The 139,896-nt window shown below is 46.9% G+C and overlaps 6 protein-coding genes and 1 non-coding gene across 15 annotated transcripts in view; 5 read left to right on the forward strand and 2 right to left on the reverse strand.

Annotated features, from left to right (window-relative positions):
- Positions 1–4,833: 4,833 nt before the first annotated feature.
- On the forward strand, positions 4,834–6,352 carry Snapin (SNAP associated protein). The gene is made up of 4 exons (XM_076861961.1): positions 4,834–5,013; positions 5,159–5,205; positions 5,399–5,517; positions 5,762–6,352. Exons 1-4 carry the CDS (start codon positions 4,871–4,873, stop codon positions 5,861–5,863), a joined length of 411 nt encoding a protein of 136 aa, XP_076718076.1. The 5' UTR covers positions 4,834–4,870; the 3' UTR covers positions 5,864–6,352.
- A 136-nt stretch (positions 6,353–6,488) lies between these two features.
- On the reverse strand, positions 6,489–23,339 carry Ilf2 (interleukin enhancer binding factor 2). 2 transcript variants are annotated; one of them, XM_076861960.2, is made up of 14 exons: positions 23,335–23,339; positions 13,763–13,824; positions 13,535–13,577; positions 12,497–12,601; positions 11,963–12,040; positions 11,391–11,493; positions 9,778–9,843; positions 9,372–9,488; positions 8,829–8,907; positions 8,227–8,314; positions 7,764–7,825; positions 7,572–7,686; positions 7,286–7,376; positions 6,489–7,037 (listed from the first exon to the last, which is right to left on the reverse strand). In XM_076861960.2, exons 1-14 carry the CDS (start codon positions 23,335–23,337, stop codon positions 6,877–6,879), a joined length of 1,173 nt encoding a protein of 390 aa, XP_076718075.1. In that variant the 5' UTR covers positions 23,338–23,339; the 3' UTR covers positions 6,489–6,876. The 2 variants fall into 2 exon arrangements, with proteins under 2 accessions (XP_076718075.1, XP_076718074.1); XM_076861959.2 differs by lacking the exon at positions 23,335–23,339 and adding an exon at positions 14,206–14,321 and having other exon boundaries at positions 13,763–13,822.
- Trnam-cau (transfer RNA methionine (anticodon CAU)) lies at positions 14,549–14,620 on the forward strand. Its single transcript has one exon. It is a non-coding gene; the product is annotated as a tRNA-Met (tRNA).
- On the forward strand, positions 21,372–38,403 carry Npr1 (natriuretic peptide receptor 1). 3 transcript variants are annotated; one of them, XM_076861957.1, is made up of 22 exons: positions 21,372–22,964; positions 23,617–23,816; positions 24,194–24,307; positions 24,725–24,809; positions 25,157–25,248; positions 25,989–26,124; positions 26,319–26,403; positions 27,807–27,927; positions 28,317–28,391; positions 28,608–28,685; positions 29,094–29,198; positions 29,633–29,707; positions 29,827–29,983; positions 30,394–30,549; positions 30,768–30,936; positions 32,530–32,676; positions 32,765–32,888; positions 33,040–33,108; positions 33,341–33,515; positions 33,748–33,846; positions 37,281–37,372; positions 37,535–38,403. In XM_076861957.1, the coding sequence occupies exons 1-22, from the start codon at positions 22,250–22,252 to the stop codon at positions 37,595–37,597; spliced, it is 3,132 nt and encodes a 1,043-aa protein (XP_076718072.1). In that variant the 5' UTR covers positions 21,372–22,249; the 3' UTR covers positions 37,598–38,403. The 3 variants fall into 3 exon arrangements, with proteins under 3 accessions (XP_076718072.1, XP_076718070.1, XP_076718071.1); XM_076861955.1 differs by having other exon boundaries at positions 21,373–22,964; positions 24,674–24,809; XM_076861956.2 differs by having other exon boundaries at positions 21,374–22,964; positions 24,674–24,809; positions 29,636–29,707.
- Positions 38,404–53,622: 15,219 nt separating this feature from the next.
- On the forward strand, positions 53,623–95,037 carry Ints3 (integrator complex subunit 3). Its single transcript, XM_076861972.1, has 30 exons — positions 53,623–54,362; positions 63,524–63,607; positions 64,824–64,907; positions 72,013–72,126; positions 72,439–72,523; positions 74,172–74,238; positions 76,758–76,902; positions 77,803–77,932; positions 79,495–79,592; positions 80,812–81,003; positions 81,887–81,974; positions 82,461–82,540; positions 82,955–83,046; positions 83,421–83,527; positions 84,214–84,333; positions 84,683–84,812; positions 85,290–85,344; positions 85,602–85,705; positions 86,206–86,250; positions 86,411–86,530; positions 88,370–88,523; positions 89,545–89,613; positions 90,733–90,808; positions 91,245–91,358; positions 91,711–91,759; positions 92,745–92,912; positions 93,231–93,331; positions 93,528–93,600; positions 93,915–94,071; positions 94,188–95,037. Exons 1-30 carry the CDS (start codon positions 54,219–54,221, stop codon positions 94,263–94,265), a joined length of 3,123 nt encoding a protein of 1,040 aa, XP_076718087.1. The 5' UTR covers positions 53,623–54,218; the 3' UTR covers positions 94,266–95,037.
- Positions 95,038–96,414: 1,377 nt separating this feature from the next.
- On the forward strand, positions 96,415–102,984 carry Slc27a3 (solute carrier family 27 member 3). 4 transcript variants are annotated; one of them, XM_076861966.1, is made up of 10 exons: positions 96,415–97,192; positions 97,536–97,745; positions 98,069–98,227; positions 98,711–98,835; positions 99,039–99,233; positions 99,323–99,413; positions 99,539–99,737; positions 99,953–100,050; positions 100,161–100,291; positions 100,593–102,984. In XM_076861966.1, the coding sequence occupies exons 1-10, from the start codon at positions 96,553–96,555 to the stop codon at positions 100,767–100,769; spliced, it is 2,025 nt and encodes a 674-aa protein (XP_076718081.1). In that variant the 5' UTR covers positions 96,415–96,552; the 3' UTR covers positions 100,770–102,984. The 4 variants fall into 4 exon arrangements, with proteins under 4 accessions (XP_076718081.1, XP_076718080.1, XP_076718082.1 ...); XM_076861968.1 differs by having other exon boundaries at positions 96,890–97,192; positions 97,505–97,745; XM_076861965.1 differs by having other exon boundaries at positions 100,161–100,617.
- An 18,382-nt stretch (positions 102,985–121,366) lies between these two features.
- The window catches only part of Gatad2b (GATA zinc finger domain containing 2B), a 96,805-nt gene continuing 78,275 nt past the window's right edge, over positions 121,367–139,896 (reverse strand). For 2 of the 3 annotated variants that reach the window (XM_076861973.1, XM_076861974.1), the window contains exons 2-11: positions 139,350–139,685; positions 132,861–132,990; positions 131,727–131,858; positions 131,323–131,451; positions 130,807–130,977; positions 129,812–130,127; positions 127,262–127,464; positions 125,835–125,945; positions 125,549–125,666; positions 121,367–124,728 (exon numbers count right to left, since the gene is read on the reverse strand). In XM_076861973.1, coding sequence (XP_076718088.1) covers positions 124,595–124,728; positions 125,549–125,666; positions 125,835–125,945; positions 127,262–127,464; positions 129,812–130,127; positions 130,807–130,977; positions 131,323–131,451; positions 131,727–131,858; positions 132,861–132,990; positions 139,350–139,684 — 1,779 coding nt within the window. In that variant the 5' untranslated portion in view covers position 139,685 and the 3' untranslated portion in view covers positions 121,367–124,594. The remainder of the gene's footprint in view (positions 124,729–125,548; positions 125,667–125,834; positions 125,946–127,261; positions 127,465–129,811; positions 130,128–130,806; positions 130,978–131,322; positions 131,452–131,726; positions 131,859–132,860; positions 132,991–139,349; positions 139,686–139,896) is intronic. The other variant, XM_076861975.1, reaches the window with a different exon arrangement.

Consider the following 139,896-nt stretch of genomic DNA (forward strand, 5'->3'; position numbering starts at 1 on the left):
TTAAAAACCTATTAGATTGAGAGTTAACCTTTGTAAATTTGCCTTGGAATAAAGCAGAGCGTAATCAGAAAAACATATTAACCTAGGTGTATTGGATCAAAATTATGAGTTTAACAAATATAGAATTTTAAAAGTTTTTTAACCTTTTTCCTGAGGTGGTCCTGTTCATGAAAGCTGAAAAGAGTTGAGGGAACACAGACAAACAAAGGGGCTTATTTCTCCCTGGAGGAACTTCCCAAAGACACAGCTTCATTGGTCTCCTTGGGAGAGTCCCCCAGGTTGGGGTCCCATTCTGAACTGGTTTTTCTGGTTTTTTGGATAGCGGCCACCAACTTTTAGCCTGACATTGAAAAATCTTTGGACCATTTTTTAATAGTTGGGAGTTATTCGTGCTTGTAAATACTGAGAGACAAAAGCCAAATTTTCTAGACAAAATCATGCTTTCTGTTATACAATTTAGGAATAATAATTTTATAAAACACTTTAGTTTTAATCTGTCCTCTATAGGAACTGACATGATTTACCCAGTTGGCCACCTGGCCCAGTTCCTAAATGAAGGCAATCTCTAGAATGCCTTTTTCTTTTTACCTTTAGCTTTTACTTTTGACAATTCTTTTAGTCCTGTTGGCAGCACTTTACAATTTAATGCAAGCTGTAGTGAGCACGGTTAAGACCCTTTTAACCATTTTTTTTTTCCATTAGAAACAAACTGAGGTAGAAATTAACACAGAACACAAAGGGAACAAACAAAAACAAACCAACAGACAGAGTCCTGAAAATTGTTAAGAAAACAAGTTAAAGGGGTCCAGGTAGAGAGCTCTGTAGCGCTTCCTTCCTCTGACGTTGGTGGGGCGAAGGAGTCCTGGTGAAAGAAGAGCGGTTATGAGAACAAGAAAAGGGCCCGTGCACAACACTTGGACAGACAAACTGCCAGCAAACAGACACTGGGCAAATGACAAACAGCAAGGCAGACGTTGGAGAAATGACAAACAGCAGAACAGACACAGGACAAGGAACAATCGCTGAGGTCACACAGGGAGACCTCTAATGGGGCAGAGACTATGTCTCGTCCTGCCCCCAGACAGATACAGACAGATGAGGTCACACAGGGAGATCTCCAGGGAGACAGTGACAACGTCTCGTCCTGTCCCTGGAAAGGTGTAAGCCACTGTGTCCAATCTGACCTTTTCTCCAGAACAGTGAACTCACCAGAACTGATAGCCGGCAGGAGGCTTTTCAGCGTGTCCTAGGACAGATTGGAGTCCTTGGAGTGAGGCTGAGGAACATCTCTCAGAGCTCCCCTCTACTCCGGGGCTGAGATCCAAAGGCCCGTCTTTGGAGGCAAATTTGGCCTGAGGGTAGGGAAGAAATGGATCCCGGTCGAGCTCCCAGATGTTACAGTTAAAGCTTTGTCCCAGGGTTTCATAAACTGACTTCCAGACCACTCAAGTATGATCGAATCCAGCCTTTATTGAAGCACACTGGTGGCGGCTGACCAGAACATAAAGCTCTTCCCCTGATCAGCCCCGAACAATTGCAAGGGCGCTCCTTATAAGCCTGAAAACCGTAAAAGGGTGTTTCGGGGTCTAGCCAATGCAAGCCAGCCAGGTTACAGAAGCCGGAGAGTGCAGTCAAGCGGCGGGAAGCCTAACCAATCACAGTTAGCCCAGTCACCCCAGTTACAGAAACAGAGCCCCGTTACCCTAGTTACAGAAACAATGTCCCATTAGGTAGTTCCAGTTCTTAAAGGTTTCTGTAGCAAAAGGAAAAGAACATCTTGCCCCAGTCAAGACTCTTCTACTTGGCATGGTTGTTTTACAGGATGGAGTCATAAAACAAAATGGAGTCACCTTTGCTTCTACTATCACGCAAGCACCAGCAGGGAGAAGAGGGCTTTTGTGCCGCATCCCTTGGGCCATGACGCCTGGGCTTTGATAAGTGCTTGGAGAATGAACAACTGAACTAGCTCGGGCCTCCAGCCTACTGTGGAACCTCAGGTCGTCTGTGAGAGCCTTGCCCCGTCTCCCACACAAACGTCCAAGGAACCAACAAGGGATGGATTATAAAATCTTTTTTGGCATTAATTTGCCCTGAGCATAGTATTATGTCTTGTGTCATCTGGCTGGTATTTTAGAGTCCAAATGGACCAGGAGGGGAGAAAGTAGAGGCCAGAGGATCAGGCGGAACTATCGCAGCAGGTTCATGAGAGACAATGGTTAACCCACAGAGATAAGGAGTGAAAAAGGAGAGCATAAGAACAAGGCACAGCCGTTTCCCCAGAGACCCAGTTTTGGAAGTAGGATTACTCGATAAAATAGTTCACTAAAAAGTTACTTACTGTTTATCAGCAACTGAAATTTATTGGTTCCCCAGGTATTTTGTTTGATCTATTTTCTAAATCTGGCAACCCTACTTTGAAGTCTACCTTCACAAGCATCCAAGGAACCAACAAGAGATGGTTTCTAAAACTCCTTTCAGCCGCAGCAAGGTATCATGTCGTTGACGGACACTTTAGAGTGCAAACAAGCTCAAGGAGGGAGAGACCAGAGGCCAGAAGGCCAGACAGCAGCTGTTGCAACAGGACGGAGAGCAGAGAGCTCACTCCAGGTGATAAGAAGCGGTTCCCTCAGAGACCCAGCTTTGGAAGTAGGATCACCTGATAAAATACTTACACTAGAATGTCATTTCTTGTTTATCTGGAATTCTAACTGACTTCGTGTTGCAGGTATTCTGTTTGATCTATTTTCTGGAGATTCCTTATCCAGACACTGGTCCAAGCTCCGGGGCCAGGCCAGCTCCTGCTCTCTCTTTCCAGTCCAGGCCTCAGGGACTTGGACTTTTTCCCTTTCCTCCTCAACACTGTCACGGCTCTGTCCTCTGGGATGGATTCCTCTTCCCAAGGGCTGGCTGGGAAGCAGGGTGCAGTTTTCCTAGCTATTCCCTTCCTGGCTGATGACTTTCAAAATAAGTCCCCAGCCTCTCAGGAGAGTCTGACCTTTAATCACCAGAAGAGAAGGGAGCAGGGAACCACAGTCAACAATGACAAGTGCACAAGACTGAAAAAGATGGGGTCTCAACCTGGGTCTCAGCTGGGGCTCCTTCGCATCACCAGCCTCCCACAGCGATTCCAGGGCCTTGTCCCCCTGTATGTCTGAGATGAACACGAGCACTCTGTGCCCCCAGAGCTCTAGGGATCCCCTTTTTCTGTCCCTCAGGAGTGTCTCTCCACACTCAGTCTCTGCCGTAGCCTAGGCAACTGTGAGCACCTAGAATGCATTAGGCCTTAATGGGCAGAGATGTAGAGTCTCTGCAAAGCCATGAAAAACCAAAATAAACTTTGGGCTTTTTTTTTTTTTAATATTTATTTTTTAGTTGTAGTTGGACATACATAATACCTTTATTTTATTTATTTATTTTTATGTGGTGCTGAGGATTGAACCCAGGGCCTCACATGTGCTAGGGAAGTGCTCTACCACTGAGCCACAACCCCAGCCCCTGGGCTTTTCTTTCTTTTTTTTTTTTTTTTTTTTTTTAACTTTCCACGGTGGGCATCAAACCCCAGGGATTGAATATGTGCTAGGCAAGGGCTCTACCACTGAGCCAGTCCTAGGGGACCTTTTTTTTTTTTTTTTTGGCACCAGGGATTGAATCCAGGGGCATTTTACCAGTGAGCCACTTTCTTTTCATTTTTTGAGACAGGGTCTCACTAAGTTGCTGAGGGTCTCACTAAGTTGCCAAGGCTGGCCTCAAACCTGGGATTACAGCGCCAGGATTACATGCATGCTGCACTTTGCCTGCTTTCCTTCTAAGGGACCTTTTCTGAGGGGGGGGGGAATGAAAATATGGAAACACATGTAATTTAAAAAAATGTGATCGTAGTTAAATATGCATAAAAATGTACCTTTAAATGTACAGGTGTACGACCTGAAGTTCATTCCCATGGTGTGCAACCATCCCCACCATCCATCTCTGCGACTTTTCAACTTCCTAGACTGGAACTCTGTACCCATTGACAATAACTCCCCATTCTCCTCTCCCTCCAGACCCTGCAGACACTGTGTGCAGGGGATAACCGGGAGCCACCCACGGGTCAGGCAAGGCTCTGTCCCTAGCTACACCCAGCCTCTGTCGTACCCTTTATCTCTACGAAGTGGACCCGGCTGGGCACCCTACTAAGGGAATCAGGCACTCCCTGTCCTTTTCTGCCTGGCTCATTCCGCTTAGCATGACCTTCTCAAGGCTCACCCATGTCTTAGCATGTATCAGAATTTCAGTAATCAATCCCTTCTTTTTTAAGGACATAAAGTTTCGCACATGTTTAGTGACATTAAAAATGCACTCTTCAGGGCCGGGGCTGTGGCTCGTGGTAGAGCTCTTCCCTGGCGAGCGCGAGGCCTGGGTTCCATCCCCACAGGCACCACATAAAAATAGACGAAGAAGAAAAAGGTATTGGGTGCATCTCAACTAAAAATATTGTTAAAATATGTGTATATAAATACTCTTTGGAAATATAAAACAATACCCTGAATATCATCTGGTTTCCTCCTGAAAGAGGGCTCTGAGCACTGGGGAGAACAGCAGTTATTTTCTCCATTCCATGGGAGGAAAACCAAGAGCGCACCATCCAGAACCGCAGCTCCTCGGGCTGAGCTCCTGGAACCCAGAGCTCTGCCAACCCCGCCCTCCAGTCCCGCCCAGAACCTCCGCTCCCGGGGCCCCCGCGGTGCGCAGCTGCCGCGCGCCGGGAACTCCATTTCCCAGCAACCCCCCTGGCCGCCGCGGCTCCGCGGCGCCCCCTCGCGGCGCACGGGGGCGAACCCCAGTTCCCGGCGGCCCTAGCGGCAGGTTCCCGGCACCGGCCGAGTTCGGGATGGCGGGTGCAGGTTCTGCTGCAGTGTCCGGGGCTGGGACCCCGGTGGCAGGGCCCACAGGCCGCGACCTCTTTGCCGAGGGCCTCCTCGAGTTCCTGCGACCGGCCGTGCAGCAGCTGGACTCCCACGTCCACGCCGTCAGGTGCCCGGGGGGCCGGCGGGGCGGGCGGGGCGGGGCGGCCTGCCCGGGGAGGCTCCGGGGCCGTGGAGGCGGGGCTGGCTGGTCCCGGTGCAGGGGAAACGTGGGCGGCGGGCGCGCTGACCGTGCGGCCTTGCGGCCTTTGCAGGGAGAGCCAGGTGGAGCTCCGCGAGCAGATCGACAACCTCGCCGCGGGTGAGTGGGCGGCCCGCGGACCCAGACAGCACCTTCGGTTCCCCGTCCCCGGCCGGGTCTCTGCCCCTTGCCCCCAGGACGTCGGGGTCCCTGGGATCGGGAGTGAAAGGAAATGAGGGGAAGGACGGGACGATTCCGCCTTCCCAAGAGCAGGAGGTGAGCTGCCAGACGTCCTTTGCTCTTCCGTCCCCAGAACTGTGCCGCATCAACGAGGACCAGAAGGTGGCCTTGGATCTCGACCCCTACGTTAAGAAGCTGCTCAACGCCCGGCGACGGGTTGTTCTGGTCAACAACATCCTACAGAATGCCCAGGTAAACGAAGTCCCTGCTTCAAGTCCTCAACACAATGAGTCACGACTTTTTAAAAATTGGGGGGAAGGAAGTGGTCAACTAGCGTCAGTAATAGACTCAGTGCTCAATATCCACTTGCAGCCATTGACATCCTACGTGAACTTTGACGCAGGACCGTCCTCGGGTGTTTCCAGCACCTGGCTGGCTGAACCCCAAAGCCTTTCACAGGGGCAGTCACTAGGTTCCACCTCTTCCTGTCTCCTAGGAGCGGCTGAGGCGGCTAAACCACAGCGTTGCCAAGGAAACAGCCCGCAGAAGGGCAATGCTGGACTCGGGAGTTTATCCCCCTGGTTCCCCAAGCAAGTAACAAGATGGCAGGGGACTGAGCAGCACAAACAGTTGTTACCCCGCTGCCTTGTTTCAACACACGAGAAGATTCAGGGAACAATTTCTGCAGACTTTGGGACACCTAGATGGCAGCCCTGGTTTATTTAAAGCACTTACTACATGGGAACCCAAGAAACCTGCGTGCAGTAGACTCGTTCCCAGAGGACTTTCCTTACAGCTCTTGCTCCCTTCCAAGAAGAAATGAGGTTTTTTTCCTTAACTACATACTTAATGCCCATCTTTTTCAGGCCTCACCAACCAGACTGGAGCTTCGTTTGTTACATGTCTGGTTATAGTGGACCCAGGCAACATGTCCTCTACCTGTGACTTCTCTTTTTCCTTTTGTTTACAGAGGATTTACAAAGACAAGATGAATGATCTCTGTCCACCCTTTTTTGTTGACTGCACTGGCTTAAATACAACAGCAATACTGCTAGAACCATTTAATTCAATAAATGCTTAAACAGTATTCTCATTTACTGATATATGAAAAGGTTCCAGAGGTATATACTTCAGTTTCAAGTTGCGATCTTGGTGTTTATGACTCAGTATCACTTCCAATGAAAAAAAAAAGAGTAAAAAAAAAAGAGGCCACCACCTACTAAGGAAAAACAAAACCAAGAGTCCTACTAGGAAGTACTTTAATCGTTTTTCTTAGAAAAAAAAAAAAAAAAAAGATGTCCAAACACCTAACGGTTCACATTTCAACAACAGAGTAATGGTTGAGTGGGGTGTTTAGGAGTTGGGATTTGGGAGTATAAGGAAGAAATGTTGGTATCCTGCTTCATTATAGATGGATGGCATAGATTTATAAACAGGAGATTTGGGGCTGCTAGGCCAGTATCAAAACCAATGGAATGACAAATCTTTCTATAGAGTTTCTTTCCTGATGTCTCCTCTATTCCACAGAAATGCACCATACAAAGCCCAGTAGCAGACAGCTTAGGATCTGGTCTTCCCCTTGAGTAGGAACGGGACTGAAGGGAAGGAAGATCACTCTTGAGTTTCCATGCTTTCCTCTTCCTCTCCTTGAGGTGGTTCTTCTGTATTCTCCTCCTCTTCCTCTCCTTCCTTCTTCTCAGGTGGCTTCTCATAAGCCTTTTCTGAAGGTGTCACTATCACTCCATCCCAGGTAGATATTTCAGAAGCAAGATCTAGAATAAAAAAAACAAGTGCTTTCAAACAAATACCCCAGCAAACAAGCAGAAAAGAGCAGAAACATGAAGTCATCTGAGTAAGAAGGATGCACTGACTAAACCCCTGCAATTTCAGCAAGACTGTCTCAAAAGAAAGGGCTGGGGACGTAACTCCTTGGAGTGCCCCAGGGTTATGTCACAGCACCACACAAAGCCTGCTGAGCACCAGAAGAAACCCCTGACCCACACACACAGTGAGTACTCACAGCTGGCGTCACCCTCCTGGCCAAGGATCTTCCTAAAGCCACCATGTGAGAGGATTCGAACCAGAGTCTGAGCTGTGTAGCAGACCATATCCTGAGGAAGAGCAAAGTGAGGGTAAATTAGCCAAGAAAATCAGTACTTTCTCTGACTGACACCCTTGTAAAAACAAATGCATATAACTTTTAATCTTAGGACCACAGTCTTTGAAAACCCCCAGATACCCTGATCCCTAAAGATCATGTTCCCTAGGTCCTCTCAGAATAGACCACTTCATAACTGTCCCAATACCTGCTGTTCCAGGGTCATGACCGTATGTACTCTGAAGTTGCCGCTTTCACAGGGGTCAGTGATACCCACTGATCCTGGAAGAAACAGTCCTGCAGCCAGAATCTGCAAGCAACGCCTGAAACATAAGAAAGTATTAACACACCCCCACTACCACCTTATAACCAACCCCAAACTGAAAAGAATATGCAGTACCTGTATGCCACATTTAGGGCCAAAGGCTGTCTGGTGGGGTTATTCATCACAGCATAGTGCCCCTAGAAAAGAGTAAGTCTGGTAGGTGTGCCACCAAGTGGCAATTCTATCTTTAAAGCAAACTAAAATTTGAATAAATCCTCACAAGGAAAATAAGTAATTAAGGTCTAGCCAAAACACATCCAGAAGAAATTCTGAAATTGGTCCTTATTTGTTCATTTCTTTCCAGTATCACAATAATGAAATAATAGTAATAAAAACAAAAGGGGCACTGTAACTTAGTAACTATTCATTTAATCAAATACTCCCAGAACCCAATGAAATAATAAACTTTGAATCTACTGGATCGTCTGTCCACTGAATTTCTTTTTTAAGCTTTACTGAATTTCAGATTCTGGTAGGTTTCACAGTAAGTACTACCAATACGAATGTGTAGGAATTCCTATTGTCCTTTTTTACTTACAAGTAGGTCAAGGATCCAGGGTGTGAGGGGCTCAAAGCCAGGAAAACGAATCCTTAAGTCCTTCAGCAGTCTGATGAGAACTTTAACTCTGAATGTAAAAGAGATCCAAGGATTAAAAGTAGTAACATCACTGCTGGGCAAAGTGGTGCATGCCTGTAATCCCATTAACTCTGGAGGCTGAGACAGGAGGATCTAGCCCACCCCACAAAAAAAGTAATAAGATCACATTTCCACACCTGAGGTAGAGTTGAAGCTGACTATACCATTTATAAAACTGCATGTGCTCTTCTTTCAATCTTTTTTTTTTTTTTTTTAAAGAGAGAGAATTTTAATATTTTTTTTTTTTTTAGTTTTCGGCGGACACAACATCATTTTTTGTATGCGGTGTTGAGGATTGAACCTGGGCCGCACGCATGCTAGGCGAGCGCGCTACCGCTTGAGCCACATCCCCAGCCCATCTTCTTTCAATCTTAATTTGCTTATTTAAAGTAAAAATGAAAACCCAACAGATCATGGCCAAAACAGTTCTATCAGAGGAAGAATGGGGAAATCCTGCTATTCAGTTAGAAAGGTTATCTGAAAATGACCAGAGACCGACTCACGTGGACTGAGAAGCATTTTCCTCGAACCAGCGGGCATGTCGGATGGCTGCTAAAGCACTCTGCAACACCTTGATATCCACTAGATAAAGCATGACAGACCAATGTGAAACAATCCTGTTATTAAGCAAGCAATCCAGTCCTGCCACCACCACAGTTCAAACACTTAGAAGGAGAGGCAAGCTAATTTTAACAATTTTGTTAAACCATCCCATGTTCCTCAGATCAGCAAGTCACTTGTTCCAAAATTATTACACCTATTCCAAACTAAATCTAGAAGCATGCAGGATCTGTGCTTTTCTCCAAAAATCTATCCTCCTTTCTTCACAAATATTTCCACCATCCTTTTTAATTATTCCAAATTTTCTTCCTGGCTATCCTATCTTTGAAAATTTCACTAGGAAGCTTGTAAAGTTATTTCCAAAGTACAGGGTAAACTTAAGTCCTTTAATTTCCAGAAAGCTTCCTATGAAACAAAAAAACTCAGCAAAGATACCATGTATTTTATTTCCCCCACACTTTTCAGCAATGGAAAAAAGGACTAACAGTGGAGTTCCGGGTCCAGTTTTCGGAGATTGGGTGGCACTGTTGTAATGAGAATCTTCACTGTAGCATCAGAAGAACTGATTTCAAAACCAGTTTCATTGGTCAGCATGGTCAAAACTAAAAGAACAAAATAATCAAAAGTTGTAATTCACATTTTCATTAGATGATCAAAGTTAAATCATTCCTGTGGGAAACAGGTGGGCATTTAAAAACCAGAGTTCAGACTAAGGATTCAAAATACAGAGCTTTAGAAAGGAGATAAAATGGAATTTCAAACCCCTTCCAAAAACTCCTACAACATAAAACTGCATTTACTCAATCTAGTCTGACCTGATTTTGTTGAAAGTATAATTATAGGACCTGGCTCCTATTGCTACTCAATACATATTCAGCAATAAATTCAAACCTTCAGATGGATCCTGTGCTCTTAAACTTTCCACGACTTTGTTCCCCAGGGCAGCAACAGCTTCCACTAGATTGAGGGGGAAAAAAATACTATTATAAATCATCTATTTATGTAGACTTCCTATATATCTCTGAGATACTTAGTACCGTCATTTCTGCCCCACATTCGAGTGTGGAACAAGTGTAACAGAACACTTTTACAAAGGAAAGCTAAGTCCTAGACACAGAAACTGGAAGGTTCAGGAATAGGACACTTCCTATACTCACATCTTTTTTCCATACTAAAATCGTTAGATTTTTTAATAATTTTTTTTTGCTTTTATAGTGGTAGATGGACAGCATGCCATGCATTTATCTATTTATTTGTTTATTTTTCTATGCAGTGCTAAGGATCAAACCCAGTGCCTTACAAGTGCTAGGCAGGTACTCTGTCACTGGGCTAAAGCCTCAATATCAGAGTTTTTCAGGTCAGTGGCACTTATAACATCTGGATCGGTTAGTCCTGTGCACTGTAGGATGTTCAGCACCATTCCCAGCCTTTAACCCCTTTTGATGTCAGGAGTACCCCCTAGCTGTGACAACCAAAAACATCTCTAGGCAATGCTAATAATTCCCTTAGGAGCAAAATATCCAGGAGAGAAACACAGTCCCAGAGTACTGGGCATACATTCTTTCAGATACACATTACAGAGTCTGTCCTTTTTATGGTTTGGATATGAGGTATCTCCCAAAAAGCTCATGTGTTAGGCAATGCAAGAATGGTGAGAGGTGGAACAATTCGATTATGAGAGCTGAAGCTTTGTCAGTAGACTAACTCATTTGATGGATTATAATCTAAATGGACTACTGAGTGATAACTAGGTATGTGTGGTATGGCTAGAGGAAGTAGGTCACTGAGGATCTGCTTTGGACTTTATCTTGTCCCTCACTGCTGTCTCTGCTTCCCAGCAGCCATGGGCTAATAGCTTTTTTCCTCCCATACCCTTCCATCATATTTGGCCTCACCTCAGGCCCAGAACAATGGAATAGGCCAACCATAGACTCAAATCTCTGAAACTGAAAGCCTCACACTTTTCCTCCACTAAGTTGTTCTTATCAAGTATTTTCATCACAGTGACAATAAGCTGACCTAACAGTACCTTATAACCCAGTAAACTTAAAAAATTAAATTTCCTATTTATGTTCCAAATACACACACACACCTCTCTCTCTCTCTCTTACACACACACAGATCTGGTCTTTAAAAATCCCTAGGCCCTGGGCTGGGGATGTGGCTCAAGAGGTAGCGCGCTCGCCTGGCATGCGTGCGGCCCAGGTTCGATCCTCAGTACCACATACAAAGATGTTGTGTTCTCCAAAAACTAAAAAAAAATAAATATTAAAAATTCTCTCTTCTCTCTCTCTCTCTCTCTTTAAAAAAAAAAAAAAAAAAAAAAAAAAAAAAAAAAAAAAATCCCTAGGCCCCAAATCAAACTATTACATTGTTTTCCACAGTCAGAAAGATGAACTGGGGGCTGAGGGATGTAGCCCAGCAGTAGAGCACTTGCCTGCCAACCTCAGGGGCCTGGGTTTGACACCTAGCACCAGAAAAGAAAGAAAAAGAAGTATACTCACATGTTGGCAGAATCTTTAGTATTACCACCAGGTCAGCTACGTTGTGTCCTGTAGTCATTGTTCCCTTTTTATATGATCCTACCTGTCGGACTTCTTCAATTTGCTATTGGAAAAAGGATTTCAGGGGGAAAAAATTAGAAGAAAAAAGGTGCCAAGTTCCTCTCAGATCTCTCTCTTAGAGACAGGGTCTCACTGAGTTGCTTAGCGCCTTGCAGTTGCCGAGGGTGGCTTTGAACTTGAGATTCTCCTGTCTCAGCCTCCCAAGCTGCTGGGATTATAGGCAGGTGACCCACTGCTCTCAGAACTCTTATTTCCCACATTTGGATGCAGCAGTGGTAAATTCATACCTCAAAAGCATGAAAGCATGGCTATACAACGTGGCTACAGATAATAATGATAGCTGATAATAATGATAAAAATCTTGCCTCCAACAACAGTATTATAGGGAAATTTCAGAAGTCTATACTTTTCCATTTTAAGTTAAATGTGGAACAAGTAAAGAGACAGAAGCCAATGAAAATTCCTCTTAACAAGACGGCCCTATCTTAGAACTAAGCCATCAAAAAACTCACCACTTCAAATGTCCCTGGAGCCACAATCAAATTGTCGATCACATTGTTTATTTTTGTCACCAGAGAAAGGATTGAGGCCTAAAAAAAATCACAAAACAAAAATACCCTAAAATCAAAAAACACAAGTAACTTCTCAAGAGTTACTTGAGGTTAGGGGAACATTTTCCCCTAATCTCTTCTATACAAACTCATGCAATAGGGGTCTGAAAACACTTCACCCCTTCTGGTCTTGAATATATTCATCAGAAAAGAACAACTATTTAATCCACAATAGATTCCCCAATGAAAATATGATGCCACATAACCACTCATATATTCACCTAGCACTTTAACTCTAACTCTCTATATAGAGGACAAGTAAACTTTCTGTGGAGTTTAGGTTCTTGCTGGTAATCAAACCCAGAGCCTCATACATGCTAGGTTAAGTGCTCTACCACTGAGCTACACCCTCAGCCCACGTAACACTCTTCTTAACTATAATAGTCACTTTTCTGTTTTTAGTGAAATCTCAGAAAGAAAGCCAAAAGAACAAACCTGTTCAGCAGAATTGGGAGCAAGGTCCTGATTCCTCTTCAGCAAGGCTTCACTGAAGGAAGTTTCATCAGGTGCTGGCTTGACTCGGGGGAAGGCCATTTCACACTAAGAGGAAAAACAAACAACATACCTTTTACCAAAAATAAGATACAACAGACATTTTTTCCTGTTATGATAGGAAAAAAATTAAAAACAGATAATTCTACTTGTTTTCAATCAAGATGTTCAAACAAGAAGAGCCATAACTTAAGCTCTCACTACCTTTGTATTAAAAAAAAAAAAAAAAAAAAAAAAAGGGGCTGGGGATGTGGCTCAAGTGGTAGCCCGCTTGCCTGGCATGCGTGCGGCTGGGGTTTGATTCTCAGCACCACATACAAACAAAGATGTTGTGTCCGCCGATAACTAAAAAATAAATATCAAAAAATTCTCTCTCTCTCTGTCCCCAGATTCCAACTATGTAGGCAAGAAATTATCTTCCTTACCCTGCTTACACTTTTTTTTTTTTTTTGATAGTACCGGGGATTGAAACCACTGGCACTCTACCATTGAACTGCATCCCCAGAACTCTATTTTAAAACAGGGTGTCACTAAGTTGCCAAGGCTGGCCTCAAATTTTGAATCCTACTACCTCAGGCTCCTTAGTAGCTGGGTTTATAGGCATGCACCACTGCAAGTGGCTTTGCTTACATTGTTTTGGTACGTGAAATGACACACAGTTGACTCAAAACTCCAACTCTACAGAGGGGCAGAGTGGACAAAAAAGGCTGGATTTCATCAGTGCCTGCTGTATATTGAAGTATCACACCGAACCATTTATATGTACTATCAATCTGTATTAACTGTAATAAAATCAGGGGCTCAGAGTCGAGTGTTCGCTTGGTAGGCTTGAGGCCTTAAGGTTAATCTCCAAGTGCCAAAAGTAAATAAACACATAAGTAAAATTCTTTAAAATCCCAAATCATTCACAAATCCCTACTCCAACCACCTACATCTGTAAGTGACAATGACCAGGAAACTGATATCAACTCCAGAACTCACCAAATAGAAGTCGAATGGGATATGTGGCACGAAGGGCCTGAACCTAAAACAAAAACAGTCCAAACAGAAATCAGGCAGAGGGGCACCCTCACGGGCAGGTTCTGAGAAGGGCTCTGCCTCCAGCAGGGGGGCAGGCGGGGGTGCGAGCCTCAGCAGGCGGGGCCCCCTCCAACCCCCACCCCGACGACAGGCACCGGCAAGTGCGGGGATGTCCAGGCGGGCACTCACCCTCCTCCTGGTCCCCCTCTGGAACCAAAGCGCCCACCGCGACCACGGCCTCGGTCACCCCTGAAAACAGAGTCATTTCAGCTCACGCAGAGACCTCCACCACGGCGGACGCCAGCTCCCCGCGAGAAGGGACCGTGGGGCTGCGGCGGCCGCTCACCTGGGCTTCGCGCGTGCATTACAGGGCACGTCCCGGCCGCCTCAGTCCAGACGGCGGGCGCTACTCCGGGCCCCGGGGACCCTCCCTCTCCTCAGCCCTCCAGGCCGGACTCTCGCACCCGCCTCCCCACTCCAGCCCGGTCGGGCCCGCCTCCCAGCCTCGGACCACCCTACTCTCCCGGGCCTGGGGGCGCAGGCCTGGGACAACCGCCCCGGGTCCTCCGACTCCCCGCGACCCACCTTCCTAAATTCTCAGGGAAACACCTTGAGCACCTAGATCCCCTTACCTCATGGCTCCCTTAATCCTGGACAATGGAGGCCCCTCCAACCGCCCCTTTTTTCCGAGGCGCGGGTAACCGGAGAGGCGTCTTGCCGGCGCGTCCCAATAAAACTCGGCGCGATTGGCTCCCTCGTTACTCCGCCCTTCATGCTCATTGGCTTACTTTGGCAAATCAGGCTTATGGAACAAATAAAAAACGCCTACTGTATCAGGAATGAGCCAATAAAAATAGGTTTAACAGTAGGGACAGTTTTCGACTGGACACTAGATGGCGCTAGGAAAAAATTTTCCAGGACGGCCAACACGTAGAGAACTTTGTATAGGCATTATGAGAAGGTCCTTTCGCAGGTAGCAGAGTGGCGCAGCGGAAGCGTGCTGGGCCCATAACCCAGAGGTCGATGGATCGAAACCATCCTCTGCTATCGGAGTGCAATGTTTTGTTTTCCTTTTCTACTACTTTCTAGAGCAGGTAATTTACATTTCTTCTGTAGAGCTAAATTATTCTAGTTTTTTTCTTTCTTCCTCAAAATTAAATTTTCAGGAGCTGTTTTTGCCACCGACAAACAACGTGGAGGGAAATAGAAGGAGCCTTTAGACAGCAATGAACAGCTGGTGTAGAGACCTAAGGCAGGAGCCTGGGAGGCAAATCGAGACGCCCGTGCACAGTAGTGGCCAGCAGAGAAGCCCAGCCTCACCCCGCTGTGGAAAATGCAGGGATAATTGAATTCCATTTACCTCCATTACTCCTCCCGAATGAGATTCTAGAGTTGCTGTGATTCCTTATCCTTTACTACGACGGAGTGCATGGATCCGAAGGGTAAATGACTCCAGCCAGGTAATCACGCCCGATGAGAAATAAAGAACACGCCCATCAACTCGGTCCTGTGCCCTGCACTGCGGGAAACAGCTGTTCTGATTTCCATTATTATGGATCAGCTTTGTCTGTTTTTGATGTTCACATAAATAGACTCACACCAAATGTACTTTCTCTCCTTCTTCTAGGTCTGGCTCCTTTGGCTCATCTGACTTTGGGATTCTTCCATTTTTCTACATTATCAGCAGTCTGCTCTCATCCCCCCGCCCCCACGTTGGGACTTGAACCCTGGGCCCAGCAGATGTCAGGCAAGCAGTCGGCCCCCGAGCCACGTCCCCAGGCCAGCTATCCTGTATTTATGAGTAGTGTGTTTTGAAGAGTAACATACCTACCAGTTTTCTATCCATTAGCGTCTTGATGAATTCAGGGCCTCTAACTCACTGAGGCACACATACACCGGTCTGTGTTGTTAACATTCTTGTACATGTTTCTTGTGATGGGATGCATTCATTTTCCTCGTGTACGTGTAGGTGTATATGTATACAGAATTCAATTATATACATATGTACACTTGAATTCCACAAAACAGCAACCCGTTTATTAATTTAGTGGTCATTTAGACTAATCGTTTTCATGCTCTTTATTTATTCCTTCCTGCATCTCCAGCCTACCATCTGGAATAATAGTCCCCTTGAAAATTTAGTTTCCCACTTCTAGTGACTAACTTCCATTGTTTTAATTTGTCTAAATATGACTTTATTTCTTTTCTTTTTTTTGTAGGTTTGATTTTTTTTTTTCCTTGTGATTCTGGGAATTGAACCCAGGGGTGTTCTACCACTGAACTACATCACCAGCCCCTTTTTATTTTGAGACAGGGTCTGGCAATTGCCGGGGATTGACCTGGAATTTGTGATCCTCCTGCCTCAGCCTCTCAAATTGCTGAGATTACAGATGTGCACCACCACACCCAGTTCTTGCCCATTTTTTATGGTTTTTGTTTTTTTGTTGTTCGCTTTGTACCAGGAATTGAACCCAGAGTACTTTACCACTGAGCCACATCCCCAGGCCATTTTATTTGTTATTTTTAAGACAGGGCCTCATTCTGATGCTGGTCTATGAACTTGCAATCGTCCTGCCTCAGCCTCCCAAATCATTGGGATTATAAACAAATGCCATTGCACCTAGCCTCTTATGTTTTTATCTTTTTATCCACATTTTTTTTTTTTTTTGTACACAGGATTGAACCCAGAGGCACTATACCACTGAATCACATCCCTAGCCCCTTTTTATTTTATTTTTTTATTTTGAGACAGGGTCTCACACTAAGTTGCTTAGGGCCTTGCTAATTTGCTGAAGCCGCCCTTAAATTTGCAATCCTCCTGCCTCAGGCTCCTGAGTCACTCTGATTATAGGCCTGCACCACCACACAGTTCTTAACTTTTGTTTTAAAATATTTGGGGTCTAGGATCACAAATTCAAAGCCAGCCTCAGCAAAAAAAGAGGTGCTAAGCAACTCAGTGAGACCCTGTCTCTAAATAAGATACAAAATAGGGCTGGGGATGTGGCTCAGTGGTAGAACATTCTTGAAGCTCAGGATTCTTCAATCTGTAGCAGCACACACACACACAAATATTTTTTAAAACATTTTTTAGTTGTCTGCTACTGGAGTTACTCCATTATTGAGAGTTTGATTACTAATCTGTATTTCTAGTTCAGTCATTACTTCTGAGCTCCATTCCCACTAATTCAGAAGCCTAGTGAACGCCTCCACTAGGGTATCTATAGACACCTCAAACTCAAACTCAAATTATCAGTCTCCCCCATGAAAAAACTCCTTCAGTTTCTCAACCAATGTGGTCAATGTCACCTCAACCCTTCACTTCGCAAAGTCCATGTGATACCGCAAAACATTTCCCCACCTCCTATCCACCTCTACAACGTCTGACCTCTCCCCTCCCCACCACAGGATAAAGACTTGCCTATCACACAAAGGCTTTCGTGTGATGTGTCTCCTCTGCCCTCTTTCCTGCCTCTCCTCCTCAGTCATTCCTCACGCACACCCTTTACATCTCAGATCAGAGTTGAAAACAAGCTGCCACTGCAGCCAGGCAGGTAATGCTCTTGAGTAAAGCACATTGGGTAGGAACCTGTTATGGTTTGGATATGAGGTGTCCCCAAAAAGCTCAAGTGTGAGACAATGCAAGAAGGTTCAGAGAAGAAATGAGTGGGTTATGAGAGACTTAACCCAATCAGTGAATTAATCCCCTGATAGGGGTTAACTGACTGATAACTGAGGCTGGTAGGGTTTGGCTGGAGGAGGTGGGACCTTGGGGGCATGGCTATGGGATATATAGTTTGTTGTTTTTGTCTGTTTTTCTTTTTTGGGTAACCAGGGATTGAACTCAGGGCACTCAACCACTGAGCCACATCCCCAGCCCTATTTTGTATTTTATTTAGAGACAGGGTCTCACTGAGTTGTTCAGCATCTTGCTGTTGTTGAGGCTGGCTTTGAACTGGCGATCCTCCTGCCTCAGCATCCCCAGTTGCTGGGATTACAGGTGAGGGCCACCAGGCCCGGCTTATATTTTGTATCTGGAGAGTGGATTGTGTCTGTCCGTCTACCCCCTCCCCGTCCCCCTCCCCTCCCCCTCCTCCTCCTCCTCCTCCTCCGTAGATGACATAATATCTTTATATATTTTTAATGTGGTGCTGAGGATGGAACCCAGTGCTTCACATGTGCCAGGCAGGTGCTCTACCTCTGAGCCCCAGCCCCAGCCCCTCTCTCTGCTTCTTGATCATCATATGAGCTGCTTCCCTCTGCCACACTCTTTCGCTATGATGTTCTTCCTCACCTGGAACCCCAAGGAATGGAGCTGATTTTCTATGGACTAAGACCTCTGAAACTGTGCCCCCCAAATACAATGTTCCCACCTAAGGTTGTTCTGGTCAGATCTTTTAGTCACAGCAGTGGAAAAAGCCGAGTAAAACAGAATCATAATGAACTAGTCATTTCAAGGAGGTCACAGATTCTTGTTCCATCTGATTGTCCATGGAGGGGCCTATTTACCAGCTCTTCTAATGTTTCAATAAAAGTCAGAAATCCCAATATTCATGCACCATCTGTTGATTTTTAAATATGGGCGATTTAATGAAATATATAGAAAGAACATAGTTGGATGTTGTGGCCCAACCCTGTAATCTCAACTACTTGGAAGCCTGAGGATGGCAAGTTGAGGCTAGCCTCCCACAACTTAGTAAGACTGTCTGAAAATAAAATAAAAAGGGCTGGGGATGTAGCTCAGTGTTAAAGCACTGTGCAAGACTTTGGGTTCATGCAAGCCAAGCAAAGCATATTTACCTCTGGGCCACTAACTATAGACAACAAGAAAATTCATATGTCTCCTAAAACTGCATGTATAGGAAATATACTTCAATAGTATGTTCTCTCATTAATGAATTCAGCAAAGAAGCAGGATATGAAATTAACATCCATAACTCAATTTGTTTCTATATATCAAAGGTGAAGCAACTGAAAGAGAAATTAGGAAAACTATTCCATTCACAATAGCCTCAAAAAAAAAAAAAAAAAAAAAACTTGGTTATTGATTAAAAAAAAAAAAAAAGGTGAAAGACCTCTCAAAAATAAAAACTAAAGAAAGAAATTGAAGAAGACCTTAGAAGCTGGAAAGATCTCCCATATTCTTAGATAGGAGAATTAATATAGTCAAAATGGCCATACTACCAAAACCACTATACAGTTTTAATGCAATTCCTATGAAAATTCCAAAGACATTCTTTGTAAAAATAGGAAAAGTAATTATGAAATTCGTTTGGAAAAATAAGAAGCCCAGAATAGCTAAAGCAATCCTTATCAAGAAAAGTGAAGGGGGGTGGTGGTGGAGTTGTGACTCAGCGGTAGAGCACTCACCTAGAGGCACTGGGTTCGATCCTCAGCACCACATAAAAATAAATAAATAAAATAAAGGTATTGTGTCCAACTACAACTAAAAAAAAAATATTTTAAAAAAGAAGTGAAGCAAGAGGCACCACAATACCAGACCTTAAATTATATTACAGAGCTATAGTAACAAAAAGAAACCAAAGGAACATAATAGAAGACACAGAGACAAGCCCATATTAAATAGTTACCTCATACTAGACAAAGATGCCATTAACATGCACTGGAGAAAAGACAGCCTCTTCAACGAGTGGTGCTGGGAAAACTGGAAATCCATATGTAGCAGAATGAAACTGAACCCTTATCTCTCACCCTGCACAAAACTCAATTCAAATTGGATCAAGGACTAGGCATTAGACCAGAGACCATGCGTCTAACAGAAGAGAATGCACACCCAACATGTCAGCTTATGAACCAACTTCCACCAAGACTCCTAAAGCACAAGAAGTAAAATCAAGAATCAATAAATGGGATGGTATCAAACTAAAAAGCTTCTTCCCAACAAAGGAAACTGTCAAGAATGTGAATGGGAGTAAATCTTTGCCACCTGCACCTCAGATAGAGCATTAATCTTCAGGATGTATACAGAACTTTAAAAACAAAACAAACGAACAAACAAAAAAATAAGGGACTGGGGTTGTGGCATGTTCAAGGCCCTGGATTCAATCCTCAGCACCACATGAAAATAAGTAAATAAAATAAATGTATTGTATCCAACTACAACTAAAAAATAAACATTTAGGAGCTGGGATTGTGGCTGAGTGGCAGAGCGCCTTCCTCTTGCATGAAAGGCACTGGGTTTGATCCTCAGCACCACATAAAAATAAATAAATAAATAAAGGTATTGTGCCCATCTACAACTAAAAAAAAAATGAAAAAAATAAAGAATAAATATTTTAAAAATCAAATAAGGCAATCAAAAAATGTGCAAAGGAACTGAACAGACACTCCACAGAAGAAATATGATTGGTCAACAAATATATGAAAAAATATTCAGCATCTCTAGCAATTGGAGAAATGCAAATTAAAACTACACTAAGATTCCATCTCACTCCAGTCAGAATGGCAATTAACAAGAATCCAAGTAACAATAAGTGTTGGTGAGGATGTGGGGGAAAAGGTACACCCAACATTGCTAGTGGAACTGCAAACTGGTGCAACCACTCTGAAAAGCAGAATGAGATTGCTCAGAAAACTTGGAATGTAACCACCATTTGACACAGTTATTCCACTCCTCAGGACTTAAAATCAGTATACTATAGTGGTGCAGCCACATCAATGTTTATAGCAGCTCAATTTACAATAGCTAAACTATGGAATCGACCTCGGGGCCCTGAAACAGATGAATGGATAAAGAGAATGTGGTATACACACATAATAGAACATTACTCAGCCAGAGAAAAGAATGAAATTATGGCATTTGGTGGTAAATGGAAGGATCTGGAGACTGTCGAGCTAAGTGAAATAAGCCAATCCCCACAAACCACAGACCAAGTGATCTCTCTGATATGCGGATGCTAATACACAAAAAGGGTAGAGGAGGGAAGAATAGAAGTTCATTGTATTAGATAAAAGGGAATGAAGATAAGGGAAAAGAGATAGGAATAGGAAAGGCAGTAAAATGAATCTGACACAACTGGTGTAACTTCACACCATGTATAACCACAAGAATTGGATCCTAATTAGAATAACTTATTTTACATGTATGTATACTAGGTTAAGATACACTCTACTGTTATGTATGTCTAAAAAGAACAAATAATAATAATAAAAAAAAACACTGTGTTCTACACAAAATACCTTTCTCATTCTTCTACCCTTGTTGAATTATTTCTCTTTGGAGATTTTCCTGGCCCCAATCCAGACAGAATTAATAGCCCTTATCTAGGCCCTTTAGCAATTCACTCATGCCTCGGTTGCAGTGGTTAATGTATATTGTATTATTTGCTTAACAGGAGATTGGTTATCTTAGGTCCTGCTTATTAGGTTCCAGGTTCTGAAGAGGCTGGCGGAGCAATACTGTCAATGACTCCTGAAGAACATTAGAGGGCAGACTGATTCCACAGCCGTCTGGGCCAGGGGGCCCAGCGGTCAAGTGCCCCCAAACCCTCTTCTTCAATTTACTCCCCCAGAGGTCATTTCCAACATCATTTCCCGCTGCCACCGCGGACCCCTTTTAGCAATCCTCCCAACCTAGACCTACATTGTATAAGTGGCCCTGAGGTTGACGCTCCTCGCCCCTCCCCCGGCCCAGTCCCCAGTCCACCACCTGCTCTTCCCACCTTCCCACTACCGCTTGGGAACTGAGGAGTTAACGCCTCCCTCCCGCCGGGTCCGTCTCCGTGGCTAATCTGCGGGTTCTGGACGGCTGTGCGGAGGGACAGGAAGGGAAATCAGGTGGACTGGGTAAAACGGACTCGGGCTCAGTCTTCAGCGCCTTTTTTTTTCAGAAACCCGTCGCTCTCCGGCCCCATTCCCAAATACCCACGTCCCAACACACCTTCCCCGCCGAGATCCCGAGGCGACCCTAGTTTCCCCCTTCCCCGGAGGGAAGCAGGTAGGAGGGCGGGACTAGGCGGGAGCCGGCGGCCCCTGGCTCCCTCCACACCGTCTCTCCCGAGCTCCGCCCTGTCCCGGCGAGGGCGCCGGTCGGCGGGTGCTGCCCTGGAGGAGGAAGACGTCCGGCTGCAGAGCAGCGGAAAGAGGGTCTTTGCGGCAAGGGCGCCAGCCCGGGGCGGGGGCGAGCCGCAGACCTGGGCTGGGAGGAAGGAGCTAGAGATCTAGGATTGGCTCTTCGGGCTCTAATGTCACCAAGTCTGGGAGGGGAGACGGCCGGGGGGGAGGGTTCAGAGCTTGGCTCGGGTCCTGGCCGGTTCCCCCTGGACAGCCGGAGACTGGGGCCGGCCAGACGCCCCTCTGGCACGCTCCCGGGGCAGGCGCTCTCGCACGCCTCGAACGCACACTCCCCGTCCCTCCCTCGCGCGCTCACCCGTCTCCCCAGCGCCTGCTCACGCTTTCCCTCTCCCTCCCTAACACACCTCGCTCACTCCCACTCGGGCGGTCTCTTTCGCTCCCACCTGCTCCAAGTCTCCCTCTGCGCACCGCCGGTGGCGCGCCCAGCCCCTGGCGCTCTCGCCTGGTCACTATCGCAGCTTCACCGGGCAGCGCCCCGACTCGCTCGGCTCCTTCTCGCAGGGGCGCGCCTGATGCCGGGTACCCGCCGCTGAGCCAAGGAGACCATGGTGGGAGCGCTTGCCCGCCGCGGTACCCACTGAGGCCATGCCGGCGAGCCAGAGCCCGGCCGACGCCGGCCAGCGCTTGCTTCTGTTCCTGGTACCGCTGCTGCTGCTGCTCCAGGGCAGCCACGCGGGCAACCTGACCGTGGCCGTGGTGTTGCCGCTGGCCAACACCTCGTACCCGTGGTCGTGGGCGCGCGTGGGGCCCGCGGTGGAGCTGGCTCTGACCCGGGTGAAAGCGCAGCCCGACTTGCTGCCAGGCTGGACAGTCCGCACCGTGCTAGGCAGCAGCGAGAATGCGCTGGGAGCCTGCTCCGACACGGCTGCGCCCCTGGCCGCAGTGGACCTCAAGTGGGAGCACAACCCCGCCGTGTTCCTGGGCCCCGGCTGCGTGTACGCGGCCGCTCCGGTGGGGCGCTTCACCGCGCACTGGCGGGTGCCCCTGCTGACCGCTGGCGCCCCGGCGCTAGGCTTCGGGGCTAAAGACGAGTACGCGTTGACCACCCGCGCAGGACCCAGCCACGCCAAGCTGGGCGACTTCGTGGCGGCGCTGCATCGACGGCTGGGCTGGGAGCGCCGGGCGCTGGTGCTCTACGCCTACCGGCCGGGCGACGACCAGCCGTGCTTCTTCGTGGTGGAGGGGCTGTACATGCGGGTCCGCGACCGCCTCAACATCACAGTGGACCACCTGGAGTTCGCCGAGGGCGACCACGACCACTACACCAAGCTGCTGCGGACCGTTCGGCGCAAAGGCCGAGGTGAGAGAGGCCCCCACCCCCATTTCTCCACCTCGTCCTGGCGCCTTTGACCTTTGACAGCGTGCCGGGCGCTGGCCTTCCTCTCCCTTCCGCTCTGGGCCAGTCTTTTCTCTTCTCGAGGCTCTTCATTCCTGTCTTAGCCTCCCCCACTCCCCAACTTCTGGGTTTCTACTTCCCTCTCTTTCCCTGCCCCCCCCCCGCTCCCCATTTACGTTCCTACTCTATCGCCTCCCCCTATTTCCCTGACTGCCCAGGGTTTACCCCAGGGAAAAAGTGCCTGCTCCCTTCTACCTAGTATGTCCTGTCCCTTTTTTTCCTCCCGTTTTCCTCTCTTTCTTACTGCCCTCTCCCCTCCTCCATCCTTTCCTCCCATGGCTCCCACACATCCTCTCACCCATCCCCTCTACAGCTGGCCCTTCTCTGCCTCCTCCCCTCCTGCCCCACCTGCCCCCCCCCTGGGTTCTCCTTTCCCGCTCTGCCTAGCTCTGCTCCTTTCTTCTCCACCCTCCACACCTCCTCCTCCCACCCTTTTTCAACTTTCTCCTGTCACTGCCTAAACTGAGCCAGTGCCATTTAACCGCCACCAGGTCCCCTGTCCTCCCCAGCTTCCCTACCCTTTCCTTTCCCTGGCTGACTCCTCCTTTCCTTCCAGTCATCTACATCTGCAGCTCCCCGGATGCCTTCAGAACGCTCATGCTCCTGGCCCTGGACGCAGGCCTCAGTGGGGAAGACTATGTTTTCTTCCACCTGGATGTCTTCGGGCAAAGCCTACCAGGGGCACAGGGCCCTGCTCCCCGCAGGCCCTGGGAGAGAGGAGACGGGCGGGATGTCAGTGCCCGCCTGGCCTTTCAGGTGAGTGCCAGGGTTTGCCCATGCTGAGGGACTGAGCTGTTGACACTTGATTTCTGGATACTGTGCCCCTAAGTATCTGAAAGGAGACAAAAAAAAGATGTTCTTGGTGCTCATGAGGGACTTCAGAGCCAGAAGGCTAAAAAGATAAGACAATGGGGCTGGAAGAGGAAGTACATTGAGGTTCCACACGCTGGACGAAGACTCCAGTCCCTTGCTCAAGAGCAGGGACCACTTCATGCAGGAAACAGGGTATACTTTGACCTTGACCTTAGCAGAGAGGCTGGCCTGCGAAGAAGTTGGCTCCCTGACAACTGGTGCCACAGGGTACTGGGAGAATAAGAATCCGCTCCTAGCTCGCTCTCTGACCCCTTCCTCAGGCTGCCAAAATCATTACATATAAAGAACCGGATAATCCTGAGTACTTGGAATTCCTGAAGCGGCTCAAAGTCTTGGCCCGTGAGCAGTTCAACTTCACCATGGAAGATGGCCTGGTAGGAGGGGGTCCTGGAACCTTCTAGTGCGGACCTCCAGACTTTGCTTCATGGCTCTCCTCAAGACTCCAACCTGTTCTTTCACACATCCCAGTATTCCGGGGTCTCCCCTTCCCTCCCTTCCCATTGACTCCTTATCTCTCTGGATGATAGAGGTGACAGTGACAAGTTCAACCCCTAAACCTCAGGTCCTCATCAGTAAAATGGGTTGACCAACCCTGTCCTGTCTGCCCAGTCCCACACTGTGGGTGTATTTTATGTATTCTGTCTGGGCTCCCAGTACCTCCTGTCCTCTCCCCACGGCACCCTGTGCTGTACCCTTCATCCTCCCCTTTTCCCCCAGCTGACTTCTCTCTGTCCCTGCAGGAGAACCTCATCCCTGCATCCTTCCATGATGGGCTTCTGCTCTATGTCCAGGCAGTGACCGAGACGCTAGCACACGGGGGGACTGTCGCCAATGGGGAGACCATCACTCAGAGGATGTGGAACCGAAGCTTCCCAGGTCAGGGCCTGGGAGTGACTGGAAAGGGCTTTTTAGGGGAGGAGGGTGAGTACCATGTGCCCCAGCCTGTAGCCCTGCAACTCAGGTAGCCATTTGCCCATTACCATCTTTCCCTTTATTTTATAAGAACCTTCACAGCTTCTTTCAGGCTCTCCTTCCCTCATCCCCCAGATCCATCCAATCCTCCCACGTGTCCCATCTCAGTCCTTCCTGCTGCCAACACAGCTGTCCTGTTGGCTCTTCTTCTGTGCCTGTGTGTGTTTTAGATCAGGAGATGGAGACATGGAAGTGGGACCTCCCTGCAGGGGAGTTTTCTCACAACACAGCTATGTTGCCCCTGCCCACAGGTGTGACAGGATACCTGAAAATTGATAGTAATGGAGACCGTGAGACTGACTTCTCCCTCTGGGATATGGACCCTGAGACGGGTGCCTTCAGGGTACGTGTGCACACTCAGAAGACCGTGTGTCTACTCAGGATGGCATCTCACCCTCCTGCCCTCCCCCGCAGCCCTGCCAGGGCATCTGTTTATTATGTGATCACCCTACCCTGCCTGGACATCTATGAAAGCCCTGGACAAAACAGGCCCAGTTCCATTCTGGGGGAGCAACCAGAATGATAGGGACTCGCATGGGGAACCCCACGTCTAAGGAGGGAGCACAGCCCTTTCCTTGGGGAGTTCTTAAGGAAAGCAAGACTCCTCCCAGCAGTCAGGTGGACTCTGAGCCAACAGGAATGCATACGCACAGCTTGCACAGCCCGGTAAACACAGTAGAGACTGGCAGGGATTGAGGCCAGAGGCACCAAGGATCAAATCCAGGAAGGCTTCCTGGAAGAGAACTGTACTGATGAGACTTGGGAATGTGGATTGAGATGGATGCTACCTTTTCCTGTTTCTGTGCTTTAATCGAAGCTATAAAGTCCTTGAGTGTAGGCGTGGGGTTCTATATGCAGCTTTCTTTATAAAGCCCTTGAGTCATTTTCAAATGTTTGCCCCTTAATTCCATGGGAACAAGTATGAGGTCTCCCTGTAGGCAGTCACAGCAGGGGCTTGGTGACTACTCCTCGACAGCCCAGATACAGGCCCTGGAAGTATTGATGAGGCAGGTGGGAAGCAGGACTGTGTCACTGGACTGGAGGCCACGTGCCAGGCCCTTGACCATTCCTGCTCTCCCTTAGGTTGTACTGAACTACAATGGGACTTCCCAAGAGCTGGTGGCCGTGTCAGGGTGCGAACTATACTGGCCCCTGGGGTACCCTCCTCCTGACATCCCTAAATGTGGCTTTGACAACGAGGACCCATCCTGCAACCAAGGTGACTGGCCCTTGCTCTGCGGGCTGCTCTTCTGGAGACACTGCCTCCTCCCAAGGGGAATTACGTGGGTGCTCCTCTCCCACCTTTTCTGGATTCAGAGCCTCCTCCTGCCTTTAGCTTCCCTTCATCCATCGCTGTTGACCATGATGAAGGGAAGGCCCTTCCTCCTGCCACCACTTGACTCTCTCCTGCAGACCACTTGTCCACCCTGGAGCTCCTGGCTTTGGTAGGCAGCCTCGCCCTGCTTAGCATCCTGATCGTCTCCTTCTTTGTATATAGGTGAGCCCTGGCCCGGGATGCGGTGACATGGGGAGAGTTGGAGAACCAACGGCAGGGGAGGTGTAGGGACGAGGGGGGAGGGGAAGGGTGAAGGGACGGGGCGGGGAAGGCAAGAGAGAGGGAGAAGAGAAACTAAACGAAAAGCTTTAAAATGCCACAGTGCAGTGGCGCATAACTATAATCCCGGGGACTCTGGAACTGAGGCAGGAGGATCACAAGTTTGAGGTCCACCTCAACAATTTAGGGAGATCCTGTGCCAAAATTTAGGGGGAAAAAAAAGCTGGGCTCAGTGGCACACGCCTGTAATCCCAGCAACTTGGGAGGCTGAGGAAGGAGGATGGCAAGTTCAAAGCCAGCCTCAGCAGCTTAGCAAGGCCCTGTCTCAAAATTAAAAAATAAAAAGGGATGGGGATGTGGCTTAGTGGTTAAGTGCCCCTGGGTTCAATTTCTGGAATAATAATAATAGTTAATTTTTTAAAAAGATTAGGAATGTAGTTCAGTGGTAGAGCACCTACCTAGCTTGTGTGAGAACCCATGTTTAATCCTCAGTATCACAGTAAATAAATAAATAGCCTTAGGACACAGAGAACAGAGAATGGGGTGAGAGGAAAGAGGCGACAGGGATAGAAGTGGCCAGAGAAGGTCAAGGAGATGCAAGAAGGAGCAGATAGATTCAGAGGTGACATCATAGCAGGGCGGCTCCTGGCATGGAACTGGTTTTCCTTGCTCTGGGGACTGGGCACTGTTCATGAGCCCTGCTGTGACCAGTGGTGGACCTCGTGTGGATAAGAGAGATGAATGAGTCCCACTCCTGCCTTCCAGTGAGGCTGAAATGGAAATCCAGGATGCAAGAGAGAAGGGAGGGAGGACAATCAATGCTGATTGAGCGTAGACCAGGTGTCAGGCACTACCACACACAATGTTTCTTTTTATTCTTGTAACAGTTAAGAATGAAGCCAGGTGTGGGGGTGCATGCCTGTAATCCCAGCAACTCAGAAGGCTCAGACAGGAGGACTGCAAATTTGAGGCCAACCTGGGGCCATGTATCGAGACCCTGTCTCAAGATAAAAAATGAAAAGGGATCGGGATGTGGCTCAGTGGTAGAGCATCCCTGGGTTTAATACCGTGTGTGTGTGTGTGTGTGTGTGTGTGTGTGTGTGTGTGTCAATGAAATAGATATAGTGGCCGCCAATTTCCACCAAAGGACATTGACTGTGACCACCCCAGTGTCCCCAGTTGAGGTAGAATTTCACCAGGCTCTGACCCTCAGCCTGGGAGATAGAATTCCCTCATTCACCTCTTAATACTTGAAGTGGTCTCGGGGCTCTGAGGAGGGACTGCTGACCACTCCCGACCAGGTCGGGGGATCATGCATGAGCTCAGGCGGAGGTTTCACGCCCCAGGAAGATGCAGCTGGAGAAGGAGCTGGCCTCGGAGCTGTGGCGGGTGCGCTGGGAGGACCTGCAGCCCAGCAGCCTAGAGAGGCACCTCCGTCGGGCGGGCAGCCGGCTGACCTTGAGCGGGGTGAGAATGCTGGTGTCTGAGGGGCTGGGGGGCGACACGGGGTGTTGGAGGGGGGGACCTGGGTTCCAAGAGCAGTAGGGTAGAAACAGGGCTCCACGCCCACCTCTGCCTTCCTTTGCTTCATGACCTTGAGCAAGGCCATTCCCTCTCTGAACTGGGCTCAGTGGTGATTGCATCTCTAGAGCCCCCCTCCCCGGGGCTCTTGGAAAGATCAAAGGAGGCAGTATATGTGACAACACAAACATAAACCCAGCCAGCCAGGGGAGGCTTCGTGATGTGGAACATCAAGGAGGGTGACCCGAAGCTCAGGAAGGGTAGGAAAGACCACAGCACAAGCACCCAGGGCCATCGGGGCCTCTAGGCTGACCCCCTGTTCTTCACCCCTCCAGAGAGGCTCCAATTACGGCTCCCTGCTGACCACCGAGGGCCAGTTCCAGGTGTTTGCCAAGACAGCGTACTACAAGGTGGGCCTGGGGAGACCTCTGGTCCTGGGTACGGCGGAAGTGTGCTCTGTGGCAGAGGGTGCCGGGTGGGCTGTCAAGGGGCAGTTGGAGATCCTCAGGGGAGTGGGGTGCCATTGGGAGCAGCTGGGGGGTCTTGGAGGGAGGCGTGAGCCGTGGGGAGCAGGTGGAGGTGCCAGGTCATGCTCCACACAGTGACAGTCTCCATTCCTTTCTCAGGGCAACCTGGTGGCTGTGAAACATGTCAATCGTAAACGCATTGAGCTGACAAGAAACGTCCTGTTTGAACTGAAGCATGTAATGTGGGGGCGTGAGGCGGTGGCCTGGGGAAGAGTCCCCTGCGGGGAGATGGCCAACTGAGCTGTCTGTGGAGGTGTTGCTTTTCAGAGTGTCCTAGGAAAGCTAGGGTCTGTGGACCCAGGATGGGCTCTTGCACCCTGGGGATGGGATTAGGGGTGATGAGATGAGAGGTGAGATCTCTGGAGATACCCTGGAGGAAGACCCTTAAGGGACCTTATGTGGGACCTGGGGAATGAAGACAAGGAGGCAGAGGGTGTAGGAAGCAGATTGTGGGGGAGAAGGGCCCAGTGGACATGTTTGCAAACCATGAATAGGGAGTTAAGGGGGAGGGTCCCTGAGGCCAGAGAGCAATCTGGTGAGGAGTGAGTTCTCTGTGATGCTCCTGATGCTGCTTCTCACCTGCAGATGCGGGATGTACAGAATGAACACCTGACCAGGTTTGTGGGTGCCTGCACTGACCCCCCCAACATCTGTATCCTCACAGAGTACTGTCCCCGAGGGAGCCTACAGGTGAGGGGACAAGGGAGTGTTAGCGAACCTGGGGTCCAAGCTGGGCATGGCAGGGCATGCCTGTAATCCCAGCTACTTTGTGAGGCTGAGACAGGAGGGTTGCAAGCTCAAGGGCAGCCTCAGCAACTTAGCAAGACCCTGTCTCAAAATGAAAATGGCTGGGGATGTGGCTTAGTAATAGAAACACCCTTGGGTTCAATCCCTGGTACCAATGGGGGAAAAAAAATCCAGAAATCTGGGTTCTAGCCCTGGCTCTGTCCCTGACTGGCCACACCAGCCTAGCAAGCCTCCCTCTTTTTGGCCTTTACTGGCCCCAGCTGTAAAATGGGAATGGGGGAAATGCAGCTAGAGTAAATCCAGTGTGGTCAGTAGACCCTTGCATCCTCCCCCCACCCCCATGGAGGTCTGTGGGGTACAGGTCTGACTCTCCCCAGCAGGACATTCTGGAGAATGAGAGCATCACCCTGGACTGGATGTTCCGGTACTCACTCACCAATGACATCGTCAAGGTAAGCCCGGAGGGGCCACTGGGTGTTGGGGGTTGGGATGAGGAATGAGTATGCTTCTCCCCTGGCCCTGGTTGTAGGTCCCCTCATGCCCAAGACCTCTGCCTCCCCAAATTTCCCAGGGAATGCTGTTTCTACACAATGGGGCCATTTGCTCCCATGGGAACCTCAAGTCATCCAACTGTGTGGTAGATGGGCGCTTTGTGCTTAAGATCACCGACTATGGGCTGGAGAGCTTCAGGGACCCGGAGCCAGAGCAAGGACACATCCTTTATGCCAGTGAGCCCAACTCTTGACCCTCAACCCCGCTACCTGACAAGCACCACCAGGGTAGCTTAGTAGGGAGACTGTGGCCTGGGATCTTCCTGGCTCGGGCATGCCTCTACTGAATCCAAACTCAGTTCTCATTAGCAAAAAGGGGAAGACAGAGCTCTTCCCGTTCTAAACACAGTGTGCTGTCCAGACCAGTCCCAGCCACAAGCTGGTTCACAGCTTTCCCCCTCCCCTCCCCCACCGGAAGCTCTCTTTCCCAGCATCATCGCATATTCTTCTTTATTTCTATTATTGCTTTTTTTGGCCATGAAAGATTATATTCATTGCTAGTTTTTCTTTTCCCACTAGAATATAAAGTCCCTCATCCCTTAGCTTTGGGGTCCTTCACCACATGACTCCTAATGTCTGACCCACAGAAAAGTTATGGACAGCTCCTGAGCTTCTGCGAATGGCTTCGCCCCCTTCCCGGGGCTCCCAGGCTGGTGACGTGTACAGCTTTGGGATCATCCTCCAGGAGATTGCCCTGAGGAGTGGGGTCTTCCACGTGGAAGGTTTAGACCTCAGTCCCAAAGGTGAAAGAGCCACAACGTCCCCTACCTCTAACCCCAGCCCCAGGGAGAGGGACCCTTGGAAGCATCCCTAACCCTTCCTTCTGAGATGGGGCCCGGCCACCACCCTTTGTTCCATTGATGCCAGCCCAACTGGTCCTAGGCTTCCCTAACCAACTCCAGCTGGCTGCCCCAGCCTCTCACTGGGCCCCTGGCTAACCCCTGTCCCCCACCCAATACAGAGATCATTGAGCGTGTGACTCGGGGAGAGCAGCCCCCCTTCCGGCCCTCCCTGGCTCTGCAGAGCCACCTGGAGGAACTGGGGCAGCTGATGCAGCGGTGCTGGGCCGAGGACCCACAGGAGCGGCCACCCTTTCAGCAGATCCGCCTGATACTTCGCAAGTTTAACAGGTCACTGGTGTTAGTCATGGCTGCCTTCCCTTCCTACTCCAGACACTACAAACCCCACACTTCAGTCTGTCTGCGCCACAGAGAGAGCCACTTCAGCCACGCACGGCTCACCCCAGTCCACCGCAGCCTCTCAACCCTCTGTACAACTCTGCTGTCCCCTCAGCCCCCTACCATTCAGACCTCTTTCTTCCACCTACAGCAACACCCCAAGCCCTGCCCACTCTCCCACACTGGGCACAGTGGTGTGCAGAATAAATGGGCCATACAGCTTTGGCCTCTCCTTCGCTCCCCATATCCTCAGCCCTTCACATGAGCTCCTTCCCAGCCCGCTGGTCTCCCTTTCCCAGTGGAGCTCAGAGATCCCCAGACACACCTACCTGTCTGCTGCCTGTATGCATGTCACTTCATCCTTAGCTCATCATTGTCCCTCTCCACCTTTTTTTTTTGGCACTGGGGATTGAACCCAGGGACACTCTACTACTGAACTACAACCCCAGCCCTTTTTATTTTCCTTATTTATTTTTAAATATTTTTAAATTGTAGATGGACATAATACCTTTAATTAATTAATTAATTGTTTTTATGTGGTGCTGAGAATCAAACCCAGTGCCTCACACATGCCAGACGAGTGCGCTACCACTGAGCCACAACCCCAACCCCTTTTTAAATTTTTTTTAATTTTAATTTTTATTCTTTAGATGTTGATAGACTTTATTTTTTTATTTATATGTGGTGCTGAGAAACGAACCCAGGGCCTCACACATGCTAGGCAAGTGTGCTATCTGTGCTCTTGCTGAGCCACAATCCCAGCCCCAAGCCCTTTTCATTTTAAGACTTGGTCTCACTAAATTGCCCAAGCTGTCTGGGTCCACAGCACACACCTATAATCCCAGTGACTGAAGAGGTTGAGGCAGAGGATCCTTAAATTCAAGACCAGCCTGGGAGACCATGTCTTTTTTCTTTTGTTCTTTTCTTTCTTTCTTTTCTTTTCTTCTTTTTTTTGGTACCAGGATTGAATCCCAGGGGTGCTTAACCATTGAGCCACATCCCCAGTCCCTTATTTTATTTAGAGTTGCTTAGGGCCTTGCTAAGTGCCGGAGGCTGGCTTTGAACTCAGTCCTCCTCCCTCCACTGGGATTACAGGTATGTGCCATGCACCCTGCTTTGAGACCATGTCTTAGTAAAAAGGTCTGGGGATGTAGCTCAGTGGTAGAGCACCCCTGGGTTCAATCCCCAGTACCACCACCATAATAATAATAATAATAATAAGGCTGGCCTTGAACTAGTTAAACTCCCAAGTTGCTGGGGTCACAGGTGTGTGCCACCGTGCCCCCACCCCACCTCCTTCCAACTCACTCATGTTCAATGAAGGTAAACAAGCTGTCAAAATGTCTAAAGCTTCCTACTTGACCCTGGGTTCTCTGAGATGAATTGAACTTTCCTCCCATCCTTCTCACCTGCTCACCCCTATCCTGCAGCTGGAGGTGGGCTGACAGTAAGCCGAGGGAGGGGAGGGGGTGGGCCTGGGGGAGGGCTCTCCAGGGCAGACCCGCGCAGCTCCAGCTCGGCTCTCCCGGCTGCCCGGCCCCTCAGGGAGAACAGCAGCAACATCCTAGACAACCTGCTGTCCCGCATGGAGCAGTATGCCAACAACCTGGAGGAGCTGGTGGAGGAGCGCACGCAGGCCTACCTGGAGGAGAAGCGCAAGGCAGAGGCCCTGCTCTACCAGATTCTGCCTCAGTGAGTGCCCATCTCTTCAGACCCGCCCCCGACGCTCAGCCCCTGCCCCCCCCTCACGCTCTGGTCTACACCTGCCCTGACCCCTCAGCTCAGTGGCTGAGCAGCTGAAACGCGGGGAGACAGTGCAGGCGGAGGCGTTTGACAGCGTGACCATCTACTTCAGTGACATCGTGGGCTTCACCGCCCTGTCAGCAGAGAGCACACCCATGCAGGTAAGCCAGGGGCAGTCACAGGCGGCAGACCAGGTGGGTCAGCTTGGTGTCACTTCTCCGTCCCCAAGGTCTGCCTTCTGGTTCCCTCCCCCCACCCCACCCCAGGGAGCACCCTTCCTTCCAGTCCCACGTGGCTTCTTGTGCCTTCCAGGTGGTGACCCTGCTCAATGACCTGTACACTTGCTTTGATGCAGTTATAGACAACTTTGATGTGTACAAGGTAGGGTTGGGAAGGGACAGACAGACGTGGACAGGGTCAAAAAACGGTGAGGTTCAGGCGTATGAAAGAGAAGTCCAGGGCACAGGAGCAGTGACTCGGGGGGACCCACCCACGGGCAGAGGGGCGGGGTGAGCGCAGGGCCGGGAGCTGGTGCGCGCGGGTGTGGCCGGCAGGTGGCCCCCGGGAAGGGAGTTCCAGCCCTCCTGCCCGGCCTTGTCTCGCGCCCCCACAGGTGGAGACAATCGGCGACGCCTACATGGTGGTGTCGGGACTCCCAGTGCGGAACGGGCGGCTCCACGCGCGCGAGGTAGCCCGCATGGCCCTGGCGCTGCTGGACGCGGTGCGCTCCTTCCGCATCCGCCACCGGCCCCAGGAGCAGCTGCGTTTGCGCATCGGCATCCACACAGGTGCGGAGGCCAGGAGGGGTCCCCTGGAGGTGGAGCTCCGCGAGGAGAACGCCCCTGGGCCCAGCATCTCGGCCCCATCTCGTCTCCCCCTCCCTGTCCCCACTCCCTCTCTCCCTCTCCTCCCCTCATAGCCCACCTCCAGCCTCTCCTGGGGCGCCTACCAGTCTCCCTTAACTCCCTTCCCCACCCCCGTTACTGTGATGGACTCTGTTCCCTCCCTTGTCCCTCCTAGGACCTGTGTGTGCTGGCGTTGTAGGGCTGAAGATGCCCCGTTACTGTCTTTTTGGGGACACTGTCAACACTGCCTCAAGAATGGAGTCCAATGGGGAAGGTATAGTGGCCCTCCTAGAGGGGAGGAGGAGGGCTGGGTAGCCAAAGGAATGGCCGCACTGTGGCAGCTTAACTTAGGCAGTCCCTGTTCTGGCTTCTAGTCCTTTCTTCTCCCAAATGCCCTTCTCATAATGCAGATGACTCTCCTCTTAGGATGGGGTTACTTTGTAAGTTGAAAATATCCTAGGTTGAAAATACAGTAACACACCTAACCTCTGGGAATATCATGGCTTATGTAGCCCACCGTGAACATTCTCAAAACACTTACATTAGCCCAAAGCCAGCAAGACTCCCTAACACAAAGCCTGTGCTGTAATAAAGTATTGAATATCTCATGTTCACACACAGGCGAGTGTTTGTAGACATGATGGGATGTGAAAACAAAATGCAATATCCAAAAGATGCTAGCAGCACAATGTACACTGGAGCACAGGCTGTTCACCTTTGGAGTCATGAGGCAGACCCTGAGCTGCGGCCCAGTGCTGCTGCCACCCACAAGGGCAGGAGGACATGTACTGCACATAGCCCAGGAAAAGATCAGAATTCAAACAATGGAATGTATGTGGCTTTCACATGATCACAAGTCAAAAGATTGGACTATAATAAAAGTCAAGGACCAGCTGAGCATAGTGGTGCACCCTGTGCAAGGCTGAGGCAGGGGACTTGCAAATTCAAAGCCAGCCCAAGCCACTTAGCAAAACCCTGTCTCAAAATAAAAAATAAAAAGTTCTGGGGATGTAGCTCAATGGTAAAGCACTTCTGGGTTCAATCCCCAGTACCAAAAAAAGTATTTCTGGGTCAGTGTTCAATAGTGCCGAGCAGGGAGCAGGATCACACTTTAAGGCCCTCTGCTCCATCTTTGATGTGGTGAAGATGATTGCAAAGACAGACAACTAGGGCGTGACTCTCAGTTCCAGAGCTAGCTGTATCAATGTGCTATCCCTCTCTGAGTCCTGGTTTTCCTGATCTGTAAAATGAAGATAAAGTATCTACCTCATGTGGGGCGCAGTGGCACACACCTGTTATCCCAGTGGCTCAGGAGGCTGAGGCAGAAGGATTGTGAGTTCAAAGCCAGCCTCAGCAAAAATGAGGTGCTAAGCAACTCAACGAGACCCTGTCTCTAAATGAAATATAAAATAGGGCTGGGGATGTGGCTCAGTGGTTAAGCACCCCCTGGATTCAATTTCTGGTACCAAAAAACAAACAAACAAAATCTACCTTGTAAGGAGTATGTGAGAAGCTGTACAAATGCCTAGCACATGAATGTCACTCAGCTTTTTCGAGACTCAGCAGCTTATCTGTATCTCAGGGTTGTTAAAAAAAAAAAAAAAAAATCGAAAACCAAACAACCCTAGCACAGCTCCTGGTACACAGTAGGTATCTGTAAATGCTTGCTCTCACCCTTTCCCTTCATCTTGCTTTCTGTTTCTCTGCTATCCAGCTTCTGTATCTGACACAATTCAAGTCAGTAAATATTTATTGAGCCATAAATACCTGTGCCAGGCCAGAGTGTAGCTGAGGAGTCTATGTGGACCCCATCCAAGAGTCCAGCCCCGGGAGCCCTGTGGGGTCTGGTTCAGCAGATATTCCCTGGGCCCTGTGTTTGAGGCTCCGGGGTAGGGGAGAGCTTCTGATGGCAGATAACAAGAGGCCACATGATGCAGACCCGGGGAGAAGTATCGTGAGGTGAGATAGTGGCCAGAGAAAGAGTATGGGACTGGTGGGCCCGTCGTTGATCTCCTCGGCAGCTGGGGCAGATCTTCTGCCCTGGGTCTCATTTCCTCAGCCATAAAATGAGAGGATGGAGTCACATAACAGCGATAGCAAGGACTTACGTAAGGCTTCCTATGGGCCGCGTTTTGTTTGAATCATTCATTTATTTATTTATGGTGCTGGGGATCCAACCCAGATGAATAATTTTAATCCTCACAACAGGAACGCATCCCTTTGAGATGGTGCTTTCTCCATCAGCATCTCATAGATCTAGAAAATGAGACACAGTTTATATTAATTACCCGAGCAAATGTCTAAGGGATTCATGGAGGCAGAGCAGGATCCACAGCTTCTAACCACTATGCTACACTGTCCCCCTGGATCTGAATGATACTCTATAACAGTACTGCCCGGTAGTATTTTTTTTAATGTTATTGTATTTTTTAATGCCTTTATTTAATTAATTTATTTGTTTTTATGTGGTGAGTGAACCCAGCGTCTCACACATGCCAGGCAAGTACTCTACTACCGAGCTATAACTGCAATCTCCAATAGTATTGTCTTGTGCAGTACAGGGAATCAAACTCAGGGATGATCTACCAGTGAGCTATGTCCCCAGCTCTTTTAATTTTTTTAAATTGTTATTCAGGTCTCACGAAGATGTCAAGGCAGAGGAGTCAGGCATGGTAGAGCACGCTTGTAATCTCAGTGGCTCAGGAAGCCAAGGCAGGAGGATTGCAAGTTTGAGGCCAGCCTCAGCAATTTAGCAAGGCCCTAAGCAACTTAGTGAGACACCGCCTCAAAATAAAACATAACGGCTAGGATTGTGGTTGAGTGGCAGAGCACTCGTCTAGCATATGTGAGGCACTGGGTTTGATTCTCAGCACCGAATATCAATAAATAAAATAAAGATCCATTGACAGCTAAAAAATATATTTAAAAAAATAAAACATAAATAGGACTGGGGAGGTGGCTCAGTGATTAAGCACCCCTGGGTTCAATCCCTGGTATATAAAAACGTCAAGGCTGGCCTTGAATTTGCGATCCTCCTGCCTCAGCCTCCTGAGTTGCTGGGATTATAGGCAGCCATGTGCTACTACTCCTGCCTCCAATACTATTTTCTTCAGTCATGAAAATGTTCTGAAGTTTTACTGTCCAGTATTGCAAACTTTAGTCACATGTGGCTATGGATCCCTTGAAATGTGTCTAATACAACCAAGGCGCAGAATCTTGGGTTGGGTTTTGTTCTTGTACTGGGGACTGAACCCAGGGGTGTTTTACCACTGAGCTACATCCCCAGACCTTTGGATTTTTTATTTTGACACAGGGTCTCACTGAATTGCTGAGGCTGTCCTTGAACTTGTGATCCCCCTGCTTCAGGCTCCCAAGTGGCTGTGATTACAGGCGTGCACCACTGAGCCCAGCGAGGCACTGAGTCTTTAGCTGCATATTGTTTCAGTTATTTTAGACATTTTTATTTATAATGACATATTTATTTATAGTGACTAATGGCAACCATATTAGACAGCACAGCTCTAAAATTCTAAAGGAGCCAATATAGTCACACAATAGAGTCACACATGCATAGAGAGGGTGGGACTTCTCTGAGTTAAGAGGCTTTGGGGCCAAAGGATGGAGGAGGGCATCTGTCTACCCCAGTCCCTGGTCTCTTCTCCTCCTCCGGTCCCTGGCACTCCATCTCCCTTCCCCTGTCCTTCTCAGCGCTGAGGATCCACCTGTCTTCTGAGACCAAGGCTGCCCTGGAGGAGTTTGATGGTTTTGAGCTGGAACTTCGAGGGGATGTGGAAATGAAGGTAGAGAAAGAAGTCCCTGCCATCACGGTCCCTGGGGTCCTGGAGTGGGGGTACCCTTCTCCAGCAGCCAACGCCACTCCCATGTCTAGGCCTCCTCTCTGATTTGGGGCACTAGTTGTGCCACTCCCCACCCCAACCTCCTTTTTATTTTTTTCCCTCTAGGGCAAAGGCAAGGTCCGGACCTACTGGCTCCTGGGGGAGCGGGGGAGTAGCACCAGAGGCTGACCAGCCACCCTTGCTGTCCTTCCATACCTCCGATGCCTGGTCTCCACCTCTCCCCCAGCAGCCCCACCACTGCAGAAGGATGAGAGAGCCGTGGTTGGAACAGCTCAGGCCCCCAGACCCCAGCAGAGACCCCGGGTGTGACTCTGAGAGACGACTGGCATAGGGAAGAACCCAGAGCTCACAGGACCAACCAAATCACACACTCACACAACATGGCACCCGTCAGGCACATGTCCTCTCCGCCTCTCCTAACAGGCTCCTCCTCCCACGTGACTTTTGTTAAAACTACCACAGGGGACTCTAGTGAAAGGAGGGGGTAGAAGGTCCAGATGTGGGCCTGAGCCACAGGGACCACAAATACCATCCCACCCATAGCCACCACCCACCCCTCCACCCAACAGTGGGCACAGGGGAGAAGAGGGGCCATGGGGAGGGGCTGTGGTCCTGTGCGCCTTGTTCTCCTGTGAACAGACCATTAAAATCTTTATTCCAGTGACAGTGTCTCTCCTTAAGGGAGAGAGCATTGCCAGAAAACATAGCCATGTTCTCTACCTTCTGCTTTGAAAAGACCTGTTTCTCCACCTGGGAATGTAGATTCTGAAAAAGCCGGCAGTCACTGCAGCTTTGAGGAGACCACGGAACCCTCTTTGGATTTTGCAGAAGTGCAGAACCTTTGTTTATGTGGGTTATACTTATTGATATCGGTCGTATTAGACATGAAAATAACCACAGTGAAGAAAGTAAAATGAATGCTTATAGATTGAGTCATTCAGGATAACCATAATAAACCCATTATATGTTAATAATTTTTCCACTACTTTATTAAGGACATTCTTAAGAGAAAACTGGCCTTTTTTGGTACATGGTAGTGAAGGATACAATGACTAATTTGGAGCCACTGTCTTCATTTATCTAAGGCATCAGCGGGTTTACCCTCACTGCTTTTGGGTTGACCCAAATGTCAACACAATCCAAAGCCAAATAATGTATTGGTATCATTATGAAAATCATTGACCTCACCTATCCGCTGAAACAGACTTGGGGACTCCCAGGATCTGTGGAGCACGCTTTGAGAAATGCTATATTACCCAATGGCTGATATACAGCGGGAATGACATAATTAGTATGGGTTGAATTAGACCTGGGAATCAAGAAGTGGTATCATATGGATCCTATTGATTGACTGATTTGGGTAGTACTGGAAACTGAGCCAGGGCCACTCTACCTCTGAGCTCTACCCCTAAACCTTCCCCCCCCTGCCTCCAGTACTGGGGATTGAACCCAGGGGTACCATTGAGCTATATCCCCAGTCCTTTTTATTTTGTTTTGAGAAGGGTCTTGCTAAGTTGCTGAGGCCAGCCTCAAACTTTCAATCCCCTTGCCTCAGCCTCCCAAGTAGCTGGGATTACAGGTAGGTGCCACCATGCACCGCTATGGATCCCTTTTAAACTCACCGAGATTTGGGGATTGTCCACCTACCCCTCCGTTTCCCATGTCAGTGTAGACAAATGTGACAGTTTGCAAAATGCCTCTCCAAAGGGTTAAGGACCCTGCTTTTCCTGCTTGAGCCACCCACCCCACCTCCTCCCTAGGCAGGCAGGCAGGAATGCGGGGGAGAGGTGGCTACAGCTTCACCTCCCCCATGGGGAAGGAGAGTGCCAGACATTTCTTCAGTATCATCCATCAAGTGCAGACAGGCCTCTCCCTGACCTCCCAGGCCCCTTCCTGGAGTCCTTGCCAAATTTGATCTGGAGGTAGGGGTGGGCTCCACGGAGCTTAGAGGTGGGTCTGAGGCACACTCCCTGGCACGCAGTGGTGGTTGGGGATGGAGAAAACGTCAGTTGTTCTCCCTCCTGGTCAGTGACTCCTGGGGATGTTCTGTGCTTCCTACCCACCCCTTTTGGCCTCAGTCAGACTTGATTTATTGGGAGAGAGCGCTCCCGTGGTCAAGCCTTTCTCACCAGCCAAGCTCAGGATGAAAAACACGGGGAAGGCCCAAGGAAAGATGGTTGCCCCGGCAACCACAGCCTACTCAACTTCCTGTGGGCCCTGGTGGCCATGTTGACTCCCAGGCCCCAATTCCTCCTCCCAGGAGGGGCAGAGGGTCCCCAAAGAGACCGGCTATGACAGAGGGAACTGTGGGGACTGAGAAGTGAGATCTGGGGGGGAGGGGGCTGGGACATCCAGAGGGATCTGGGCTCAGGGGAAGGGAGACTGTGTGATGGGGGGGTGATGGAGGAGCTCCAGCAAGACAATTCTAGGAAATGGCCGGTCAGATCCTTCCGGGGCAGCCTGGCTCCAGGGCAGGCCCTGGGAGGGGAGGGAGTGGGAGGTGGGCCCGAGGAGAAGCCCCAGGAGTCCTGATTTCAGCCGCTTCAGAACTTTCACTGGAACTGAGGAGATTTCCTTCCGGAGGAAGGCCCCCGAAATCAGGAAGAACTGGGAAAGCCATTACCAATGGAGGGGAGGGGAGCCATGAAGCCCTCCCCCCAAAGCAGGGGAGAGACGGGTGCCAGGAGCCTCCACCCAGGAGGGAGGGGCCGGCTAGGGGCTGTCCTGACCAGTAGTTTGGGGAGGGGTGGTGGTGGGGGCAATAGGGTTTCCCCAGAGTGCGAGAGGAATAACAACAACTGGAATCATTGGCATTGGGCTGTGGCCTGCAGTTTACAAAGGCTTTCACATACATTATCTCATCAGCCATGTGACACTCCTGGAAGAAGGCAGGGGACAGAGAAGGCTGCTCAGCTGTGGGGAGGAGCAGGACCTCCAGCCCAGCCCAGGACAGGGCCTGGAAAAAAACAGAGCTGAGGAGATCAGGCAAATATCCCTCCCAGCCCCTGTTTTCTCTGCGTCAAAGCACTCGGGTAATTTATTTGTCACAGCAGGACATTTAGTTATCTTTTAAAAAAAATGATTTATACCTTTTAGGACAGATCCCGCAGAACCTCATTAGCAAGAGACCAGTTTTGCAGCCTGAAAGTCATTCTTTAATTAAATTGCAGAGACTATAAAAATACCTTAAAATAAATAAATTAACCATTTTTTTTAAAAAGAAATTAATGCTGTCCAGAGAGATTTAATCTCAGTGGGTTGGAATGCAAGTAAGATTCCAGAGGTGTTTACCCCAAGGGTCAGGATGCTGATAAATTTGGTGTTGCACTAAGCAGAGGAAAGGGTGCTCTTGAGGAGCAGGACATCCAAGCCCAGACTATGCCAGATGCCATTCCAGCAGGAAAAGAGGGGGTGGGAGGGGAGAAGCTGCTTGACTATAGTTCAAACCCAAGGTTAGAGAGCCATTCTAGATAGAAAACAAAAAACAAGCAAACCCCCAACACACCTACCTGCCCACTTCCATAGGACACGTATTGGCTCCAGTGAGTTGAGAGGTTGGGTTGGTTGCCCGTAAGACCCATTTCGAAGCACAGATTCCATAATCAAGGACATGGATTAGTGACTGCAGCATCCTTCTGGGCTAGATGCTGTCCCCATATTAACTGCTGCCTTTGACTTCCAAATGTGCACAGCATATGGTATGCCTTGGCTGCTGTGCATCCAAAGATCAGGTCATCTTGCCATGTCTCTCAGCACACCAAGTCCCAGAAGCCAAAAATTAGGACAAAATCCCATGGGGTCTCAGTGTTCAGAATGGCATAACTGCACACCCCTATGAAGTGACAGGTGGCACAATGTTAATTAAGAGGTTGGACTTGGCAAACAGCCTGCCTGGATTCAAATCCTAGCTCTGCCACTTATAATCCTCGTAGGCATGGGCAAACTATTTGACTTTTTTATGCCCTCAGTTTGTTCTTCTAGAACACAGGAATGATCATAATAAGACCTTCCTTACAGGCTTTTTAAAAAAATATTTTTAGGTTACCTTTGTTTATTTAGGTTTTTTTTTTTTTTTTTTTTTTTTTTTTATGTTGTAATGGGGATGGAACCCATGCTAGGCAAGCGCTTTACCACTGAGCTACAACCCCAGCCCTTATAGGTTTGTTTTGAGGATTATCAGAGTCAATTCTTGCTGACACATCCTTAGGACTCTGGCTGGCAGGTGGAACTGGATAAAAGTTTGTTAGCATTAAGAGTCTACATTATACAAACTCTAATGTTAAATAGAAGGAGTTCCTGATGTCCACAGAGCAGTTAGAACGAAAGCTCATGATTGGACACCTTAGTGAGAGGCATTAGATCTAAAAATCTTAGCATTAGGAGAAACAGTAGAGGTTATACAGTCTAATTGCACACCCAGGGCTGAAATCCTTTTAAAAAGAGTTATAATCTTCCATGTTCTATTGGAAAACTTTCAAGGACTTGGAACTAAGATCATGCTATTTTTATATTTGGTATCAGGAATTGAACCCAGGGGCATTTAACCACTGAGTCACATCCCCAGCCCTTTTCTGTATTTCTTTTAGAGACAGAGTCTCAGTTGCTTAGGGCCTTGCTAAATTGCTGAGGCTGGCTTTGAACTCCTGATCCTGCCTCACCTCCCCAAGCCTCTGGGATTACAGGCATGCGCCACCACACCCAGCCCGACCACTGGCTTTTCTAACTATGCAGAAGTCTACCTTCTTTTCTAACAATGGTATCTGCCTGACACTGATCCACACTGGAGTCTCCACAGTGTATCATCACTAATTTCTTTATAGGTTTTGCCAAGATCTGATTCCAAATTCCACCACTCTGGGTGAGCTCTCATGGTCTGCTCTAGTTTATCAATACCCCTTTAACAACCTGTCTCCCATTCCCCTGGAGCCAAATGATCCAGGTACATTCTGAAGAAAGCAAACTGTCACCCACCTACATCCGTCACACAATGGGCCACTCATGGCCACATGCACAACAAAGCCTCCCCCCACTCCCCAGTTTTCTCACGTTGCTGCTGTTAATCCCTTTATTTCACCTTGTTCTCTGTTCTTAAAGTGAAATATACCTTCATTGTTACAGATTTCATTCAGAATGTAAAAAAAAAAAAAAACAAGTGGGTATGCGCTCTTTTTTTATCTAAAACTACCACACACACTGGGCACGGTGGTACATGCTGGTAAGCCCAGCTACTTGGGAAGGTGCCATAGAAGGAGATCTCTTTTCTTTTTGGAGGGTACCAGAGACTGAACTCAGGGGCACTCGACCACTGAGTGACATCCCCAACCCTGTTTTGTATTTTATTTAGAGACAGGATCTCACTGAGTTGCTTAGCATCTCACTTTCGCTGAGGCTGGTTTTGAACTCACAATCCTCCCGTCTTAGCCTTCCGAGCCGCTGGGATTACAAGTGTGGGCCACCATGCCTGGCTCCCTTTTTTTTTTTTTTAATGGCAACATGGGGATTGAACCCAGGGGCGTTTTCCCCTGAACTATATTCCCAACCTTTTTTATTTGTATTTTTTAAGTTTAAGCGGGCCTTGAATTTGCAACCCTCCTGCCTCAGCCTCCCGATTTATTACAAATGTGCACCACCACCACCATATCTAAATAGTAGGATCCCTTGTGCCCAGGAGTTTGAGACTAGCCTGGGCATCATAGTGAACCCAGCTTTAAAAAAATTTCCTCTCTAGCTGACCCCCAGCCAGGTGGATCCAGGTGTTGTGGGGTCTGAGGCTTATACAGTTTGATGGATCCTCTTTCAAAAGAATACAAAATCATGTGTGAAATAAATATTTAATTATATTGTGAAAAGAAAATAACTGCCTGACATTTATTTATTTATTCACTTTCGGTCCCGGGAATTTAACCCAGGAGTGTTTTACACTGGGCTCCATGCCCAGTCCTTTTTTATTTTTTGAGACCGATCTCACTATTACAAAGTTGGGGTTTTCTGGGAAACTGAGGCAGCACAAAGACACCCCCTTTCAAACCCCAGTTCTTGCCATTGAGTCAGAAATATTTCAGATTTGTCACTCAAAGTAACAGGCGTGAATTTATTGAAGGGGTAGGAAAAGGGAAAGGGGACACTCTCAAGGGACAAAGTGGGTCCTCAGAGAAGAGAGGGACATTGTGCCTGTCCTGCACCCCAGTTGTATTGGGGGCCCCAGGGGATTTCTGTAGAGTCCTGCCCAGGTGTTCACTGCTTAACTTTTGACTGACAGCAGGATGAGCTCAGACTTTCAAGAACCCACTGCCATGACCACTCTAGGTCACGGTGGCCCTGGCTGACCAGTTCTAATTGGATTCTTTTTTTGGGGGGGGCATTATTAAGAATTCAACCCAGAGTTGCTTAACCATGGAGCCACCTCCCCAGCCCTTTTTTTTATAATATACTTTTTAGTTGTAGATGGACACAATTATATTTATTTATTTATTTATTTGTATGTGGTGCTGCGGATCGAACCCAGGGCCTCACATGTGCTAGGTGAGTGCTCTACCACTAGCCCCAGCCTCAGCCTCCCAGCCCTCTTTTATATTTTATTTAGAGGCAGAGTCTCACTGAGTTGCTAAGTGCCTCACTCAGTTGCTGAGGCTGGCTTTGAACTCATGATCCTCCTGCCTCAGCCTCCTGAGCTGCTGGGATTACAGGCGTAGTCACCATGCCTGGCTCTAACTGGATTCTGAACCATAAATTCTCACTGATTTTGTGGTTAGGAGGAATTATCCAAGTTTTTGGATTAGGTCTATGAAAAGGGTCACAAAAGCCTCCCCCTTCAGGGTAACTTGAGCTGCTCTTATGGACATTATTTGGAGCCTGCCTTTCTCCTGCAGTAACAGATAGTTAGTTTGCTGAGGAATGTGACATAGCCCATCCACTTAAGCCAGGCAGTCTGCAGGTAAATTGCTCTTTGGAAAAGAAAGCATTGGAGGTCAGCACTGTGGGCTCTTTTTATAGAATGGTTCCCTTAATCTCATGTTTCAACCATTCACATCTGTCTGTCCCCTAACATCACTAAGTTGCTAAGGGTGGCCTGGAATTTGCCATCCTCCTGCCTCAGCTTCCCAAGAAGATGGGATTACACACATGGGATGGCTGACATGGGATTACAGTTGGAATTACAGGCATGCCCCACTGGGTCAGTTGTTTTTCTTCCTTTCCCTTTCTTCTCTTTATTTCTTTCTTAAAAAAAAAAATAGATAATCAATTGGGCTTAGTATTTTGCAACGATGACTTCAACCTCCACTACTGGCTCAGTACTGAGGTAAGTAGTCTGTTTAACAATCTCAGAATGAGCCAGCGGGTGGGCCTATATTCCAGATGGGGGAGGCTGAGTCAGGAAGATAGCAAATTCAAGGCCAGCCTCAATAACATTTAGGAGCCTGTCTCAAAAAAGTAAAATAAAATTTAACTTAATTTAATAAATAAAAATAAGAAGTACTGGGGATGCAACTCAGTGGTAAAGTGCCCCTGGATTCTCATCCGGAAACCATCCTTCATCTTAGAACCTTAACCACAAGGTTAAGTATAGTAGTTCTTTCACGGTGTTGGTGGCTATAGGAACAAGTCCTTTCACTTGGAGATTCTTTCCCTCGGTGCCTCTGGTCAGCTCAGCACACGTGATCTCACATGCTCTCCAGTGATCTCATGGCAGCACAATTCTAATCTGGCGAATCGCCACCTCTGGTTATTCTGTAGAGACAAGGTCTCCTTAAATTGCTGAGGCTGGCCTGGAACTTGCCATCCCTCCGTCTCAGCCATGCCAGTCACTGGGACTCCAGCTGTGCCATGATGCCTGCCTGTGTGTTTGCTGTTTGTTTCTGCAGTGTTGGAAATCAAACCCAGGGCTTCAGCGTGCAAGGCAAGTGCTCTACCACTGAACTCGTCCCCAGCCCTTTTTGTTTTTTTAATTTTATTGATTTTGGTACCAGGGAGCAAACACGGGGGTCCTTAACCACTGGGCGATGTCTCCAGCCCTTTTTATTTTTTGAGACAGAGCCTGGCTAAATTGCTGAGGCTGGCTTTGAACTTGTGATCCTCCTGCCTCAGCCTCCTAAATTGTTAGATTACAGGCTTGTGCCTCAGTCCTGGGTCCTGTTATATTATATATTTTAAATGAACGTGTGTGTTGGGGCTGGGGATGTGGCTCAAGCGGTAGTGCGCTCACCTGGCATGTGTGCGGCACCACATACAAACAAAGATGTTGTGTCCGCCGAAAACTAAAAAATAAATATTAAAAAAAAAATTCTCTCTCTCTCTCTCTCTTAAAAAAAATGAACATGTGTTAAGGAATTTATTTTACTTATGATATGAGGGACTCAGGGGAATGTTATGAAAATTTCAAAGGAAAATTTAAAATGTCATAGATTTATTTGAAGAAAAGGAATGTTGAGGTGAGACAAAACTGATTTTCCATGGGGTAGGGCAGGATGGGGGAACCTAAAGAATAATTACCAGATGGACAGAATTGACATATATACAATTACAGTTTCAATTTTAAAAAGGTACAAATCTCTCATAGACAATGCATCCTTTTCTATTGAAATACAATTTTTTTAGGGCTGGGCTGTAGCTCAGTGGTAAAGCACTTGCCTAGTACAGGCGAGGCACTGGGTTCGATCCTCAGGACCACATAAAAATGAACAAACAAATTAAAGATATTGTGTCCAACTACAACTAAAAATAATTTTTTTAAAAAAAATACACATTTTTAAAAGCAAGTTTCCTTGATAGAAAAATGGTTAAATTATGTGGGACTGATGTCATGAAGTTTTAAGAAATAAAGGGATATCCCTGGGCATGTGGCACACCTGGAATCCCAGCAATTCCAGAGGCTGAGGCAGGAGGACCACATTCCAAACCAGCCTCAGTGAGTCCCTAAACAACTTAGTGAGACCCTGACTCAAAATAAAAAGGCTGAGGTTGTAGCTCAGTGGTACAGTGCCCCTGGGTTCAATCCCTCCTGGGGCAGGGAGAGGAAGGGAGGGTGGGAGGGGAGAAGAAATACAGGGATATTGCACTGTATTATCGTAGAAAGTAGTATTTATTATGGCATTAGGTGGGAAAAAAAGGCAAAAGAAATCATTACTCACGACGAAAGACAAACACATAGATAAATAATGAGTATGAGGTCATTTCTAGGGATTTTTCATATTTCTCTTTTTTAGGGGGGAGTACCAGGGATTGAGGGGCACTCGACCACGGAACCACACCCCCAGCCCTATTTTGTATTTTATTTAGAGACAGGGTCTCACTGAGTTGCTTAGTGCCTCGCTTTTGCCGAGGCTGGCTTTGAATTCTCAATCCTCCTGCCTGAGCCTCCCGAGCCACTGGGATTACAGGCATGCGCCAACACACCTGGCCGACTTTTCCCCTTAACAACCTGTCTCCCACTCCCCCAGAGCAGAATGGTCCAGGTACACATTCTGAAGAAAGCAGACAAACTGTCACCTACCTACATGTGTCATACAATTGGCCACTTGTGGCCACATGTACAATAATAAAAAAATAAATAAATAAAAAGGGTGGGGGATGTAGTTCGGGGGGGGAAATGTCCTCTTAAAATATATTCAAATATAAATAGAGTTGGGGTACAGCTCAATGGTAAAGCACTGGCCTAGCACGCAGGAGGACCTGGGTTCAACTACAGAATAAAAAAAAAGTTGCATATTAACATGTTAGTCTCCCTCCCCCGAGGATTGAACCCAGGGCCTCCTGTATACTAGGTCAGCACTCTGCCCTCTGCCACTGAGCTATATATCCTGGTCCTATATTCTGGATATTAATCTCTTGTTAAATAGTTTGCAAGTATTTTCTCTCATTCTGTAGGATGTCTCTAAATTCTCTGCTTGTTTCCCTTGCTGTGCAGAAGCTTTTTAGTTTGATATAGTCCCATAGTGTCAATTTTTGCTTTTGCTGCTTGTGCTTTTGGGGTCATATCAAAAAAAAGTTTGCCCTGAATCGTTTCTTTTGTTTTCTTCTAGTAGCTTCTGTTTCAGCACCCATCCACCCACCCCCAGGTTTGAACACAAAATGCTTTACTACTGAGTTACATCCCCAGATTATTATTTTCCATTTTGAGACAGGGTGTTGTTAAATTGCCCAGGTTGGCTTTGAACTGGTGATCCTCCTGCCTCAGCCTCCCAAGCAGCAGGGATTACAGGCTGGCACCACCACATGGCACCTGGCTTCTCTTTTGAGTTTCATGTCTAAGTCTTCCATCCATTTTGAAATGATATCTGAAGCCAGCCTCAGAAAACTCTAGTATTCTTCTTCTTTTTTTTTTTTAATTTTTATTATTAGTTGTTCAAAACATTACATAGTTCTTGACATATCATATTTCATACATTTGATTCAAGTGGGTTATGAACTCCCATTTTTACCCCGTATACAGATTGCAGAATCACATCGGTTACACATCCACTTTTTTACCTATTGCCATACTAGTGTCTGTTGTGTTCTGTTGCCTTTCCTATCCTCTACTATCCCCCCTCCCCTCCCCTCCCCTCCCATCTTCTCTCTTTATCCCCTCTACTGTAATTCATTTCTCCCCCTTGTTTTTTTCCCCTTTCCCCTCACTTCCTCTTATATGTAATTTTGTATAACAATGAGGGTCTCCTTCCATTTCCATGCAATTTTCCTTCTCTCTCCCTTTCCCTCCCACCTCTCATCCCTGTTTAATGTTAATCTTCTTCTCATGCTCTTCCACCCTGCTCTGTTCTTAGTTGCTCTCCTTATATCAAAGAAGACATTTGGCATTTGTTTTTTAGGGATTGGCTAGCTTCACTTAGCATAATCTGCTCTAATGCCATCCATTTCCCTGCAAATTCCATGATTTTGTCATTTTTTAGTGCAGAGAAATACTCCATTGTGTATAAATGCCACATTTTTTTTTATCCATTCATCTATTGAAGGGCATCTAGGTTGGTTCCACAGTCTAGCTATTGTGAATTGTGCTGCTATGAACATTGATGTAGCAGTATCCCTATAGTATGCTCTTTTAAGGTCTTTAGGGAATAGTCCGAGAAGGGGAATAGCTGGGTCAAATGGTGGTTCCATTCCCAGCTTTCCCAGGAATCTCCATACTGCTTTCCAAATTGGCTGCACCATTTTGCAGTCCCACCAGCAATGTACAAGTGAACCCTTTTCCCCACATCCTCGCCAGCACTTGTTGTTGTTTGACTTCATAATGGCTGCCAATCTTACTGGAGTGAGATGGTATCTTAGGGTGGTTTTGATTTGCATTTCTTTGACTGCTAGAGATGGTGAGCATTTTTTCATGTACTTGTTGATTGGTATTATTCTTCTGCATGTATCCAGTTTTCCCAGCACCATGTAAGGAAGAGACTATCCTTTTTCCAATGTATGTTTTTGCTATCTTTGCTGTAAATGTGTGAATTTGCTTTTGGTTTTTCTATTCCATTCCATTGTTCTCATGTAGTATGCTTTTTTTTTTTTTTTTTTTGCTTTTTTAAATATTTATTTTTTAGTTGAGTTGGACACAATATCTTTATTTTATTTATTTATTTTTATGTGGTGCTATGGATCGAACTCAGGGCCTCGCACTTGTTAGGCGGGTGCTCTACTGCTGAGCCCCAGCCCCCACCCTGTAGCACTTTTTTCTTTCTTTTTTTTTGAATTTTTTAATATTTATTTTTTAGTTATCGGCAGACACAACATCTTTGTTTGTATGTGGTGCTGAGGATCGAACCCAGGCCGCACACACGCCAGGCGAGCGCGCTACCGCTTGAGCCACATCCCCAGCCCCTTTAATTGGTATTTTGACAGGAATTGCATTTACTCCATAGATTGCTTTCAGTAGTATGGACATTTCATTCTTCCAATCCATGTACATGGGATGTCTTTCCATTTTTGGGTGTATCTTCTTCAATGATTTATATTATTATATACAGTGCTGAAATATTTAATTTCATACCCATATCTAATGTGTACTATCATATCTATATCATGTTTCAAGAAGTATATTTTCAAGATATACCCCTAGAAGTGGGATATGCATTTTGGAGGGTTACTACTAGGGATTGAATCCAAGACTGCTCAACCACTGAGCTATATCCCCAGTCCTCTTTGTTATTTTGAGACAGGGTTTCATGAAATTGTCCAGACTAGCCTTGAACTGTGATCCTCCTGCCTCAGAGTCCTGAGTAATTAGAATTACAGGTATCTGCCTGAGTCCTGAGATGTTGGAATTATAGTGCCTGGTTTTAAATTTTGAGAGACTGTCTCGAGAATTCATTTAGATTACTTTTGAAATTGTAATGCTCTTGAGCAGCTGGGATTACAGGTGTGGGTCACCATACCTGACTGTAATATGTATTTGTAATTTTTATATTTATTCCAGTTTTTATATCTATTTTTCCTATATGGGGTTTACCAACTTGCACACTTACCAGTAATGCATGAGTGTAACTAATTTTCCGAAATGTTAAGAACAAGAGGGTTACAAGTTTAAAGCCAGTCAGGATAATTTAGTGAGACCCTGTCTAATAATTAAAAAAAGGGGGTGAGGGCTGGGATGCAGCTCAGTGGTAGAGTATCCCTGGGTTCAACCCCAGTAACAGGTAAACATTAACAATGTTTTCAAACTTTGGAATTTTTGCCAACCTGACAGATGAAAAGTGGTTTCTCAGTTTAGACTTATGTGCTTTTTCTTCTTGGGTTTTTGTTTGGTGATGCTGGACATCAAACCCAGGGCCTCATGCATGCCAAGCAAATGCTCCACCACTAAGCCACACACCATATTTCACTTTTTAAAATGGAAGTAAAACAAACTTACTGTGTATAGCTCCATAAAGTTTTTCATTTATATATATCATAGACCTATCACCCAGAAAAAGATGATTGTTACCAGCACCTCAGAGACTCTTTCATATCTTTCCCATTCAATATCTCCCCCAACCCTCAAACTTTCAGAGGTAACTATTACTTTTATTTCTATGACATAGCTAAGTTTTATTGTTCCTGAACTTTATAAACATATGTACTTAATGTGTCTGGATTCTTTCAATCAACAATATGTCTGTGAGACAAATCCAGTATTGTGGGTGTCATGAAGTTTGCTCATTTTTATTGCTGAATTTCATATAAATAAATCTATATTTTATATGTAGTATGCTTTTTTTAATATTTATTTTTTAGTTGTAGTTGGACACAATACCTTTATTTTATCTTTTTATTTTTATGTGGTGCTGAGGATCGAACCCAGGGCCTCGCACATGCTAGGTGGGCGCTCTACTGCTGAGCCACAGGCCCCCCCCTAGCACTATATTTTCTAGTATTGATGGGATTTTTGAATTATTTCTAGTTTCGGCTACAATAAATAATGCTACTGTGGTGCACACTTGTAATCCTAGAGTCTCAGGAGGCTGAGGCAAGGAGATCACAAGTTTGAGCCCAGCCTCAGCAATTCAGCAGGTCCCTAAGCAACTTAGTGAGATTCTATCTCAAAATAAAAAATAAAAAGGCTGGGGATGTGAATCAGTAGTTAAGCACCCCTGAGTTCAGTCCCTGGTACAAGAAGAAAACAAAACCATGTAAAGTATTTGGAATGTTGCATGGCATACAGCAAGCCATTGATAAATGTATTATTTAATTAATATCTATAAGAACTGCAGCTTGTTTCCTGACCCAGTGTGTTAGAAAAGGGGAAAGTAAACTTTGCTACAGAAAGTTTTAAGTCAGGTGTGTTCTGAAAAAACAAACACTATATTTACAGTCATTCCATCTATTTATTTATTTATTTAGGTTGTGCTGAAGAACGAACCCAGAGATTCATACATTCTAGGCAATGAGCAAGCCTTGAGCTATACCTCCAACCCCTAAATGGGACTTATTTTTAAAACCATCATGCTGGGGAGAGTGGTACATGCCTGTAATCCCAGCAACTCAGGACACTGAGACAGGAGAATCACAAATTGGAGGCCAGCCTCAGCAACTTAATATGAAACCTATCTTTTTTTTTTTTTTTTAGATATTTATTTTTTAGTTGTACACAATACCTTTATTTTGTTTATTTGTTTTTATGTGGTGCTGAGGATCGAACCCAGGGCCTCACACGTGCTAGGCAAGCGCTCTACGGCTGAGCCACAACTCCAGCCCAGAAACCCATCTTAAAATAAAAAATGGGCTGGAGGTATAACTCAGTGGTAAAGTACCCATGCATTCAATCCCCAGTGTCAAAAAAAAAAAAAAAAAGAGAGAGAGAAACAACATTACATAATATTACACCGGTTTTGTGTATGTTTCCAGAGATACATATACATATGTATATCATCCAGGCTCCCACACACAAATAGAACCATCATATACACAATGTTCTACACCTTACTTCGTTTTTCATCTAATATGTGTTTCCACTTACACAGAATAATGCTATTGCAATAACTTAAGTTTGTGTTCATCAATGGCTAAATCAGGGCTTTGTACCTAGAAGGAATCCAAAGCATACAGTGGAACTGCAGACTAAGTGTTGGAAAGCTATTAGGAGATCATCCAGTCTAGGTCTTATTTTATGGATAATTAAAACACACAAAATGATACCTAGCATGACAAACAAAATGATGAATGACTGAGCCAGCTTGAAGGTACAGCCACAGGACTTCAACAGAAATATAGTTTTTAAAATAAGAAAAACATAATAAAAGGTATAGTTAAAATAAGGTACTGCAAATGTGAAAATAGTTCTAGGGCTAGGATTGTAGTTCAGTGGTAGAGCGCTTGCCTAGCATGTGTGTGGTACAGTGTTAGATCTTCAGCACCACATGTAAATAAATAAATTAAATTGAGGTATTGTGTCCATCTACAACTGAAAAAATTTAAAAAACTAGTTCTATATGTAGAATAGTGATGACTAGGTTCGTGTGTTGTGTTGTTTTGTGGTACTAAGGATTTAACTCAGGGGTGCTCTACCACTGAACTACATCTCCAGCCTGTTTTGAAACAGGGTCTGCTTGTTGCCCAGACTGGCCTCGAACTTGTAATCCTCCTGCCTCGGCCTCTCAAGTCACTGGGACTATAGGTATGTGCTACTACAGCCAGCTTGGTTTAGGAATAACTAGTACAATGCATTCCAGCTTTAAAAAAAATGACCTCATATACATTAGTTCCATAGATTTCTTAAAGCTAACAGGTTGCCCTGGTCTCCACGTAACAGAAAAGAGTTGGGAATGTAGTTCAGCGGTAGTGTGGTGTCCCTGGGTTCAGTCTCCAGTCACTAACACACACACACACACAGCAAAAGTTGGCAAGGGATGAAGGTCAGTGATAAAGCACAAAGCAAAGCACTTGCCTAAGAGTGAAGTGCTGGGTTCCGTCCCCAGCACTGGCCAAAAAAAAAAAGAGAGAGAGAGAGAGAGAAATTTTGCTTTGGTGTGTAAGGCAATCCTTAAAGTGTTTCTAAAGAATGGAAAATGCTACCGAGATGCACAGATGGGGAACAAAGTAAAAATGAACTCACACATAACCCAGTAACCACACTGCTCTCACACTACTCCTCGGTGAATTGCTGAGTGAGAGTACAATGATTTCAGCGGCATGGGTCGGTCCCAGAGACTCGAGGGGAATATGAAGATGGCTTCTCCGGCCTGTAGATTTTTATTAGAGCTCGTGCTGGCCCCACTGGCTTGCGCACTTGAGCGAAGGGACCACTGCACCTGCAGAGGAGCCCGCACTTGCCTGTGGGATGCACTCAGCTCAGGGAGCTGACTCCGTGCCATCCACGGGCGTTTGCTCGGGGGCCACCTAAGAGTCGTGCTCGGTTCCCTCCCCTGCACTGCCCGTTTGCGGACAGGCGTCGTGTCCCCCGCAGCCACGCAGAGGCAGCGTCCAGGTACCCGAACCCACCTTTGCCCCAGGAGCGAGCGACCCAGGGAAGCACCGCGCGTGCTCTCTAGCCCGCGCACGCGCAGCCTCTCTTTTTCCTGAATCCTTTCGTAGTCCCGCCCCTTGGGGCACAGAGAGGGAGCGATTGAGCAAGCTGGCTGCCCATCAGACCGGGGTCGTTTCTTCTCAAATATCATTGGTAGACGAGGAAAAGACCCGTCCTCCGCCGTCGGCCTCCCCCCCACCCCCACCCCGAGAGCCTGCGCCACGGCGGAAGCAGCCATTGGCGGAGGCGCGAGACCGCGACTGCTCACTTCCGGCGCGGGCCGCCACGATTTCCCCCGCCCCCTACGTCGCCTCGGCCTTCCACCATGGCCGCCTCTGTGTGGCGTGAGGAGAAGCTGTTCATCCGTGTCCTCCTGTAGCGCTACTGCCTCACCCTCACCCTCTAGGGCCCGGATCCAAAGGAGCCTCGCTCCGCAAACCCTGGGCGCCGGCTGGGAAGACCTCCCGGTCCCGACCGCGGGGGCAGGACTCCCCCGCCCCCACCGCTAGGGGCAGAAACTTAGGGTCTTCCCCTCGGTTAGGGTCAGAAGCCAGAGAGGGCTGCCCTCCCACGGCCCCAGGGCCGGAGCCTCGCCCAGCCACCCCGGGGCGCAGACCCCGGCTACCGCACTTTGAGCTAACGGCTTCCCTTCAGCCCTGCCACCCCGGAAGCAGCCTTGCAGGACCGGCCGCCTTCGTGCCTCCCAGGCGCGGCCTCGGAGAGGAGGGCGGAGTGCCGAGCACGGGGGCCCGCGCCCTCCCCTCCCCCCGGCCTCCGGCCCCTCTTCCCGGGCGACCCAGAGTTCCCCACGTCTAGGACTTCCCACCCACCCACTCCCCGGCCTTTTCCCGTCTCCTGGCTGCAGCCATGGAGTTACAGAAGGGAAAGGGGGCAGCAGCAGCAGCTGCTTCGGGAGCGGCGGGAGGTGGAGGAGGAGCGGGAGCAGGAGCCCCAGGAGGGGGGAGGCTGCTACTTTCAACCAGTTTGGATGCCAAGGATGAGTTAGAGGAGGTAGGTGTGGCGGGTGGGGAAGGGAGTTAAGAAATTGGGTTGAGGGATACGGAGCGGATATGGGTGGGGGTGGGGGGAAAGGCCTTCAAGTTTTTTCCAAGGCAACACAAACACTGCTCTAGTTTCCTGCTCCTGAAGGAAGAAGTGTGGGCCAGCTTCCTGTTGTCATAGTAACAGCAGCCACTAGTCTGAAAATGGGTGAGGGGTGTTGGTGATGGAAGGGATACAGCATCCAGATTTACCGAATTTATTTATTTTTATTCCTTTCCACATACACATCACAGCTATTTTTAATGTCCACTCTGTTTCAGACCCAGATCATGTTGACTTGAGAATAATGTGTGTGTGTGTGTGTGTGTTTGTGTGTGTAGGTGTCTTGGGCTGATAGGAGCTTGCAGCAGGCCTTGGACCCTCCTGTTAGATGGTATTATTTTATTTATTTATATGTGGGGCAGAGAATCAAACCAAGTACCTCACATATGCTAGGCAAGTGCTCTACCACTGAGCTACAACCTCAGCCTTTATTTTTTATTTTTTGAGATGGTCTTGGTAATTTGACTAGGCTGCTTTGAACTTATGTTCCTCCTGCCTCAGCATCCTGAGTAGCTGAAATTTTATTATACACTTTTTTACCACACTATATATTTTCTTAGCTTAGGGTGGGAAATGAAAGATTAGAGGGATCCTTTTAACTTGAGACTCCAAAGTCAATTTTCAGCTTCAGGTATATAATGGCAGATATCTGTTGCTGTTGTCATGGTAGTTATGGTCAGGCAGTCTTAGTACTAGAAAAATTCGTTGAGGAGCTCCTAGAGATAATAAATATTTACTCAGCTCTCTGAGATGCTGTTGTAGAGTGCTTATTCTGAACAGAGCCATTCTGCCAGCAACCTATCCAGGAAGTTGCCAGTCAACTAGGCATTTAGAATGAGGACACCTGAATAGTGTTAGTTCAGTAGCCTCAGCCACAGGAATGGGATGAACAAGTGAATGTGACTTAGGGGACCATGTTCCATAGAACAGATAGAGAACAGATAGAGTTGCTGAGAAGAATGTAGGGCAGGGGAGGTAGCTCACTCAGTAGTAGCGCACTTGCCAAGCATGCCCCATGCCTTGAGTTTAATTCCTAGTACCTCATTTTTAAAAAGGATGGAGTGAGGCAATACCATGGGACAGAATGGGAATTCTTAGGGAACTTGGTAGTTGTTCCTCCCTTCTCTTTCCCCAGTTGTTCTTCCCCTGCTGGTTTGGAATCGATCACATATCTCTTTCCTATGCTATACACAAGGGTATTGACATAGGAATATAAGACCCAGCCCAGAACTGAGGCATGATTCCTGAACTATTTGTAAAGCCTATTCAGTGCTTCAACTCAGTGGTTATCTAGAGACAGGATGAGGAAATTAATAGGCCCTGGCTCTTCGCTGTTCATTCTGCTGCTTCTGATTTTGTTATAGCCCTTTATCAGTTATTAGAGGGTAGATAGGCAGATAGGTTTATTTGAAAAACTGTTAGTTCAGACACAAGACAGTGAGACAGTGTGAATCAAGAGGTGGTTAAATAGCAACTGCATATTACCTACCAGCAAAAGTCTACTTGTGGTTTGGCTTCCCCCCAGTAGTTCTCTGAACATTTAGATAAAGTTTGTTTTGTGGTTACTTTTTTAAAAAATCAAAATAAATATAATTAGGAATGTAAATAATACTCCAAAAATAATGTATTCCCAAAACATAAAATTGACTTAGTTTAAAAAAAAAAAACTTGCTTAGGATTACCTGGATATTTAAATTATCCTTTTTTTTTTTTTTTTAACAAAATGACCATTTTGGGGACTAGAGATGTAGTTCAAATGGTAAAGTGCTTAAGTGCTTGCCTGGCATGCGTGAGGCCGTTGTTCCATCTCTGAGTACCACACTACCACGAGAGAAAGAAATGGCCACTTTTATGTCAGGAGTAAAACTACTGCCTTTGGTTCCTCTATCAGTTGTATGAAAGGGAAAAGACTAATGGTGGATGATAATCTGTTTATTCCTCATCCTGATTCCTACAGAGGTCATCGTGCCTGTGATTTAATTTAAACCACAGGGTAGGACAGCATCCTGTTCAGTAAACAAAATGATATGGCAGGAGGAGACCACAAAAGAAGGGAAGCATTTATTTTCTTGCTTTTTTAGACTGAGAATGAACTTTTAACTGTTTCCAGGGAGAAGAGGAAGGGAGAGTCCTTTTTTTTCCCCCTAATCTCCTTCATGGTGCAGATGTTTCTTATTGTGCCTCAAGCTCCTCTACTCTCCTTCCTTCTTGGCCTTTTGTCCTTTGCATTCAAACTTTCCAGCTAGCCTTACCTCACTATTTTTCCCCGGTGTATGGTTCTGCCAACCCCAGTAGACCAGAGTGATTTTAAGGGCTCTGACTTCTTCATCTGGGCCTCAGCACAGATCTCTGCACACAGAAGTTATCAAAACCTGGTTGTTGACCAACTGACCTGTGCTTGTTCTGGCTGGGTAATTTTCCCTCACAGGTCTATCTATTCACAGGTGCGCAGAGGTAGCCCCCTGACCATGTACACTTACTGTGTGTTGAGAATTATAGGAAAATAAGATGGGTGAGACCCATAAAAATTGCCTTCCACAGTTTATCATTTGAAGACTTGAATTAACACACCCAAAAGAAGGTTTAAAACAAAGAAGATCTGATTAGAATAATGAAGAGGATGGGGTCATTATAGTTGGGTATGATTTGGAAAGGCTCTTTATAGGCCTGGAGTATGAAGCATTAGTCAAGGTCAGGGGCAGAGACTCTTCTACCCCAGGGAATGTTCCTTGTATCCTTTTTTCTCTTTGACCTCATTCCTCCCTTTGAAGACCAGTCTCCTTGCTCATCCCCAGCCCAATTTGGGGAGGGAATGGGATAAAAATAGTGCCAGAGATTGGAGGAGTTAGAACATGTAGTTCCTACTTGCATGAGCCTTTGCAGCTCCTAGTTATTCCTTTGTCAAAGAGGGGCCAGCCACCTGGAAGTGAGACTGAAAGCAGGAGCTGTGGCCCAAACAAGTCAGAACTTATTGAAGTTATGGATAGGTCTTAGCATTGCATTTGATTAGAAGTATGTCCCTGCCATATTTTCCCCAGGGAATAATTTATATCCTTTCCATGGAATCGCTAGGGAATGGGCTTTGAGTCATTTCCAGTTTTTTTTCCATAAATCATCATTTCACATACAAGGGACTCTTTGTTGAATATAGGTTGTCCTTAAGTATCCATAGGGGATTGGTTCTAGGCCCAAAAGAGGATGCCAGAATCTGAGATGCTCAAGGCCCTATGTCAGTTCTGTGTATCGGGGAAAGGAAGGGCTAGCTGTGCTTGGAACCCGCTGTTGAGTAACTCCTCATTGATGTGGGTTCTTGAGGATTTTGCCCATTGGATCATTTCTTCTTTCCCTGAAGACCATAGAATTTAGTCCTTCAAGGCCAAAATGTCCCATAAAGGAGCAGTATATACTATTACACTCCCTCCCACCCCAACTAGGGATTGAACTCAAGGTCATACCTTGCTAGGCAAGCAATCCACCACTGAGCTATACCCCCGCAGCTCGTTCTTTTATTATTATTTTTAGATCTTTTTAGTTGTCAATAGACCTTTATTTTATTTATTTATATGTGGGGCAGAGAATCAAACCAAGTACCTCACATATGCTAGGCAAGTGCTCTACCACTGAGCTACAACCTCAGCCTTTATTTTTTATTTTTTGAGATGGTCTTGGTAATTTGACTAGGCTGCTTTGAACTTATGTTCCTCCTGCCTCAGCATCCTGAGTAGCTGAAATTTTATTATACACTTTTTTACCACACTATATATTTTCTTAGCTTAGGGTGGGAAATGAAAGATTAGAGGGATCCTTTTAACTTGAGACTCCAAAGTCAATTTTCAGCTTCAGGTATATAATGGCAGATATCTGTTGCTGTTGTCATGGTAGTTATGGTCAGGCAGTCTTAGTACTAGAAAAATTCGTTGAGGAGCTCCTAGAGATAATAAATATTTACTCAGCTCTCTGAGATGCTGTTGTAGAGTGCTTATTCTGAACAGAGCCATTCTGCCAGCAATTGTTGGCAGCTACATACATGATTTCATCTTTACTAAGGGCCTCCAGAGACTGGGGGAAGAAAGATATGGTTACTGGACTGTAGGAATGTAGTTTCCTGTGGCCTTCTTTGAGGGGATTTGATGCTTTTTTTTTTTAAATATTTATTTTTTAGTTGTAGTTGGACACAATACCTTTATTTTATTTATTTTTATGTGGTGCTGAGGATCGAACCCAGGGCTTCACATGTGCCAGGCAAGCTCTCTACCACTGAGCCACAACCCCAGCCCAAGATGTGGTGCTTTTGACATCCTGAATCGTTAATTCTCCATCCTGTATGGAGAAGTAATTTCTATAGTTCATGAGGAGTAGTGTCTTCTATACTCCCATTGCCTGCAAAGGACTTCCCATCACATTTCTCTCTCCATTGTGTTTATCTACTTTTCCAGATTCTGGACTCTCCTACTTTCTACATCCTTAGCTGGGCCTCCCTGTTTCCAGAGGCCACTTTGTCCTTAGCTGGGCAGTGACCCATAGAAAATTGACTCAGGCCTCTGAGCAGAGCTTAGAATATCCAGGAGGGGCCTAGAGAAACTGTTCCACCCAAGGTCTCTGAGAGTTAAATCATAGCGAGAAACTCTACCGCTCATAGGGCTATGTAGTCAGCTTTGTAGGATTTTGGTACAGGGTCCATCAGGCAGGCCTCTTCTAGAAGTCAAAGGTTTACAGAGGTAAGTAGGAGAGGAAGCATTTCAGCCTACTCAAGCATTTATCCATGGCCTGTGGTAGGGGGTTAGCTTTCAGGGATCTTCAAGGACATGCAATTAGAAATAGTGGCAAATGGTTTGAAGAGTCTGTTCTTCGTAGATGTAGATTTGTGCAACTGATGAGCTTCCTTACAAATTGGATAGATTCTAGCTCAATGAAGGCTGTATGCTAGATGCTTTCAAATTTTTATCTTATTTAATCCTCAGAGCAACCTTGTGATATAGGAATTATCCCCATATGATAAGAAAACCAGGGTTTAGAAAGAGTAAATAACTCACCCAACATGAGCCTAAAGCTAACTAGCAAGTGCAGTTTCTTCTATACTGGGTTTCCTGTCAGTTTGCATTAGTTAGCTGCTGTTTGATTTTTCCCTCTCTCTGTTGATTCAGCAGAGATTTCTTCCTTTGATAGGAAACAGTATCTAGAATTTTAGGATGCTATGCTGCTGCTTGTTCACTGTGTCCCTCAACTCTGCTTGTTAACCTCTGTTGGATACAGGGGTCCCACCAAGAATAGTGTAGACTTGGCAGCTAGAATAACACTCTCTCTAGTCCCTGGTAAGAATCTTGGGTAGAAAGGGATAAAACTTTTTTTAAAAAGGAAGCCCAGTGTGATGTTTTTCTTTCCCTTCTCTTTTTATGTATGAGGTGTACAAGGTAATGATGTATCTCAGAGTTTGTTGGAGAGGTGGTTTGTGAGAGTCACAGCTCAGCTTTCATGTGATCTCACAGTTCCCTTTCACAAGTACGCAGGTGCTGTTTATTAAGGTGGAACCTGCTGATCTGACCTAATTTGGGAGATAGACCTGACATTTCCAGTGAAGTTGTAATACCTGCAAACCTGGCAGCTTTGGGTTATTTTAGGTTGAAGTTTTGTAGCTACCAGAGCTGCTTACATTAACACATAATTCTACCCTCTGCCACCTTATGTTCTTACCCAGGATAGGCATACACAACTTTAAGATGGTGGTTAGAAGAGAAGCATGATTATCTTTCATGCCTAGACCTTTTTCCATTGTCCTTATATTCAGTTCTTAACAAGATGTTTTGTTCTGACATCTAAAGTCAAAGGGAAGTAAACCAGCCTGCCTTTGTCACAATTTTGCCAGCAGGATTATCATGGGGATCATTTTTCCTTAAACAGTTTTTGGGTTAATCCTCATGATAAAAGTTTTAAAGGACTAAGGTTTAGGTGTTGATAGTGGAAAAGCTTACTGGCAAAATATGTGAGATATATTATCAATATCTAAATGTTTAGTATTAAATGCATCTTTGAAACAAGGAACCAGTGGCTAAGATCTCTTTAGAAAATGTTGAGCACATGCATGTTTGGGTGGCCTTTGAAAGTAGAAATGCCCTTGGATAGTTTTTAATATAGCTGTCCCTACTTTTGTTTAACTAGAGACCTTGGCAAGTTTTAGTCTGGCCTTTTATTCTTTGTCACTCCTTTTCTTTCCTCATACTCTAATTATTTTTTAAGTTTGTTTTTAGCATTTTGAGGGACATTAGGTAGAACAGTATCTCCATATAGCTGTGTCTATATATTTAGTGCATGCTGCATGCATGTGTAGAAATATCATACATGCAATTAAGTCATGTGAACAAAAAAGAAAGTATTTTATATATATGTGTGTGTGTGTGTGTGTGTGTATGTGTATGTGTGTGTGTATATATATATTTCTTTAAAAACCTTGCTTCTTGGGATACCAGCTATGGCCCCCTTCTCCCTCCCAGGAGAAGTCTATGTTACCCCTCTTATTTATTTATTTTTTGGTGGTGCTGGGGATTGAACCCAGGGCCTTGTGCATGCGAGGCAAGCACTGTACCAGAAAGAAGGATATGTTTTAGCAAATACTCAGTACTAATATCCTATCTATGAATGTTAACAGTACTCTCCTTTAAGCCATCTCCTGGCTTTACCTCTGGCCTCTGTTGGGTTTTCTGGAAGCCTCATGATTATCTCTCTTCTTGCTTTTTCTTTCTCTTTCTTATCTCTGCTTCTTTCTCTTATTTACCTTACCATCCCCCCAAAAAAATTTTTTTAAACAATTTCTTACTATATAATCAGTATTTCAAGTCAGTAATCCAAGATCCAGACCTTGTATTCTGTTGATAAAAGTCTTCAATTTTCTTTCTTTTTTCCTTTCTGTGTGTGTGTGTGTGAGAGAGAGAGAGAGTGAGTGAGTGGTACTAGGGATAGAACTCAGTCTTGTGCATGCTAGGCAAGCACTCTACCACTGAATTTTATCTCCAGCCTGACTCTTTTTTTCTTTAATATTATTATTAATTTTTTTTTATTTGTTTGTTTTGGCAATGCTGGGGTTTGAACCTAGGGCCTTGTGCATGCTAGGCAAGTGCTGTACCACTGAGCTACATTTCCCAGCCTAGATTCTTTAATTTGTTTAATAACTTTATTTCAAAATAATTTCAAACTTAAAGAAAAATTATAATACATAGAACGCTCATATGCATTTCACTTATATTTACTGATTATTAGTATGTGGCACACATCTGCTATATTATTCTATATGTACAGATATTTTATTCTTTTGAAAGTAGCTACCATTGATGCTCCTTTAAATTTAAATACTTCCACATATATTTCCCAATAACAAAAGATTTTTTAAAAATACTTTCTTTTTGGTTAACATGTCTTAATTGTATGTATGATATTTCTACACATGCATGCAGCATGCACTAATCAATCCAGCCTCTGTTTATTCACCCTTTCCTACCACTGCCTTTCCCAACCTCTAATAATCAGTATATAGATTCACATTGACTTGTTTTTAGTTTCTACATACATGGGAAGTTACATACATGTTTTTCTATATCTATCTTATTTTACTTAAGATAACATCGTATGGTCCCATCCATTTTACTGTAAATGATGGGATTTTATTCTTTTTTGTGGCTGAATGATATTTCATTGTGTATATTATCATTTTTTTCAATCCATTCATACATTGCTGGGCAGCTAGGTTTGTTCCATAGCTATTATAAATAGTGCCATAATAATCCAAGGTGTGCAAGTATCTCTTTGGTATCCTGATTTTATTAAAAACAGGAATCTTCCCTCACATATCCACCATTCCATTGTCAAGACTGGATAATTTGCCAGGCACTCTGTGGCACACACCTATAATCCTAGCAGTTCAGGTGGCCGAGGTAGTTTGCAAGCTCAAGCCCAACCTCTGCAATTGAATAAGACCCTGTCGCAAAAAGTGTTCGAGCTCAGTAGTAAAGTGCCCGTGGATTCAATCTTCAGTACCCTGGGAGTGGGGATGGATAGTTTAACATTGACATGTTGCTAGTTCAAGTCAGTAATTCAAGTATTCACATTTATCTGTCATTCCAATTATAGCAGTCCAGGATCACACCATTGTATTTAGGTGTCATATCTCTGTATTACTCTTTATTATTCTTTAATCTGTAACAGATTCGTAATCCATTTTGTCTTTCCTTACCTTAGCTTTTTTAATGTTAAGGCTTTTTTTTTTTTCTTTTTTGGCGGTGTTGGGGATTGAACCCAAGGCCTTGTGCATGTGAGGCAAGCAGTCTACCAACTGAGCTATGTCCCCAGCCCCTTAAGGCATTTTTTTGACAGGCCAGTTATTTTGTGGAATCTCTCAATTTGGGTTGTCTCAGACTCCTGAGTAGCTGGGACCCCACACATGCCACCACCTATCTTCAGTGCATCTTATCAGATGCATATGGTGTACTTTGGTTCCTTGGTTAAGGTGAGGCCCTCCAGGTCTTCTTACATTTATTATTTTCCCTCTGAGATTTATAAGTTTGAGTGAATCTTCTTTCTCTTGAAAGTTTCACCTACTGGTAAACATCTATTGAAAATATTTGCCTAAATCAACTATTATTCTTGTTATCCTTTCTGTATTTGTTAGATGGTGCTCTACTATAAGGAAGGACTTTTCCTTTTCCTTTTTTTTTTTTAAGACAGAGCTAGAGACATCATCAGGTTTGAATTTTTTAAGAATTTTTTGGGGGGCCATAAAGGTATTGTGTCCATGTAGAACAATGGTGGAGCACGTGGGCACGGTGCTACATGGCTAAAATTCTAGCTGTTTGGGAGTCTGAGGTAATAGGATCATGAGTTCAAATCCAGCTTAACAATTTAGTGAGGCCCTAAGCAACTTAGGGAGACCCTGTTTCTAAATAAAGTATGTAAAAATAGGGCTGGGGGTGTGGTTCAATGGGTAAGTGCCCTGGGTTCAATGCCTAGCACCAAAAAAAAAAAAAAGTAACAGTACTTCATAGGTGATACTGACATTGTTATTTTGTTCTCACTCTCCCCAGAGATTGGAAAGGTGTATGAACATTGTGACGTCAATGACAACTGGTGTCTCTGAGAGAGAGGCCAATGATGCCCTTAATGCTTACGTAAGTACAGCACTCCTCGTATTCATTTCTGCTTCTGGAAAGTTCTTAGATACCACCGGAAATATGGAAAGATTAAGTGGGTAAGATCTAGGGTTTTTTAACTCCTCTTTTAGGGTGGAAAGCTACCTACTAGAGTCTTATATGTTTTTAAATAACAACATTTTAATAAATTCAGTTCGGTAATAGTTTTTTCTTTGCAAATTATTCTCACATATTTTATCTTTTACGTTTCCATTGAACTGTGTGGTCAAAATAAATGGTACATGTGAAGGACTTAAAGTAATCTCAGGTTCACAGTAAATGTTCAGTAGGTATTACCTACTTATTATTGTATATTTATTTTTATTTTTATTTTTTTGTTCTACATGGACACAATACCTTTATTTTATTTGTTTTATTTATTTATTTATTTGTTTATTTTATGTGGTTCTAGGGATTGAACCCAATGCCTCACACATGCTAGGCAAGCAAGCATTCTACCACTGAGCCACAACTCCCACCCCTGTATATTATTCTTATTATGTCTTCATTTTAGAAATTTCAGAGACTTATTGATTTGCCCATGGTTATGGTTGGTAGCAGCTACCTTCTTTTTTTTTTTTTTTTTTTTTTTTTTTAGTTTTAGGTGGACACAGTATTTTTATGTGGTGCTGAGAATTGAACTTAGTGCCTCATGCGTGCTAGGTGAACACTCTTCCACTGAGCCACAATCTCAGTCTAGCAGCTGCCTTTCTACTGCGTGCTGCTAAGATCTGATAAAGCGGGGAGGAGAGGACTTTTTGGTTTTATTTTTCCTATGTTAAACACTCTCTTTTCTATTTCTGGCTTACCTCAGGTGGCTCGAGAAAGCAATAAAGGTCATCCCTTCCCTCCACCTCTCTCCTAAAACAGATGTCTCATCCTTTTTTTTGATACTGGGTGCTTTACCACTGAGTATACTTCCCAGCCTCACCCCACCCCTTTTTTTTTTTGGATACAGAGTCTCACTAAATTGCTGAGGCTAGTCTCAAACTTGAGATTCTCCCGCCTCCCCAGTTCCTTGGAATACCGGTGTGGGCCACTGTCCACCTAGCTTAATCCCTTTTAAGAGAAGAAAATAATCAGATTCAAGAGTTGATCATTCTCCATTGCATGTTAGGAGGCTTTAGTTTTCTGGGTGATACTGTGCTTGAATTTGAGTACCACCAACTACTTTCTTTCCTTCCTCACTTTCCAGGTTTGCAAAGGTCCCCCACAACATGAGGAAATCTGTCTGGGCCTCTTTACTCTTGTCCTCACAGAACCTGCCCAAGCCCAGAAGGTAAGATACCTGCTGTGGACCCACAGACCCTCTCAGACAGGATCTGGGAATATGGTGAAATTTACCATTTAACTGGGGACATATCAGACTCTTTGACTAGTGCTGAATCAATTTGTTCTCCAAATGTAATTTTAATCCTTTTTTATTCTCAGTGAATTGATTATTCTCCAAGTTCTTTCTGTTCCCAGACCCTAAAGCTAAAAAGCAAGAAAAGGCAGTTGTGAGAGTGAAAAGCACTTACAGATTGAAATTTTTGGTGTATGAGGTGAGACTCAAAGGGCTGGGATCTAATTCTAGGAGAGAAGAAAACCACTGTAATGATATCAATGAAAGTTCTTATTCAGAAGAGCATCACCATTAGCAGGTGAATAGAAAGCAGGCTTTAATTTGCAGCATGTAGCTGTAATCCTAGCAACTTGGGAGGCTGAGTCAGGAGGATTGCAAATCCAAAGCCAGACTTAGCAGTTTAGTGAGCCTTAAGCAATTTAGAAAGACCCTGTCTCAAAATAAAAAAAAAAGGCTGGGCATGGGGCTCAGTGGTTAAGCCCCGCTACAATCAATCCCCAGTATCAAAAAAAAAAAAAAAAAAAAATTGGTGGCAAGTAGAATTTAGAGTAGATAACTAATCCTAGCTACTCAGGAGGCTGAGGTAGGAACAGCTTGGAAAATTTAGTGAAACTCTGCCTCAAAATAAAAGAGAGTTGGGGATATACCTCATGATACAGCAGGTGCCTAGCATGCAAGAGACCTTGGGTTCAACTCCTGGTCCTTTTTTCAATGAAAACAGAAAAAGATTATAGAGAGTGCTGGAGCCCAACTTACTGAGGAATACAGTAAACCTAGTCTGTAGCTTTTTGTAAACAGAAAAGGAGTCTTTACACAGAATGATATAATTGGGATTCTTCCTTAAAGTGAAGATCTAGACGGTATGATTTCTGTGGATTCTGTTCTTTTTATAATAACATAGCAAAATTAAGTCTTCTGCCTGCCTAGATTTCCCCTTTCCAGTAATTCCATGTCCTTTGAGTCTTTGCATGATGATGTATGTGTCTGGCCGGGCGTAGTGGTGCGGGCCTGTAAACCCAGCACCTTGGGAGGCTGAGGCAGGAGGATTGCAAGTTCAAAACCAGCCTCAGTAACTTATAGCATCCCTAAGCAACTCAGCAAGAACCTGTCTCTAAATAAAATATAAAAATGTGCTGAGAATGTGTCTTAGTGGTTGTGACCCTGGGTTTAATCCCTGGTATCAAAAAAATAAAATGTATCTGGAATCTGGTTTAAAATGTTTGACATAAGACTCTGGCTTTGGGCGAGTTTGACACCCCCAGAGTTGGGAGAACTCAGCCTCTCATTGGATCTTTCATGAACAAGGTGGGTGTGGAAGGAAGCAGACATGCTCTTTGTGTAGCATTCTTCTAGGCTTTGCCAGAGAATATCTCATTTGATGCTTCCAAAAAATTGGGTGTGGTAGGGGCTTTTTTCTGTCCCTGCAACCTGCTCTCACTTTACCTATGTGGTACTTGGTGATTAGAGATGTCATCCTTGTTAGGGATAACCAAAGGAAACTCACTCCCAGGGGTAAGGATAGGATGCTATGGTCTTCTGGCATAGCAGTTTGGATTAACCTTGGGGGAAGGATTTATGGGCGTGGCAACCTGACTTGTTTGTACTTTCCTGATGTTAGCTGTAATAGAAAGGGTCTGAGGTTAGGCAGATGGTGATCCAGCAAGTATTCAAAATCTTTTTTTTGTTGGGGGTACCAGGGGTTGAACTCAAGGGCACTCGACCACTGAGCCCCATCCCCAGCCTTATTTTGTATTTTATTTAGAGACAGGGTCTCACTGTCTTTAACACCTTGCTATTGCCGAGGCTGGCTTTGAACTTATGATCCTCCTGCCTCAGCCTCCTTGGTTCCCAGGAGAGCCCAGGTGATTTAGGACTTTGTTGAGTAAAGTTGATATTTCATTTTTATACTGAATTCATCAAGACCCTAGAAAATGAATGTTTCCCATTTGGTAGTGTTAAACAGTATATTATCCCCTTCATTTTTGGCGGGGGCAGTGGGTATGGGGGATTGAACTCAGAGGTGCTTAACCACTGAGCATAACTCCAGCCCTTTTTTTGGTGGTGGTGGGGTACCGTGGACTGAACTCGGGGGCACTTGACTACTGAGCCACATCCCCAGCCCTATTTTGTATTTTATTTAGAGACAGGGTCTCACTGAGTTGCTTAGTGCCTCGCCATTGCTGAGGCTGACTTTGAACTCGCGATCCTCCTATCTCAACCTCCCAAGCCACTGGTATTACAGGCATGTGCCACCGCCCCTAGCAACTCCAGCCCTTTTTAATATTTTATTTAGAGACAGGGTCTCACTGAGTTGCTTAGGGTATTGCTGAATTGCTGAGGCTGGCTTTGAACTCACAGTTCTCCTGCATCAACCTCCGGAGGCACTGGGATTACAGGTGTGTGCCACTGTGCCCAACAGATCCCCTTCATTTTAAAGAAATTGTTGGCAAAGATGAGAGTAGAAGGTTTAATTTTCTCTTGTATGGATTTTTTTTCCTTTTTTAAACTTTTTAAAAATTGTAATTATTAATGAACATTACACAAGTTGATTAATTTCAATGTGTTATTTCTATATATCAGGCTTTAAAAATATTTACCCTCTTACCCTCTTTCTTGCCCTCCTCTCTCTTTCTTTCCCCATTCTCCCATTTCTGTTGTTTCTCCTTACCCTTCCCTGACCCTGATGGTTCCTCTTCTTTCATCCATTTTCCTGCAAATGATAGGATTTTATTCTTCTTTATGGCTGAATAATACTCCATTGTGTATATGAACCATTTTTTTAATTCATTCATCTGTTAATGGGCACATAGATGATTCTATATCTTAGCTATTGTGAATGGTGCCATAATAAACATGGGTATGCATTTCCTCTTTTGAATGCTGATATCATTTTCTTGAGATGTATACCCAGGAGTGGTATAGCTGGGTCATATGGTAGTTCTAATTTTAATTTGCCCCCTCTCCCACAATAGTGGGAATTGAACCCAGGAGTACTCTACCACTGAGCTATATCCCTAACCCTTTTTATTTTATTGTGATATAGGGTCTTGCTAAGTTGCCAGGCTGGACTCAAAACTTTTGATCCTGCTATCTCAGCCACCATGCCCTGCTCTATTCCATCTTGTATAAATTTTTATAAAACTACAACTAAAATCTCATTAAAGGACTAAGGATGCAGCCCAGTGGTAGATCACTTGCCTAGCATGTGCAAGGCCCTGGGTTAGATCCCTAGCACTTAAAACAAAAGGGCAGGGCTGGGGATGTGGCTCAAGCGGTAGTACGATCGTCTGGCATGCGTGCGGCCCGGGTTCGATCCTCAGCACCGCATACAAACAAAGATGTTGTGTCCGCCGAAAACTAAAAATGTAAATATTAAAAATTCTCTCTCTCTCTTTAAAAAAATAAAAAAGAGCAGCAACAAAATCAAAACCGTTTTTAATCATCTTAGTACAATTTACTCTTGCCTGCTGGAAAAGATTGTTTCAGGTGAGTTCTAAATCAGACAGAGTAAATTAATAAACCTCAGTGAAGAGAGGAAGACATATCTGGTATTTCTGGTTCTTAACCTGGCAAGGCAGTGAACAAGGCCACTGGGCTCTATGTTGTAAGTGCTTGTTATATAGTTAGGCCGTCCAAACCCAGCAAAGGCTAGAGCACTCCTCTTTTGTATTAGGCCCCCTGAGGGAGGCCCTGTGTTCCCTGGGGAGGTCAGACATCTCACCTTGGGTCTCATAACTGATTGACAGGTACACCAGGATTCATGTTCACATGCTAAATATTTCCAAGTAAATCCTTTACCAGTGAGACTCAATCTGAGTCCCCAGATCAGGCCTCTTCAGAAAATGGTAGAGATAGAATCAGGAGGACACAATTTTAGGTGAGTGAGGAGGTATCAGGTAGTGACTCATTCAGAGACTTTGAGCCAAGTCAGAGAGTGGTGGGAGAACTGATGATATATCTCCCTTGAGCTTTGATCCTTCTTCCTAAAAAGGTAATTGTCTTGTGAAATAGTTCTGTCCTGCAAACATTTTAGGCGGGAGTTACTGATAAGGACTGATCTTAAGACATTGTTTCAGGCTTCAGCAAGAGAACTGTTTCTGAATGTTTATTTGAGGTTAATTTTACCTTTGGAACAGAAATCCCAGGATGGATTTGAGATTTAGTTTTTCCTGAATCTTCATAGGCCAAGAGTTAAGAGGCAGGGAAGAAAAGATAGTGGAAACTGAGTTTTGAACTCATTAGAAAACCTGTCCTAGGCTTGGCTTCCAGCAGTTTGGGGAGGCTGAGGTGGGAGGATCTCAAGTTCAAAGCCAGTCTCAGTAAAAATGAGGCCCAAAGCAACTCAGTGAGACTCGGTCTCTAAATAAAATACGAAATGGGGCTTGGAATGTGGCTCAGTGGTTAAGCACCCGTGCGTTTTCAACCCCCTGTACCAAAAAGAAAAGCAACCTGCCTTAGGAAAGCATGAGCTGGGAAGCCTCTGTCAGTTGGTGGCAAGTTCATAGAGTCAGGATCAGCTCCTTCTCGGAATTCTTAGTGCGTAGAGAGGATAACACAGTTAAGGAATGAGTGGTAATTTTTGTGTAGAAAGTAGAGTATTCATGGGGTGGGTTCTGTTCCAATAGCACCTTCTTGATTTGACCCGCCCTCTTGTCAGTTCTTGGGAATGTTTGTATTCTTTGAGTTTGCTTATTTCATATTTGTTAACTGAACTAAACAGCTGTGAGCAGACCTGGCTGGGAAGTTGGTAAGGAGGGAAGCTAAAGCTGTGTAGGCTCTATAAGTCAATAGTTGAAGGTGATTGGAAAGGGTGTAACATCAGTGCCAAGGTCTCACTCCCTCAGAGAGTCAAGGCATTTCTTGGTCTGGGTACTTCTCTCAGTAGGCAACTCCAGAAAGAAGGTTGAGGACTGAGGCTAAAACATCAATGCTCTCAAGAAGGTCAGGCTAAATGTGCTACCTCAGCACCACCCTGTCCCCCCTCCTTTCTTTGAGACCCTCTGCTTTTCTTCTCTGTTCATTGCTGAGTTTTTTTTTTCTCCCATATGCTTCTCTTCTAAGGCAGTCAGCAAACTGGCGCAGAGGTTGGTAAAACAGCTGGCAGCATCAGGAATATGAGCCTCTTGGTACCCAGCTGCCATGTGTTACCAGCAGTTGTGGTTGTTAAAGGTCCCAGTTGGAGCATGAAATTAGGCAGGCATTATCTGCCCTCTTCATCTGACCCTGTATCTCCTGAGAGAAATGTCTTCCTTCCCTGTCCTGGGTCTTTTCTGCATTTCTGGGGTTTTGACTTTGATTTGAACAGACAAACCTCCTTTATACTTCATGTCTTTGTCCTTGGCCCAACATAGATTTTCCTTCTGCCTTGGCCTCCCTGATCATTCTCTTCACCCATTCTGTGACTTACCTCTGACTGATCTGCCCAGTTTGCTGGCCAGCATGTTGACAGTGATTCATTACCCTGCCACCCACTTACCCCTCTACCACCTTCCTGCTTTTCTCATGCCTTGTTTGTTTTTTGACTTCCCAACCATCTCCCAGACATGGTCGAGGATGAATTCTGCTTTATAAAAGTGTAAAAGTTCATGGCACATGGAGGATGTCTGTTACTTTCATCAGACAGATAGACGGATTGGTTTGACTTAAGGACCAGAGGAGTAGGAGGAGTCCCTCCTCACACTAAGGCCAAAGAGCAACTGGTCTTTATGTGGACATCTCTTTTCAGTGCTTAGGATGAAAGAATTTAGAACGTAGTAGCTTCAAAGCCATTGCAAATTCTTACCTCCGCCCCCAGCAGGGTCTTTCTTTTTTAGTTATTTCTCACTTTAGTATAAGAGGTGGTTAAGCATGGAATGTGGAATTAGACTGCCAGGATTTGAATCTTTTTTTTTTTTTTTTTTTTTTAAGAGAGAGAGAGAGAGAATTTTTAATATTTATTTTTTAGTTTTTGGCGGACACAACATCTTTGTTTGTATGTGGTGCTGAGGATCGAACCCGGGCCGCACGCATGCCAGGAGAGAGCGCTACTGTTTGAGCCACCTCCCCAGCCCCAGGATTTGAATCTTGATTATTCTTCTAATCTCTTATGTAACCTGGAGCTATGTGCTTTAACTTTTCTGCCTATCTAATCATACGTAATACCTAATTCGAAGGGTTGTTATGTGTGTCAAGTGTAATAATCTATATAATATAAGACAAATGAATATTAGCTATTACTGTTATTATTCTTGATGCCATCCTTGATACCTGCCTGCTTTATACCTTTTGGATGAAACCCTAACAGGACAGAACTGAGCAGGCTAAGGGGGCTTCTAACGAGATCCCTGAAGGTATTCCCCCAGGAGTTTGGGCTCACTGGAAAGATTAGTGAGAAAAGCTCAAAGAGGAAAGGAAGCAACAACTCTCAGAGAAAAAACTGTCCTACCATCCCTGCCCCTGGGGTGGGGATATTGAAGGACCATTCTTCTTTTGATACTTGACGAAAGCAAAGGGTATCCAGAAAGAAGAAGATAGACATTTAGTAAGAAAATTCAGTTTGGGTTTTATTGTTTCTCTGGAGCCCTGATCTCTTAGTGCTTTCTTTGTGGCATCTGTCTGGGTCAGATCAGGTCTAAAAACCTGTGGTTGCTTTATGGCTCATTCAACTAAACCCATTCTGCAATAACCTTTTACTGGCAGATGAAAAGCAGATGGCCTCCACCTGGTTTAGCTCAGCTTGTGGCATCAAACAGTAGGATACTTCCTGAGAAGGGAGGTAGGGGGAGAGGGATAGGACTAGGAGCTTTGTCCAGCAGGCTTTCCAGTCTTATTAGAGAATTGTTTGGTGCTTTCCCCCCACCCTGTGTGACAGACCAAGGGGTAGATATGGGATGAAGGAGCCCTGTGGAAGGAAAATATCCAGAATGGGAAGTGTTTCATCGCTACTTGGTGTCTCACTGGTGTTAAGTTTAAGAGACTAGATGGCAGGAGGTGTACTGTGAGTGGGCTTAGGAACCTTTTCCTCAACTTACTAATTGCTCACAAACTTTGCTTTTTGCAGTGTTACCGAGACTTGGCTCTGGTGAGTCGTGATGGCATGAATATTGTCCTGAATAAAATCAACCAAATACTTATGGAGAAGTACCTAAAGTTGCAGGATACATGCCGAACTCAGGTAAGAATAGGAAGAAAAGAAGGATCCAGGGATTGGGAGTGTTATCTCAGTGGTAAAGTGTGTGCCTAGTATGCACAAGGTCCTGGGTTCTGTCCCTAACATCAAAAAAAAAAAAAAAAAAGAAAAGAAAAGAATAAGAAGGGATCCAGCTCAAAGACATTAACGGGGGCGGGGGGGAGTCCTCTTACAAGAAGGGAAGGAGGAATTGGGACAACACATCCCTACCATTGTGTACCTAATTTGTAATATGGTTAAGTTAGTTCCTTTCTCAAACTCACAGTTCATGCTCTTCATATTTTCTCCTCTCTCTAGTTGGTGTGGTTGGTACGGGAACTAGTGAAGAGTGGGGTTCTGGGAGCTGATGGTGTTTGCATGACATTTATGAAGCAGATTGCAGGTAAGTTGAAAGTCAAGAGCATAAAGAAGAAAGAGAGCGCTGGGGTTGTGGCTCAGAGGTGGAGTGCTTGCCTTCCACTGTGAGGCACAGGGATCGATCCTCTGCACCACATAAAAATAAATACATAAAATAAAGGTATTGCATCCATCTACAACTAAAAATATTTAAGAAGAAAGGAGAGGAGCCCAGAGACTAAGGCTAGGCAATAAAGACTGATTAAGCACCCATGGAACCTGATTCCTGGGTTACTTAGGCTCTTTCTTTCTGATACAGACATCTGGCTTCATGTGTTTCTGGAAGAAATTGGTTGAAAAATCACAGGAGCCCTTTTGAAGCAATAAGTTTTGCTTTGTTTTCTTTCCTGTCAAATCCAAAGCCTAGCAGAATATTTGACCTATTTTGGCCAGGCTTCATTCTGGGTTTTTGTGGCATATTGAATCAGGAAGGAATGAGGAGAAAATTAAGGGGAAATAATTCATCCCTGTATTATTATGCTTTCAGAAATCTAGACATCTTCCCTGGCTCCACCCCTGTGTTCTGAACAATTGCTCCCTAATAATTATGACAACTGATTGGGACCAGTCTGAGGGACAAAGGATGTTACAGAACAGACCCTGACATTTAGGTTTTATTATCATCTTGGCGTTGGTGACATCTGTCTGAGCCAATAAATATGGAAGAGGCCTGCCTGAGCTTCCTCTTTTACTCTCAAGATTGTGTGTGTGTTTAAAAAACTACCCTCCTGTTTTACCTCATTATTTGCCCATTGCTGCTTGGCTTTCTCTTTAGGATTTTATATAACACTGATGCCCCTGTTTGGTGTGTTTGAACCATTGTCTGTGTGATGTGTGACTATGTGAACATCGAAATGTTTAATTGGGACTTAGTGCAAGGTATAGCAGTGTTGTGCTGGTTATTTTTATCCTTTCTCCAGCTCTTCCCTATTTGGCCCTCCTAGCTCCCACTTCTTATCCCAAGACTTTGGTCTGGCATTGCTGCATATTAATTCTGCCCCTGGAAGTTCCATAGCAAGAATTGAAGACTGATACCTGGAAACAAGAAACCCTTGGCTTGTTGTGAGCTTGAGCACAGGGGACATCCAGATGCTGGACTGCAGCTGTTGTCAGCCGCCTGCACCTCTCAGGCCCTTTTTGAGACATCATACTTTCTTTCCAAGGGATTCCTTTTCAAGGGCCAGAGTGTTCCCACTCAAGTTTCCAGTCTGGAAAAGCAACAGCTCTGGTTTCTAGAAAAATTCAGAACAGGGACTGGGGTTGTGGCTCAGTGGTAGAGCGCTTGCCTAGCATGCATGAGGCACTGGGTTCGATCCTCAGCACCACATAAAAATAAATAAATTAAAGGTATTGTGTCCAACTACAACTAAAAAAATACATAAATAAATAAATATTAAAAAGAAAAGAAAAGAAAAATTCAGAACATTCCCTTCTCTTTTCTTCTCTCTGGAGGCAAAGAGGGAATTTTTAAAAAATAGGATGGAAAAGAAGACAATTTATCCTAACACTCAGGATAACAGTGATGGGAGAACAGGGTAGACCAGCAAGATGAGTGAAAAGATGGATTAGCTAAGTTGCTAATTAGAGCTACTGTATTCTGATTCTCCCCCCCCCCTTTTTTTTTTTTTAATCAGGTGGAGATGTTACAGCCAAAAATATCTGGTTGGCAGAAAGTGTTCTGGATATCCTGACGGAGCAGAGGTAGAGTCCATCATGAAGGGTGGGGCAAGAACCAGATATGACCAGAAGGCATATGAGTGTGGGAAGTGGAGAAGAGAGGACTGTGTGACCCTAAAACACCTTAGGTTAGAGAGGAGGAAGCCAGCTTCAAGTGGGGGAGGCAACCATATTGATGGCAAGTAAAGAAATTAATGCTGTAGTGTGGCCCAAGGGATAAAGGAGTGGGAAAGAAGGGCCTGTTTTCTGAGCCCAGGAAAAACCAGTTTCATCTGATAAGGGTTTATTTTTGATCCAGACCTCCTTGGAATGTTTATCTTTGGAGGGGAAGTAGGGGAAGAATGAGCTCAACAGAGTGGGACCAGCCAGCCACCCAGGCTTGGCAGGTACCTCTTCTCCCTTCCAAACTTCTCAAACATACACTGTTTTTGAAGTGGTTAGGATGGCAACAGGGGTAGGGAGGTAATAGAGATCCTGATCCCCCATAGAGGGCTTGGAGCCTCCAGTGGTTAGAGAGAGGCATATAGGGCTTTCTGGCTGATTCTTTCCCTTCCTCATCAAACTGAAGGACCAGAAATTTTATGAGGACTATTCCATTTCTGAATTTGTTTGAGAATGAGGTCTTCCTCCTTGGTCCTGTGGTCTTCATTTTGCTTATTTTTTGAGTCTCTCTGGATAAGAATACCATAGTAGTAAGATTCTTGAGAGTGCTGATAGTGTTCATATTGTCCACATTTTCAAAGAATGGACCTCCTCCCATGATTCACACTTGTGAAAGCCATGACCCTGTGCTGCCTACTGCCAAGCCTGAGAGCCACGAAGGCCAGCTGTGCAGTGCCACCTAGTGCCCTGGCACAGATGTGCAGCTGCACTGAATCTGGCTACATGACACCAGCACGGGCAAGATCTTAAAAGTTTCTTGCCAGGTTTCTGCTTCTCTTAGGTATCATATTTCTTTTTGGGGGGCAGGGATTACCAGGAATTGAACTCTGGAGCATGCTACCACTGAGCCACATCTCCAGCCCTATTTTGCATTTTATTTAGAGACAGGGTCTCACTGAGTTGCTTAGCGCCTTGTCATTGCTGAGGCTGGCTTTGAACTCACGATCCTCCTATCTCAGCTTCTGGTACTGCTGGGATTACAGGTGTGCACCACTGCACCCAGCAAATATCAGTATTTATTTAATGTCCTGGATTAGAAGGCCTCACTTGCATCCCTCTTTCTCTTTCTTATGCCATTCTACAATTCAGATATGTTTGTCATTCCTGTTAATAATGTTCTTGAAAAGTGATTTTTCTCATTTTATTTCTGGTTCCAGATGTATCCTGTCCCCTTGCCTTAAAGCTGAATTTCCCATATAGTGTTAAATAACAGCTTGGTAACTTTTCCTACTCTCCAGAAACTCACATTTTTTGGTAAAAGTTAGTACTTCAAAGTTTAAACTATCTTCTTCCATACCTTCCTTCTCACACCATTCCAAATGTTTTCAGGCTGTAGGGGTAAAAGGTAACTGGGAGCAGGGCTCATGTCCTTGACTAGTGTTTTCTTTCTTTCTTTCTTTCTTTTTTTTTTTTTCCTTGAAAGGAAAATGCCAGATTCTTTTAATTAGGTGACTTGAGCACATTTCCGGAATCAGGATGTTGCCTGGTTGGATTAATTAAACTCACTGTCGTCTTCCTCCAGTTGGCCTTCCAGCAGGGATGCCAAAGCCATTACAAACTCTTTGCTTGGCGGATACTACTCCACAGAAGTAGCACAAGAAACAGCATTGGGGATTTTAGGAATCTTCCCACTGTGTTTTTCTCTCTATCTCTTTTAAAGCAGCAGGGAACAAGTAATTCTTTCATTACCCTGTTTTCCCCAGGGAAATTCTAAAACTCCTGGGAAAATGAGCTTTGCCATCCAGAATCAGGTTCTTTTTTCAGATTATGATTTAGAGCAGGTGACTCATTGTCTGAGGGTGGGGTCAGCAGCTAGCGAGTCAGGGAAAGGTTTGTGGTGTGGTAAACTGTTAGTGACAAGTGTGACAGAAGGGCTAGCATGGTGTGTTCTGAGAACTCCTGGTCTTGAAAAGGGTCTTGGAAATCCCCAGAGATCCTGGCACCACACTTAAGAACTATTGACTTAACAGAACTTTTCCCACAGATGAACTGGGAGAAACGGTTCATTTCTGACCCTAGTACCTCACACATTGCTTGGCATATGATAGTCACTCAGTAAATGTTTGAATAGGTGAGTCAATGTACAAAGTTATTTTATTGGAAGCTACATAAGTGGTTACATGGTAAGAAAAGATTTTTTTCCTTTTGGCATCTATTTTTATTGGTTGCCAAATAGAGAAAATTAGGAAGTTGTCCTTCTCTTAGTTGATAGTTTTGAGATAACAGCCTAAGCAAGCAAGCAAAAAAACAAAACAAAGAACCTCTTCCCAGTGTATGAGCATCAAACATTATTGAGGCACTGGAGCCGAGTTTAAGCGGGTGATCGGGAGTATGCGTAGGTCTTTGACAGAGTACAGGTGCAGTGTCTTTCCCTCTTGCAGGGAGTGGGTACTGAAGAGCAGCATCCTCATTGCCATGGCTGTTTACACATATCTCCGTCTCATCGTTGACCACCATGGGACTGCCCAGCTCCAGGCCCTGCGGCAGAAGGAGGTGGACTTCTGTATCTCGCTTCTTCGGGAAAGGGTGAGGAAGTAGGATAAGATCAGTATGGGGAAATGAGACCCAGGATGGGATGCCCCTATAGGTTTCATGCACCAGGACTGGAGATGCCTTTTCAGATGTGGAAGTGGTTTAAAATGTAGCATTTTTCATTGTCCTTAGATAAGAGTAGAATCTAAGGAGGGAGAATCAGTGTGGAATAACCCTTGTTCCTAGAAATGCTAGCATCCTGGGGATTTTCCTGGTCACTGTCAAGGACACTGTTGTACAACAGACACAAGTTGTTCTTTTGTATACCCACTTAAGCTGTTCTGTCATCCTACCACCTACCCAAGTAATTGCCATGGTCATGTGGGATTATGAATTGTCTGCTATCAGATCTCCCAAGAGAGAGATCCTAGAATTATGTTAACATAATGGCTGTTGACTACATTTGGTAATTTATTAATTAATGTCAGATTTTAAAGTTCCTTAATTACGTTAGCCACATGTTGCTAATGGTATTGTTTGGAATGCATAAATGTAGGTCATTTCCATTACCACAAAAGGTTCTGTTGTACAAGAATTTTGGGGTAGGGTGTCTGGGGCTCCACTTGCCTGTCCAGTAGTTTTGGAATCTTAGTCTCTTGGAACTAAATCAGAACGGTTCTGGGTGGAGAAGGGAATAGATTAGTGTGAAAGTCAGCAGGGCTTCAGCACTTCCCAGTAACTTTTCTTCCTTGGTATCAGTCCCTAGCTTCCAGCTCTCTTCCCTAAACAGCTAGGAACCAATCCCTTGGTTCTAGAAGAAATCACATAGTCCCTTCAACCTTCTTTCCTTCCCTCCCTGGAACATGCTGTTCTTTTGTCCTCTCTCCAGAAGGTAAACAGTCCATGTTTTTATTCTCTTTCCTGTCCCCACTTCCTTCACCTCCTCACACCAAGTTCATGGAATGTTTGATGATTGGCCGGGACCTTGTAAGACTACTTCAGAATGTTGCTAGGATACCAGAATTTGAACTGCTTTGGAAAGATATTATCCATAACCCTCAGGCCTTGAGTCCTCAATTTACAGGTAAGTAAGCCCTTGGACATCTTGTCCTTGAGAGATGGCAAGTTAGCCTATATGTCCTATATTCAGAGGGCAGAGGTTGGTGGGTAGGACTGCCTTTGGCAATCAGAGAAGGTTTGGGGCAGGGCAAGCTTTGCATAGTACAGCTAGATGTTGGAACGGCAGAAGTACTGAACAATTCATGTGATTCCTAGACAGTCCCTGCTTGGCAGACTCCAGCTGTCAAGAAAATAGTGAGAACTATGATCTTCCTCTCCTGGAAGCTCCTTGGCTCAGGAGGTGAGCTGATGACCAGTCTTTGACTTCAGTGAGTCTGGCAGGGAGTCAGAGGTCAACTCCATGAGACTGAGTCAGCAGAGGAGCTAGAATTAGTCCTGTAAGAGATGGCCCCTCCCTGGAAGCAGTCTGGCCTCTTAATTCCAAAGATCCAACTTGGCCAAAATCATCTTTAGGGGAGAGAGTCTCTGTGTTCTTTCCCCCGACATGGTCCTTTTAATGTCCCTTTCCTTTTTCCAGAGCCTTGGTATGATCTGAACAATAACTCTACAGCTTTGCTCCCTGGCCCACCTCTAAAGCACATTCATACATATGCACGCACACCTACAGAGCACTCTTCTAGAATCTGAGAAGTGAGGAAAGTGGGGAAAGTGCTGGTGCTTCCTGATAATGCACTATTCTTACATCAAACATGTCAGATTACTTTGAGTGTCACCTCTATATTAGGCATATGTACGTAATTTAAACCTTAGAACAGCTCTAGATTATGGGTATTTTATTTCCCTTACAGTTGAAGAAACTGAGGTTCAAAAAAAGAAACTGAGCTGGACATAGTAGCACACACCTATAATCCCAATGACTCAGAAGGCTGAAGTAGGAGTATTGAAAGTTTGAGGCCAACCTGGGCAACCTAGCAAGACCCTGTCTCAAAAATAAAAGGGCTTGGGCTGGGGATACAGCTCAGTTGGTACAGTGCTTATCTCAGTTGGCCAGTGCATGCACAAGGCCCTGGATTCAATCCCCAGCACCACAAAAAATAAAAATAATAGATAGATAGATAGGCTGGGGATGTGACTCAGTGGTAGAGCACCTTTAGATTCTCTACCCCAGTATCACCCCCTAAAAAAGAGAGAGAAAATAAAAGAAACTGAGGTTCAAACAGGTTAATTTGCTCAAGTGTAAGTGACAGGCAGGATTTGGATCAGGTTATCCTGACTCCAGAGCTTATGGTTATGCTGCCACGTCACATTGATGCAAGGATTAGGAGCAGGAAGACAGGCTAGAGTTTCTCATATTTTTCTCTTAATTTTCCCACCTGTTGCCAACTGCAATAATGGGGGTAGGGGACTCTGGAAAACCAGCAGAGGAAGGGAATTAATGTAACAGGAATGTAGTTGGTTGGATAAAACGCACAGATGCTAGTTAGAATCCCTATTTGTATTGATGCATGGAATTGCCTCATGAACAAAACCACTGGCCATCAGTACCTGGCCCAGTTTCCCCATCTGTCTGCCATTCCGTAGTTCTCAGGTTTCTCTCTTTTTTCTTCCCTAAAACACTTGGCTCAGGTATCCTACAGCTTCTTCAGTCAAGAACATCCCGAAAATTCCTAGCATGTCGTCTAACCCCAGATATGGAAACTAAGCTCCTCTTCATGACATCCCGGGTGAGCTCTCCTATTGCAACAGGAAGAGGAATTGCAGGTGCTAGTTGGGCTTCTTGCTTCTGTCTCCAGATCTGTTACTACTGAGTACTGATCCACAGAGTGGTAGCTAAATGGTAGCCCTTATCCACATGGCTACTGGCTTCTTTCCTTTGTTAATCCTGTGCCTATACACTGTGCTCAGTGCTAAGAATTGGAGATAAGAGAGATGCAGTTCCAGCTCTGTGAAGCTTTCAGTCTATCTAAAGTAGCCATTATGCAGAGAATTATGCAAGTGTGAACTGTGATATTAAAGTTTAGAGTGAGAATGTTTATTCTGTCCATGGTTCTTCCAGGGAAACTGTGAGCTTTCAAGATAGCTATGACCCTTTGGTGTCCAAATATGGCTGAACGGTGGTAAAATTGCTTGAGGAACATGTTATAGATGGAATCTGATCAAATAAAGAACCACTGCCCTAGCCAACTTTTGGATCCCCAAGTTATCTAGGAGAACTGTCCAGACCTTTGGTGTCCTTTGTAATAGCCACTAGCCATATTTTGCAATTTAAATGTAAGTTAGTTAAAATTTAGTATCTTGTTTGCAGAAGTTACATCTGAACTGCTCATGGCTACCATCATTGCAGGAAGTTTTGTTGTGAAGTGTGGTCTGAATGTAACTTTTTGTTTACCTTTCTGCCATTTGGGTTTCTTCTGACAGGGAAATAGAGGAGGAAAACAGAGCCTCCTTTTTTGCTATTTATAACCATTTGGGTCTGTTTAGAAGTTTTAGAGTCTGTGCCTTGGATAATGGTCCTGTTAGGTTGTTGGATGGCAGGAAGCACTCAGTGCTGAATGGTGAACAGGTTTAGTTCTTGCTTTCAAGGAACATTCTTTGTTGTCCAGTAGGCTCCAGAAAATAAGCAAAGATTATTTACTTAGGACCAAATCTTCAGTGACCAGTGTTGGAGCAAGGAGCCAAAAATAGACCACAGTTGTTGGGGGTAAATGTGGCATCAGGTCAGGGCTGAGAATGAATGCAACCATGACATGCAAGGCAGCCTAGAAAGACTTAGAGCACTTTTTAAAATCATGAAATAACCCCGAAAGGAAAAGACACTCGAGACAGTGTGAGCTTAATAAGTTGTAGGAAGAAATGAAGGTCTAGGTCAAACATGGAGTTTAACAGTGCTCATAGATTCCACCCTATTTTCCAAGTTTCTTTTTCTAACTTTTCCCTCCTCAGGTGCGGTTTGGTCAACAAAAGAGATACCAAGACTGGTTCCAGCGCCAGTATTTGTCAACCCCAGACAGTCAGTCTCTGCGCTGTGACCTCATTCGCTACATCTGTGGGGTAGTCCACCCTTCTAATGAAGTGCTGAGTTCTGACATCTTGCCTCGATGGGCCATCATTGGTTGGCTCCTGACAACATGCACGGTAGGGGGCTGGGCCCAGGGTAGAGGATGTTGGATAGTGAAGGATGCCTTCTGTATTTCCATGCTTCTTGCTGACTCTCCAGGGCCATTTGATCCATAAGGACCCTTCTTTCACTGTTGTCTTTCAAATGTTTCAGGCTCTTATTCCATTACCTTTGTGTCTCAAGAAATTTTGTTAAGACTCATTATTTCTCATCTGGGTTGGGGATTCAATAGGTCCATCTATCTCTTTATTACTAACCCCCAAAAGCCTGGATTTCTGAAGCATTCTTCCCTTTTTCCTTTGAGCTTCCGGATACCACAAAGTTAGGGCTTGCATTCTTTAGACCCTCACCTCCGTGCTTCTGGCATCAGCTTCGGATAAAGGAGCCATTTCCTTCCCAGCATTTTCCTTCCTGTATTGAGATGGAAAACTATCCATTCTCTGACATCTTCTGACAGGGTTTCCCCTTTCTTCTCTGATTAGATCCTTAGAATGTATTGATTCAAATATGACAAGAGACTATTCCTAGAGGGTCTTTTCTTCAGAAATGTGGGCAGGGGAGCCCACCAAGGGCAGCCCAGGGGCCATCTGAGTATTGCCTTGACTCAGAAGTAATGAGTGAACTCCTAAGTCCAAGTGTTCTCCCTTAGGGGAGGAGAGGTATATCCTCCTGGGTGTGTGAGGATCCCAGCCAGTCCCATCCCCTTGGTTGGTAAGACCACAGGGTTCTCGTGCTCACGTGTAACACAGACGCAGATCGTGGGGCTCCACCACGTTTCACTGGGAACTGAATTTCACAGGTGCAGCAACAAAGTAAGCCCTGGAATCTGCCCTGGGCTTCAGAAGGGAGGGGAGACGGTTGATAAAACTAGCCCTTTATTTTTGTCCTTCTCTTTTCCAGTCCAATGTTGCTGCCTCTAATGCCAAGCTGGCTTTGTTTTACGACTGGCTGTTCTTTAGTCCAGACAAGGATAGCATTATGAACATAGGTATGTGGCCCAGACCAGGCAGCACCACCTTCCCTTTCCTCAGGCCCCACTGCCTCGTCCTGGTGACAGCAGTCATAAATCTGAGGGCAGCACGGAGTGGGAGCAGTTTATCTGGGAGCAGTTCCGTTGTTCCTCATCAGTTCTTCCTTAACAGAAAATTGCTTTGGTGAGGCTAAGCAATCACCACCCTCTCCCTTCTCCCCATAGCCTCATCCCTGGGCTCTGGGTGGGAAGGGCCTGGGCAGAGGAAAAGATGTGCCATGTCCTGCTTTTCCTTTCCTCCTACCTCCATTCTTCAAGCTGTATGCTGAAGACAAGAAGGAAGAATGAGGGCTAAGAACAGTTGGGGGACTGGTTGCTCTCAGAGCTGCCGGATAGGAATGAGCACTCCCCAGAGCCTTTTAGTATATGTTGACATCCCATTTTGTGGATGTGGAAACAGAAAGTCTGATGTGGGGGGGAACCCTTTAATTCCACATTCTCTAGAGCCAGCCATCCTGGTAATGCATCATTCTATGAAGCCCCATCCAGCCATCACTGCCACACTCCTGGACTTCATGTGCCGTGTAAGTGCCAGAGCCCCCTCTCCTCCCAGTTCCTGGATGCAGAGTTACATCTATATCCATAGTCTTTCACTGATGGAGTCTTTCCTGGCCCCCTTGTCCGGAGCAGAAGTGGTCAACTCAGTGAATGCTTCCCTTCATATTACCACTGCTCCAGTTGGATCATCCCTTGTTTCTATGATTTTCTCAATTGTAGGATGACAACTCAAGGTAGAATCTAGTCTCCTTGAGAAGCAGCTGGGTCCAGTAAGTGTCCCAACTGCCTAGCCTGAAATAGTCAGATATTCTCCATTCCTCTGCAGACATACTACCCCAGTGTTCCCTGACCACAACCAAAGCAGTTTCTTAGATCTAGTTCAGCAGAACACTCTTATTCGGAGTCCTGTTCCATTCTTCCTTCCTCTTCTCTCCTTCCAGATCATTCCCAACTTCTATCCACCTTTGGAAGGCCATGTGCGGCAGGGTGTCTTTTCTTCCCTCAACCATATTGTGGAGAAACGGGTCTTGGCGTAAGGAGTTTATATGTAGGGAGGTGGAGGTATGGGGTTCTCCCATTTTTCCTTAGGTCCAGCCCCCTCTGGGTCGGGCACATCCAGAGATTGCCATAACACTGCTGACCCTTTCCCCTGGCAGGTATAACAAGTACTGGATTCCTCTCCCCCACCCCCAAACTATGGGGCATATGTCCTGTTGAGTCTCAAAGGAATTTCTCTCCTGCCATTATATTACAAAGGGCTTCAAATGCCTTCCTTTCCCGTTATCCCTTGGAAGGATCTGAGGATGTCCCAGTCTTACTGATTGGACCTAGGTCTCACTCTTTATCTCCATGTTGAGTTAGAAATGAGGAACTCTGATGTTGACCTTCATTTATGTTTTCCATTAGACACTTGGCTCCCCTGTTTGACAACCCTAAATTGGATAAAGAGCTGCGGGCCATGCTGAGAGAGAAATTTCCTGAATTCTGCAGCTCACCCTCCCCACCTGTGGAAGGTATGGTGGTAGTCCTGCTGTCACCTGTGTTAGAAAAAGGATGAAGCCATCCAAGGTGTAGACTAGAGCCCTGTTTGTGATGTTGTCCCTGGGGAGTTCTCCTCTTAACACTGTCTCAGTGTTCTCTTTTTATTATTGCTGTGTTGTCTCCCTTGGTTCTCTCTCGCTCTATCAAATCTTACTTGACATTTCCCTCATCTTTCTTGATCTCTTAACCCTTTTTTTCTCTCCAGTAAGTAGAGGCTCTCATGGAATGTTTGTTGTCTCACTGTACCCATCCCTTCTCTCCTCCCATCCCTCCACCCTTGCCCCTGATGAAAGGTTGCACAGTAGGTCCCAGTCTGCCATTTCCCTGCCAGCCATCCCCCACATACTTTTTGTCTTGGGATCAGGGCTTAAGCCAAGCACTACTTCCCAATTTGGTTTTAAATTAAAGAGCACAAGAGATTGTCTCCACTCATCCTGAGCTAAGGATAGAAAATTCATGTCCTGTGTTGTTCCTTTTCCTGGCAGCATCTCCCTACAGGTCATAGAAGGTTGTAAGGACAAGAGATTTGTCCTTGCAAGTTCAGTGTTCCATTTAGCACATAAACTCTGTATTCTCCCACTTACACTCCAGCCTCCCCTTCCCAGAAGCTTGGGACATACTGGAGGCCATCAGATACCTTTCTCTCTTTACTCCCAAGTCAAAATTGAAGAGCCAGTTTCCATGGAGATGGATAACCATCTGTCAGATAAGGACGAGAGTTGCTACGACAATGCTGAGGCAGCCTTCAGTGATGATGAGGAGGATCTCAACAACAAAGGTGAGGATGGCACAGGAGGTGGCTCAGGATTGTGACAGCCCTGGGAGGGCCATCTCCCAGGAGCAGCCTGTCTGCAGTCTTTCTGTCCTATCATCTCTGCCCGCCTGAGTCCGTCTTGTTAACAGCATTACTGAATGAGACTCAGGGTGCAAGCCCTGCATTTAACTTACGAGGTAAAATAAGTGGTTCCTGCCCTCTTGTGGGTAAGAGCTTGGACATGTATACAATCATGTATTTGCACAGCATTGAGTAAACAGTCCCCAAGGACTGTGGGGAAGGAACAGATGATTTAAGGGGACTCTGTGTTGCTGGCATTTGAGCAAATTGACTTCTAAATCTCTCCCTTCAGGAAAGAAGAGAGAGTTTCGTTTCCACCCTATCAAAGAGACAGTTGTGGAGGAGCCAGTTGATATCACCCCTTACCTCGACCAGTTGGATGAGTCCCTAAGGGACAAAGTACTCCAGCTACAGAAGGGGAGGTAGGTACAGACCCTTCTCCCCACCTTGTGGGGGGATGTCCAGTCCATGCTTTCTCCCTTGTGCCTAGTAGGTGTGGCAGAATGATGTGGCTTGGAGAGCAATGTGATGGGGTATATGGGAAGGTAGCTGAAGCTTCATGAGTGATGTCTTCCGTAGCTTATGTTGGGGAGTACGAGTACAGGCAGGGAGTGGATTGGCCTGTACTCTAATACCTTGGTTCCTACTCCCTAGGTTCTGAGGATAATAGCCTCAGAGAACACAAGTAGGATGGATGGGGATTTCCCTATTCTTTGGGCCTCTGCTCAGAAAACAGCAAATTCTGCCCTAATTCTGCCTCCCTCACCCAAGCTGGGATTTTACATAGAGCTCCTTTGTTTTGTCTCTGTTCGTTTGAGTGCTCATGTATAGTGTTCTCTGTGTCCTGCCTTCTGCTATCATTTATGTCCTTGGGATTTCCTCTCACTTCTGTACTGCAGTGATACGGAGGCCCAGTGTGAGGTCATGCAGGAAATTGTGGACCAGGTCCTGGAGGTGAGGAGGAACCTACGCCCTTAGGGAGGAAGGAGCCCAGCTGTCCAAGTTAGAGCTCCCCATGCAGGTGTCTCCCTGGGAATGTGACTCCCTCCTTCCTCTCCCCTAGAAGAGTCCCTCTCAGTGGGGCTGGAGAATTGCTGATCCTGTAGGTGGAAGCAGATAAGCTCAGAGGCTCTGGGGCAGTGGGGACAGTGGGCACAGTGAGGTTTGGACCTAGGTCATGATATCCTTTCCTTCCCTTATCTACCACCCAGGAAGATTTTGACTCAGAACAGCTGTCTGTCCTTGCTTCCTGTCTACAAGAGCTCTTCAAGGCCCACTTCCGAGGAGAGGTGCTGCCCGAGGAGGTCACAGAGGAGTAAGGCTCATCTTCCCTGATGCCCTTGGCCTCAGGAGCCAGAAATATGTTCTTAAAACCCAAGCCCAAGAGGCACCATGCTGTGGACTTGAGAATAAGACTTGGTGTTCTGATTCCTGATGTGTACTGATTGAAATGAAGGCTTATTTTGCCTGCTGCACCCTGTGTGTACTGGAGTGGTAGACTAGTATCCCTGCCCTGTCCTTCCAGCCCTGCTGCTGGGCCAGTAGCCCCAACCTTTATTTCTTCAAGTAGAATTGGATCCTAGATTCCCCCTGAAGAGAGGAATCTCCCTTTCTGTGATAATGATAGACTCAGATTGTGATTTCCAGGTTTGGAACCTGTTTTCTCTGCTACTACACTTCTGGAGCCACAGGAAGTTTGCCTTTTGGGTAGGATAGGAGCAGGCTGGTGTCTGGCCTCTGTGTGGTCCCTCTATGATCTGCCTGCAGCTGCCCCTCCTCTTCTGTGGATTTTCAAGTGTAACCCTTCTTTCGTAGGTCCCTGGAGGAATCTGTAGGGAAGCCTCTCTACCTAATATTTAGGTAAGCACCCAGTGGTAAGAGGAACTGCTCTCCCCTCCATTCTCCCTATAGCACACATTTGTCCCTGTCCTGGGTCACATGGCTCTGTTTCCAGAGAGGAGGAGGTTTGTGGTGGGCAGAGCCTCCCTGGGTAATGCCTCTCCTCTTCCCCCACCTCCAGGAACCTGTGCCAGATGCAGGAAGATAACAGCAGCTTCTCTCTGCTTCTGGACCTTCTGTCTGAGCTCTATCAGAAGCAGCCCAAGATTGGCTACCACCTGCTCTACTATCTGAGGGCCAGGTGGGTGTCGGGAAGCTACTGGAGAGCCAGCCTTTCTCCCCTGCACATTGATTCCCTTGGCTCTCTTCACCAGCACCTTCCATGTGTTTTGGTGCTAGGGATAAATCCAGGGCCTTGTGCATGCTAAGTGTTTGTTTGTTTTAAATAACAGCTTTATTGAGGTATAAATTTTTATACCATAAATTTACTCTCTTTTTTTTTAATTTTTTTTTTTAGTTGTAGTTGATATAATACCTTTATTTTGTTTATTTATTTTTATGTGGGGCTGAGGGTCGAACCCAGGGCCTCTCACATGCTAGGCAAGTGCTCTACTGCTGAGCCACAACCCCAGCCCCCAAAATTCACTCTTTTGAAGTGTACCATTCAGTGTTTTTCAGTGTATTCACAAAGTTATACAAATATCACTGCTGTGTAACTTAAAACACTTCATCACTCTTAAGGAAACCTCCTTATTCTCTCTCTCTCTTTTTAAGATGGGTTCTTTGTTGCCTAGGCTAAGCTCATACTCTTGGATTCAGCCTCCTAGGGAATTAGGACTATACACATATACTGCCATACTTAGTCTTTCTCGATTTTAACCCTGTTATTTGTCTTTTTATTGCTGCCCTTTTTTCTCTTTCTTGTTTTTGGTACTGGGGATTGAACAGGCTCCACACATGCCAGGTAGGCACTCTACCATAGAGCTACATCCACAGCCCTTTTTACTTTGAGGCTGGGTCTCTTTAAATTGCTCATCCTGACCCAAACTTGGCGATCCTTCTGCCTCATCCTCCTGAGTAGCTGGGATTATAGGCACATAATATTCTAATAGTATGGATACAGGTTGTCTTATTTTTTTGGTGCTGGGGATTGAACCCAGGACCTCACGTGTGCTGAGCTCATGTTCTAGCACTAAGTTTCACCTGCCACCTTCCAAGCCTGTCTTTTCACTTTATATAATTTTTTATATATATTCATATATGTATTTACTTATTTATTTTAGTTGTAGACGGTCATAATACCTTCATTTTATTTATTTATTTTTATGTGGTGTTGAGGATCAAACCCAGTGCCTCACATGTGCTAATAAATAAGCAAGCGCTGTACCACTGAGTTACAACCCTAGCCCCTCTTTTCACTTCTTTGGTGATAACCCTTTTAAAACACCAAAGTGGCAGGGTGCAGTGGCACACTCCTGTAATCCCAGAAGCTCAGGAGGCTAAGGCAGGAGGATTTCAAGTTCAAAGCCAGCCTCAGCAACTTAGTGAGGCCCTAAATAACTTAGTGAGACTGTGTGTCAACATTAAAAAAACAGAGTGGGGAGAGCTAGAGATGTGGCTCAGTGGTTAAGCACCCCTGGGTTTAATCCCAGTACAAAAAACACGAAAGTATTAAATTTTTGTGAAGTCAAATCTGTTTTTCCTTTTGTCACTTGTTTTTGGTATTAAGACTTGATCCTGTTTTCTTCTAAGTGTTGTGTGGTTTTTTTTCTTATAGTTAAGCCTATTACCCATTTGAGTGAAGTTTTGTGTATGGTATGAGTTGGTACTGTCCTCATGGATAGAACCCAGAAGGAAGAGAGCTGTCTCTAACCTGACCCTAGTCCTCCCTCTCCTGTCACTCTGGCAGTGAGTAGCTTCATTGATCTCAGAGCCCTATGTGGGTACTGGGAAGAGATGGGGAAGCAAGAGTGTCTCCTGATTCTTAGGTTGTCAAGCCCTTGGGAAAGGCAGGAAGGAATAAATAAATTAAAGGGGACAAATGAGCACAGGGCATGTAGGAGAGACGAAGGCATTCCAGAACATCTCAAATTCTGGTGCTGTGGTCCGGCTACTGACTTGGGCCCAATTGATTTTGCAGCAAAGCTGCCGCTGGGAAGATGAACTTGTATGAGTCATTTGCCCAGGCCACCCAGCTGGGTGACCTGCACACCTGCCTAATGATGGACATGAAGGCCTGCCAGGAGGACGATGTGCGGCTGCTATGCCACCTCACACCCTCCATCTACACAGAGGTCAGTGTGTCCATCCTTATCCATGGTCGCGGGTAGTACAGGGGGCTCACAAGTGACCACCTACCTTGGTGTACACTCTGAACATCACATACAACCCCTTCTGACCTCAGTGGCCACTGCTTCTCACAGTTTAATTCTCTTCGTTCCCGTGCTTTTTGTTAAAAGTTGAATAGTTTTTGAGGCTCCGAGAATTCTTGTCCTTTGGTTTAACTGTGGTTTAAGTTGGGGTATGGACCCATATACTTGGCTTCCCGGTTTCAGCCCCATCATCTGGACCTAGAACAGGTCCCCCAGTCAGATTCATATTGGTATGTCCCAAGCTCTCACCCTGTGATGGCTCACTCTTGGATGCTCTCTAATGGTTCCTGAAGACCAGAGCTCCTGAAGCAGAGATTCACTTTCATTTCCCCCAGTTCATTCACGTCTTCTCTCAGAATTGGGATGGAGGAGGAGGTATCAACTCTTGTTCCTCTTGGTAGAAGTTCCTAGGAAGAGGGAAATGAGGACTCTGGGTGTGGTCTAACCAGAGGAACTAGGATCTCAGCCATGCACTAGGGGCAGGGGGTGGGGTATCACACCCCCATTTTGTCCTTCCCTCCTAGACTGGACTCTCCCTCCCCCACCCACCCCTCACAAGTCCCTAGATACACTCACTCTGTACCTTCTCTTTGTCTTGAGATGCTGATGAATTGGATTTCTTTGCCACCAGGAGTATAAATATTTTTCTGTTGCCACTCCCACCCAGAGCCAGCTGGCATGTCCGGTTAGCTCTGGCTTTTCCCATTTCTCTCCTTATACACACCCCTTGTGGTGTGCATACACAGATAACAAACGTGGCGTTTGAAGGGTTATGTTCCCAGCTTCATAGCTGTTGGATCTTGTAGGGATTTATGTTAGGATCCATGTCTGGCCAGCTTAGCCAGACCTTGAGCCTGTGGTAAGGAAGGTCTATGAATTGTAAAGGGAAAGCCAAGGGGCCTACCCTGGACGACTCCTCTAGTTTCCCTCTTCTTCTATCTAGTTTCCAGATGAAACCTTGAGGAGTGGGGAGCTGCTGAACATGATCGTGGCTGTTATTGACTCTGCACAGGTGAACATGGAACTTTGGCATCTGCAGAATGGCCTAGAAGGCAGGACTGAGGAAATCAGGGCCTCTGCTTTCTGTTCAGGCATACAGGCAGGAGCCCATGCTCCACAGCACACTGCCTCCTGGCTGCAGTTGGACGTACTTTAGGCCATGGAGGATGGGGAGGAAAAGTGCAGATCAAAGGCCAGTTCTGCTGGGGTTGCTGTTTGTTTGTTTGGGCGGGTGGGTACCAGGGATTTAACTCAGGGGCACTTGACCACTGAGCCACATCCCCAGCCCTCTTTTGCATTTTATTTAGAGATAGGGTCTTGCTAAGTTGCTTAGCACCTCTTTTTTGCTGAGGTTGGTTTTGAATTCTTTATCCTCCTATCTCAGCCTCCCGAGCCACGGGGATTATAGGCATATGTCGCTGTGTCCAGCTCATTTATTTATTTTTATTTATTTATTTTGTAGTACTTGTGATTGAATCTAGAGGTGCTCTACTGCTGAGTGACAACCTTTTTTTTTTTTTAATTTTGAGACAGAATCTTACTAAATTGCCATATGCCTCAAATTTTTGATCCTCCTGCTTCACTCTCCTAAATTGCTGGGATTACAGGCATGTACCACCACACTTGGTGAGGGGTTTTTTTGTTTTTGTTTTTTTCTCAACTGGCCTTCCCCTTGGCTCAGAATGAAAATCATCATATCATTTCTATTTGACTTTTCCACCATGTATAGGGCCCCAAGAGATGCTGGGATTCATCTCATGCCTGGACTAAGGATCCTTTTTTCTCCTGTTTGCTCATTGGAAATTAGCACTCAACAGTTCTCCTTTCTTTGCCTTTACCGGCCCACGTGTAGGTCTAGAACCTGGCCCCCAGGTCCTTCACCCATAGGGCTGAACTAAGTAAGACCAGAAGGAAAAGTTGTCCTTTCACTCTGCCATCAGGGTGTGAGTAGTTTTCCACAAGTGTTCTTGCCCCAGAATAGGCCCAGGGTTACTACTCAGTTGGTTGCTCTTTGACCAGTCCCTTCATCCTTCAGAGACTGTAGCTTTCATGGTGTCATGCCTCTCCCTTCACAGTGGCCTCTGGCCTCTTTTAGAGCTGATGACTCTGCCTTTTCCCTCCTCTTCCATAGCTCCAGGAGCTGGTCTGCCACGTGATGATGGGGAACCTGGTCATGTTTCGAAAAGATTCAGTCCTCAACATACTCAGTAAGTGACCAGACCTTTTAGATGCCCAGGAGAGGAGAGTGGGTCGGCCTATGTGTTTTCCAGTGACAAGAACACTGGTTCTGGGGCTGGGAGTGGAGGGGTAGCATGCCACCCCAGCCCACCTGCTCTGTGGTCTTGGATTGGTCTGTGGAGGGGTAGCATGCCACCCCAGCCCACCTGCTCTGTGGTCTTGGATTGGTCTGTTTCATAAGATGGAAAGGTTTACCTCTGTCCCTCTAACTTCAGGGTGGGTGGGAATACAGAAGCCCTGTGAAGACTGAAATGGTGGAAAGGGCAAGGGCCTAGATTTAAGGCCACTGTCCCTCCCCTTACGCGGTCCCTGCCCTCTCTTGTCCCTATTTGAAGTGCTGATAGCCAGTTAGCTGGGTGTGTGTGTGTAAGAGAGAGAAAGATGGAGGTTTCTTGTCTCTTCCAGTCCAGAGCCTAGACTGGGAAACCTTTGAGCAGTATTGTGCCTGGCAGCTCTTCCTGGCCCACAACATCCCCCTGGAGACCATAATCCCCATCCTGCAGCACCTCAAATACAAGGGTGAGTAGGGTTGCAGATGGGAGAAGACCTCCAGTGCAGCTGGGGCAGGGCTGAGGCCGCCAGCTTCTAGGGTGAACCAGAGCCCTGCTCCTTCCCACCATGGTGCAGAGAGCAGGCTCACTGTTGGTCATTGGGCCCTGGAGATGAGCTTTGCAGGTCCATCCTGAGCCTGGCCCCTGGGCTGTGGCTCACATGCCTCTGGCATTAGGATCAGGGTAGGGGATTCTTCCTGGCTTTTCATCAAGGACTGTCCTTGGTCTCCAGTGGCTGTTGGTGGGGGTGTGGGAGAGGTGCCCAGATCCATTCGTGGAATAACACATTCCTCTGAGCAGCCTGTACCCTTCCCCCATAGAACACCCAGAGGCCCTGTCCTGCCTGCTGCTGCAGCTCCGAAGAGAAAAGTGAGTTCCACCCCTAGAGATTCTTAGCCCTTAATCCCAATGTCCTAAGAGATACTGTGGCATAAAGGGCTCTGTCCTGCTCCTTTTGCCATGTTTGTTTCCTGTTATTGACATCTGCTTATTCTGCCCTCCCCCCAGTGTGACTTACAAATAAGCCGTCCCCTGGGATCTGGGCTTCCTCTGACTTTACCCCCCTGCCCACCAGAAACTGTCCTCAGAGGTGGGGACCGGACATCCCTGTTTCCTGCTGCCATAGCAGTTCTAATCCTAGTGGCTCATGTTCCCCTCCCTCATGCTCCTGCAGGCCACCACAGGCTAATCCAGGAGGAGGAAGGGTCAGAGTAGAGGGCTCACACCCATGCTCTCCCTTAACCTGCACAGTTCAGAGCCAGCTGGGCCTATTGTGCCCCTGCCAGGGGTGGGGCATAGAGGGCAAGAAAGCAGAAGTCTCCTCTTCCATCACGGGCAACTTAGCACCATCCCCAGGCTAATGGGGCCACAGCTGTGTGTCTTTTCCTTCCTACCTTCTTGTCTTCCTTCCACCTTTTCTCCTGAGACACTAGAAATGGTACAGAATTTCCTGGGGAAGTGGGAAGTTTGGAGGCCTCTCTCCTGCCCCTCCCTCAGCCTGGATACCAGGCTTACCCCCAGCTCCAGCAGGTCAGGGGACCACAGACTTGTCCTTTGTCTCTTAAGTCTCCCTCCTGACTCTTCTGGGGAAGCTAGGAGTTTGTTGGGCCTCCTTCCTGACACATACTTGCACACCTTCCACCATCAAACAGAATAATCTCACTTCTCCTTTGGCTTCAGAGAGTGCAGCCATGTGTTCCTTGGCCCAAAGAGAAGTGGGAGAGGGATGTGAGTGTAGGAAGCGACAGCCAGGCTTGGGTTGGATAGGGAGGCCCAGATTTGGGAAATCAGTAGTAAGTAAGCGACTCCTAAGGCCAGTGTGTGGGCACAGCATCCAGCACCCTGCTCCCCCCAGGCCCAGTGAGGAGATGGTAAAGATGGTCCTGAGCCGGCCCTGTCATCCCGATGACCAGTTCACAACCAGCATCCTGCGGCACTGGTGCATGAAGCACGATGAGCTGCTGGCAGAGCACATCAAGTCCCTGCTCATCAAGAACAATAGCCTCCCTCGAAAGAGGCAGAGGTGGGATGTGGTCCTTGTTTCCTGCCCACTGTTAACGGGCCATCACCAGGGCAGTCTACAGTGACTGCCGCCCATGGGTGGTGGGTAACATCTAGTGGTCTGAAGCCATGTGGCCTAAAGGACCAGTGTGGCTCCTACTCCCCTCTCGTCATCGTGCCCTGCAGTTGTACACCTTCCTTAGCACACCCAGTCCTCCCATCTCCCCTGGGAAATGGACTGCCTCTGTCCTAAGGAGGGATCTCGGTGAGGTGGAGGTGTCACACGACTGGCGAGCCCTCCCTTTAGGCTCAGACCAGCTCTTGTCACCTCCCTGTGCAGTCTCAGAAGCTCAAGCAGCAAGCTGGCCCAGCTGACTCTAGAGCAGATCCTGGAGCACTTGGACAACCTGCGGCTCAACCTGACCAACACCAAGCAGAACTGTATGCTTCTCACCCTCTTGGGGTCTAGTGCATGGAGTGCTGCCCTGCTCAGACGCCCCTAAAGCCAGGCGGGTGGCAGGGGCAGGGGCAGGATCAGAACCCAAACTCTTGGGAGGAAACAAGCTTTGGTGTGGTTTAATAAGCTCCCAGATATCTAATCATTTTTCTTCCCTGCTCTCCTTTCCTTCTCCTCCAGTTTTTAGCCAGACCCCAATCCTCCAGGCACTGCAGCATGTCCAAGCAAGTTGTGATGAAGCCCACAAGATGAAGTGAGGCTCCTTCCACTTCTGGTCTTGGGAAGTAGCGAGCAGAAGGCCTAGGGGAGAGGAGGCCCACTGGGGACACAAGCTTAATAGCCATCAAGACCCTGAGGTTGGGCTGGGGATATATCTCAGTTGTAGAGTGCTTCTCTTGCATGCACAAGGCTCTGGGTTCAATCCCCAGCACCGCCAAAGAACAACAACAAAAAAACCCCAAGGTTGATAAGAGAAACAGACCTAGGCCTGTGGGCAGAAAACAGCATGGGAGGTGGCCATGGGGTCAGGATGTTCCACTCTCGAGAGTTTATTCTCCTTCCCCTTAGGTTCAGTGACCTCTTCTCCCTGGCAGAGGAATATGAGGACTCTTCTACTAAGCCACCCAAGAGCCGGCGAAAGGCAGCTCTGTCTAGCCCTCGAAGTCGGAAGAATGCCACTCAGCCACCCAATGCTGAGGAAGAGTCGGGCTCCAGCAGTGCCTCGGTGAGACTCCGTCCAGCACCACGGGGAGAGGCGCAATGGGGCAGATGGAATGGGGGCCAGCAGGCAGCTGCTCAGCTAGTGATTTCCCTTCTCCTCCCCATCCCCATCTCTTCCAGGAGGAAGAAGACACAAAACCAAAGCCCACCAAGCGGAAACGAAAAGGGTCCTCTGCCGTGGGTTCTGACAGTGACTGAGACCCTATGTTCCCCATCCTACCCTCAATTGGACTGCCCTCCCCCTGGTGAATCAAAGGGTAACAGGGCTGGGGAGATACAGGGAAGATACCCTCCCTGCCCCCGAGCTTGCCCAGTGGAAAGGATGAGCTGCTTCTGACACCAGCCTGAAGAGCTGCCATGCAGCCCCACTCTGCCCCTCTGTCCTGGGGCCTCCCGTTCCCCACATTGCTACTTCCACTGACATTTGGGTCTCATGGCAGCCAGAGGCTGTGCCTGACCAGACCCTGGTGGAATTGCTCAGCTCCCTGCCCCTCCTTCAGCCCCCTCCCCATCTCCCAAAGAACCACTTAGCAGAAGCGACAAAGAGGCACTGGGCTGAGAAGCTAGGACAGAGCAGGTGCTGGCTGTGGGTCCCCTTCCTGCTTCCCCTGGTTCTGGATTTGCTCTGAACACAAGCTCTGTGGTCACTCTCCACACCAGTGTGTAGTAGGCATCGACCTGATAACGGTGACCACTATTCCAGGCAGATGCCATAAACCTTCAGGAAGGAACCTGAAAGGGACTGTGCCCAGGAGGCTTGGGTTGATCTGCAGTTGTCACCTAAAGCTGGGCCAGAGCCCAGGAAAGTCCCAGAGGCAAGTTCCTCAGAACTGTCAAATGGTCTGGTTTCCTAGGTTCTGTTTTTGCTTTTCTTTTTTTTTTTTTTTCTTTTTGACTTTTTTTCCCTCCAGAGATAATCGCATTTTAAAATTGTTTTTAAATGACAATAAAACAAACCAGAAGATCTTTTGTGCCGGAATTGGTGTCCCATTTACTCTGTGCATGTAGAGTGGTCTCAGTTTAATTGGTGCCCTTGTTAGTGGCCTGCCCACTGTCAAAGCTTTCCCTCCTCTCCCTTCCTGCCCTGCCTACCGGCAGGAGGAACTTTGCCCTTCCCATCCTGCATTTTGGAGGTGTGAGCCAGACACTGACCAGTCCAGGTAAGAAACTGATGAGGCCCCATTTCCCTGCAGGCTGAGGTCTGTCCTTGCCGGTTGCTCCTCAAGACACTAGAGATTTAGTCAAGCTGGGGATGGAACTCATCCCCAGAAGAATTTTTCAGCATGCATGAACCCTGGGCTCAATTACCAGTCTCAAAAAAAAAAAAAAAAAAAAAGCTTCCAAAGTTATTTTCTGTCGTATTTCAGTTTATTTATTAAGTTTGCATGCTTGTGAGCTGCACTATCCGGGAGGGACACTCCAGTCTGCGACCTGAAGGACGGGTGTACCTGGGAGGGAGGAGTCCAAATGCCAGGTCTGGGGGCCGCCTTCAGCCTTCACCTCCGGTCTGGCCGCTTTGTGTCCACATGAACAGCAGAAGAGCTACTTGGCTATGCTTTGTTTCTCTGCTGCCCGCGGAGATTGGAGGCCTGCTGGGCAGAGAGGAGTGAGGTTGGGCTCACTGCGGACACCCTGAAAACTTGCCTTTTCACAGAACCAGGTTCTCCTCCCCCTCAGAACTGCTACTCCTTCCTTTGAAAATCGAAATCCCCAGAGGCCTCTTTTTCCTTCCTCCCTCCTTCCCTAGTTTCCTCTGCCCCAATTAAAACCAGGATGGAAAGCCTTCGCTGCTGGCCCGTTACTGTACCCTTGCCCAAAGGGAGGAGTCTCCCGCATATCCCCTCCAGAAATCCAGCGTCTGGCCTCCACCTTTCACCTACTTAACTCTGGAGCCCCCCACCCGCCCCTGAGGGTTGCCGCTGAAGGATGGGCAGGGACTGGCTGTCGAGCCTGGACTTGTAGGACAGAATGGGCCAGGGGCCAAGTTCTTCGGTCGCCTTTGGAAAGGAGCAGTGGTGTCCTCCCATCACGGGTGAAAATGAGCAATACTGACCGAAGGGTGGACTGCGGTCTCAACGCCCTGGCTTTCAGACCGCAAAGTCCAGCCAGTGGCCTAAACCTCCCAAGAGGAGAAAGAATTTAAAGCGGAACACACAACCCTGGGATTGGGAGGACAACACCGCCCAAAACCTGATAGGGTGCGGGCGCACAGTGCGAGCTGCCGGGAGGGAGCGCGCCCAGGGCGGGGCGTAGGCTGTGGGGAGGGCCGGGGGCCGCTCCCCCACCCCTCCGCTCCGGGCCAGCTCGCTGCTGGTGGTGGGTGGGGGGCTGGGTGGGAAGGGGCGTGTGCCAGCGCACGCGCGCGCGCTCCCGAAAAGGAGAGGTCCCAGAGCAAGAAGGAGCGGGCCCAGTTTTTCGGAGGGAGTATCAGGGGTGTTTGTGAGCGTCTAGGGCCGGTCGGTGCCGAAGAAAGGAAGAGGGCACCATGGCTGCCCTGCTACTGCTTCCCCTGCTTCTACTGCTGCCTCTGCTGCTACTGAAGCTGCACCTCTGGCCGCAATTGCGCTGGCTCGCGGCCGACTTGGCCTTCACGGTGCGCGCCCTCCGCTGCAAAAGGGCTCTGCGAGCTCGTGTGCTGGCTGCGGCTGCCGCCGACCCAGAAGGTCCGGAGGGGGGCTGCAGCCTGGCCTGGCGCCTCGCGCAACTGGCTCGGCAACGCCCGGCGCACACCTTCCTCATTCACGGCGCGCGGCGCTTTAGTTACGCGCAGGCGGAACGTGAGAGTAACCGGGCTGCGCGCGCCTTCTTGCGCGCGCAGGGCTGGGACCCGGGACGCGGCAGAGGCGTCTGGGCGGCGGGCAGCCCGTGGGCAGGAGACCCAGCAGCCGGAAGCAGCGCGGCGCCTCCAAAGGATGAGGTGGCCGGAGATGAAGGAGCCATGGCCCCTCTGGCACCTGGGGCGACCGTGGCGCTTCTCCTCCCCGCCAGCCCAGAATTCCTGTGGCTCTGGTTCGGGCTGGCCAAGGCCGGCTTGTGCACGGCCTTCGTGCCCACCGCCCTGCGTCGGGGCCCCCTGCTGCATTGCCTTCGCAGCTGCAGTGCGCGCGCGCTGGTGTTGGCGCCAGGTAAGGCTGGAGCGCCGAACTGACCGAGGCGGGGCCAGCCCAGGAGGGGCACGTCTGGAGTCCGGGGAGGGCTGGGTCTTGTCTCTGGGCCTGGGAAACCGCCGAACTGTCTCCCTGGGGTTCAGAAGTGAGTGGGATATGAGTCCGTGGGTTTTCGAACAGAAGGTGCTGAATCTCTTTCCCCAAGAACAATTCCAAGGAGTGGGGCTTCAGGTCCCAGACCCGTGATGGAATGTCCCTGCCCTTCACCTTCATCCAAGAGTAGTGCGAGAGGTGTGGAGAATTGGCCAGGGGGCAGGAAAGTTTCCACAGTCGCCGAGTTGTGCTTTCCTCCCCCTTCTAGAATTCCTGGAGTCCCTGCAGCCCGACCTGCCGGCCCTGAGAGCCATGGGGCTCCACCTGTGGGCTACGGGTCCTGAAGCCCATCTTACTGGAGTCAGAGATTTTCTGGCTGAGGCAGCAGCCGAAATAGATGAGCCTCTGCCGGGATACCTCTCTGCCCCCCAGAACATGATGGACACGTGCCTGTACATCTTCACCTCTGGCACCACGGGTGAGGGCTGGACACCGTGCTGACCTCTCGGGAACTAAGGCAGAGGAGGGAGGGTCTGGGAACAGGAACTGGGACCTCCTAAGCCCTGAGAGCACCTCTTCAAGTGTCCTAGATGGGGCACCTATCCTAGGGGCACCTCCTCCCTCTCCAGCCCTCCCACTCCCTCTTCCTTCCTCACCTCCCCCAAGTACCCACATCTCCTGGATGGCCGGACTGCCCTCTGATTTCTGATGGTTCTGATTCTGACCCCAGCAGGGGAAAACGGGGAGCTAGGACTCAGAGCCCAGCTCTTCCCCTGATCACCGGCTCCCACCACCTCACAGGCCTCCCCAAGGCTGCTCGGATCAGTCACCTGAAGATCCTACAGTGCCAGGGATTCTACCAGTTGTGCGGCATCCACGCGGAGGACGTGATCTACCTCGCCCTGCCACTCTACCACATGTCTGGCTCCCTGCTGGGCATCGTGGGCTGCCTGGGCATCGGTCAGCCCCGCCCCACCCCCACTCCTTCTGTCAGCAGATGTTTGTTAAGTGGCAGCTGCCGCAGGCTCCCCGGGATGAGTTCTGAGGGCAGAGAATCCAGAGGGAGGAGGAGCAGGGCCTCACAGATCTTGGTACAGTGGGAACACGCACCATGTTTCATGCTCTGCCTACAGATTGAGTGACCAGGGAGACCACAGGATTCACAGAACTCCAGACTCAGGGACAAAGTGGGCAAGGGTTCTGACTGTCAGTCTAAGAAAGGGCATAGAAGAGGGTGGGACTTGAGCCCGGGTACAGGGGTGGAATATTTGGGGCTGGGAATCGGAGAAGGGTATTGGCCTCTCAAAGGCAGGGGCAGGAAGGAAGGAATGTGCCTGGAGCCTTGACCTGCTAAAGGTCTGGCTCTCCCCGCGGCTTCTTCCCAGGGAGCTTGCCCAGCTAGTGACCTGTCCTCCTTCCCTCTTCGCTTCCTGCTTCCGGCAGGGGCCACAGTGGTGCTGAAGTCCAAGTTCTCAGCTGGCCAGTTTTGGGAGGACTGCCAGGAGCACAGGGTGACGGTGTTCCAGTACATTGGGGAGTTGTGCCGATACCTGGTCAACCAGCCCCCGGTGCGTTTGGCCAGGTCACACTGACACAGTCGTCTGGGAATTGGAGGGAAAGGAGAAGAAAGTGGGGGGTGGCATACAAGGAGCCAAGATGGCTTAAGCTACCTGACGCTTAGGGCCTCTGAAAGAGGTCACAGGGGAGGGGCTTCGCATTGGGGAACTGGCGTTTCGGTGTGAAACCCCTCCCTCTCTCCCACTTGTTTCAGAGCAAAGCAGAACTCGGCCATAAGGTCCGGCTGGCAGTGGGCAGTGGGCTGCGCCCAGACACCTGGGAGCGTTTTGTGCGGCGCTTTGGGCCTCTGCAGGTGCTGGAGACGTACGGACTGACAGAGGGCAATGTGGCCACTTTCAACTACACAGGACAGCGTGGTGCTGTGGGACGTGCTTCCTGGCTTTACAAGGTGAGAGGAACCCCACAGAACACGGGGAGGCTGGTGGGAAGGAGGCCCAGGCACTGAAATGACCCGGAGCTGGGTCTCCCTTCCCCCAGCACATCTTCCCCTTCTCTTTGATTCGCTATGATGTCACCACAGGGGAGCCAGTTCGGGATGCCCAGGGGCACTGTGTAGCCACATCTCCAGGTTTGTGCTCAGATGGGGTGGGTGGTGGTGGTGAAGGAGGTTTAGAATTGGTGAAGGGGGGGGCCAGGGGCCAGGACGCTCTGGGCGAGGTGGACAGTCACTCCTGACCCCAGTGACTCTGCCAGGTGAGCCAGGGCTGCTGGTGGCCCCTGTAAGCCAGCAGTCCCCATTCTTGGGCTACGCCGGGGGGCCAGAGCTGGCCCGGGGAAAGCTGTTGATGGACGTCTTCCGGCCTGGAGATGTTTTCTTCAACACTGGGGACCTGCTGGTCTGTGATGACCAAGGCTTTCTCCGCTTCCATGATCGCACTGGAGACACCTTCAGGTATCTCTCCCTGGACATCTCTGTGACCCTGACCTCGGACAGCCCGACCCCCTAACTCCTGCCTCACCCGGACTCCCATCCAGCCTCTCGTTCTCAGACCTCACAGACACTCAGTCCCCGACAATCTGGTACCTGACCTCTGACCTCTTTCTCTCCCCATCAAGCTCCCCAGCCCTGACTCCTGACTCCCAGCTTTAGATCTCTGCCTCCAACAGGTGGAAAGGGGAGAATGTGGCCACCACTGAGGTGGCGGAGGTCTTTGAGGCCCTGGATTTCCTTCAGGAGGTGAATGTCTACGGAGTCACTGTGCCAGGTACCTAAGCAAGGAAGGTGGGGGCGTCCTGCGGCCCATCACCCCGAGAAGCACAAGGCCTTCCTGGTGGCCGGCCGCGGGTGGCTCAGACCGCTGCTTATGCCCTCCAGGGCACGAAGGCAGGGCTGGGATGGCAGCCCTGGTTCTGCGTCCCCCCCATGCGTTGGACCTCGTGCAGCTCCACACCCACGTTTCTGAGAACTTGCCCCCTTACGCCCGGCCTCGGTTCCTAAGGCTTCAGGTAACCGCCACTCCCGCCCAGCCCTGCCCCCCAAATCCACAGCAGTTGGTGATTCCTGCACTCCACAAAGGGCTCCCACGGAAGACACTGAAGGACAAACAGCACCTTCCCAGACACACACTCCTCGGCCCTCTCCCTGTCCCCCTCCAGGCCTGGGCCTTCCCTTCCCTGTCACCTCTTCCCCTGAGCCTTATCTAATGGCCCTGCCCCTGGATTTGCCCCTGACCAAATCTAGACACTCACCTGAGCTGACTGGGCAGGGTACTCTCCTTCCACACCTTGTGGGCCCTTCCTCCTCCAGGAATCGCTGGCCACCACCGAGACCTTCAAACAGCAGAAGGTCCGGATGGCGAATGAGGGCTTCGACCCCAGCACCCTGTCCGACCCCCTCTACGTTCTGGACCAGGTTGTAGGTGCCTACCTGCCCCTCACACCCGCACGGTACAGTGCCCTTCTGGCTGGGGACCTTCGAATCTGAGACCTTCCAGGCCTGAGGCACCTTGGGAGGGACTCTGGGGGTGCTCTGAGACACGCCGTGGTGGGCGCACCAGGGGCTATCAGGGATCTTTTTTATATCAGTTTATTGTCATTTTGTAATAAATGGGACCACCCAATGTGACTCTTCCCTTCTGATCTGCCTGCCTGCCTTCTGAGCCTGTGTGGAACTGCTTTTCCCCTGGAGCCACGGGCTCCTTGATGCCTGTGCTGACTACATGTGGCCTGAGACGTGTCTGGACCTTGCTCTGTTTCCTCTCAGATGCCTCCGTCTGATCCTGGCCCTGGGAAAATCCTTGGTGGTTGACGTTTGTTTGTGGGCCTGTGAACCCCTCCTAGTTGGGTTTTTGTTGGCTTGTTTATTCTCGGTACTGGGGATTGAACCCAGGGGTGCTCTGCCGCCGAGCTACATCCCGTTTTTATGTTTTGAGACAGGATCTTGCTAAGTTGTCCGGGCCAGTCTTGAACTTGTAGTCCTCCTTCCTCAGCCTCCCAAGCAGCTGTGATCACAGGTGTGTGCCACCAAGCTCCCATCTCCGCTTTACCCCTAGTACAGAGCCCCTGCTGCACTCTGGGGAGCAGGGGGGCCTGAGGATTGGCTCAGATGGCTGAGGTAGACAGAGGTACCCAGAAGGCGGCCCCCTCTGGCCCGCCCACACTTCCCCACAATACCAGGTGTGGCTGGGGTCTGGGGAAGATTTGGGGGAAACGAATGGGCTGGGGATGTACTCGGTGGTAGAGTACTCAGCTGGCACACATGAGGCCCTTGGTTCAGTCCCTAGCACCACACACACACACACACACACACACACACACACACACAGAGATAGACTAAGTTTGGGGAGTCTATAGTCTAGACGCCCCTCCTCACAGCTGAGAAGCCAGCCACTGAGGAGAAGGGTGGGTGCCTCGGCCTCCTGACTCCAGTGTCCCCGCTGTCAGCCGGTGCAGAGTCTGACTGTGGCTCTCAGCAGAGTAGGGCTCAGAATGCCCGTGAGTGTGGTAGCGTGGGGAATGGTGAGAATCCAAGGAAAAAGACTTCTCTGGCCCCTGAATGAAGTGTCCAGAAAGCTCGCCATCTGAGAGGTCTACATGAGGGAGTCCTGTGTCTCCCAGGAAAGAAGTGCCTCTGCTTTGAGCTGTAGGTGTTCAAAATGTTCTGCTCCTTCCCCTGGGTTAGCCTCTCCTTCCAACCCCTCTCCCCAACATCAGAGATCAGAAGACACCCCACGACCAAGCTTAGGTCCCCATCGCCAACCCCCAGGTCCAAAACTTGAATCTTGCCCCGTGTCCACCAGCAAGCCCAGCTGAGCTTCGCTGACAGAAGAGCACACGCTGACATATAGGTGACATTCTCACACGCCGACCAGGCCATTAGGGATCTGGCTCACTCTGCCCACCTTTTCAGAGAGCTCCAGTGAGACCGAACCCTGTGTGCCTGGGGTGGGCGGGCAGGTGAGTAAGGCCGGCTCATGAATGTCACCCACAAGGCCCAGGGTCAAGCAGCCACCGCCTGTCTTGGAGTCACACACTAAACTCTTTTCTCCGTATTTCCTGTTTCGTTTGGTTTAAATCAGCGCCTTCTGAGATAGTAGCTGCTAACCACATCACACTATTAAATGCTAGTCCAAATGGGATGTAGTAAATACAGAATGCACACCAGGTGTCGAAGATTTAGCAGAAAAAAATCAAGACATTTTATAAATAATTGTTTTGCAGGGGCTGGGGTTGTAGCTCAGCACTTGCCTAGCAAGTGTGAGTGCTGGGTTCAAATCTTAGCACCACATATAAATAAATGAATAAAATAAAGGTCCATCAACAGCTTTAAAATAGTAAAAAGGAAAAGTTAAGATTTCAAAAATCAATAATAAAAATAATTGTTTTGTAGCTGGGTGTTGGTGGTACATGGGAGGATGAGGTGGGAGGATCACAAATTCAAAGCCAGCCTCAGCAACTTAGTGAGACCCTGTCTCAAAATGAAAGATTAGGGGCTGGGATTGTGGCTCAGCCATAGAGTTCTCACCTAGCACAGGCGGGACCCGGGTTCGATCCTCAGCACCACATAAAAATAAGGCATTGTGTTGTGTCTATCTATAACTAAAAAATAAATATTAAAAAAAAGATTAAACATGGGCTGGGGATGTGGCTCTGTACAAGTGCTTCTGGGTTCAATTCCCTGTTACCCCCCCCACCAAAAAAAGCACCCCAATAAGTAAATGTCTCATATTGCTTACATGCTTAGTGTTTCAAATATACTGGGTTTAATAAAACATTGAATTTTGCTTGTTTATGTATGTATGTATTTGATGTTACTGGGGCATTTGCAATCTTCCTATCTCATCTTCCCCAGCAGCTGAGACATGCACTGCCGGGTTTCTGTTCTGACTAAAAGGCTCAGGGGTCCCTCCAGGTAAACTGGGCTAACTGGGCTGCGCACAATAACCCCACAAGAGACACAAATACCTTTTTGTTTGGGGTCTCTGTGACAGCTCCTCTGACCTTAAGGGTCTGCAGGAAGGGAGAGCAAGAGCACGTGCTGACCCCTTTTATTGAGAAGAAGCTATTCAAATGAGGCAAGGGGTCAGGTTTCAGGGGGCTGAGTCTATCTTCATGATGTCCACTGTCAGCAGGTTGACTGACACCTGGGTAGACCACACCCAAGGGCACAGTAAGAGAAGGGGACACACACAAGGCACTTCATGGAAGATTTGATCCTAAACAGGGCAAGAGGTTAGATTACAAAGGAACAGGGTAGCATAGCCTCACCCATGGGGCTGTAGCAAGACACACCCATGCACGAGACAGACCCTCGAACCCAAGAAGGGTGGGGAAAGCTCTGCCACATTTCCGCGACTAAGCGCCTCAGCACCCAGCCGGAGAGTGTCTCCCACAATGCACCACTGTGGTGATGGCCTAAATCCTGACTTCACACCTCACGCTGCAATCCCACAAATACCAAATGTACCATGTCAGTTGTGCCTGCAAGATGCCCGCTCTCCATGTCTGCCCTTTAGCAAGGCTAACTGGGAGAAGGGGGATTTTGTTACAGGGGCTGACCCAGAGCCAGAGGCAGACCTGGCCATCTGTCCTCCAGTCCTTTCAGTTCTCAGCTACAACTATGGTGGAAATGCAAAGCTTCCAAGTCGGCAACTTGTGATCAAAATAATCAGGTTTTCCAGTTACCACGATTAAAACTAAAAACAGGGCTGGGGATGTGGCTCACAGGGTAGCGCACTCGCCTGGCATGCGTGCGGCCCGGGTTCGATCCTCAGCACCACATACAAACAAAGATGTTGTGTCCTCTGAAAACTAAAAAATAAAGTGTTAAAATTCTCTCTCTCTCTCTCTCTCTCTCTCTCTCTCTCTCTCTCCTCTCTCTTAAAAAAAAAATGCTTTAAATAAATAAATAAAACTAAAAACGATTTTTAAAGGAATTACATTTTCTACCCCCCCAAAAAAATCAATTGAAGTAAAATAAAATGGGATTATGAGAAAATTGCAAAGATGAACTGAGCTGGACTTCAGGTGGTGAGTTCCTTTCCTCGGAGGTTGGTCAACCACTGAGACACCTTCAGCGCAAGATAAGACAGTCAGCCAGAGAACGATCATGTCACCTCTCACTGAGTCCCGAATCAGGGAAGGAGATCTCAGCTCGGTAGAGTCTTCCGTGGGGACTTTAGGCGACTTGTCCTTGGTAAACAAAAGGTAAGGCAAAGGGCGGCCCATCCCAAGCCAGTCTCGAGGCAGGAGGTGGCAAACTATGCTGGCCCGGGGTTTTTTGTAGGGCCAGTGGAGCGGACTAGTCTTATATTTTAGGTTGTTGATAAAAAAAATCAAGACTGTTTCATGACATGTAAAACATAGGAATGAAACGGAAGTCCGTTTTCCGTGTCCTTTCTAGTTGCGGCTATTTTTGTGCCAAGCCGGCGGAGCTGAGTGACCGGGACAGCCAGCATGGCCTGCAAGGCGTCAACTATCTACTGAGCGGCGTGGAAGGAGAAAACTTGGCTCCGGCTGCTCCAGGTCCTCGTCCTGCCTCCGCTGGGCAGCAGGTTTTCGAGCCCAGAGATGCCGCGGCGCGCCCAGTGGACTCCAGGGAGCAGGGAGGTGGCTCGAGAGATCTGGGAGGGTCACTCGGCGACACGCGGTGATCGCTTCTGGTGGGGCTGAACAAACGTCCCTAGCCTCGGCGCTACCTGGGCGGCCTCGCGGCCAGCTCCGGGCGGAGGGCAGCGGGATCCGCCCCGCCGGCTCCACCCGGCCACGAGAGGCTTGCCCGTCAGCCTTCCAAGCGCATGCGCAGACCCGCGCCGGTCCGGCCCCCCCGCGCGCCAGGTGGGCGGAGCAGGCCGGAGAGGAGGGCGGAGTCATCCTGCCTGGGCGGGGCGAGCCGTTCCGCACCGCCTACCCAGGAAAGGCGCCTGCGCACTCGTGTGCTGCGGCCGCTCCCCAGGCTCGCGGTGCAACCTGAGGAGGGGTGGGGCCGCAGTACCTGGGGGCCTCCTCCGTGACCCTCGGGAGAAATTTTCTTTTCCATTTTTTTTTTGCGGTGCTGGGGATGGAATCCAGGGCCTCACTCACGCTAGGCAAGCACTTTATACCGAGCGACACGCCCAGCCCAAGAAAGTTTTTTAAATTGAGATATAATTCACATGTTAAAGTCCGTCCTTTTAGCAAGGTCTAAACTGTAGAGTTCAGTGGCTTTAGTGTATTCGTAAAGCTGTGCAACCATCGCCCAAATTTAGAATCTTTTCGTAAAGAAAGAAATTCCTAGAGCAGTCATTCTCCATCCCCCCACCCCAAGCCTCTGGGGACCCCTGACTTATCTTCCGGCTCGTGGATTTGCCTATTCCAGACATTCCGTATAAATGGAGTCGGATAAATAAAACCTTTTGTATCTGGTTCCTTTCACTGAGCATATGTTTTCAAGGTCCATCCAAGGGTAACGTGTATCAGGGTTCCTTTCCTTCTTTCTTTTTGCTTCTGGTGGTTGACACACAGTTGTGCTACCACTGAGCTACGTCCCCAGCACTTCTTTATCTTGTATTCTGAGACAGAGTCTTGCTGAGTTGTCCAGGCTGGCTCCCAAATAGCTGGAATTACAGGTGTGGGTCACCATGTCCTGCCACCTCATTCCTTTGTAAGGCCGAATAATATTCTAGTGTATGGCTGGACCTTATTTTTGTTTATGCATCCATCTGTTGGTGGACAATTTTGGCGGTTTACATGTTTTGGCTATTTGAATACTACTGCCCTCAACATCCTCTTAAAAGTATTTAAATAGCCAGGCAAGATGGCAGATTCCTGTAATCCCAGGGACTCCGGAGGACCTCAAATTCAAGGCCAACCTCAGCTATTTAGCGAGGTCCTGTACCAAAAAAAAAAAAAAAAAAAGGTGTGGGATTTTTTTTTTTTTTTTTTTTTGTGTGTGTGTGTGTGTGTATATAGAAACATTATTTTCAATATTCTTAGGCATATATCTAGGAATGGAATCAGTGCTTGGTCAAATTATTAGTTTTGTAAGAAAACTGCCAGATTCCTGCAGCAGCTACATAGTTTCAACATCCCAACAGCAGTGTCATCAGGCTCCAATAGCTCTCCTTCTCACCAATACTTCTTGCTATCTTTTTTCATCATAGCCATACTTTTTTTTTTTTTTTTTTTTTTTTTTTTTTTGGTGCTGGGAATTAAATTGAACCCAGGGCCTTATGCACCCAAGGAAAGCATTCTAGGACTGAGCTATATCCCCAGCCCATCCTCATACCAATACTAATAATTATGATGTTTATTTTATCATGGTTTTGATTTCCATTTTCCCGATGCTAATGATGTTGTATATCTCTTTATGTATTTGCTGGCCATTTGTGTATCTTCTTTAGAAAAATATCAATTCAAATTCTTTGTTTTTAATAGAGTATTTACTTTTTTTTAGTCATTGAATTATAAGAAGCGCTCTTTCTTTCTTTAAAGATAGATATCTTTAAATAAAGATATTGTGTCCAACTACAACTAAAAAAACTTGGAAAAAAAAAAAACTTTTACTTTTTTTTTTTTTTTTTGAGTTGTCCATGGACTTTTATTTTATTTATTTCTATGTGGTGCTGAGGATGGAACCCAGTGCCTCACACAAGCTAGGCCAGCGCTCTACCACTGAGCCACAGCCCCAGCCAAAAAAGCTTTCTCTTATTCCGACATCAGTCCTCTGTCGGATATGTGATTTGTAGCTGGGAACCACAGCACAGGCATGTGATCCCAGTTATTCAGGAGCCTAAAACAGGACCTTCTTCACAAGTTCCAGGCCAGTCTCAGCAATTTAACAAGACCTTGTCTCCAAAGGAAAGAGAGAGAGAGAGAGAGAGAGAGAGAGAGAGCGCGAGCGCCTGGGGATGTAGCCTGGTGTTCAATCCCTAGCAAAGAAAGAAAAGAAGGAGAAGGAGGGGGAACAGGAAGAAGAGAGGGAGCATGGATCCTTTGCCAAGCCTGCTGGCTGCCCCTAGTCCCGCTGCTTGAGAGGCTGAGGCAGGAGGACCCTGGGAGCCCAGGAGTCCTAGACAAGGTGAGCAACACAATGAGACCCTGTCCCAAACAAAAAGTCCTTGCCCACCATGTGAGGCCCAGCACTGGGGGAGAGCAGCCTGGAAACAAAGAACAATCTAAAAGAAAGGACAGCCAGAGGTCATCTCGTGGTGCCCAGCTCCTGGAAGAAGGTGGGTTCCAGTCCCAGGGCAGGACATACTGGGAACAAGCCGAGCCTGGGACGTCGATACCCAGGAACGGGTAGAAGGAAAAGGACACGGGTTCCTCCCCCTGGAACAGGGCGATCTGAATGTCAAAGAGACTGATGAGGCACCGGGAACCTTGAATGTTTAAAAAGTCTCAGTTCAGAGCGGGGAGCTACAGAGAGGAGAAAGCCCCAGGAACAGCCTGGCTGGAGCCCTCCCCCCCAACTCTGAAAAACAAAAAGAAAGAACCGAACCTTTGTCCCTTCTCTCAGTGTGAACTCTATTCAGGATATCAGATTGTCCTAGCTGATAGGGGACAGTGCCACAGTTCGCTGGTCTTTCTTTCTTTTTTTGGTTGGTGGGGGGAGGGTTTTTGTTTCCCTGTTTGTTTTGGTCCTGGGAATTGAACCCAGGGGGGGGCTCAACCACTGAGCCACGTCCCCAGCCTTTTTGGTATTTTTTATTTAGAGACAGGGTCTCACTGAGTTGCTTAGGTCCTCGCTAAATTCCTGAGGCTGGCTTGGAACTCGAGATCCTCCTGCCTCAGCCTCCGGAGCCACTGATTACTCACACCAGGTGAGAGTGGTTACTTACAGAATTCCAGTTAATAAGTAAAAAATACGAAAAAGGAATTGTAGAAATTGGAAGATCACACGGGCACCGTGAAACATACTGTAATCCCAGAGGATGTCAAGAGCCAGGATGACATCAAGTTCAAGGCCAGCCTGGGCAACTCAGTGAGACTTTGTCTTAAAATAGAAAATAAAAAGGGCTGGGGATGTAGCTCAGGGGCACAACGCTCCTGGGTTCAATCCCCATCCCCCAGAAAACTGGAAGATCATCATTTGGCAACCCATAATAAAATGGCAATTATCTTCAATGGATCCAACTATTGGATACAAGGTTGAGGGGAAGTCTTCATAGTAGAGCACAGGTTGTCAGTCCCAGAAGCCCCTCATCAGCCTTAGAATCACCAAAAGTGAGCCACCAGACCCGACATGTCCCCTGAGGAAACACATCCCGTGGTGTCAGCATCGCCTGATAAAGTCTCTTGCCTAAAGTGAAACCTCACTAAATAGAGGTATAGCCCGCACCCCTCATAAAGGACATGCTGGCACCAAAGAAAGACAACCTGCAGGTCCAGAATATGGGAGGTTCCACTGGACAGTTCACCCAGTGTCTCCAACAACTCATTGGCATTCAGATGGGGAGATGAGGGGTCAGGGGACAGGGCGAACTTCTGATTACACCCTTAAGAGTCTCAACAATTCATGTAGTGAATGAACTTTTTTTAGGTACTGGGAATTGAAATCGAACCCAGGGGCACTTTACCACTGAATAATATTCCCAGTCCTCTTTATTTATTTATTTTTGATTTTGAGACAAGATCTTGCTAAATTGTTGAGGGTCTCAGTAAGTTGCTGAGACTGACCTTGAACTTGGGATCCTCCTGTCTCAGCCTCCCTAGTTGCTGGAATTACAGGCCTGCACCTACTTCTGGATGGAGCTTGTCCTTGGTGAGAGAAGAAAGAAAGAAAAGAAACACTAAAGAACTAAAAGAACACTAAAAAGACATTGCTAAGACGATCAGGGAAATCCGATTATGGACCAGGTATTAGACGATATTAAGGAATCATTGTTAACTTTGTTAGATTTAATAATGGTGTTATGGTTATGAAAAGAGGCTTCTAATTGTTCAAAGATACACATGAGTACATAGATGTGCAATGATGTGGTGTCCTGGATTCATTTGAAAATACTATCGGAGGAAGGGGAAACGGGGATAGAGGATGGGCCTGTGAACCCCCAAGTGGGTGGACTGCAGGGCGGGGTGTGGGCACTGGCGGGGACTGGATCCTGCATAGCCTCAGGCAGAGACTTGGGAGCTCACAGGTGGGACAGCGGGAGCCCAGGCTGCGGGGTGGGGGTGGTGGAAGTCTGAGCAGGATTTGAGGGCTGGGCTCCAGCGCTTGGGACCCCACAGAGTGGAGTGAGTTCTGGGTATGGGTTTGCAAAACCAGTGGGGGTTCCCTCCTTCCTTAGGAGCCTGGAGCGGGCCTGTGGCCACAAAGCAAGGGGTCTGTCCACCCGCCCCCCTGGGACTCCCACAGTGGTGAAGGGAACACAGGCACAACCAGCAGGTGTGAAGGAAATGTCATGATGTCAGGCGGGAGGGGGAGGGAGGGGACACAGGAACACTACCAGTCTCTGCAGTCAGGCCTCATGTCTGACAGGGCGTCACTGAAATGGACTTGGGATGTGAAGGGGCCTGTTCCCTCCTGAGGTCCGGGGAGAGTCCTCTTGTTCCTAGAGGACACCGAGTCCTTGGTCTGTGGGGCTCCTCCTTCGTCTTCAAAGCCAGCAGCCAGATGGACCCTCCACACATGGCATCAGCACCTCCCATGGCTTTGGCTGTCTTCCATGGTCACGGGGTCACGGTCAGCTTCCCGCTTGTAAGGCCCTTTGTGATCACCAGGTGACCCTGGAGAATCCTACCTCCCTCTCCCCTCCTCTCCTCTCTGGCTTCCTCCTTCCCTCCCTCCCTGCCTTCCCCTCCCTCCCTCCCTGTCCCCGCCTTCAGTATTAAACTCAGGGCCTCATGTTTGCCACCTCAGATTCCAGGTGCCACCGTAGTCCCAGAGCCTTGGGAGGCTGAGACAGGAGGGTTCAGCAACAGTGAGGCCCTGAGCAACTCAGTGGGACCCTGTCCCTAAATAAAATGCAAAATAAGGCTGGGACGTGGCTCAGTGACCGAGTGCCCTGAGTTCAATCCCCGGTACCAAAAAAAAGAAAAAGTAAAAAAACTGATTAGGAACCTGTTCCCCTCACCATGTACCCCAGCCTATTCATAGGATCTGGGGAGCAGGACGTGGATCTCTCCAGGGGCCCGGTGCTGCCGATAACCAACGGGAGACAAACAGACGGAGAGGGAGACAGGCGGAGTCAGGAGGAAATGCTGGGGACCCACACAGAGCGGTGGACAGAAAGGACATAGGATGGGAAGACAGGGTCCCAGGCGTGCCAAGGCTCCTCGGGGGATTTCATCTGGCAGCGGGGACTTTCCAGAGGTCTGCTTCACAAGAGCCTGGGGGAGCTGGGAAGCCGGAGGAGCAAGAGCCCTGGGCCTGGGGCTGATGGAGGGGGAAGAAAAGAGGGGCCACTCCCAGCAGAGAGACCTGCCAGCACATCTCCCAGGTGCCCTCTCCATGGGGTGGCACTTCCTGGCCAGGAACAGGGGCAGGTTCCACATGTTTAAAGCACTGTGGTCAGTTTGCCTATCCAATGACCCACAGCTAGTGAGTGATTTGGGCCTTCCCTCCCTGATCCTGGGCCGCACGTGCTTTCCCTGCTCAAGTGTCCTGACTCAGGAGGCCCCTCTGGGGAGGGTGGGAATCTCATCAGGTAGCCCAGTCTGGTGACACAGACCCTGAGGATGGCCTTTCTGGGAGGAGGAGGCTGAGCTGAGGGAGGCTGGGAGCTGGGAGAGGCTGCAGAGGTGAGCTGGACAAGAGAGGCTGCTGAGCAGGTTAGGAGGTGATGGCGGAGGACTGGAGCCTCCGCCTAAGTGCGCTGGGCAGCCTGAACTGCCCAGGGCGAAGCCAGCCACATAGCTGCCGGGAAGAGTGAGGCGGGCGGGCTCCAGGGAGAGGCGGTGCCGGGCCAGCCGGGCTGGAGCTCCTAGGGTAGAAGCCTGTCTGCTGTGGCCAGTCTTGCCCACTCCAACCCCACCCCTGCCATGCCCCCTGACACTTCCAGGAGCACCCCCCATCCTCTGGACACTGCTTTAGGGGGAGGCTGGAGCTGATGGGTTCCTGCTGCAAAGGCAGGTCCTTCTGGTCCCAGCCCCCTTATCAAGGAGTACCCCCTCCTTTTGCACCTTTAGGTCGTCAGTCTGGCGAGGGAAGGAGGCGTGGGCTTTCTTCTTTTTAGGATTGCGTCCCACCTCCCACTGACTGGCCGCCTGCGGGGCCCCTGGTGGCCCCAACCCATTGTCCCAGGAAGAATAGAGAGAACAGCTTTGGGAAATGACATTATGAAAATGGCGAGGGGGACGTGTCTGGGGTGGGGGGCTGTGACCACAACAAGGGGGTAAGGCCCCTCCCTGAGCCCCGGCTCAGCGCCTGGAACGGTGGCTCTGCTGGGAAAGGGGGGTGGGTGGCTCTACAGCCTCCCCCGGGCCCCCAACCTCCGAGCCACCCTGCTCAGTCGCTAGACCCCACGGGCTGGAGGAAACCCTGGAACTTCAGTCACCGCCTCAGCGGGAGCAGGGGGCTGGGGGAAGATTCTGGAGGCGGGGAAAGGGGCGGGTCTGACCCCAAACTTTGCCCTGCGCTCATTGGCCCTCCCTCCCACCACTGCCCGGCGGCCTCCGTGTCTGGGTCCAGGCCCTGGAGGGAGGGGACGGCGAAGATCCGGGTGGGGAAGGGGCTCAGGCTGGAAGCAGAAAGAGACCCAGCTCCAGGAGGGCGGAGGGCGGAGGGCAGGATCGCAGTCCCCAGCCCCCGGCCAGGCCTCAGCCCCAGGTCCCGGGATCCCCCAAACAAGGCCAGAGCCCCAACACTGTCTCCTAAGTGTGGGCTGGGGGTGCCCACAGCCCGGGCCCCAGGCTGAAGGCAGATGGCCAGGGCCGCTTGGGAAGTAGCCCTGGGACTGAGGGGGCCAGGCCTGGAGACAAGGGGCTGGGCTGCTCCAAGGCTGGGGCACGGGGAGGGGTCTGGGGTACGGGGAGGGGGCTGGGGGAGGGCCTGAGGGAGAAGCCGCAGGAGGCCGGTGGGGAGACCTGGAGGGACTGGGGAGGAGCAGAGGGAGGCTGGGGACCCGGAGGCAGGGGGCCAGGCAGGGGGCGGGGCAGGGCAGGGGAAGGAGGACCTTGGGCACAATCCTGGGAGCCGGGAGGTCACATGGTTTGGGAAAGGGGCGGGGCAAGCATGGGTCTGAGAGAGGCCGGGCCCAGAATGTCCTCCTGGATGTGCCTCTTGGAGAACCTCGGCCTGTGGGCCCCTCAGAGGCCACTGTCTGTCCCGTCAGGGCTCCCCCTTGCCGGCGGAGCTGTGGTGTACGCGTGCATGTGCATATATATATCTGTGTGTGTGCGTGTGTGCATGTGTGCATGCATGTATGTGTGTGCACGTGGGTGTGTGCACGTGTGTCTTGTGTCCGTGTGTGCACATGTGTGTGCGTGTCCGTATGTCCATGTGTGCATATCCGTGCTTGCGTGTGTCCGTGTGTGCCTGTGTGTGTGCACGTGTGCATACACGTTTCTGTGAGTGTGTGCGCGTGTGTTCACAGCTTTCCTCGTGCTCTCTGGGCCGTGACTTTTGTGCCTGTGGCCCTGTGTCATGTGTTTGACTTTGAGTCTGTCAAGATGTCTAGTGGGGACCTGGCTTGTGACCTTGGGAGTGTGTGTGGGATAGAATGTGCTTGTGTGCTGAGTAAGGTGGGATGTGAGGTTGCGATTTCGAATCTGAGCATGTGTGTCCTCCATGAGTGTGTGAGAGCCTAAGCATGTGCCTCCTCCATTCAGAGGCTGGGGTCCCGGTGGCAGGAGGGGAAAAGGGGAGAACAGGAGTCCTGGGAAGGTGACCCTGTGGGCAGACAGGCAGCTGGGCTGGCGGGGGAGGGAGGGAGCCACCCCATTGTCCCCCAGGGAGCACAATGCCTGCGCCTCAGCCCCTGACCTCACCATTGTGCCCACCTCCCCCGTCCCCGTTGCCAGGGCCTGATTGAAAGAGGCCATCAATCAGGCTGCCCGCCAGGCCAGTCAGACAGTGGCCAGCTCTGCTCAGCCAGCCAGGCCCTGCTGTCCCTCCCAGCTCCCCCCCTGCTACCCCCAAACCCCTCCATGGTCAAAGTCCTGTCTCCTGGTCCCTTGCTCAGGCAGAGGGAGCATCACAACTGAGGGGCAGGCAGTGGGCAGGGGTTGGGCCCCGGGAGACCACCGTGTCTAGGCTATGCTGACTGTCCCTAAGGCTGGTCTGCAGGCTCTGAACTGGCCTTTGTGGGGGAGCCTGGGGATGTAGTGGCCATGTGGGGGTGCCCGCTAGTGCTGCCTGCCCGGGGGAGGGGAGACACCTGTGTCCACTTCCTGGCAGCGGATGGTCTGCTGGTGGTGCCATCTGATGCCAGATGGTTCCCTGCCCTCCCACTGGAATCCCTCATCCTGTGCCCACGAGTGCCACTGTGTGGCCCAGAACCGCTATGGGAGGCAGGGGGTCGGGGCCAGGGTAGAGCTGGCAAGTGAGTGACAGGGCTTCTCCTGGGGATGGGGACAGAAGTGCACGGGGGCAACTCAGGGGCACCCACAGGTCACAGAGCTGCCCAAAGTGGGCCTGGAAAGGTTGGCTCGGCCACTGGTCATGAGTGCACAGTGCCTTGGGCCCCTACTAGGCCCAAATAAATGTTTTAATTTCTTTAAAATTAGAAGAAAAAGCATGAATAGGATAATAATAGTCATAATGAGTTCAGCTGAAAGTTGTCTTTGTATCACTTTATACCAGTGCAGCTGTGAAATGTAAGAACAATTTAATGGAGAAAGACAAAGTTCTTATGACCCACAAAAGCCATTAAACCCGGGACGAGACTGCGGGGGTTGCACAGTGAGGAGAGCAGGAGTGGCCATGTGGGCACAGAGGCGGGGCCTGGCCCGGGGCTGCTCTTGGGTACTCAGGTGGCCCCCACACTCAGATCTGTCCTGCTCGAGGTAGAGGGTGGGGTTGTGGGTTTCCAGTGACTGTTCCGGGGGGCGCCTGAGCCCTCCATTTCCTGGGAGCACATTTCCTGAGCCCTCCATTTCCTGGGACCTGTTTGAGGTCAGACACTTTGTAATTTCAAGGATCTTCGGGGTGTCAGGCAGGCTCCATCCATCATTGGCTCCCAGCTCATCACCTGGTAGGGAAAAATGGGGTGGGAACCCAGCCAGGGCTCAGCAAGGGATGGCCAGGGGCTTCTGTACTAAGTCACACCAAGCTGGGTGTTGAAGGATGAGCAAAGAGAAGCAGACCGAGGTCAGCAAGGTGGGCAGAGGGAATTTCCTTATGCAAATGTACAAGGGTGAACCCTGGATGGTTCTGGAGTGAGGGCTCAGTCAGCCTGTGTTTTGGACATGTGTGTGTAGCACATGTGTGTGTGTGTGTGTGTGTGTGTGTGTACACTTACACATGTTTTCTCTTTGGGATGAGGATGAAAAGCTTTGTATCTCAGATGAAGTACCCAGGACGCCCCCACTTGCAGGCCAAATTGGGTGGGAGAGGCAGACTGAGGTCGGACTGCCTGGAGTGGCCACAGGTGTCTGAGAAGTCATGCCAGCATTAGCCTCTAGGGGGCTCCCGAGTATAAATGTAAGCAAGTGAATGTGGGAAACCAGGGGCATCAGAGCACAGATGTTTTAAAACATCTCTGACAAAAGTTCACCTAAGGATGCATGCTATTTTTTTTTGTTGTTGTTGTTGTTGTTTTTGTTGTTGTACCAGGGATTGAACTCAGGGGCACTCAACCACTGAGCCCATCCGCAGCCCTGTTTTGTATTTTATTTAGAGACAGGGTCTTGGGACTGGGGACATGGCTCAAGCGGTAGCGCGCTCCCCTAGCATGCGTGCGGCCCGGGTTCGCCCGGGTTCGATCCTCAGCACCACATACAAACAAAGATGTTGTGTCCACCGATAACTAAAAAAATAAATATTAAAAAATTATATTAAAAAAATAGAGACAGGGTCTTGCTGAGTGCTTAGCACCTCACCATTGCTGAGGCTGACTTTGAACTCACCATCCTCCTACCTCAGCCTCCGGAGCCACTGGGATTACAGGCGGGTGCCACAGCACCCAGGGAAAAGTTCTTAATAAGGACATCATGGTTTAATGGTGTATTAGAAAGGCTCAGAAAATATAAGGTGGCAACAAAAATATGAAAGCGACAGCAGAAGGAAGACTAGGGTGTGTGATACATACATGTTGTTCACAGCTGCAGTCCCTGTATGAGGGCAGTGCCTGGTACAGGTGAGGGTTTGTTGAGTTAAGCAGCAAGACTCAGGAGGCTGAGAGAGAAGGATCAAAAATTTGAGGCCAGCCTGGACAACTTGGTGAGACTCTGTCTCAAAATTAAAAATAAAAAGGGCTGGTGAAGTGACTCAGTGATAAAACACCCCGTACCAAAAAGAAAAACAAACAAAAAAGAATTTAACAAGTAATAAAACCGTGGGAACGTGTGGCATCAAATGAAGCCATGCTGTGCTTTAGATCTAAGATGGGAATCTATTGGGGAAAAATGCCTGCATTTCTCCTAACAGCTGAGGCAGGCTGAATTCTTTGGGGTCTTTCTGGGGGAGGGTCTTCTAGTTCTGGGGTGCCTCAGTAAAGGAAGTTGGCCCCACCCCTTCCCCAGGGGGGTGCTCTGGGAAGCAAGTGTCCTGGCTGCAGGCCCTGCCCTGGGGACACCTGAGGAGCAAGTTCCCTCTCCTCCTCCTCCTCCCAGGGTAGCTGCACTGCCAGGGGACTCTAGGCAGCTCCTGTGTTTGTGAGTCAGGGAAGGAACACAAAGCATGTGGGCTGGAGGGGGGCACTTGGAGCGGCAGTGAGCGTAGGGGTGCATGAACCCACATGAGACACCAAATCTCGCCATTGTGTATGATTATAACGCACCAGTTAAAAAAAAAGAAGTGAGGACAGGGGATGGGAGAGGGCTCTCTCTGATCCAGTGTGCCATTTCCAACACCCAAGGCACCCGCAGCTGCTGCAGGGGCCAGAGATCCTGTCTGGGCCTCAGGACTTGACGCTCATGGTGCACCAAACAGCAGTGTTGGAGTGTATCGCCACTGTGACAGCCACCAAGGCCACTTGTCTCCCGGAGCCGCCTGGGTGAGCAGCTGCCCTATCCTCCCACCTGGGCCCCACCCAGTCCTCAGCCTTTTCCAGCCTTGACCTGAGTGCCTTCCCACAGATGGCCGCTCCATTGCTGTGGAGGGCATTTGAGTCCTGGGCACTGGGAATCCCATGATCTCAGATGTGTGGGTCCAGCATTCTGGTGTCTATGTCTGTGCTGCCAACTGGCCGGGCACGCTTGTCTGGCGCAGAGTACAGGGTGTCCTGCTAGTGCAGGGTGAGCTCTGGAGGGTGGGCTGGGAGGGTCCTGGGAGGTCTCCCTGGACCAGAAGAAGACCCAGGTGGGATGGGGGAAAGAGACAGGGCCTCATGGTGCCTTCCTGCCTTCCTCCCTTCCATTGCCTGCCCAGCTCCCCCAGAGTTTGTCCGGTGGCCAGGGTCCTTATCCAAGTCCCACACCAGTTGTTCCTGCGGCCAAGGAGAAACAGCTCACTCCCCTGTCTCTTCCTCAGCTGGAGACATAGGTAAGCCCCAGGTAATGTGGAAAACTGTTAAGGAGAGTCACGACTGTGGCATTTGACCAGACAAAGCCCTTCTCCCTCACTCACCAAACTTAGGAAGGAGAAGAGAACGAGGTGGACCGCAGGCAGTTCTCTTCAGTCGTGTGGTACCAGGAATGGAGGGAGGCCTGCTGGGCTACCAAATGGGCAGAGAAAACTGCTACTCCCAAGATGGAGACCAGAGGTGGACAACAAGGCCAGAGCCAGTTTTCCTGCCACTCAGGAGCAAGAAGGGGTGACCCTCTCCATCTCTGGGAAAAATGGAACAGGGTGAAGGTGAGAGTCCATTCTAAGATGGAGGGAGGTCCCAGACAGGTCATGGTGCCGACACTTTCTGTCTGGGAAGCCTCTTCTGCAGACAGGGGTCCCAAGAATGTCAGGCAGCATCTGAGCCTGCAGCAGACAGAGCTGCAGCTCATGCAGGCCAGGCTCAGAGTAGGGGGACAACTGGTGTGCTTGAGGACTTGGGACAGGGGCCCAGGTGACCATGGCACAGCTCTTAGCCTAGGGCCCTCCCAGTTGGCTTCCTCCCAGATATCATTTAACTCTGGATCCACCAAAGAATCGACCTCATCTGTTCCTGTTACTCCGGAGTCAGGAGGAAACCAAAGGTGCCTCAGCCCCACCTGGGGAGGGGCAGGCCTGGCCATGGCAGGAGAGAAAGTGGTGTGGTTTTTGTTCCTCCTTCCAGATCAAGAAACGGGAGAATCTGCGTCCTTCCAGGCAGCATACCAAATAACTTTCAACTAGGCCAAGGCAGCTGGAGTTATTCAATACCGACTCCTGCCTTAGAACCCCTCTTGATCCAAATATGAACCTATCCAGAGATTTATAGCTTTAAATGTCCCTTCAAAGTGGAGAAGCAAGACTAGGGGCTTTGTCACCACATCCATCTCAAAACCAGAATTCAAGTCTGAGATTTGTTTTTCTCTTCCTGCTCAAGCTGAAGTCTGACAGAGGGACCAGTAACTGTATTTCTCATAGTCTGAGTCAGCAAATGGGCAAAGGGGGAGACAAGTTCATTGCCTCCCCCCCACCCCCCACCCCAACACCACAAGTCTTTCTCTGAGCAACCAAATTCCCATTGTCCCTTCCCAGATCCAAAGCATTGGTCCCTCTTCAGGGCATTCCTCCCCATTTGATTTCTATTTTGAAGAGATTAGTTTGACATGGGGTTTTGGTGGCCTTGAATCCCTTGTAGAATGGGCTCAGAGGCTGTGGAGCATCCCACTTATCATCCCCTCCAGTCTGAGGGGCCCAAAGAGCATCTCTTTACCAGTCCCTTTGCCAGTCTATGGCACTCAGCACCCCGTAGTCCCTCTTCATCCAGCTGTCATGCTGTAAAGTCAAAGGCCCAGCCTCAACCCCAACCAGCCTTTCCCTCCAAAGCTGTTCCATACTATGCTAAAAAGGGGGGAGGGTCTCAGGGAAAGGAAAGCCCAGGGCTTGGGGCACCCCAAATACTGTCGCTGTGCTCATGTAGAATACTGCTAGTACCAAGGACAAGATTTCAGAAAGGCTGGGTCCTGGCCCTCCACAGGGGTGCTTTGCACAAGGTGCAGAAGTATCTGAGAGTATAAAATGTAGAAGGCAAACAAGGGGTTAAGAGCAGCCCAGACTTCAAGTCTTCTCCTTTGGTTGGGCCTGGTCTGAGTACTTTGTTGGAAATAAAAACACAAAATGGAAAGTAAAATAAAAAGGGGTCTGGTTCATGCTCTGGGTTCAAAGGAAAACTTTGAAGGGTGACATGGAGGTGAGCACGCAGTTCTGCATCTTTTTGGAGATGCTGCATTTAGGCTGTTCAGGAAGGACAGACTGCAGCATCCTATGAAAAGAGCAGCAGGAACCCCTACTGCGATAAGGCCCTACCTAAAGAAGCCAGAGTTCCAAATGACTCTGTTACTAGACAGGAAGGGCCAAGGACAGCCAGGAGGTACCTCTCCCAAGAGAAAATGGAGACCCACTCACCCACACCTGATATCTTTGGACATTAACTCATCAGGTAACTGAAATGGGGGTCAGTGGCTTTTGGAATATTAGAAATAGAGAAAAGAAAGAACACAGAAATAGGAAAGGGTTTTAAGTAATTGTAATTAAAAAGTACAAATCAAAGACACACCATCAGTGGACTGTAGGGAGTATAAGTGATAGCTCACCTTCCAATTACCCCTAAAATTCTCCCATCAAACTGCCCCTCCCCCACCCCATGACTAAAGCACAAGCCACAGGGAAATTTAGAAACCATTCCTTTCTTTATTAAACATAGCTTGCAAGTGATAAATATTACAAAGTTTTTTTTTCTTTTAATCCTTTCTCCAAAAATTAGCTTATTATTTGAATCTGTCACTGCTGAAATGATCAGCAGCATCTGAAACAGATGGGAGTGTATTTACCTTTTTTGAAAACCAGTTTCTATTGGTCTTAGATTTTTCACTTTATTTCCCAAACAATGCAGAAAATTAGAATGAGATTTTAAAAAATAAAAAAAAAGAAAGAAAAAAAAAAAAAAAGGAAAAAAAAAAAAAAAGGAAACTTAAGAGTTGTGCAAAAGGGTCTTGTTCCCCTCCCACCCACCCTGTTCAGGGAAGGCCATTTCCCATCCCACCTCCCTGCTCCCCACCCCACCCCAAACCCCAATCCATCCTTCACCTTCACCAAGGCCTCACCCATCATCCTGTACCTCTCCAGGCTTTACCAGCCAGGAAGTTAGACAGTGGGAGTACTCAGCCCAGGCTAAGGGAAACTGAGCCCCTGAAGACGACAGACTGTGAAAAAGCTGCCTTTAGGGGTTCAGACTGGAACTGAGGGAAGGAAAGATGTGGGCTCTTGCATTTTGTCACCAAGACGACAGGGGAAATTCAATATCCTGTAGCTCACAAAGGAAGTAACTAGACCAAACACTGGGCATCCAAGGTCAACCATCCTTAAGGGCTTTGTAGTTGGTTGAGATGGGCTTGGGGCCTGATCCCTGCTCTCATTTAGAAACACGAGGGCAAAGATATCACTGGTCTAACTGCCCTCCTGAACATCACTCTGCCACCTCTTACAAAAAAACTTAAAGCAAGGGACTGCCAGCTCTCCAAGGGCATTGTCACATATGTAACTACTTCAACATTAGTCGCTTTCATTTCCTCCCTATTGTCTCAGCCCAACATTTCCTTCACCTCAAGCTGATTTCTGTTTTTGGCAGGAGGGAAGGAAGCTCAAAATCTCAACACTGGTGGCCAGATGATTTCATCCTTCACAGATTAAAAACAAAAAACAAAAAACCCTGAGACCCACAAAAATAACACTACCAAAGAGCACACAGCCAAGTTAGGAGACCCTAGGTCTCCAGGCCATGTCACTCTTTGTACTGGTGTTTATTTAATATTCTCCACAGTCCTGGACAAATCATTCCAGCATTCACAGGAACCCAACCTCACCTCAATTCATAGTCTAAAACTGTGCAGATAGCTGTGGCTCTCAAAAGGTGAGACCTCCTAAGGGGGTCCTTTCTTCCTACCATCCCCTGACAATTAATCTTCAAAGGTCCATTAGGTTCTTTCTTTTTGTGGGGGGGGGGGGGTGAGATGGGGGAAATCCCTTGCATAAGAAAGCTTGACACTGAATTTTGTTATATAGGTATATTGTATATATGCTGATGCAATCAGAGGGAAAAAAAACAGTGCAAATACAATTACAATTCATAATAATACTTGGTTTCGATGCCCCCGGGGAACTGCCCCATTCCTCGGCTGCCTCCCAAACCCCAGCACTTCCCCACAGTATCAACCTAATGCTGGGGGGCAGGGAGGGTGGGCAGGTTAGGGTAGGGAGTGGGCTCTGCCAAGGCAGTGCTGGTGACCCGGAGGGACTACTCCAGGGTGGGGAGGCAAGGCACAAATTAGGGGTGGGTGGTGGGGGAGGTGGCATCTCTAAGGAGGGATGGGGTTGGAGCAGCTGCCAGTCTCAGTGTGCTGGGCCCGGCCCACTCCCCTACCCACCCTCCACAGCCCTGCCTCCCTACCCCCTCCCCTTCCCCAGAAACCCTTTTGCACGGATCATACACAAACGGGCACATTACAAAATGACATAACACAGTTTCACAATATCCATGGCTAGGGCTTTTTTTTTTTCTCTTTTTCATGTTTTTTTTTTTTTTCTACACAATGTACAATTCCTTTTAAATGGATCAAGAAATAGCTTATATACACGAATGAGTCCTTGTTATAACATCTCGGCAGCAAATATCATAAGCTAATGAAGATCTTGATGAGAGGGAAGGGAGCCTAGGACTGGGATGGGGTAGGGTGTCTGGAGAGAAGGGTTATACCTTCGGGAGAAATGGGGAAAAAAGGGAATGGTTGGGGAAAAGGAACAAAAGTAAAATATCAAGAAGCATCTTTACAAAGCAGTTCTACAGCTAATTCCTTTCAAAGGGAAAAGGAAAGGTAACCAAAGCAGGAAAACATTTATCTGTGTCTTTAAAAAAAAAAAAAAAAAAAAAAAAAAAAAAAAAAAAAAAAAAAATGTCTACCATACATAAATCCAAAAATGTGGGGGAAATACTTATTCCAGAGATGGAGGAAGTCCAGATGCTGTGGTCAAGTGACAAAATAAAACTGACAAATAAGGACCTCTGTCCCCCAGTTTTACCCAAGTCTTACCACTAATCCACCTGTCTCAGGTTTCTAGGGAGTTAAGACACCATCCATGAATGAGTGCTTTTAGTGCCACTAGGTCTGGAGGAAGCCAGGCACAACTTGTGGGACCCTCACTCTAATAATACCTGGAAACTCAAAGGTCCAGGGTAAAGGACAACTCTGTGAACACAAGGTCTTTCCTCCCATCCTCATGGCACAGGATTAGTGTCTACAAAGCCTAGGGATGATAGCAACACTAGACTTGGAGGGAACGAGACAATCAGATGAAAAAGCAGAGACTTGAGGAAGACAGAAGATGGGGAGAAGGAAGGTGGGGAGTGGAGGCTAATGCTTTACCATGATTAAGGAGAACTTGCCCCATCACTAATCCTTGGGAAGGTTATGAAGATGGGGTGGAGAGGGTAAGAAATCAAACCTCAGCAATTGAACAAAGGGTCACAGAGCTATACTAGTTAATAAGCAGCGTCTATGTAATCGACCCAGAGGGGATTAAAACAGGGAAGATTCTACCCTCTCCCCTATGGTCTCAGCACCTAAGCAGACACGGGACTATGGGCTTTCCTTCCCCACCACTCCCCATCTCTACACATCTTACTTCCAAATCCCATTTAAGGTGGCCTGGCTCCCAGGGCAGGGACTCAGCTCAGGGCAGGGACAGCCCCCAGCCAGAAGGTATTGCACATTCTCTGTTCCTAACTTTTAATCTCAACTGACAAACTTGGGCACCTTGTACCTCTGAGCACCTCTGAGCTGGGGGTCAGGGAGACATAACAGAAATGGCACTTCATCATGGGGTGGGGGAGGCTAGACAGACATGCCACAAGGCAAAATGACTTGTAGGAAAAACATGAAGGGGGAAAAAAAAAAAGCTTCCAATTTTGTGGAAGAAAGAAAAGCAAAACCAAACGATTTATCCAGTGCTTTCAAAGCACAGAGGGCAAAGAAAAGATGTAAGAATATATCTTTATATATATATATATATAATTTTAAAATAATCCCAGACCCAGTTCCATTAACCCCCCTCCCTCTCCCACCACTTACAGTCAGGGGTATGACATTCCCCAGAAAAATACTCGAAACGACCTGACACTACCTGGTACTAGCGTCTAGCTTTCAGATCATTTCACCACTTGGGGAGCCCAGACACTGGCTGTATCTCTGCTCCTTTATTAAGTGCTCAATGAAATTTGGGGGAAGGTAGGAAAGAAAAAAAGCCAGGATGGCCCGTAGGGCCAGTATAATCACCCTCAGTGGCACTGGGGTGTGGGGAGTAGAGGCCAGAGTGGGGGACTAAGCCTGATTTCAGCTCCTTTTCCCACCCTACCCCCAAATTTTATGGGGAAGATGTGCAGTTTGTGTGTATGTGTTAATTTTAAAAGTGCCTTTTTACTTTAAAAAAATTATTTAATTTTAAAAAATAAAAACGAGGGAACTTCCTCAGGTGGCTTTCAAGGGCAAAATATTAACTCCTCACACCACTCTGCTAACAGCGTCCCCAGCGCACTCTGGCAGCTTCTGGAGCTGGAGAGGCAGGTGGGTGTACACTACGGAGGAGGGCAGAAACCCTTCCTTTTAAGGGCCTTCCCTTACCTCAAAAAACAGCCTGGTCCATACCCCCTTCCCCCACAGTGTGGGCAAATGGGATGCTAATCTCCCTAATCCCCAGAACAGCAACATTGCACAATTCAATTCATTCTCTACATTAGTAGCACTTAAGAAAAAAACAAAAACAAAAGAGCAAAATTAATAGAATGGGGGGCGGGGGCGGGAGCAGAGGTCCAGAGTTGGTCTTGACAGTGAGCTGTTTGGCATCAAGCAGCTGGTTCTGCAGTCTGTGCAGCACAGTCAGGGCAGGACTCCAGGCTGATTAGAGCCCCTTCTCTTACCTCCCTGCACTTAGAGGGTGAAGGACAAACAAATGTATGACTCTCAACTGCTAGGAGAGAAATCTCTTCCTCTATTTTCAACTCTTGTCACTTGACTCATTCATACCCATATAACTTCTAGGACACCAGCAAAAAACAGCCTGGGAACAACCAGGGGCTGTGATTAGCGGGGGAAGATTAGGATTTTTAAAAAGGGAGTGAGAGTGGGGTGGAGGGACAATTTTACAAAGGAAATTAGATGAAGCTATTTTGGGCTAGTTGGCTTGGAACAGACTTCCATACCCCTGGGGTCAAGGGACCAACTGTATTCCTCCAGCATCCAGAGGCCAGGACCTGGTCTCAGTCCTCCTTGGCTTATCATTATGCTAACTATCATACTTCTTTCTTCTCCTTTCCTAAGTAAATTCCAGGGTAGTTGTTTTAAAGCTTTTCCTTGCAGGTTCTTTCCTTTCTTTCTTAGAGCCAAACATCAATACTAAAACACTGTCTCCTAAATTGCCCATCCCCAAAACACCCACAGCTAGGGTGTTAATCCTTGCTTGATGCCACTCACCCCACAACTCAGGTTAAGTGCATTCAAAATCTTTGCCCCTAATACTCCCAGTCATGTCCTACTTGGCAGCTGAGGATCCTACTGCAATCTGCAATGCTCCTATCATTGAACTGAATGTCACTGTGTTTATAAAAAAAAAAAAAAAAAAGAGAGGGAGGGAGGAAGGAAGAAAGAGAGGGAGGAAGGAAAAAGAAAAAGACGGGGGGGGGGGGGGGGGGAGAGAAAGGTTTAACCGTCCACTGAACAAAGGGAGGACACACAGTATAATTAAAAATGATAATAATTGTAGCATAAAACAAACTTTAGAAACACACGTCAGAGGGCTTAAATTCTCCCCAGGACCTCCTTCTGACCTCTATCAGAGGCAAAGATCCACCTCACTGTTAAAAGAAAATCAAAGAGAAGATAGAGCGGCAGGAGAACAGATCGCAGCAGTGAATAAAGGGGAGGTGGCAGGGCAGGGCGTGTGTTTTCTTGTTGATTTCTATTTTTTGTCTTCTGTTTTTCAGTTTTGCTTTCCGTGTATGGTAGGCACCAGTACAGGCACTGCATGCGACGGAAGTTGGGGGTAACGGGAGAGGAAAGGGTAAAGGATTCAAGGTTGGGGTAGTACAAGTGGAACAGGCGTTATTTCTGTCCACTGATGGACTGCGATATAGACCGGGGAGGGATCATGTCTAAAAGGTATTCACGCTGTCGGTCTGCCAAACTGGGGGCTTTGTGTCCTCCAATGCCAGTGTTCAAATATGCAATGTTGACACCTAGACCCAGGAGAGAAAAATGGAAAGGTATTAAAAGAGGAAATGACACTGCCTTCAGTACTATACCTTGGGGCTGCAGATTTGCAGATGGGGAGGGAACACCAGAGTTTAACTATATCTATCTGTGCTTGGCTAGCTTTATTTCTTTTCTTTTTGAATATTTTTTTTAGTTGTAGATGAACACAATACCTTTATTTATTTATTTATTTATATGCAGTGCTGAGGATTGAACCCAGTGCCTCACACATGGTAGGCAAGTGCTCTACCACTGAGCTAGAGCCCCATCCCCTAGCTTTATTTCAATAGCAACTACCCTCTTATTCCAAAGCTTTAGGGAAAGAGATCTTCCTGAAATTTTAATTCTTCTAGGAATAATGAACACATTCCTGATGACAGAGGACAGATCAATAAAACAGCCGTGAGAGAAAAATGATTAAGAGATGGAATCACTGAATCTGCTCTGATTTGGGGGCCAATGATTGTGAAGAAGCAACACTGGATCAGTTAAACAGGTTAGTTGGCCCAACTGTCCTAGCTAAGAGAGATCAATAACCACTTGCTCACTGAAGGCACATTAGATATTAAAATTTATAATGTTAGGGACTGTCAATTTCAACACCAAAACTGTAGTGTACCATGGCTGGAAATAAATAATTTAGCAAACATCTGCTAATAATATATAATTTAGCAAACATCTGCTAAATAACAAAACAGTGAGGAGGTATACCCTAAGGAAAAAAGGCAAAGGAAGGAACAATTCACCTAACAGGGCTACTAGAATTGTGCCCCCTAGGAATGTTCTCAGAGCAGCCCCTCTTACCTGGCATACCAAGGAGGCCACCTGGCACAGACAACTGGGGAGCCTGTGCAAAGTTTGAAAGCATGGAGCGGGCAGATGTGGGAATGCCACGCTGGAGGCTGCTCTGGGGCTGTGGAGCCTGCAACGAGGAAACAGTTAGTACAACCTTGTCACAGTGGAAAGTTAAGTGGGAGGCAAGATCTAGGAATAGAGACAAACAGTATGGTTTTCCTCAGAAAAAAGGACCAACGGGGATAAATGGCTGACAAACCCTGAGAGAAATCAGGATCAGGGGAAAGTTCCTCACCTGCCTAAGTGTATGATGTCTCATGATGGTCTCTTGTTTACTGACACTGGACACAGCTGGAGCCGTAGTAGGGGAAAGGGCTGCCTGCTGCTGTAATCGCTGTTCGATCTCCTGTTGGGAGTCATCAGACCAAGTCATCAGATCAAGCACCCAGTTTCCTAATCAGAACCTGAAGGAAGGTCTTATCGGTAATGTTTACAGTCAGATGAGGGAGATGGAAAAAGAAAGAGTTCGATGGGGTGGCTACTTTAAGATCTCTGGTGACACGCGACCTACATGTCTCACTTATTGAGGGAGGCCTCTCCCCAGGAAAGCTGGATTTCTGAGGGTAACTGGAGGAAGCTGGGTGATAGCCATGGGCTGACTAATATAGTTAAGTCTGATGAATTTTTAAGTCTGAGGTTTTATTTTTTAATTCCTGTCTATTTTCCAGAAGGTCCATGATGTTACCCAGACAAAGGACTCTGATGGGTGCTGGAGTGGGAAACGAGATAGTGAAAAGGATCTAAACTTCCCAACTTTCCTTTCCCAAAATATTCTCATTCTATAACTACGACAGGAGATGATCATATATTCTAACACCACTACTCTTCACTGGGCTTCTTCATAATCTTTTCTTTCCTTTGTCATTTCTTTGTTAAGTATAGACCACAGATAATTAATTCTCCGAGAGAGTGTTCTAGTACAAATATAAATCCCTCCCACCAAAATCTCCCCCTTTTTTGGTAGAAGGGATTGAACCCAGGGGTGCTTAACCACTCATCCACATCCCCCAGCCCTTTTAATTCTGAGACAGGGTCTCTTTAAGATGCTCAGGGCCTCACTAAGTTGCTGAGGTTGACCTTGAATTTGAAATCCACCTTCCTCAGCCTCCCAAGTCATTATTAGGCATGTACTACCATGTCTGGCTAAAACCTGTTTGAGGAGAAAATGAATTTGAGAATACAGAAACTTCTTTAGTGTTATGGAAAAATCAAGACTCTCTTTTTGCAGGGGGACCAGGGATTGAACTCAGGGGTACTCAACCACTGAGCCACATACCCCAGCCCTAATTTGTATTTTATTTAGAGACAGGGTCTCACTGAGTGCTTCGCACCTCTCTGTTGCTGAGGCTGGCTTTGAACCTAGGATCCTCCTGCCTCAGCCTCCTGAGCTTCTGGGATTACAGGTGTGTGCCACCATGCCCTCTCAAGTCTTCTGTTTCTTTCTCTTAACTCCAGCCATATGTTACTATGCCCTTACCCAATCAGAAATAGTCAAATGGAAATGCGAAAGACAGAATGATAAAGAGGGGGGAATAAAAAGAAATTTAGGTCTCCAGGTCCAGAGGTCTGTGGGGATCACTTGGGTAATAGAATCTAGAAGCAACAACCCTTTGGGAAAAACAAACCTACAAGCGGTTGGTGAGTAGAAATCAGAATTCTTACCTGTTCCTGCTGTAGGGCTTTAACAAAAGCATTTTTCAGCCGGTTGGTGTGTTCAGCTTTTAGAGCCTTCTTCTGGTTGGAGGTCATACACTGTTCACACAGAATCTTACCATTCTTTTCTTGCTTCCAGTGAGGGGTGAAATCTGTGCGGCACTGGGCACATACAAAGGGTTCAACCCGCAGAAGTGAGGCACAGCTTTTGCCTAGATGTCAACAAAAATAATAATCAGTGGTTTCCTATTTCCTATCTCCTCTGTTTCTCTTCATCAAATAGATCTTTTCCAGTTGTTTTTCTGCTGAATTAAAGATGTGTCCATCTACAACTAAAAAAAGTTTTTAGGGCTGGGGATGTGGCTCAAGCGGTAGCGCGCTCGCCTGACATGCGTGCGGCCCAGGTTCCATCCTCAGCACCACATACAAAGATGTTGTGCCTGCCGAAAAACTAAAGAATAAATATTAAAAAATTCTCTCTCTCACTCTCTCTCTCTCTCTCCACTCTCTCTTAAAAAAAAAAAGTTTTTATAAGAAATACAATTTAGAAAAACTTATTTCACTTAACTGTAACACCACTTTATAAGGAGTTTAGACAGTACCACCCTCGTTTACAAACAAGAAAACTAAGGCTAAGAAACACAGTTCCTTTAACTGACAGAGCTGGGATAAGAATCATGTTTTCTGATTTCCTTGTATATTATATTGAGAAGAAAATGCAGTGTCAATTCAGAATCTAAGTACTCCATCTAACTCGACCAGTACTGGGGATCGACTTAGGGCCTTGCACTTGCACAAGCACTCTTCCACTGAGCTTCAACTTCAGCCATTTTTTAAAATTTTAGTTTGAGACAGGGTCTTGCTAAGCCGAGGCTGGCCTCAAACTTACAATCCTCCTATCTCAGCCGCCCTAGTAGCTGAGTTTATAGGCTTGTGCTACCCAAGCCTGGTTTAACCAATACTTCTTGCTTCTTAGCATCTCCTTACTTCATAGTGTACTTGTTCCTGTTTTATTTACATTTACAATTTTGAGTTATCAATGTGTACTGGTCACTTCATGATCTGTTTAGAGCCAATACTGAGTCCTCTAGGTACATTCCACCATTCTAAGGTGTCCCCATAAATACATGTTTGGAAATTTAAGCTTAATAACTTGTTATTAGCCACACTAATAGAAGTTCTATTCATCACATTGTGCATGTGTCATGATATGATATTAGTAGGCTGTTCAGTACTGCCTTATAGTTTTATGTGGTCATATTTGGTTATTCACATCAGTGTGTATATTTCCTCAACTATAAGCATTCAAAAGGCAGGAACCAAATAATTCAGCACAGGGCTAAGGATGTAGCTCAGCTGGCAAAGTGCTTATCTACCAAGGCACAAGCCTTGGGTTCAATCCTCAGCACCACAAAAACAAAAACGAATCACCATTTGACCCAGTCATACCACTCTTAGGTTTATAGGCAAAGGACTTAAAATCAGCATATTTCAATAACACAGCCATATCAATGTTTAATAGCAGCTCAATTTACAATAGCTAAACTATGGAACCAACCTAGGTACCCTTCAACAGATGAATGGATAAAGAAACTAGCATATATATACACAATGGAATATTACTCAGCCTTAAAGAAAAATAAGTCATGGCATTTATCAGTAAATGGATGGAACTGGAGAATATTATGCTAAGCAAAATAAGCCAATCCCAAAGAACCAAAGGCCAATGTTTTCTCTAATACGTAAATGCTAATTCAAAACAGGGGGTGAGGGAGAAGAGAGGTATTTTAGACTAGACAGAGGGCAGTGAAGGGAGGTGAAGGGGTGTGGGGAATGATAGAACGAATCTGACATTATACCCTATATGCATATATGATTACAAGACCTGTGTAACTCTACATCACGTACAACCAGAAGAATAAGAAGTTATACTCCATTTATGTCTGATGTATCAAAATGCATTCTACTGTCATGCATAACTAATTAGAACAACAATAAAAATAAATAAAACAACAACAACCAAAATCAGCACAAAGCCACACTAATAGAAGTTCTATTCATCACTTTGTGCATGTGTCATGTGAGGTATCTTTTATTTTTGATATGTGGTGCTGAGGACTAAACTGACGGCCTCAGGCACTGCTCAGCACTGCTGAACTATACCCCTGTCCAGCTAGGCACCATTTCAAGATCTAAATAATACACTGAAAAATATATAAAAGATATATAAATGGGCTGAGGTTGTGGCTCAGTGGTAGAGTACTTGCCTAGCATGTGTGAGGCACTGGGTTCGATTCTCAGCATCACATATAAATAGATAAGTAAAATAAAGGTCATGCAAAAAAAAAAAAAAAGGATATATAAATTACAAACACACTACATGCACACAAAGCTCTCTGGATACTGTTCCCAAACAATCTGTAAGTGATGATAGGTGGTTTGGCAATAGTAAGGAAAGATTATTTAACATTACACAGTACTATGTGAATCTCTGCCTATGCCAATCAGGCCTGGCAACCTCTTGCTTAGATAGAGACTGACCCGAGGAAACAGTCTTACCTTGGCTGTCAATGACACTCTGTACGACTTCTTCCAAGCCTACCATGTAGATGAACTCACTATTGGCTGCACTAGGCAGGAAGTGAAGCAAGGGAGCAGGAGGTTTTGGAGGTGGGATCTCCAGGAGTGTCTTTTCCAGCTGTTTGCGAAGGGCCAATTTGGCTGCAGCCTGTGAGTTGGCAGCATCGGTCATGGCGCTGGGGCTAGGAAGTGGTGAGGACACTCTGTTCACGGTTCCTGGCTGGATATGGGAGGCAAGGTTCATATAGATGGCAGAGGATGTTGTGCGCTGACAGGGAACAGAAGAACTTGACTGCTGAAACAGATTGAGATGATGTATCAGTGATGGTTGGTATGTGGGAGACCGATTCTTGCTTTTTATCAAAGGATAATATCTGATCCTCGTCTGGACTGCTTCATTTCCTCAAAATACAAAGTATTCAACTTATTAATTAAAGAGAACTCTGACATATAGAAAAAAAGGAGATGATGTTTATGAGCTAAACTGACAAAAGAGGAAAAAATGGGATTCTGTCATGCATCCTTGTGCTTTTTATTACCTAGGTCCATTTCTTTCTCTTAAGCAGATTTTTCGCTAATTCAGCTCTGCTATATAAGCTATCTTTTTTTCTCCACTACTATTTTCATAACTCCTCAAAGCTTCCACTTTGGGGAGTGAATTCTTCTTTTTTTTTTTTTTTTATAAGAGAGAGAGAGAATTTTTTAATATTTATTTTTTAGTTATTGGCGGACACAACATCTTTGTTTGTATGTGGTGCTGAGGATCGAACCCAGGCCGTGCGCATGCCAGGTGAGCACGCTACCGCTTGAGCCACATCCCCAGCCCTGGGGAATGAATTCTATTCAAGCTCCACCTAAATCAACCTTGTTGTCCTAGTTTCTCTATGTACAAAAACTAAAAACCTTTGGCCCATTCAACAAGAAAAGCAAATAAAAAAATTTCTGTTTCCACATTAGGTAGGGCTCTTTCTTACCGGTTGATAATTGATGGCGGGATTCATATTGGGTGTTGTGGTACGTACAAGGCCAGGCTTAGGCGGCCCCCGTTGACCCTGTAGCTGGGCTGGATTTGGTGCAATAACACGTTGAGACATCAACATGTGTGGAAGGGTGGTATTGGTCGCTGAACGGATGACACTATGACCCTGAAGGGGAAGATGAGGAAAAGAACCAGTCACAGGTAGTATAATGCTCCATAAAATGCAAACGGGAAAACACATTCTATAATTCAAAACTGAATAAAACCATTGGAACGTAAGACAGACTTGATAAATTTATCCTATAGAGCCTTAGATGAAATTATCAATTCTCTAAATGCTCATTAGTGGCTAGAAAGTCCTTGGCTGTTTGGTATAAACTAATTTTATATGGCTGGACAGTTAGAAAAATATGAACCCTCTCTAGAGAAGTTAGAGATTCTCTAGAGAAGAAAAAACAGAAGAGGATAAGCAGGGCACTCCAACACTAAGATCCTACTATGTGTCACATACCTGTAATGTTCTCAAATTTTGAGGTTCCCCTTGTGCTCCAGGCCGGGAGGGAAGCTTGGATAAGCCCTGCTGTCCCACATGTGCAGGAGATGGCTGAACAATAGATGCTGCATTTTGTACAACTGGAGTCTGGGAGAATGAAGAGAAAATAAGACTGCAGAAAAGGACAATAATCAAAAATTGACTTTGGTGCATTTTTTAGACTTTTAAATTTCCTTTTCAGTACAAAGCTCCTGTTGATCAGGAGGAAAAACAGAATTCACACACACACTACTCCTAGACTAAAACCTGGGGAACCAGAGGATAATGAGCCACAAAGTTAAATCTACCAGGGGTAGGTAGTCTACTCTCAAACCAGTTTTTCTTCTTCTTTCCCCTAGTCCTTTATTTCTAGGGCACATTACCTTTTGGACTACATTCTCTTTCTGTAGCTGACTCTGTCTCAGTTTCTTTAACAGCACCAGTCGGGCTTCTTCCAATCGTAGCTCATCCCTCAGCTGCTTGATGAGCTGCTGCCGTTCCTCAATGCCTTTCCCCTAAGTAAACATGGAGACTGTTAGAGCAGCAGGTACCCAGAATCCTTTTCTGCAAGAGATAATTGTACTACTCAGGTCTGAAACTTTCATCTTCTGAAAGAAGCAAATGTAGTAATGGGGTTGTTATCTTTGTATCCCTGGGGAATGCATAATTCCTGGCATTCAGTAAGTACTCAAAAAATGCTTATAGATTGAAAGGACAGACCATGTATAAATGCTAATCAGTCAGATTCCTGGCAAAATAGAAAGACCAAAGGGAGACCCTGTTTTCTTTCAACATGTTTTCTAAAATCTAAAAGCCACATTTCTCTAAGAAGCTCTTCATATTCTGAGATTCTAGATAAAGTATAAAGTGTATTCCCTTCTAGCCAAGTGTTTATGTGACTTGAATTGTAAGGTTTTGTTTTCATTTTCCAAAAATGAATCCTACTGAGTATAATGGCTTATACATGCTTTTTCAAACTATCTTCTCCACTTGATTATAACAGTTCTCCCTTAAAGGGCATACCCCTGAAGTTCAGTATCATCACAAAGAGTTTCCATCAATAGGTAGTTAGATTAAAAAAGTAAACAGTGGGCTGGGGATGTGGCTCAAGCAGTAGCGTGCTTGCCTGGCATGCGTGCGGCCCAGGTTCGATCCTCAGCACCCACATAAAAACAAAGATGTTGTGTCCACCAAAAACTAAACAATAAATATTAAAAATGTCTCTCTCTCTCTCTCATTCTTAAAAAAAAAAAAAAAAGTAAACAGTGAAAAACAAAAGTAGGGCCAGGAGTGATGGCACATGCCTGTGATCCCAGCTACGCAGGAGGCTGAAGCAGGGAGATCACAAAACTGAGGCCAACCTTGGCAATTTAGCAAGCCCTGTCTCTAAATAAGTATGTCAGTGGAACAATACTCCTAGGTTCAATTCCTAGTACCACAAACAAACAAAAAGAAAACTAGGACTCTTACAGAATTAAATAGAGTAGAAGGAGCTGGAAATAAATCTTTCCTTTTACCTTAAACATCTCCAGGTTTGCTGCTTTGAGTCTTTCTTCCATTCGGGAGCTCGAACGAGGACTGGAAGCCTCATTGTCAGACAAAACAATGATATCTGGAGAGGGAGTTAGCCTTCCTCGGTCTGGCTCACTAGACAAGAAAAGGAAAAATTACAGCATTTTCAACATTGAAGGTTTAATAAAAAAGTTAACAGAATTTTTTTTTTTTTTTTTCCCTACACTGAACAAAAAAAATCCAAGAGAATCCAAGGTCTGGGACACTGAACTCCTAGGATACCAAAATGTGATGGCAAAAGGGGCTAGGGTTGTAGTTCAGTGCAAGAGCACGTGCCTGGCATGTGTGAGGCAATGGGTTTGATTCTTGGCACTACATATAAATAAATAAAATTAAGGTCCATCAACAACTAAAAAACATTTAAAACAATAACAACAACAACAACAAAAATCTTAGCAAGGCATTTTCCTCATCTAAATTCCTCATAGAAGGGGTTGGGGCTGTGGCGTATTTGCCAGGCATGTGTGAGGCGCTGGCTTTGATTCTCAGCACTGTGTATGAATAAATAAAAAATAATGGTCTATCAACAACTACAAAAATTTATTTAAAAAAAAATTCCTTACAGAGGATTCAAGCACAAAGATACAAGGAATTAGGTATAAGAGATAAATGTTTTTGTCACAGATTTTAATTTTAATCTAACTCTCCTTTGGGCTATTGTGAGTTACAGGGAGGCTCAAAATGGAAACAGTCCTACAGGGAAGACAGTGGAAAGATGTTAGAGCCTAGCCATCTATCATGGGTACGGATGATAGCTGATAAAGAAGCAGCTCATTATAACAACAACAACATGGTCCTGGCTAACCTAGGGCTTATAGGAAAGGAGGATATGTGAAAACTCCAACGACAGTCTATCCCGTTAAGAGGAGGTACTGAAGAGTAGGCAAAAGGTGTTGTTCGTGGCTTGAGAATATGAACACTGCCGATTATAAAGTCTACAATCTTCTGGGAAAGGACGGACCCTCCAGAAGTAAAACACATTGACTTTCTAGAGTATTACGTAGCACTCTCCCCCAGAAAGAAACTGACCAGAAATTACTTTGACATCTAAATCTTTCACATTGGCTCATATTCCTAACCCTATTTCTTCTTCTTCCTTTTTTTTTTTTAATATTTTTTAGTTGTAGTTGACACAATACCTTTATTTTATTTATATGTGGTACTGAGGATGGAACCCAGGGCCTCGCACATGCCAGGTGAGCGCTCTACTGCTGAGCCACAACCCCAGCCCCTAATCTTCTTTCTTTCTTTTTTTTTTTAAAGAAAGAGTGAGAGAAAGGAAGAGAGAATTTTAATATTTATTTTTTAGTATATGGCGGACACAACATCTTTGTATGTGGTGCTGAGGATCGAACCTGGGCCGCACGCATGCCAGGTGAGCGCGCTACCGCTTGAGCCACATCTCCAGCCCCTAATCTTATTTCTTAGACAAGCTGGGGTTAGCCTTTTTTCTTTAAAGTAATGAATAATGGCACTTAGTGCTTAACATCTAGAATCCTGGAAACTCTTAATTGCCTTAGATCCAAATTATTGACTATATCTTCTAATTCTCTTTTCATTTCCAAGATCAATTCCCAGACTCTACTTTTTGAGACTGTCCTGGGAGCACATAGGTCTATAGCAAATTTTAAAATTTGTTCTAATTAGTTATACATGACAGTAGAATGCTTTTTGACACACCAGACATAAATGGAGTGTAATTCTAATTCTTCTGGTTGTACATGATGTAGAGTGACACAGGTCATGTAATCATATATGCACACAGTAGAATGAATCTGACATTATACCCTATCATTCCTACCCTCTTCTCTCTTCACTCTCCCCTGTCTAGCCCAAAGTACCTCTATTCTACACACCCCCACCCCATTGTGAATTAGAATCTGCGTATCAGAGAAAACATTTGGTTCTTTGGGATTGGCTTATTTTACTTAGTATAATATTCTACAGTTCCATCATTTCTCTGTGATTTCTCTTGTCTCAGTTACTTTTGGGATATGGAAGTGGTGTTTTCTGTATTGCTGGGATTGAACTGAGGGCCCTTTTCAAGGAAGGTAAGTGCTTTGCCACTGAGCTATGCTCCCAGCCCTTGGAAGCCTTCTGAACAAAGCATATCTGATAGATAGAATGAGCATTTAATTTCTCAATAGGATACATCTGAGTTATTAAAGTCAACCAAGTTTAGATGAGGAAAGAACAGGAGGACAGAGTGAGAATAACTATCTTGTGAACTATTAAGCCTGGATTGCTTTCAACTACAAACCAAGAATGCAGAGTTACAGAGAAAGAAGCCACTAGAGGGAGAAAAGAGCTTTCCATTTTCTAATCCCAAATTCTTGGAGTACTGGTCAGTCCTAAATAAAAATTCATTTCTTTGTGTGATTTACTTATCATTTCTATTTTGGAACTATGGATTGAACCTGGGTGTGCTCTACCACTAAGCTGCAACCCCAACTATTTTTTTTTTTTTTTTTTGAGACAGCCACCTAAGTTGTTCAGGTTGGCCATGAATTTATAATCCTCCTGCCTCAGCCTCCAGAGTTGCTGGAATTACAGGGATGTGCCAAGGCATATCATTACTTATCGTTTCTATATTCCTTCCTACCCTTACCCCTAAGATTAAAATGGGTGAATTTTGAGTAACAGAAGAATTCCCATTCTCTCCTTGATTTGCCATCACCAGTAAGTAGCCTCTCCCCCGAGACCTGGTTTCTCTATATTGGCAGATATCCTCAAACTTTTGAGCTCAAACAATCCTCCTGCCCCAGCATCTCAAATAGCTGGGATTGGAGGTGCATACCATTGTGCCCAATTCAGAAGACTTAAAAAACCGTGGCCCTAAATCAAGTGTAGTATCACACATGTGTAATCCCAGCTACTTGGGAGACTAAGCCAGGAGGATCCAAGTTCAAGACCAGTATGGGCAACTTAGTGAGACCTTGTCTTAAACTAAACATAAAAATTCTGGTTCTGGCTAGACACAGACATTACAGAAAACTGTTTCTAAGAGTAAAACAATTTTCTTTGGATAGAGGATGTAGATCAGTGGTATAGTGCTTGTCTAGCACAAGTATGAGGGCTTTGTTTTGATCCCTAAGCACTGCAAAAAAAAAAAAAAAAAAAATCAATATTCCTTGTTCAAATTAATGTTAACGACTACTGACGAGACTGTTCAGTCCCAAGAAAGGCAGAGACATTTCTGGACGGAGATTTTGAAATTGTATGACATTATCAGAAAGTTACATCTGAGAGCCACCCAAAATGATATTTAGTCCCAGATACAATCAGACTCACATTAGATAATATAGACAAGGCAAAGCCCAAGTCAGGTCTTGTTCCTCAATTTTTAAAAAGTTTCACCTGGAATTCTAAGCACATTTCTTAAACACTGCAGAGAAAAAAATTACTTTGTTCCTTTCCCAAATGTATCTATGATTTATAATATTTGTTTTTTATAGTGTTGGGAATTATACTCAGCATCTTATGCATGCATCCCCAGCCCTATTTGAGTTTCTTAAGGATGAAATCTTCCCTATCAGTGAGAGATTATTCAAAGTCCAAGTTGCTAATGAACATCACTTATGACTCAGAAGCTATAAAGCTCCTAATTCTTACTCCCATAGTAAAACCAACTAAAAAGAAAGAGAACTGTTGTTTCTCTAGCATTCCAAAATATGTATAGTACTGGTTTCACAAATATTTATAGATATAAATATAGATACCTATAAATTCATAGATATTATAACTTGTCCAACTAATGGCAAAAGAATATATGCAGGCAGTTATGATATAACTCTCATGTTAAAAATTTCTCCTTCTTTCTGCTTTCAATTTATTTCTTCCTTTTATTCCATAGTTGTTCTTCATGGGAATTGATTAATTTTGTTCATTTTTAGAGAACAGCTTGGAGCCAATGGAAATAGCTGTCCATATACCTGGAATCCCCAGCTTTAAAGGATTATGTTTCAAAAGTTCATCATTGGAAAAGAAAATTAATACAATGTTTGGGTTTTCAAGAACAAATCAATTTTCTTTCTTTTAGATGCTCTATTATTGGGCTACATCCTCAACCCCCAAGTCTGACTTTTTAACATATAATGTATATATAATACAGTTTAATTCCAACAGCCCTAAGATTTTACCAAAATCTGTCTATGAAAATGCACTTAAGGGTTTCAGTTTCACATGTGAGGAATCTACCTAGCATTTTGCCTCTTCTTCTTCCCCAACGAAATGGATTTTAGCCACTTATTCCAGAAGAGTAAGAATGATTAAGGGCAAGTGAGTTGTTCAGTTATATGATCTCATTCACCCAATTCCTTTTGTTCCAAAGAGCTAAAGATTAATCTACTTAACATAATATTCCATTGATACTACCTATAACTTCCAAGGACTTTTCTCCTATTCCAGAACCATTAGGGAGTTTATCTAAGGTTTACAAAGGGTTTTTAATACTATTACCAAGAATAATGTTCCCTCATGTGATGTGATTTAAAATACAGTCCTGGGACAAGACTTACAAGTAAACATTAAAAAGCAAAGAAACTCATCTAAGGTTATAACCTCTCCTTTCTTCTTCCGTCTCCATTAGTCCACCATCTTAAAAATCTTGCTTTGCATCAGTCTAGGACAAAGTCAGCAAGACCTTTTGGAGGACAAGTCAACATTGAAGAGGAATTCTCATGTCTATTAGCTGTTTCCAAACTTTTTTCTTTCTTCTTGCTACTGGGGACTGAATCCAAGGATGCTTTACCACTGAGCTACATTCCTAGTCCTCTTTATTTATTATTTTAATTTGGGGGAGGGTGTAACTGGGGATTGAACCCAGGAATGCTTTACCACTGAGTCACATCCCCAACCCAGTTTATTTTGAGGCAGGATCACGCTGAGGCTGAACTTTACCTTGAAATCTTCCTGCCTCAGATGCCTGAGTTACCAGGATTACAGGGATGTACCACTGTACCTGGCTCTGCACTAAAAACACTGAGTGTTACTGAAGCCAGGCATGGTGGCGCACGCCTGTAATCCTAGCAGTTCAGGAGGCTGAGACAGGAGAATTGAAAGTTCAAAGCCAGTCTCAGAAAAAGCAAGGTGCTAAGCAATTCAGTGAGACCCTGTCTTTAAATAAAATATAAAAAATAGGGATGGGCATGTGGCTCAGTGGCTGGGTGCCCCCGAGTTCAATCTTGAGTACCCCCCAAAAAAGTTGGACTCAGAAAATCAAAGGTTCAATGTTTTCTCTCATATATGGAAGCTAGAGCAAAGTGAGGGGGAGGGAGAGGGTTCAATCTTATGAGACTAGAGTAGGAGGAAAATGAGGGAGAGGGTGGCAGGACAAGACAGAAAAGGCAATGCACAATGAGTTTGACAAAATTATGCTCTGTATATGTATAAATACACTATGAGGAATCTCACTTTTATGAACATCTAAGAAGCACCAATTTAAATAATGTACTAATAAAAGAATAAAAAAAAAAAAAACAAAACAAAACCAAAAAAAAAAACCACCCTAAATATTCTTTTTTTTTTTTTTTTTTTTTGAGAGAGAAAATTTTCAATATTTATTTTTCAGTTTTTGGCAGACACAACATCTTTGTTTGTATGTGGTGCTGAGGATCGAACCTGGGCCACACGCATGCCAGGTGAGCGTGCTACCGCTTGAGCCACATCCCCAGCCCCACCCTAAATATTCTTAAAACTAGGGTTGCCAGCATAAAGCCCTGGGTTCAATCCCCAGCACCAAAAACAAAAACAAAAACTAGGGTTGCCTACTCTGTGATCCACTGTCCAGGCTGATTCAACACTCAGCCAGCTCCAGGTAACTTCCCTTAACATGTGCTCTAGTGTCAAGTAATCAACCTTGACAAACACCAAGAAAAAAGGTCTGTAAAAGTGTTTGTGTGTGTAACAGAGCTAAAGTGAGAATATGAGTATGTGTGTTTAAAGGAATGTATATGCATAGGCATATTTAGAAATGGAAAAAGTGGCACAAAGTAAGAATGTAGAAACTTGCCACATGAAGATTTTCTGACATAAGAAAAGCCAGGACCATGCTTTTTGATGTAACAAAAGCTGAGACTCCATAATAAAAAGATCCTAAAACTTCTGGAATGATCTGAAGGAAAGACTGCTTTTTTCCTTCTTCATACTGCCATAAACTTAGAATGAAGGTGTATATTAATTGGGCTATCAACTCTCTAGTGCTCCCTTTCATCCTGAAATGACCATTTTAAAGGTAAGAACTATGATCATCTCAGCATGGTATAAGTAAATATGAGACACCTAGGTTCAATTACAAAAAAGGAGGAATTCTGGTAAGATATATCTTCTTTTAAGAATTGTGGGATGAAAAACACCCTCATTTGAATTCATTCTGTTTTCAAAGGCTTAGTTTATGAGAAGACCCTATCTCTGGAGGCTGCTAAACTGAGCCATACCTCCGTCTAGCACTCATATCCACAGGCTCATCATTGATGTTTTCTTTGCCTGGCCTTCCAGCAGTTCTGTTGTCTCCATGAGGCCTGAGATTCCCATTGAGTTTTTCTTCATAACCCTTGACACCACTGCCATCCTGTTTGGTGGGTAACTCATGTGGCACCTCAAGATTTGCCAAATCCTTCCTTTTGAGCAGTGCCAACATTTTCAGACGTTCCATGGCCTCATGCCCCTCCATTTTCAGTCGTTTTGCCAGGACATCATCTCGCTCATCTGCTGGGTCCAAGCTTCGCTTCAAAAGATTCAGTCGAAGAGCATCTTCTGTCATTCTATCCATACTATGGAAAGAAAAACACAAGTGAGATCAGAATAAAGTCCTTTAAACAGTCCATAAGGGAAGAGAGTGGAGTGGTAAAATTATTAAGAAGAATCTTTTTTCTTTGGTGGTGCTGGGGATCAAACTCATGGCCTCACAGAGGCTAAGCAAGAGCTCTATCTCTGAGCTACACTGCTAGCCACCATTCCTAAAATGTACATATATGTGTAAAT

The sequence above is a fragment of the Callospermophilus lateralis genome, chromosome 7, assembly GCF_048772815.1.
Source record: "Callospermophilus lateralis isolate mCalLat2 chromosome 7, mCalLat2.hap1, whole genome shotgun sequence".
NCBI classification, from domain to species: domain Eukaryota; kingdom Metazoa; phylum Chordata; class Mammalia; order Rodentia; family Sciuridae; genus Callospermophilus; species Callospermophilus lateralis.

Coding starts and splice junctions, on each gene's coding strand:
- Snapin (XM_076861961.1), top strand. CDS start 4,871: ATGGCGGGTGCAGGTTCTGCTGCAGTGTCCGGGGCTGGGACCCCGGTG. Junction 5,014..5,158: donor TCCCACGTCCACGCCGTCAG/GTGCCCGGGGGG, acceptor CGGCCTTTGCAG/GGAGAGCCAGGTGGAGCTCC. Junction 5,206..5,398: donor GATCGACAACCTCGCCGCGG/GTGAGTGGGCGG, acceptor TTCCGTCCCCAG/AACTGTGCCGCATCAACGAG.
- Npr1 (XM_076861955.1), top strand. CDS start 22,250: ATGCCGGCGAGCCAGAGCCCGGCCGACGCCGGCCAGCGCTTGCTTCTG. Junction 30,937..32,529: donor ATACTTCGCAAGTTTAACAG/GTCACTGGTGTT, acceptor CCGGCCCCTCAG/GGAGAACAGCAGCAACATCC. Junction 37,373..37,534: donor GAGGGGATGTGGAAATGAAG/GTAGAGAAAGAA, acceptor TTTTCCCTCTAG/GGCAAAGGCAAGGTCCGGAC.
- Ilf2 (XM_076861960.2), bottom strand. Junction 9,489..9,777: donor AGCACAGGATCCATCTGAAG/GTTTGAATTTAT, acceptor TTGTTCTTTTAG/TTTTGACCATGCTGACCAAT. Junction 7,377..7,571: donor TCATGACCCTGGAACAGCAG/GTATTGGGACAG, acceptor GCTCTTCCTCAG/GATATGGTCTGCTACACAGC.
- Ints3 (XM_076861972.1), top strand. CDS start 54,219: ATGGAGTTACAGAAGGGAAAGGGGGCAGCAGCAGCAGCTGCTTCGGGA. Junction 63,608..64,823: donor ATGATGCCCTTAATGCTTAC/GTAAGTACAGCA, acceptor CTCACTTTCCAG/GTTTGCAAAGGTCCCCCACA. Junction 83,528..84,213: donor ACCCTCCCCACCTGTGGAAG/GTATGGTGGTAG, acceptor TTTACTCCCAAG/TCAAAATTGAAGAGCCAGTT.
- Slc27a3 (XM_076861965.1), top strand. CDS start 96,553: ATGGCTGCCCTGCTACTGCTTCCCCTGCTTCTACTGCTGCCTCTGCTG. Junction 97,746..98,068: donor CTTCACCTCTGGCACCACGG/GTGAGGGCTGGA, acceptor ACCACCTCACAG/GCCTCCCCAAGGCTGCTCGG. Junction 99,738..99,952: donor CGCACTGGAGACACCTTCAG/GTATCTCTCCCT, acceptor TGCCTCCAACAG/GTGGAAAGGGGAGAATGTGG.